This window comes from Podarcis erhardii (genome assembly GCF_964252035.2).
Source record: "Podarcis erhardii genome assembly, chromosome: 17".
NCBI classification, from domain to species: domain Eukaryota; kingdom Metazoa; phylum Chordata; class Lepidosauria; order Squamata; family Lacertidae; genus Podarcis; species Podarcis erhardii.
In genome coordinates this window covers 5940452-6082487 of record NC_138515.1, presented here as the reverse complement: position 1 = coordinate 6082487, position 142036 = coordinate 5940452, and the positions used below count along the sequence as shown (strand labels likewise).

The window sequence follows — 142036 nt, the reverse complement described above, 5'->3', positions numbered from 1 at the left end:
GCAACCTCTGCTGCAGGAGGCCTCAGCAGATGCTCTGGACATTTCTGTCGGAGACATGCAGCCCAAGACGGGGATCTTAAAACTCCAGGCAGCCACAAACCAGGAGGCCCCAACCTACACCACCACCTCTGCCAACACTGCCTCCTCATGCCAGCTCCAGCCCATGGCACCCCGGCAAGGGGAAGACCCAGAGCAGGGTCAGAGCAGGCGCAAGCAGAAGTCATGCCAGTGCTGCTCAGTCATGTGAGCTTGGCTAGGATGCCCTCCTCAGGAACAGGAGTTGTTGATCTGGTCCCAGTGGCAGGCTCTGAAGTTGGTAACATGCCCTGCCAGTAGTCTACTGTAGGTCTCTCTCTCTCTCTCTCTCTCTCTCTCTCTCTCTCTCTCTCATACACACACAAACACACACACTCCCTGGGAGGAGACGGATGCTGGTTGTGTTCAAATAGTGGATTTGCCTCTCCATGTTTATGTCTCCATGTTCCCCTGGAGTGGGTGAACAGGAGGGAGAGAAATCTGATGCTCTAGCTGTTTGGGAGGCTCCAAGTGTGTCTCTACATGACATAATCACACGTAGGCGCTAACACATGGACACGCACCCACACAATTGCAGCAGGCACACTCTGCACACTAGCAACATGGGTCCACATTGCTGACCGTGCATTGTCATGCACTAACGTATTGACTACACCATGTTCCCTCCACCTGTGTATCCTGTGTATGCATTCTCCCCCAGACACACACCCATTTTGGTGTGCATTTGTGTAAATTTGCGTAGTTGGGATGCACATATCCATGCACAGCTGTTGTTAACATGCATACACAGGCACATACAGTCACATATCCGCTTGCATGTTGGCCTGCAGCGCATCAGTTCACGCCCCACAGTTTCATGTGCCAGTACGAAAAGACATCTGCTTCCACATGCTTGTATATAACTCGCATTGGGCCGGATACGAGAGCTACACCTATGCATGCAGAACTCTTGACACCTCCACTCTCCGCATGTGCCTGAATCCCTCTTGCCAGCTTGGCATTACTCTCCAAAATCAGTCTGGGCACATTCCAGAGACACTGAGCAATACCTTCTTCCCTTCGTACTGCCTTCTGCACGTAGGCTGAGGTGCCCCAGCTGTGCCACGACGGATTCTGCAGCAAATACTCAGCACTGTGACACTTTGGGCACAAGAGGACTCTGGGACAGCAGGAGCTGGCAATACAGAGAGATTCTGGACAAGAGGTTGCTGGAACCCTCTCAGTTTGGATGTGGCCTCCCAGTTAAGATCTCACATGGTGCAGACTTAATGCTCTCCCTCACAAGGACAGACTGAGAGACCTTTCCTAACTGTGGACCTTCCCCCATTCCTATCACAGTCACTGGGTCCGTGCTCTAGCCAGGGTACAGGGACCCCCAGCCCTCCTCCTCACAACCACCCACACCCTTCCCATGACTGTTTATTCTATGCACTTTGTTTTTAATTCTAATTATCTAACTTCTGTTAGGGCCACCACCAAAGTCAGTAAGAGCCTTTTACATGGTCAGTTCCTGGGCAGTACTGGAAGAGTCTCAATTAAAGTCAGATGCAATGACGAGTGGGACCTCTGGCTGTGCTTGGGGTGAGGAAATGGGTCTGGTGCTCTGGAGCTGGCAAAGGGGTGGTCCTCAGGGATGTTCCAGCTATCAGCATCTTTTTACTAACAACCACAGCTAGAGGAACAGCACGACCCAGATGTCAGGGCAGGAAACACAGGCAGGCAATTGGGGGTTCTGGGGTTATCCTAAATAGGCAAAGGTAAAGGACCCATGGGCAGTTCAGTCCAGTCAAAGGCGACTATGAGGTTGCGGCGCTCATCTCGCTTTCAGGCCAAGGGAGCTGGCATTTGCCCATAGACAGCTTTCTGGGTCATGTGGCCAGCATGATTAAACCGCTTCTGGTGTGTCAAGGAACTGCTATCAGTACTGGAGGGGGAGAGCAAAAGCCAGAGGGATTCCAGAGAGGGTCCAGGGATCGGGAGGAGCAGCCCATCTTCTGGGGAAGAGAATCAGCGTAGCACCAGTGGAGAAGGGGGGCAGCTGGGGGAAGTGGCGAGGCGGTCTCATGACTCCTTGCCTGGGACCAGCGGGGAGAGTAGGGGTCCTCCGTTCCCCACGCCCTCCCTGCGCAGAAGGCTTCCGCGCAGAGAGGGTAGGCGGAGACTAGGCGTCAAATAACTTCTTTGCTGGAAGAAGTTTAAGAAATGCCCACTCACGGATTCTGCCAGCGGTTGAGTCAGCCACGGGTGAGAACAGAAAAAGGTTCACTTTGGCAACCCAGCCAGGTGTTTGCACCCAGCCGGGGAGATAGGTACCTGCTTACGCACGAGCAACCCCTAAAACCATTACATGGTGCAACAGAACACTGACAGAAGTCAGAGTGCACTGAAACGCCGTTTACTTTCCTGCTGCAGTAGTACCTATTTATCTACTTGCACTGGTGTGCTTTCAAAGTGTTAGGTTAGCAGAAGCTGGGACACAGGAACGGGAGCTCACGCAGATTTGAACCACTGACCTTCCGAGTGGCAAGCCCAAGAGGCTCAGTGGTTTAGACCACAGCGCCACCCACGTCTGGCTTCCGTCACGATGTTCCTGCTCTTTCTAGCAAGTGAGGCCCTTGACTTCTGCCCTAAAGGCCTTCCCAGCTAGCCCCACTTCCAGCTCCCCACATACTTGCATACTGAGAGGTGAGAGGAGGCATTTCAGCAGATGCTGGCAGGGGGACATGGGGGTAGCCAGGATTTATTTCGGGTTGGGGGGCAGGCATTGTTAGGGGCGACACAGAACCGAGTTATCTGCAATGCAATTGGTCTGTTAGTTAAGTGTTTTTATTTATTTACTTGTTCAGCTATGCCCACGTGGAGAGGCTGTATTTGCAAGAACCTTGTTTTGTGCTGAGGATTGGACTTGGTGACCCCCTAGCTCCCTTCCATATCTAGGACTCAAGGAAAAGCTGCCAAGGTGATGTTGGGCCACGGACTCATGGCAAAGGCTTGGTGTTTCCGTGTTAAGCAGCACCTGTAGGAAGAGCAGCTGTGGTGGGGCAAAGCTTTGGGGCAGGTGTGCCAACAGGAGATGGTGCCATGCAGTGCACATGCAAGCTCCCCAACCCCAAAGGAAGTGCTTCTGATCTACTGATCTACTAAGAGATGCATGCAGGTGAGTGAACCTGCCCCTGATACCTGCAGCCAGGCCAGTGAGCTGCTAGCTGGGTCCACTCCTGGGCCACTCACCTTGGTCTCAAGAGCACCCAAACTTCTGTGGTAGAATAGGGGTGGATCAGTGCAAGAATCAGAGCACCCAGAGTTCTTCTAGTGGGTTTTCCTGTTGTCTTATCTGGGCATAGGTTTCTACTCCTGGAGTTATTTGCCCTGCAGATTTCATATAATGCTCCTGTCTTTGTGCTGGCACCAAAGGCAGCCCTAGTATGAGGCCAGATTTCAGGTGATCGGGTGAAGCCTTTGTTCGGTGCCTAGTGAAGCAGAGCGCTCAATGGCCTTGCCAGCCCCGGAAAACAAACAACATGATTTTATTTCAACCAAAGGATTGAGCCGGGCTGTTTTCTCATGGGCAGTTCAGAAAGGAGAAGTGTCATTTGTTTAGGTCAGGCACGTCCAACAGGCAGATTGTGATCTACTGGTAGATCACTGGACGTTTGTGGCAGATCACTGGCTCCCCCCAAAGAAGCTCAAAAAGTTTGGTTCCCCTAAAAAAAGCTCAGCGTGCACCCCCCAAAAAACGCCCAACAACTTTGACCTGAACCCCCAAAAAGGGGATAGATCACTGCCAGTCTTTAACTCTGTGAGTAGATCCAGTGGCGTAGCGTGGGGGGTGCAGGGGGGGCTGGCCGCACCGGGTGCAACATCTGGGGGTTATGGTTAGGGGGCTCAAATCCACGGGTTAGGAGGTGCAAATTACTTACCTTGCCCCGGGTGCTGACAACCCACGCTACGCCACTGAGTAGATCGCAGTCTCTTGGGAGTTGGCCATCCCTCGTCTAGAGTAAACACTGTTGGGGAAATGAGAACCCTGGTTCCCAATCCCATACCACCCCTTTCTTACTGCCCGATTGTGAAACACTACGAAAGCCGTTGCTTGGAAAACCACGTTCGAAAGGAACACAACTGTTGATATTTTATTGTTAATAATTTTGCTTTCTGCCACCCTCTCCATAAACCATTACAAGTGCGCCGGCAAGGAGCGACTTTTTGCCTGAGCTCTTACAGATGGCAGCACTGAAGGGAGTCCTTTCACAGGGTGGGGGTTATGTCTACAAAGCAGATCATCTTCACAAGTATAGAGGCTGCTGGAATACCTCTGATCGATAGCTGGTCAAATGGTCACACCAGGACATACGGGGCAAGCCAGGCATTATGTCCATTGCAAAGGCATTCTGGAAATTGTAGATTGAAAATGATGTTGTGTTGGTGTTGGGATTTCAGGCACAAATGGCACCCCCACCCATTACAGTGTCAGCATCGCCCTTGAGCCAGTGCACCAACTGGACTCATGCACTTCAACCCCGACTGGGCTAGGCGAGCTGGGTAGCACTGCCAGAGACCTCCTTTCTCACAGGAACAGGTCACAGTGCTGTGGACTCACAGCTTAGAGCTGAGAGCACCGGATTCACTGTCTCAATAATACAGTCATTGCGCAGCAGAGTTTTGCAGAGTCTTGCAGAGTATAAACCACTCGGAGAGCAGCTCTGTAGAATATCTTCCTTTTATTCTATAACTACAACTATGATACAAAACTATATACAGAGCTGAATATTCTAAGCATAAATCAATGCTACACTGAGAGTCTGCAGCTGCTCTTAGCAGCAACCTTATCTCTAGACACGATCTCCAACACTCTCTCTCTCTCCGATACACTGGCTGACTAATTGACTCACTCACTGACAGACGTGCTGACGGAGCTGAATAAGTAGAAAGCAGAACATTGCTCCTCCTCTCTGTAGAATCAGCAGCCTCCTCAGGAGATTCTTGGATATGGGAGGGGTGAAATCTCCTCATACAGTACCAGAGGTTCTTTGTGTGGCATCCATGATTATGAAATAGCCATAAAACTGATGGCGGTGCGGGTAGAGACCTTTCAAGCACAGCCGCACCATTGCCCCACCCTCTGTCCTGTAAGCCAGGGAAGGAACCCGGAAAGGATTAGGGTGAATTCCACTATAACTAAATTCTGAAGTTTTCCTTCAGCTTTGATGCAGCTGGTGTATAAAAGCGTGAAAAAGAGATTTGACTGTAAACACACAACAACCAGGGGAGAGCTGGGCGTCTCTCTCTGCTTGAAGCATCGTCATATTTACCACTGCAAACTGTGGTACAAACACACAGCAAAAGCCCATGGCCTGAATCAGTCCCAAGGCAACTGAAGGGTAGCGGCTCTTTTGGCAGGGGGATGAAGATGTTTATTGAATTCTAGATGCCTCGTAGGGAAACAGACCTCAAAATGGAGAAATGTGTGTCAGATACAAAAATCTGTACACTAAGAGTTGTAGGTAGGAAACACAACCAAATACAACTGCGTTCAGTGGGCTCTAAGCTGCCTTGACCGTGCACGTAGCAGCAAGTGGGTGTACAGAAGCATCTGTCACACACATATCTAAGGGATGCTCAGATAAGACCCACCTCCTGAACAGAAAGAAGCTGCCTCTTTTATATCCACAGAATTTTCTACAAGGGAGACAGGAGGGCAGTGGCGTAGCGTGGGTTGTCAGCACCCGGGGCAAGGCAAGTAATTTGCACCCCCTAACCCATGGATTTGCGCCCCCTAACCCGTGGATTTGTGCCCCCTAACCCGTGGATTTGCACCCCCTAACCCGTGGATTTGCGCCCCCTAACCCGTGGATTTGCACCCCCTAACCCGTGGATTTGCGCCCCCTAACCCTAACCACCAGATGTTGCGGCCGGCCCCCACTGCATCCCCCACGCTACGCCACTGCAGGAGGGCAGGGAAGGGGAGCTGCTCTCAAGGGAAGAGGGGACTTCACACAGCTGCCTAAAGGTGGGCTCTAGAAGAGCCAGAGGCTGCAGCCCCAACTCTGCCTGCACTGGGGAACCTGGGCCAATTCCGTTCTGATCAATCCTTCAATGGGTGGCAAAGGAAATTGCTGCCATTTGTAATCGGAGGCATGCAAGGCTGCGAGAAATCACAAATAAATTGGGAAAGGGGGGTCATTGCAGAATACACAAGACAGGCAATGAAACAGGAATCCAGTGGCTTGGGGGGCAGAGAGGAAGACATTTTTATTTTAAAAACAAAACCAAACATATCCCACCCCCACCCCCCCAAAAAAACTTGATAAAGCAGCTGTAACTTGTCAGTATCCAGAGCACCCTGAGCTTTTCTGCCCCCTGGTGGGGGCAAGGGAGTTGTTGCACCTTTTAAACTTGAACCGGATCTGCCAAAAGTTACTACAAGAAAGTACCGGTATGTGACTGTTTTACAGAAGCCCTATGTAACAGGTGGGGTGTAGCTGCAGGCTTCGCCTTCTCCATACCTTTCTTGGTAACGACACCAGCCTGCATAGACATCTTCCAGGTGATCTTGGCTGCAAGTTGTGTTAGCTGTGTTTCCATCAAGGGTGAAATACACCTGTCCATCGCATGGACAGGGAGGCCACCCCAATTCAATCTCCACCTCTGCTTTATCCATCCAGGGAGCACCTCTCTCTCTCTCTCTCTTTTTTAATCATCTTTATTGATCAGGGAGCAACCTCTCAGGTGTGTTTCCTAACCCCACTGCTTTAAGCACAAGGCACCTTTTTAATGTACATCCATGCTGCTTTGCAAGAGGAAAAACTTCCAAAGCAGCTTACAAGACACAAAACCAAACCAATGATATAAAAAACAAATCTTAAAAAAAAAACCACCAAAACATTTTTTAAAAAACAACAACGAAGGGTCAAAGTAACACTTACACTTGGGCACGGGCACCAGACCCCACCCAAAGGTGAGATGTTTATAGCCCTTCCCAGAAGCAAGCAGCATTTCTTCCTCTTTGGCACTTTGACATTCTGCTGCGTTGGGGCTACAGCTGTGTGGGGTTTGCTGAATACACTGATAGGACAACACAGGAAGCTGTTTTATGCTGAATCAGACCACTGGCCCATCTTGCTCTGTCTAATCTGCAGTGCCTCTCTGGGGTTTCAGACAGGATATTCCTAGTCCTGCCCGGAGATGCTGGCGACTGAATCAGGAACCTTCTGCAAGAAAAGTGTGTGCTTTGAGCCAGAGGCATAGCAAGGTCAGGTGGTACCCGGTGCAGAAATATTTTTGTCACCCCCCCCACACACATTGACAGCTCGGGGTAGGCTTGGGAGAGACACCTCTCAGGATTCTTGGGGTGAGTGTGCTTTAAATGGGTCCACAGCCAAAGCAAGGCAGAGGGGCAGCATCACCCTAAATGCGCCCCGCTTGTTGGGTTGCACATGGTTTGGAGACCCTGCCCAGCGCTGGAAAGAGACCCTGTCTTTGGCACAATGGAGTCGCTGGGAATACAAAGGCTGAGGCCCCCGCCCTCCCATTTCCCTGCCCACCTACCCAAATCCCTTCTCGCTGCCTTACTCCATGCTGGCACCCTCTGTTCCCACGGCAAAACAAAACAAACTCCTCTTACTTCGTCTTTCTTTCTCACCCACATCTAAAGTACGGATCCAGCCCAGATCCACTCACTGCATCCTGGAGAGTGTGCACCTCTGGATGCAAAATAAGTTCAGGAATCGAGGGGGGGGGTTTGCTCCCTCCCGGGGATCTGTTGTCTCTCTTTGCTATGGCTCTGTCCCTATAGGAAGCTCAACCCTGCCAGGCTGAGCAGAAAGGATTCCGGAGGGCCAACTCCTCCCCTCTCCTCGGTCCCAAGGCAGGAGTTGGGGACCATCTGGTCACCCAACAGCCAAGAAGTGTGATTTGTGGTGGCCCCAAAGACTTCTCCCTGAACAACCTACCGGCTTCTCAACTGACCATTGCAACCCTTGTCCAGTTAGCTGCATGGGCACCTGGAGTGGCGGTCATGCCGTGCACCCGGGGGCGGTGGGGTGAGCTGTGAGAGGGCCATCTACCACGCTTGGGGGAAGCGGGGCGAGCCCCCCACAGTGTGCCTTCTTGTTACCCTCCTCACGGATTACACCTGGGGCGGACCGCCTCCCCCTGCCCCCTTCCTACACCCCTGCTTTGTGCTTCTGAGCTACTGGCCCCCAATAAGATGAACAATGCCTCTGCTTAAGGAAGGAAGAACCAAGCCCCCCTCCCCACTGACACCATGGCTCTGTTGGGAATCTGAATACGTTCAGCTTCACACACAGAGCCAATTAGGGTTTGGCCGACAGCCAAGGCAATGTGAAGGAGTAAGTCTGCCTGGTGATACAGAGGCATGGAGACAGCTCCATGATTGGTCAAGCTCTCTCACGGGAATGATGATTTATGGCCTATTAACTGGAATGTGTTAGTTCAGAGTTCTGAGTTCTGAGTTCAGTGTCAGTGAGTAAGGTTGAGAGTTGTGAGTCGTGTAAGAGAGAGCAAGTCAAAGATCCGTGTTCTGTTCTGTTCCTGTAAATAGTCCACTGTATATAATAAACACCAATAACTATAAGTTACTGGTTCCTGCTTCATCCATCCTGTCTGCAGCCAGTTGCCAATTGCTTTTGTGAACTCTACGTTTACTCTACTAGGTCTGGCTAAGATCCTGCAACTAGTCAGAAACTTGCGAAACACCAATAGGCTCCAGCATCCAGGTGGAGATCCAACAGCTGAGACGACAGAAAGACCGAGCCAAATAGTAACAGCTTAACACCAGGGAGCCTTGAGGAAGATCCAGGCTCAGTCCACAACTTCATTGTGCTTCCTCCTTCCCAGGAATCTCTCTGTGGCTGTTTTGAGGCCACAAGCACCTGTTAGAGCACCTGGGGCTGTAACCGACAGTTCTGCCCTTTGATCCATGGCATAAGAGATGCTCTGATAGCCAAAGAAATTGGCAGGGCACTTTTCCTACAGTATGTCCAAGGCTGAAGAACAAATGTGGGAGCATAAGGTTGATGACCCTGGTCCAGCCAGAGATCAGAGGCTGTAGGAGTAAGCTTCAGGTCCCCACTCTCCCATTGGTCTCCAAAGGTCATAGGCATCCTCTCTTCTCTTCTCAAGCCAGCCTCTGCAGCTCCTCCAAAGTGGGCATGAATCGCTTCTCATAGCCAGAGAACTCCACTGGGGCAAGGGGCGTGGTCTGCTCTGGGGCTGGTTCCTTAATCTCAACAATGTCTAGCTCTTCTGGGAACTTGACTGGGCATTGGCTTAGGGCATCCTGCAAAACAAATGGAATAACCATAATTGATTTGCCTCCTATCTGGCTTGGTTGCCCCAGCCATTCTGCAAATTATAAAACCACAGTAAAACGTCACACATTCAAAACTTCCCTATACAGGGCAGCCTTCAGATGTCTTCTAACAAGTTTTCAACCTGGCGCATAAAATATACATAATGGCGCCAGGTGAACTTCCCCGGGGAGAGCATTCCAGATAAGCACATTTATTCAAATATATCATCAATTACTGTCTGTTAGAAGATGGGTTGATCAGTCCTTAAAATCTGGCACAAGTTCTTTTTGGGTCCGCTCAGCAAGTGAAGACGAAGAGGCAACTGGGATGCGTAGTTTTCTCCAGAAACCAGATCCTTCCCATCTGCTCCCACCACAAAAAGTGACACTACATATCTGGGTTATTATTTTTTAAAACCAATGACTTCCTACCACGCCAGGGGCAGCGATGTGCTCATCTATCCTCCCGGTAACATTACTGTGCCCTGGGTCTGGAATCTTCTCCCAGCACCACGGAGGCAGGATCTTATGGCAGAAGCCAAGGGCCCTGCGGAGGAGAGACATTGACAAGAGTTTTCACATGGGGCTGCAAACTGAAATTGAAATACTTTACCACTCAGCTCTCTTAGTCAAAATTAATTCCCCTCGTTTACTGACGCACACCCACCAAACCCGAAAGTCAGTTGCCCTGTTGTTATCTTTTCATTCAGCAGCCCACGGATAGAAGCTGTTCTTTACCGTGTTGGTGCGACTAATCATGCTTCTATATCTTCTGCCTGAGAGCAGGAGATCAAGAAAGTGCCGGCCAGGGTGTGAATCATCCCTGAGAATTTTCCTCACTCTCCTGAGGCAACGTTCTTCCACTATTTCATGCAGCAGATTCACGGGACAGCCCATAATATCTTGTGCTGTATTCACCACCCTCTGTAGGCACTTCCTATCAGTTGATGTCAAACCAGCGTACCACACCGTGGTAGAAAGGACACTTTCTATTGTGGACCAGTAGAAGGAGATCATCAAATGTTGATTGACATCGTTCTTCTGCAATACTCTGAGGAGATGGAGTCTCTGTTGGGCTTTCGGAACCACCTGGGTTGTATTTATTTTCCAAGTAAGGTCTTCACTGAGATAAACTCCTAGGAATTTAAAGGAAGAGACTCTCTCCACACAGCCTTCCCCGATGTACAGGGGGGCTAGTTCTCCTCTCTTCCTCCAAAAGTCCAACACCATATCCTTTGTCTTGCTGATATCAAGTTGCAAGTTGTTCCCTAGGCACCATGTAGATATTTTTTAGACCACCCCTCTATACACTGATTCGTCTCCACCTGTTATTAAACCCATTATGGTGGCGTCATCTGCAAACTTAATAGTTGCGATAGATGGGTCAGATGATACACAATTGTATGTATACAATGAATGAGAGGGAGATGAGGAGGGGAGGTAAGTAGCCACAGATGTTGGGCATGATGCCGCACGGACCAGCCTGCCTCTCCACCACACCTCTGCCTTTTATTACTCACCTTCTGTAATTAACCAGCACCACAAGGAAGGCCACGGAAATGAGGAATCCCAGAACCAGGAGGACTGCCAGGAGGGTCTGCCAATGGGAATCTGCAGGAGATCATAGGGATAAAACTCAGATGAACCTCACTGGGCACAGACTGTTCAGAGTCAAATCAGAGCGTACAGTGTGAACTGCTTTACTTTTTTTGCATGTTGACTAGACGGCTGCCATTCAGACCAATGGAACAAAGTAGAAAGAAAGCTTCCCTTGGAGAGAGCACTGAGCCATGGGGGAAACCTGCCCCAGGCCCATGGCATTAGCTGGCCCTGACTCCACCAGAAGAATATCCCGTGGCTGTGGCTGTGCATGTGCATCTTTGCAGATGCCAGAAAGGTATTTGCACAAAAATCGGGGCTTCCCCAAGACCAGTGTGAGAGCCAGTGTGGTGTAGTGGTTAAGAGCGGTGGACTCGTAATCTGGGGAACCGGGTTCGCGTCTCCGCTCCTCCACATGCAGCTGCTGGGTGACCTTGGGCTAGTCACACTTCTCTGAAGTCTCTCAGCCCCACTCACCTCACAGAGTGTTTGTTGTGGGGGAGGAAGGGAAAGGAGAATGTTAGCCGCTTTGAGACTCCTTCGGGTAGTGATAAAGTGGGATATCAAATCCAAACTCTACTTCTTCTTCTTCTCTGGCTGACAAGGCCTGATCTTGTCCCAAAGTCTGATATTTCCCTATCAAGGCATTTCAAGATGGCTCCGGCTGCTGGGTTTACTGAGCTGTTGCATAGCCTTTGCACATGCCAAGTAGGTTTCGCTTGGTCCAAGCAACAGAAGTCCTAGAAGCCTCTCCTACCTGGAGTGTGGAAGCGATGCAGTGGACTGGACACACCTTCCCCAGCTGAGGTAGATCCCGTCATGCAGAGCTGGTAGGAAGTCCCAGGCGTCAGGTTCAAGAGACTGTAGCTCCTCTCTGCAGCACCAACTACAACTAGGAAAAGGGTGGATAATCTGAGCATAGGCGGGGGGGGGGCAGTTTGTACCCACCATCCAAGAGTTTACTGTACCAGTATCTCAATGTGTTGGCTGAGGTGGGTGGGAGAAGAGATGGGGACCATAATGAGAGCACATTGACATCAGACTGCTAGGAAGAAACTGAAGTCCAACACGACATGAAATTCTGGTACGGAACTGTTACTGAACTGAAGTTAAAAGGTAAAGGTAAAGGACCCCTGGACGGCTGAGTCCAGTCAAAGGCGACTATGAGGTGCGGTGCTCATCTTGCTTCAGGCCAAGGGAGCCGGCCTTTGTCCACAGACAGCTTTCCGGGTCATGTGGCCAGCAGGACTAAACCGCTTCTGGTGCAACGGGGCACCGTGACATAACTCAGAGCGTACAGAAACGCCATTTACCTTCCCACCACAGTGGTACCTATTTATCTACTTGCACTGCTGCGCTTTTGAACTGCTAGGTTGGCAGGAGCTAGGATAGGGTAACAGGAGCTCACCCCGTCATGGGGCTTTGAACCACCAACCTTCCAATTGGCAAGCCCAAGGCTCAGTGGTTTAGACCACAGTGCCTTACTGAACTGAAACTGAAAGCAGATAATGCCCCTTATGCTCCACTGAGTTAATAATGATTTTATTATTTATACCCCACCCACCTGTAACTCCATCCTTGTATTTCTATAGTAAAAGCCCTATGGCTACACACAAGGTCAATCCCATGGAATCAATCATGCCCAGCCCCAATCCATGTGCACCAGATGTCACATTGGCATAGAAGTCTGTGACTGGTGCAACCTGCATGCCGCAGAGTAGTGGGACCTGGTTTGGTTTCCTTGGTCCACTCAATGCATCTTTCAACCCTGAGATCCAGGGGTTGCAGATTCCAGATGAAAACTATGTAGGCATCTGCAAGGAAGACCTCCAAGACCCTCCAACTCAGAGGGTCTTGGGCCCAGCCGCTCCCTCCCCGCAAACTTGAGAATTGCCTCTCGGTCTCGGGCGTCACTCACTGGTCCTGTTTGCCTTGGCGTTCCGTAAAGTGGGATGTCCCAGGTAAAGCGTGTAGTGGGTGATGTGCCCATTGCGATCTTCCAGCGGGATTTCCCCCCAGGAGATGAGAGAGGCTGTAGGTGAAATGCTTCTGTCCTGCAGTGCCTGGGGAGCAGCTGTTGGTGCTAGAAAGGAGAAGGGAGGAGAAGGAATGGGAATGTGTTGAAAAATATATTGTACAAAACCATCGTAACAGAAATCTCTGGATAAGTATTGACTGAACCCATTAAGTTAAGAACTGATACTTCTAATAGGTGGATGATTATTGGGATGAATAAAAATGAACGCAATATTAGAATTTCGAGAAATGAGTGTGATATCATGCACGTGGGTGAAGGAAGTGACTTGGGTATTTGGGTAGAGGGTTAGGTGTGGGGAATTTGTAATTAAATACACTGTATGTTATGTACAGTGGTACCTCAGGTTAAGTCCTTAATTCGTTCCGGAGGTCCGTTCTTAACCTGAAACTGTTCTTAACCTGAAGCATTACTTTAGCTAATGGGGCCTCCTGCTGCCGACGCGCCGCCGGACCACGATTTCTGTTCTCATCCTGAAGCAAAGTTCTTAACCCGAGGTAATATTTCTGGATTAGCAGAGTCTGTAACCTGAAGTGTATGTAACCTGAAGCATATGTAACCCGAGGTACCACTGTATAATGTTGAAACCTTATGTTAATTAACATGTAATATGTATTTGATGATAATAAAAAAATAAAAATAATAGTAGTAGTAGTAATAATAATAATAATAATAGTAATAATAATAATTGGAGAAGGAAGAAGGACTGCCTGTCAGTTAAAGAGAATGGCAGGAGACCGTGGTGCAAGGGGCGGTTTCATTTTCAGGTGATGTAAGGAAGGCAAAAGGAAGACACTCCATTCTGCAATGATCCTCAGTGAAAGTGCTTTATTATGGGTGAACCTCTGCACAAACCACAGGAAATCTGGGGAACATCCACTTCCCTACAAATCTTAACAATGATTAATAAAATAAATATATATCAGGCTAAAACAAGTAAAGAGAAAAGCTAGGTCTTATCTGTTGAAGAAAGGCTTTCATGTTTTGGCCAACGTTGCTTTAAAGGGGGGGGGGGGAGAATTAAAATCTCGCACTAATTATTTTACATGCCATCCAGATTAAGTAAGCTTTATCCTTTCTCTAATTAGTGTTGGAAGTAAAATGAAAAATAATGCCGGACTCCTCAGTTTTTTAAACAAATCTGGTGGTCCTGTTAAAATTCAGCTTTACGTGGCAAAGAATATATAGCTGGTGACAGAGCTTCCTTTGCAAACAGATGAGCTTTTGAGAATTATATTTTGAGTATACTTGAAGAAGCGTCTCCAGCCCCATGGTTCAGCCCAGACACTGAGGTCCAGCTCCGAGGGCTTCTGGCAGTTCCCTCACTGCAAGAAGCGAGGTTACAGGGAACCAGGCAGAGGGCCTTCTTGGTAGTGGCGCCCGTCCTGTGGAACGCCCTCCCATAAGATGTCAAGGAAATAAACAACTATCTGACTTTTAGAAGTCTTCTGAAGGCAGCCCTGTTTAGGGAATTTTTAAATGTTTGATGTTTTATCATGTTTTTAATATTCTGTTGGGAGCTGCTAAGAGTGGCTGGGGGAACCCAGCAAGATAGGCGGGGTAATAATAATAATAATAATAATAATAATAATAATTACATTAATAAGCAGCTCCATACACTTTTGAAGGGAATCTTCTTACAACAGCTGGGATTGTGGCTAAGGGAGACCCAAGTCAACAGCAAGCTCCCCTTTCTACAAGCTGGAACAACAGTAAGGTCTACATATGAGAATGAGCAGAAACAAGATGACTGCCCTATTTCAAGATTACAGGCAGAGGATCTCACACCAGAAAGCTAAAAGCCACTCCTCTTCCTTGCCAAAATGAAACCAATACACCAGGAGGGATAGTTTCTACCTTGTTCCTCATCCCGCTGCCAACCTCCACATTCCCTTTGCCCATCAAGATTACCTCCTTCCTTGAAGTAGGCTCGCACAGGGACCGAAGCGCTGCTCCCATGAGCATACACAGCATAGACGCAGACAAGGTAGGGCACCTTTGCTCTGAAGTTACCTGAGAAGTGGGGAGCAAAAGCAACATCAGGCCACCTGAGGAGGTACAAGCTAGGCTGCAAGCACAGAGACCAGACATTATCTGGGGTTTGTTGCCTGTCTCTTTTCACTCCACGCATCCCACGTGATTATCCAGAGGAGGGGCGCTAGTTGTCTCCACACCCAAAGAGGACTCGCATGTTTTTGGTTAGGTGAACACCCAAGTGTGGGAAAGCCCTGGGAGACCTTGTGGGACTGGGTGGGAGTACATGGAAGAGTAACCATCTCCCAGCCATGGTTGTGACAAAAAAAAAGTACCTCCAAAAGATGCTGTTTGCAATTTAAGGAAAGTCTCCGCCAGGGTCCATGTGTGAAGACCAAAGAGCATCCTCTGAGGAGGGGATTTCTGTTGGGACTGTGGCAGGGGGAAGAGAGGACCAATCTGCCTCTCCCCCCCCCTCCACAGTGCCAAAACTGATGGGTTTCCCCCAACCCTGCTATCTATATCCTTGTTTTTCCTTTGCCAACAACCTCTTGCTGTCGTGGGAGCTGCCTCCATTAAGGCAGACCTGAACCGGAAGCTTGCTTCCCTCAACACTGCTATCTATATCACAAAAAGTCTGTTAACTGCATTTCACACCACTAACAACACATTTGCTTTGGCTTGGGAGTCGTCCCGTCCCCCCGCCCGCTTAGAGCTCTCCCACACTCCTCACCTCTCAACAGGGCGCTGCTGCTGCCCCTAGGGCTCCGTGTCCAGTTCAGCAACTGTCCAGCGGGGTTGCTGGAGATCTCTTCTCTCCATTCCACCACATACTCCTCAGGCTGGAGCCACCGAGCGCTTGCACTGGGCTTCCACATCACCCTGAGACCCAGGCCTGGTACAGCCATCACCTGGACTTCCTCAGGGCCAGGAAGATCTGGAGAAAGGCCAAGTCGTTTGTCATTAAGAGCATCCCTGGAGGCGCTGGCTACCTTCCCCAGCACAATGCCAAGGGATCTTGGGGATGCCTTTCCCATACGCACAGAAAGTGGAAACACATTCTTTCCCAGTGCTGCCGTCACTGGTTTGGCACATCTGTAACCCCGCTAGGGATTTTTGAGGGGTTAAAAAAGGCATCTGATACAGAGACACCCAAGAACAAATCAGGAAAAAGAACCCTCGAGGCTCAGGCATGGTGCATGCTCTAGTTATCTCCTGCTTGGACTACTGCAATGTGCTCTACATGGGGCTACCTTTGAAGGTGACCCAGAAACTGCAATTAATCCAGAATGCAGCAGCTAGACTGGTGACTGGGAGTGGCCGTCGAGACCATACATTGGCTCCCAGTATGTTTCTGAACACAATTCAAAGTGTTAGTGCTGACCTTTAAAGCCCTAAGCAGCCTCGGGCCTGTATACCTGAAGGAGCATCTCCAGCCCCATTGTTCAGGCTGGACACTGGGGTCCAGCTCCGAGGGCCTTCTAGCTGTTAGAGAAGTGAGGTTACAGGGAACCAGACAGAGGGCCTTCTCGGTAGTGGCACCCGTCCTGTGGAATGCCCTCTCATCAGATGTCAAGGAAATAAGCAGCTATCTTATTTTTAAAAGACAGCCCTGAAGGCAGCCCTGTTTAGGGAAGTTTTTAATATTTAATGCTGTATTGTTTTTAACACTCGATTGGGAGCCGCCCAGAGTGGCTGGGGAAACTCAGCCAGATGGGCAGGGTATAAATATTATTATTATTATTATTATTATTATTATTATTATTATTATTATTATTATTATTATATTATGGTCCAAGAAGACTGCTTGTGACATTCGCCAGGCAAGAGACCTCTTTGCAAGGATGGTGCCAGGGGAACAAGTGCCCCCACAACAAAGAGCTCCCCCCCCCACTCCATTGCTGAGTGCATATACAAAGTGCATTCAATAATATTAACCCTGTAGCTCTTCAACATTTAAGATGCACCTCTTGAGCCAACAAAGGATCCATGAAATGCAGCTACTGACATGCTCTTCAGCATGCCAACAGACCATTGGCAATCCAGTGAAGGGAAGTGGGAGGAATCTAGTGCGCAGAAGAGAGCAGCCAGTTTCCATCCTGGTCCCCACATCAGCATGGAAGTGGAGCTCCTTAGCCACTGAGAAGATGTCTTCTCACCCTTTGTGCTGATGGGAGCCAAACAGAGTGAAAAGAGGAGAATCGGCTACTGAGAATTGGCTCCTAGGGTCAATCTGCAGAGAAGGCACTCAGACACAGAGGAGAAATGCGGGGGACTTGGAGAGATGAGGGAGAACAAACAAGCCTGTGTAGAAAGGGGAAGCCTGGGCTGAAGAGGAGCTTGTGGTTGCTGCTGTCTCTCCATTCTGGCACAGGAGGACCACGCTGAAGAGATCTGTGCTAACTTTGCACTTTTATTGGTCTGGATTTGGAGGGGGGGGTGTCAGAGAGGTGGGTGGGTGGACAGCATGTTAGCTAAACTCTGTAAGCTTGCACATCCTCCAATTTGTTTCGTTTGCTAACAATGATCTCATTCTCAACCCAACAGCAACCCAAAAGGGCCGGAGAGATGAGGGGCTTTGTTCGAGTCCAAAGCCATGTTTAGGAGAGGAAGGGAAAGAGAGAGGAGTAAAAAGGAATTTCCACGTTTCCTCTTAAAAGGCAGAATAATACGCTCTGCCCAAATGCAGTTACTCCGAGTCTTAGAATAGCAGCCAGAGGGGGAAATCAGCAATGTAATTCCTTATCTGACAGCATCTTCGTCTTGCGGGCACTGCTGGTAATGATACTACTAATAATGATAGTGAGGCGTGGTGATATGCAAAAGTGCCTGAATGGGCTGAAACCTATCTTTTCTAACATTCCAGTCACAGAGGTATGTACAGGGAAATAGGAGAAGGGTGTGGGAAGGTGGCAAAGTTCAAAAGGTTACAAATTGAAATTTGAAATGAAATGAAACGGCTTTAGCAACAAGGCTAAAAAGAGTATGTAAAAAATGGATTGATAATCAGATGAAAATATGAAGCTATAATATGTTAAGATATAGAATTAAGATAAAAACAACGAGGGAAAGGATTTGCTGAATTAACCATGTGAACTGGAATACAAAAAAGGGAGGTGTGAGGAGGTCAGGAAACAAGTAAACAAAATATAAGATATGAAAAGATTGATTTTTTTTCTTTTTTTCTTTTTTTCTAATTGTTTTTTATTTTCCAGGTATTGTGTATTTTTTTTCGTATTTTTGTATTTGTAATTTTTTCCTTTTTATTTTGTAATTACTTTCTTTTTTCTGTTTGTAAAACCCCAATAAATATCTTTGAAAAAAAAAATAACATTCCAGTCACGGAGGTATGTACAGGGAAATAGGAGAAAGATGTGGGAAGGTGGCAAAGTTCAAAAGGTTACAAATTCCTGTGCGAAATGAGTGCCTGGCCTGCTTGCAGTCCCATAAACCTCTGTTTATCAGGAACATGGAGATAAATTCCTGAAAGACATCGAGGAAATTCCAGAGTATTCTGGTACAGTGGGACCTCAGGTTACATACGCTTCAGGTTACAGACTCCGCTAACCCAGAAATAGTGCTTCAGGTGAAGAACTTTGCTTCAGGATGAGAATAGAAATCTGGCTCCGGCGGCATGGCAGCAGCAGGAGGCCCCATTAGCTAAAGAGGTGCTTCAGGTTAAGAACAGTTTCAGGTTAAGTACGGACCTCCGGAACGAATTAAGTACCGTATTTTTCGCCCCATAGGACACACTTTTTCCCCTCCAAAAATGAAGGGGAAATGTGTGTGCGTACTATGGGGCGAATGCAGGCTTTCAGGAAGCTATCCGCAAGCCTTGCGAGCCCGGCGGGAGGTCCCGCCGGGAGCGCAAGGCTTGGGGCGGCAGCCTGCAGCCCGAAGCACGGGGAGCCCTCCGGAGGGCGCCCCGTGCTTCGGGCAGGTGTGCGCAAGGCTTGTGGCGGCAGGTGTGCGCAAGGCTTGTGGCTGGGGGGGAATAATTTTTTTTTACTCATTCCCCCCCCAAAAAAACGAGGTTCGTCCTATGGGCCGGTGCGCCCTATAGGACGAAAAATACGGTACTTAACCCGAGGTACCACTGTACTGCATCTGTGTGTCTGGAGGAGAAAACCCATTCTGAGGCGAACAGGTAACTATTGATTTCAAAGTTATTCCTTAGAATCATTGAATTACAGTGGTACCTCGGGTTATGAACTTAATTCGTTCTGGAGGTTCGTTCTTAACCCGAAACCATTCTTAACCTGAGGCGCGCTTTCACTAATGGGGCCTCCTGCTGCCGCCGCCACGCGATTTCCATTCTTATCCTGGGGCAAAGTTTGTAACCTGAAGTACTACTTCCAGGTTAGTGGAGTTTGTAACCCAAAGTGTTTGTAACCTGAGGTGTTTGTAACCCGAGGTACCACTGTATAGAGGTGGAAGAGACCAAGTGGTGCATCAACAGCTAACTATTTTTATAGGTATCTTTGAAAAATAAAATAGAAAACATATGTTTACGTCTATCCCCCAATCTTCCCCTACCCCATTTGCATTGAAGAGATATCCTGACCAAACATGACATGGTAGCGCATGCTCTTTCTGGAAAACAAAAGCTGAGGCACCCTTGCCTTTCTTCAATTTTTATCAAAAGCCGCTTAGAGAAGCACAGCCCCTCCCCAAGTATCTCCTGCCCCTGCCCCTCCCCTTCCTGTCCCACAAAGGGACGACCGCAAGTCGTGGGGGAGGAGAGCCTATCACAAGTGAATGAGGCAGTTTTGTGGGTCTTTTTTTCTGTTTCTCTGGGGTTCTGGGGTTCCCTCTCTGTGTGTATGTCAAACACATGCATTACATTACCAATATTGAAAATGCTGCTTTCTCCCAGCCCAATACGTTCTGTAGTACTTCCCCATTGGGTTCAATTCTTTTCTTTAATAGTTGTCCGAGTGACATTTCCCTTGTCTTATGTAACAGCATTTGAAGGAAGAGTATGTATTTTGCCTCTTTTCTTGCACAGTGGAACCTTGGTTCCCGAACTTAATCTGTTCCGGGAGTCCATTCGACTCCTGAAACAGTTTGAGAACCAAGACTCGGCTTCTGATTGGCTGCAGGAACTTCTTGCAGCCAATCGGAAGTCAAGGTGCAGCTTCCGATTGGCTGCAGGAGCTTCCTGCAAACAATCGGAAGCCGTGCCAGACGTTCAGCTTCCAAAGAATGTTCAAAAACCACAAAAATCACTTCCAGTTTTCAATCGTTCGGGAGCCGGAACATTCAGCTCCCAAGGCATTCAGGAGCTGAGGTTCCACTGTATCCTAACTCCACCTTCAAGGTACTTTAAACTATTAAGGCGAGGGGGTCGGAATTGGACAACCAGATATGTTGTTGCACTATACCAGGTATGGGGAACCTTTGGCCCTCCAGATGTTGCTGAACTACAACCCCCATCATTCCTGGACATTGGCCATGCTGCCTGGTCTGACGGGAGTTGTAGCTCAGTAACCTATGGAGAACCAAAGGTTTCCCTGTACTACAGTTTCTGCAACCCCCAATTATTCACCATGCTTGCTGGGGCTGATGGGAGTTGTAGCGCAATGATGGCCACTACCCAATTTTGGCCCTACAGTCATACCTCAGGTTACAGACACTTCAGGTTGCGTTTTTTTTCAGATTGCAGACTGCTGAAACCCAGAAGTACCAGAATGGGTTACTTCTGGGTTTCGGCGGTCGTGCATGCGTAGAAGCACTAAATCATGCTTTGCGCATGCACAGATGTGCTGAATTGCAACCCGCGCATGTGCAGACACGCCGCTGCAGGTTGTGGACACTGCGGGTTGCGAACGTGCATCCCGCACAGATCACGTTCGCAACCTGAGCGTCCACTGTATTTCACTTCCAAACCAAGCGAACCCGAGTAGTTGAATTGCTTTGCTAGGATTAGAATACAGTGGTGCCCCGCAAGACGAATGCCTCGCAAGACGGAAAACTCACTAGACGAAAGAGTTTTCCGTTTTGGAGGTGCTTCGCAAAACAAATTTCCTATGGGCTTGCTTCGCAAGACGAAAATGTCTTGCGAGTTCCTGTGGGTTTCCCCCCTTTCCCCCCCCTTTTTCTAAGCAGCTAAGCCGCTTATCAGCTGATCCGCTAAGCTGATAAGCCGCTAAAAGCCGCTAATCCGCTAAGCTGTCAGTGGGATTGCTTCGCAAGACGAAAAAACCGCTAGGCGAAGAAACTCGCGGAACGGATTCTTTTCGTCTTGCGAGGCACCACTGTATAGGATTGCATTTTCTTATTATAGGTCTGCAAGAGTTTGGGTGACAGGCAATGCGCTCTCTCACAAACAGGATGTTAGGGGAAGTGCACAGAGGGCAGCAACACCACCTTCCCCCATCAGCGGTGAGGATGACTCAGCTCCAGTCTCTGCTGAAAAGGCAGGAAACAGGGCAGGCGTGAGAGGAAAGACCCCTTACAAGCAGCCCTTTGATAAGGCATTATCAACAACTCTTGCCTGCTTGTTCCAAGCTGAGGTTGGCAGGCAGCGTATTCTTAACGGAATTTCGGGCCGATACCCAGGCGTAGTCGGCGGAAAGAGGGAGGGCAGCATGGCAGCAAAGGCACACCATCGTGGTGATGTTTTTGTCGCGGTCCCGGAAAACAACTTCATAGTCCAGGATGACTCCCTGAGCTGCTTCGGGGTCTGGTGCCTGCGAAAGGGAGGTGAGCAGAGGTTCCTCTGGTCAAAAATAGAGGTTGTAAAAGAAAACAAAGGAAAAGAAAACCCTGAAGAAGCCCACCAAGTCAAACAGATCTTGCTCACTAAGGACACAGCTGCACGGCAGCCCCTGCTCACACTCACAGCAGCCAGAGAGTCATAGATGGTGTAACTACTTTTATTTAAGTAGATGGAAAGTCCTAAGCCTTTAACACACTGCAAAGACAGGGCAAAAGGTCCACAGGGTGCATCTCCTCTCAGCGAGGGAATGGGGTGATAAGAAAAAGTTGGGCTGTTGCTATAGGGCAGGAAGCTGGCAAGGGAAAGATGGGCAAAATAAGGTTTTTTATCAACAGCAACTGCATGAAAAAGCACTCAGATGTCATTCTAGTGTTGGTGAGGCAAAAGACCCTAGGCCCAAGCACACATGAATATTGTATAAAGGTGCAAAGCCCTTCTTTCGCACCCTGTAAAACATACCGTATTTTTCGCTCTATAGGACACACCTGACCATAGGATGCATCTTTTTTTAGAGGGGGAGAACAAGGGGAAAAAAATTATCCCCCTCTCTGCGCAGCACCCCTTCAGCGAAGCGGCAGGAGAAACGGAGCCCCTTTCATTTCTCCTCCCGCTTAGCTAAAGGAGCGCTGCACCTTAGCTGAAGGGGCACCTACCCTTCAGTGAAAGGAACCCGAAGCCTCCGGAGCTTCGGAGCCCACTGCGCTCTGGAGGCTTCAGGCGGCTATTTTTGAAGCCTGGAGAGCGAGAGGGGTTGGTGCGCACCGACCCCTCTCGCTCTCCAGATAGCCTCGGGTTCCTTTCGCTTGTGGGGCTGGCGGTGGGGAAAGCCAAGCTGGTCGGGGCTAGTGAGGGAAGCCCGGGTTCCCCCCCCCCCAGCCCCAGGGACCACACATTCGCTCCATAAGACGCACAGACATTTCCCCTTAGATTTTAAGAGGGGGAAAGTGTGTCTTATGGAGCAAAAAGTACGGTAAATGAACAGTTTTTTAAAAACTGGGCAATGGCCGCCCACCCGCAATTCCCGAGCCTCCCCTGATTAGTCAAAACAAAGGGGGAAGGGGGCAGGAGATTACACAAGACACATCCTATGCGCACAAGACACATCGTATGGGGACTTCTGGCGAGGAAAAATGGGCGCCACGGCAGTGAGCAACTCCTGAAGCCAGCCACAGCCAACTGCGCTACCAGGCTGGCTCTGGGCTGCTGAGGCTGCCGCTGCCACATTTCCCAGGGACAGATTTGCAAATCTGGGGACATTCCGGGGACGGAATTTTTCCGGGGAAAGATTTGCAAATCCGGGGACTGTCCCCAGGAACCGGGGGCGTCTGGTAACCCTATCCTGCATGGTATTTTTCCTGTTGTTTTGTTTGATAGGCCGTGAGTGCACCACAGACATTAATGGAACATCAATTTACAGGTGGCAATTGGCAAACTTGGCAAAAGTATGCATTCTTCTTATAGAATTATAGAACTGTAGAGTTAGAAGGGACCCCCAAAGGATATCTAGTCCAACCCCCTGCAATGCCGGAAACTAAACACAGAATCATAGAATTGTAGAGTTTAGCCTGATGCAGGCCAAACTCGTGCGTGGTTATGGCGAGGTCAGATCTAAAGCAAACCTGATTAGAATTTGCTTTCTGGGCCTGCAAACACAAAGCTCCCTTAAAAAAAAGAAGAAAACCAATATTTATAATGCCACTTTCTGACCCCATAGGGAACCCCAATAATAATAATAATAATAATAATAATAATAATAATAATAATAATAATAATTTATTTGTACCCCGCCCATCTGGCTGGGCCTCCCCAGCCACTCTGGGCAGCTTCCAACAAAGATTAAAAAGACATTAAAATGTCACACATTAAAAACTTCCCAGAACAGGGCTGCCTTCAGATGTCTTCTAAATGTCAGGTAGTTGTTTATCTCTTTGACATCTGATTGGAGGGCATTTCACAGGGCAGGCGCCACTACCGAAAAGGCCCTCTGTTTCCCTGTAACTTTGCTTCTCGCAGTGAGGGAACCGCCAGAAGATTCCCCTAAAGCAGCTCACAGCCGTAATTAAAAAACAGTGCACCAGTCCTAAGAGGAAGTGATCATGATTTGCTAATATCCCTGTTGTCTGACAGCATAGTAACTTCGTTTTGCTACAAAGCTCAGCATATTTGCTAGCAGTCTGTGGTCTGTGTAGCGCCATCAGTTCCCAGAAGCTATTATGACCAATAGCTGAGCACAGAGAGCCATTACAGCTCAGGAGAGATGTTAATTCAGTTAAACTAAATAAACTTCATGTTAAGCCAATAGCAGGGAGTGTATGTCTGCTCATTTGCCAAAAGGCTCTGTGTATTGTACACTCCAAGGCTCCTCAAATCCTGTGAAAATTCTTTAAAATTCAATTTTCTTTTTTTCTTTTTTTAATTTTTTACAATAAGTTTTTATTGTTAAAATAATTCATCATTAATACACATATATTACAAATATACAAGCATACAAACATACATTTCATACAATCCTTAAAAGTGTTCAAACATACCTACACTCAATCCCACAGATAATTCCTTTTCCCATCACCATCCACCACCCCTCACCCCACCTTTGTGTTAGACTTCCAATCTACTCAACTGCAATTTCTTTCCACTTCTATTACTTTCTTTCACACACCTTTAGCCTAATTTCATACTTCTTTTTCTATTACACATTGTTATCCATCTTATTTAGTATTTCAGTATTTGAAATGGAACTTGTTTATTCTAATAGGAGTTCTGATTTTTCAATATGGTTTTGCAAGTATCTTTTAAACACCTTCCAGTCCCTATCTATCTTCTCTTTTGAGATCCTTCCAATTTCTCCCATTGTTTTTGATATATTGTAGTACTCCAATAATTTTCATCCATCCCTTGTGTATGTACAGTAAAAAGGAGACCAGCAAGGTTCACTTTACCTTCCACAGCAGGAAGCGACTTGGAACACCTTTCTCAGAAACACCAACTTTTTGCCACACGTCTACCTGACCCAGTGGAGCTAAAGGCAACAGAGATGCAACAGGTGGTTAGTGGGAGCTAAGAGAGCAGCTGGACAATCGCAGGCGCTTTCCTCAAAGAATAAGTCCAAGAAACAAATGAATAAGGCACCATGCACAATTGACTTTTTCCATGCAGACAGAAACAAAATGCACAATGGTAATTTAGTAATGATCAGGTTTATACTCCAATTTTGTTGCTTGGAACCAGTTCCCCCAAGAGAAGAACAGAATCTTGAATCCCAAAAATACCTGCCTAAGGAGCTGGTGGGCTCTGGATATATTTAAGCAAATGCTGGGCAGCCCCCTAGTCACAGGTTCTGCGGCTGCATCCTGTGCTGTGAAACTTGCATTGAAATTGGGGTCATCAGGGAGGGTGGATCAGAAGACCTCGAAAATGCCTTCCAACTTTGGAATTCTACGATTCAGTACCCCAACCCCAACCATCCCACATAAGGTCTGAGAGTACAAGGTTAATTCCTTATACAATGGCCTCTCCCCACATTTACATATATATTTTTCAGTTGTACACCTACATTTTCAAGTGTACATCTCAAAAATGTGAGACGTGCGTGTGACTGACAGGTGTTTGATCCTGCTGTGATGTTAGCGCATCCGTCTCTAAAGACAGAATGTTTCCTCCAGGAAAAGAGATGGGGACCATAATGAGAGCACATTGACATCAGACTGCTAGGAAGAAACTAAAGTCCAACATGACATGAAATTCTGGTACGGAACTGTTACTGAACTGAAGGTAAAAGGTAATGGTAAAGGACCCCTAGACGGTTAAGTCCAGTCAAAGGCGACTATGAGGTGCGGTGCTCATCTTGCTTCAGGCCAAGGGAGCAGGCCTTTGTCTACAGACAGCTTTCCGGGTCATGTGGCCAGCAGGACTAAACCGCTTCTGGTGCAATGGGACACCGCGACGGAACTCAGAGCGTACAGAAACGCCATTTACCTTCCCACCACAATGGTACCTATTTATCTACTTGCACTGCTGTGCTTTTGAACTGCTAGGTTGGCAGGAGCTAGGATAGGGTAACAGGAGCTCACCCCGTCACGGGGCTTTGAACCACCAACCTTCCAACCTTCTACTTGCACTGGGATGCTTTTGAACTGCTAGGTTGGCAGGAGCTGGAACAGAGCAACGGGAGCTCACCCCGTCGTCGGGATTCGAACTGCTGACCTTACAATCAGCAAGCCCAAAAGGCTCAGTGGTTTAGACCACAGTGCCACTTGGGTCCCTTCCAGGGCTGTACGTACCTGCCTCTGGGGTTACGAAGGTCTGGGAAGAACTCCATTCACTCCAGAAACCTTTTTTCATTTCTGGAATGCATTGTACCTGCACCTCGTAGGAAGTGAATGGCTTCAGGTCCTCCAGGTCATACCCTTCCTGGTCTACATGCTCCTCACTCAGCTGGGAAAGAACATTATCGTCATTTACAGATAGGTAGCCGTGTTGGTCTGCCATAGTCAAAACAAAACAAATTCCTTCCAGTAGCACCTTAAAGACCAATTATCGTCATTATTATTATTATTATTACTCTTATTATTCATCGTAGCAATAGAAGTAGCAGTTATATTCCTCTTTTAAAGTAAGAATCTATAGAAAACATCTCACAAATCAGGTAAAACAACCCCCAACCCCATTTTCTCCTGCTATTGTTGTTGTGCTGATATACTTGCCTTCAAATAAAAATAATAAAAACAAAACAAAACAAAAATCATCAACATAAACATTCATCAGAATAGCAGGAAGTTTAGCAGGGAGTAGATGCAGGAGAGCACGGGGAGTGAGGTGTTAGGAGACCATATTCCCTCCTATGAACCTGTCCTGGTTCTGAGATCTTCAGGGAACACCCTTGTCTCTGTCCCACCACCATCTCAGATACACTTGGTGGGGACACAGGACAGGGCCTTCTCGGCGCTGGCTGCTCCAGACAATTGTGGAACTCCCTCCCTAGAGAAGCCAGACTGCCTTCTTCCTTGTTGTCTTTCTGCTGCCTAGTGAAGATTTTATTGTTCCAACAGGTTTTTGAAAACTGACTGCTTTTAATGAAAGGGCTGGTGCCATGCTATTTCTACAGAAATTAATTGTATGGTTTTAATTTAATTCTATCGATGTTTAATCGGTTTTTAACGTGTCTTTTCTGTTCTTATTATTATTTGTAAGCCATCTTGAGCCCCTCTTAGGGAATAAGGTGGGGTATAAATAATAATAATAAGTTGTTATTTTTTATCACTGAGAGGGAAAGCAACGCCAAACAATTGGAGCTGAGACTCCTAGGTTCTGTTCCAGTTTGGGAAGCTGTTTAACATCCACTGAGGTCTCTGTGCTTTCTTCTCAAATCATTTCAATGTGCACCCACAGAGAATATGCTTGGTCTCCCAGGTTTGTTGCTGTGATGTGCCAAACACCATAATTGTCTCAGATTCCTCAGGTTGCAGTTCTCCCAGAATACAAGCTGGGTAACAGCTGATGGGATGGGGAAACAGACCCATGCATCCAAACAAAACAGACTCACGTAGGTCCAGCTGTGGTCCTTGGACATCTTGTATCGAAGGGCACAGGTGAGCGGCTGGTGATGAAGGGATTCAGACCAGTGAGGGTTCTTCCAACTCACTGTAGCGACAGAGGACTCAAACACCACAGGCTCCAGATCAGGAGGAGGAGGCTTCACTGAAAGAAGCAATGCAGAGAAAGGCCTCAGGCACAAGAACCCTTGTTGCTTACCCTTCACTCCTACTTCCCACGCTCCACTCTAAGCATCAGGAATGGAGCCATAACTATGCTATACAGTCATACCTTGGGATAAATACGCTTCAGGATAAGTATTTTTGGGTTGCACTCCACAGCGACCCGGAAGTAATGGAGTGTGTTACTTTTGGGTTTCACAGCTCGCACATGCACAGACGGTCAAAATGACGTCACGCACATGCGCGGAAGCGGCAAAACGCGACCTGCGCACACAAAACGCGACCAGACACACTGCCACATCTTACATTCTGTTCAAGATGCAAACGGGGCTCCGGAATGGATCCCGTTCGCATCCTGAGGTACCACTGTAACAACAAACTCTAAACAAAACCCAGGAAACAAATGCTGAGGAGTAAGATCAAGGGTCAGCATGTCCACAGAGCAGGTGGCCTGCAATTCCACATCACAACTTCCACTGTTTTTATTACTAAAGTTACTGGTTTCTTATGAACAAGAGGAAGCAGTCTAGTGTTTTTCTCAGAAGTCAGGGAGAGATTAGGTGGACTTCTGCAGTCAGCGCAGTGACTTTTCAAGGTGTTCTAAATTCTTTCAGGATCCAAATATTGGGAGGCCAAAACCAACCAAACAAAAATGCAACATGAGATAGCGCATTTGATTCACTTTCACAATTTAGTCTACTCACAGGATTTGTGCGCACATTTTTGAGAAAGCACACACAGGACTGAATGCAGTGAAGTGGTGAGTGTTGCAGAACTAGAGATAACTTGGATGGGCTGGAAACTGCTTTAAGTAAATTTAACAGGACCCACTGAAAGCCCCAGCCACATAATTTCAAGTGTCAAAGTCTTTAGGGGTATAAGTTGCCATTTTTCCTTGAACAATAGAAAAGCTGAGGTGTCTGGAATTTCACAGCTCGTGACATCACTGTGGAATCTGCAGGCGTGATCCTCTATTGCAGCGTAACACCATTATTCAAGCTGCCCTGTACCACACAGATGCAAGATCAGCTCCAGATGTGAGATGGCCCTTGGCAGAGGGCCCTCTGGCAGCCCAGCCTCCCACATCACTGGTCCCCCATCCACAAGCTTTCATGGTGGTGGAAGTGGTGGCATCCTGAATTTCCCACAATACCCCACAGTGATACTACATCATGTTAAGTCTTTAGGCATTGTGGGAATTCCAAAGTGGTACTCACAGGCCCAGCTGTTTAGTTCTGGGGATGAAGGCCAGCACTGCCACTAGGTCCCCTGTTGGGGTCTCAGCAACTGCCAAGAGTTACCTGATGCTGACACTGAGCCTGCACTGATACACACAAGTGGGCAAGCACACTGGTACTATTTTTAGCACTGAGCCTCTTGGGCTGGTCAATCAGAAGGTTGGCGGTTTGAATCCCCGTGATGGGGTGAGCTCCCATTGATTTGTCCCAGCTCCTGACAATCTAGCAGTTCGAAAGCACGCCAGTGCAAGTAGATAAATAGGTAACGCTGCAGCGGGAAGGTAAATGGCGTTTCTGTGCACTCTGGTTTCCATCACAGTGTTCTGTTGCACCAGAAGCAGTTTAGTCCTGCTGGCCACATGACCCGGAAAGCTGTCTGTGGACAAACGCTAGCTCCCTCGGCCTGAAAGCAAGATGTGCACCGCAACGCCATAGTCGAATTAAACTGGACTTAACTGTCCAGGGATCCTTTACCTTGTTTACCTTACTATTGTTAGTAATATTTTTTTATCCTCATCTGCAAGTTTATCTAGACCCTTCCCCAAAGCACTCTGTGTCTATTTTCTCTCACCTATTTCATGCAGGCTGAAGTTTAACTTAGCGGAAGTTACAATCCCAGCCATGCCGTGATTGGTTTCTACCCAAACACTGTAGCTGTCCCCCTGTGTCAGGTTGCGCCTTTCAATAAGCAACCAGTTCTGCTTGCTGGGAGCTCCACGCCTGGGGGGTTCGCCAGGATGACTAGAGAAAAAGGCAGAAAGAGGAAAGGCAATTGCGGCATGAATCAAAAGTGAGTATTTGCCACTCCTTACTTATAAAAATTCCTGCCAACCTACCAGTTCGAAAGCACGTCAAAGTGCAAGTAGATAAATAGGTACTGCTCCGGCAGGAAGGTAAACAGCGTTTCCGTGCACTGCTCTGGTTCGCCAGAAGCGGCTTAATCATGCTGGCCACATGACCCGGAAGCTGTACTCCAGCTCCCTCGGCCAATAAAGCGAGATGAACGCTGCAACCCCGGAGTCGGTCAGGGGTCTCTTTACCTTTACCTTTGGTTATACAAATATATTGCCCAGGACTTACCATTCCTTGCAAAACCTTGCCACAAAAATCCTGCAAATCCCCCATTTCCAATTCAGAATAAAGAGTTATGTAAAGTGGGTAATTTGTTTTGTTCTGAGTGTGGAATTTGTAAATTTGGTCTCCCAAGACTATGCATTTTCATACACATGCCTCTGTGTTGGCTACAGTAATAATAATAATAATAATAATAATAATAATAATAATACATATGTGATATAGAAATAAATAAATATACAGTACTACCACAAATTTTAGAGAACAATTGCTTTCTGGAATGACTAGGAATGCCTGCTAAAAAACCCCAATGCCAATTCATCTACAAACCAAGAGCAGTACATATTTGACTTATTTTTTAAAAAAGTAAGCAACAGGCAAATATGGAGGGTTTGTGAAAAATAATCAAGAATTTGGAGATGTAAGTAGGAAGTAGCGATTGCCCCATGCAAAGACACAGAGAAAGGTCATAATGAATACTGGGCAACAGGAGCTTAATTCCTGACCGGCCTGGAAGTGGTCTATATGCAGAGATTGTTAAAGTCAACCTGAACACTTTCCCTCCGAGTAATAGGGTATCTGAGGAATTATGAGGTATAATTATGAGGTATTACTATTGTCTCCATACTGCAGATGTGGGGCTCATTGCAGTGGCGTAGCGTGGGGGGTACAGCGGGGCCGGCCGCACCGGGCGCAACATCTGGGGGTTAGGGGGTATAAATTACTTGCCTTGCCCCGGGTGCTGACAACCCACGCTACGCCACTGGCTCATTGGAGTCTGGCTTGCCTAAGGGTACCTGGTAAGTTCAAGCAGACGTGAGATTTTCGGCAGGGGACTTTCCAACTCACAGTGACGCCGGCCAATAGAGTGATGTGTGAGGAGGCAGGTTAGTTTAAAAACAAGGTCTGTGGGCTCATGATGAGTCTGGACTTATTTGCAAAGCTGTCTGAAGCATAATGGCAGACAACTCCTGTCCAGGCAGGTAACTTCCAGAGTCAGAAACTCCCTGGAAGGTTCTGTCAATCAAATGCAGTGACTTCTTTTGCTGATAAGACCTTGGTAGAAACCCTTTTGCCTCCCTGAAGAATGCTGAAATGGCATTTGAGACCAACGCGGCTAACAATAGAGTGAGGAAGTTGCAGCACATTGTGAGGACTGCCACCCAAGCGCACACACGCACTGATGCACACACACACACACACACACACACACTTCCTAAGGCCGACAAAGCAAATTCTGCCTGACATTTTGGAAGTTTTGCCTCTTTCATGCCAAAATCCACAGGCTCTCTGGGGCTGGATCAGCACAGGGAAACACAGGTAATGTCTTGCTTACAATTTCAGGCTCTTATAGTAGAGGACATGGGTAGCATTAGCATCTGGAGGCTCTCTGGTAGACCAACTGCAGTTCACAATATTGCTGGGCACTGACTGATAACATTTCAGGTCCGTGGGGGCATCAGGGTCACCTGCAAATAGAGACATATTCCAAAATCAGCACTTAAGCCACAGAAAACACAGCCATTATCTTGCACTATTAAAATTCAAGGGAAGTGATCCTAGTTGTCCAGACAGAATTAGCACCCTTCTCTCTCTATTTGTTTGTTTGTTACATTTCTATCCTGCACTTTACCCCCCAAAGGAGCAGAGCGCAGCAAACAACAAGTGACAGAGCAATACAAACATCATTAAAACATCTCCAATATACAGTGGAACCTCAGTTTTCGAGCATCTCAGAAGCTGAGCACTTCAGAAGCTGAACGCCGAAAACACGGAAGTCATTGCTTCCATCTTCGAACGCACCTCGGAAGTCAAACAGCTTCCACTGTGTGTTTTTCCATTTTCTCAATGCATTTTGCCGATTGCCCATTGCTCCTCGGTTTTTGAACGTTTCGGAAGTTGAAAACCGAGGTTACACTGTATAAGCTAATCACCAAATGGCACCTTAAACCTAGATGGTAGTCACCACAATGGAATTTCTAAGTCCCATTTCCCCCCATTGGTGGTATTATTATTATTATTATTATTATTATTATTATTATTATTATTATTATTATAGAAAACAAATCTCTAAGGGGTTTACAACATCTCCCCAAAGAATCCAGAATAAAACAGGGGGGCTTTTCTGCAGTGGCTCCCCATTTGTGGGATGCGCTCCCCAGGGAGGTTTGCCTGGCACCTTCATTGCATATATTTAGGTGCCAGGTAAAAACATCCCTCTTCTCCCAGACCTGTGGCTAATTAAACAATCTATGGCATTTTGAACGGGGGGAGGGGGGGTAGGGCAGGTATTGTTTTTGTATGTTACTATGTTATGGGAACCAGATAGAGGGCCTTCACAGTGGTAGCACCCTCCCTGTAGAACGCCTTCTCATCAGATGTTAAGGAAATCAACCATTACAGTGGACACTCGGGTTGCGAACGTGATCCGTGCGGGATGCACGTTCGCAACCCACAGCACAGTGCTGCATCTGTGCATGCGCAGGTTGCGATTCGGTGCTTCTGCATATGCGCAAAGCACAATTTAGCGCTTCTGCACATGTGAAACCGCCGAAACCCACAAGTAACCCGTTCTGGTACTTCCAGGTTTCGGCGCACCTGTAACCCGAAAAAACGCAACCTGAGGCGTCTGTAACCCGAGGTATGACTGTATATGACTTTTAGAAAACATCTGAAGGCAGCCCTGTATTGGGAGGTTTTTATATGTTCTGTAAACTGTCCGGATGGGTGGGGGAATGAATGATGATGATGATGATGATGATGATGATGATGATGATGATGTGAACTACCCTGTGCTCCTTGGATGAAGGGCAAGATAAAAATTTAATAAATCATCCTCATCATTCCTCTACAGATGCAGCTTAAAAGGCTCAACAATAATTGCATTTCTGACCCACAGCTCCCCACCACACACACCTTCTCAGCATCTTCACTTCCTTCCTGTCAATACCACACAGGCCCCTGCTGTCTCTAGGCCTTAGCCCTGCTTTCTCCTTCGCCTGCACCTTCATGCCTCCACCATTTACTGTTTTCTCAAGTCTCTGCTTCTCAAACACTCCCTGCTCTGTCCGCCTTGCCTCCTGCCCTCTCTCCCCAAGAGCTCACAGCCTTTCCTGTCCTTGCTCCCCTGCCCTCTCACACCCTTCTCATTCTGAAACATTATCTCCCTTGCACTTACAGTGGTGCCTCGCAAGACGAAAAGAATCCGTTCTGCGAGTCTCTTCGTCTAGCAGTTTTTTCGTCTTGCAAAGCAAGCCCATTGACGGCTTAGCGGATTAGCGCTATTAGCGCTATTAGTGGCTTTTAGCGGCTTAGCGGATAAGCAGATAAGCGGCTTAGCGGCTTAGAAAAAGGGTGGGAAAAGGAAAAAAACCCCGCAGGAACTCACAAGACATTTTCATCTTGCGAAGCAAGCCCATAGGAAATTCGTTTTGCGAAGCACCTCCAAAACGGAAAACCCTTTCGTCTAGCAGGTTTTCCGTCTTGCGAGGCATTCGTCTTGCAGGGCACCACTGTATTCCCTCGCGCATTTATCTGTCTCCTACACCACCACTTCCTTCAGATAGCTGTAACCCACTGCTTCACCTGTCTCCTTCCATTCCGAGAGAGCTTAGTTCCCGGGCAAGCTTGATGTTGGTGATATCACACCAGCCTAGCTAATTAGCATCACAAACTCTGGTGCCCAGGCTGGTTTGCATCCCCCAAATTTTGGACTCGTGGCATTAAAGACCTATGCCACCAGCCACTCGCACGTAATAATAATAATAAATTTTATTTATACCCCACCCTCCCCAGCCAAGGCCGGGCTCAGGGCGGCTAACAAGCAATAATAAAAACAAGTTGAATGAATACAACTTAAAAACAAGATTAAAATACAACATTAAAACATTAAAATGCAGCCTCATCACAGGAGAAGAAAGGAAAAACGAAAAAGCGGGAGGGAATCAAAATTGATTCCAAGCCAAAGGCCAGGCGGAACAACTCTGTCTTACAGGCCCTGCGGAAAGAAATCAGATCCTGCAGGGCCCTGGTCTCATGAGACAGAGCGTTCCACCAAGGCGGGGCCAGTGTTGAAAAGGCCCTGGCTCTGGTTGAGGCTAATCTGACTTACTTAGGGTCCGGGACCTCTAGGGTGTTGCTATTTATGGACCTTAAGGTCCTCCGTGGGGCATACCGGGAGCTGGGATAGTCGCACAAATGCTACAGCTAAGTGGCACAGTGCCACAAATAATCAGTTGCCACACAGCTGTGTGTGAGAGACAATAGCAGGAGTCGTAATTGGCTCAGCTATGAAATTTTTGAGACAGTCTTGTATGAAGGAAATGATGAATGCTGATACCTTACCTTTTTTCAGCCCAAAGACCTTTAACGACAGAAGCAACAGCCACGCTGCATTCCCCCTGTTTCCCATAGTGCCAGCAATGTCCTGTATTAAGAGACAGCAATGGTGGATCATGAGATAAGGACAAAGTCAAGCAGCACTGAATTAAATGCCTCCCCCCATTTACTATATTTATTTATGTGGACTTTATTTGTGTGCCCATGTCAGAATGGCACATTGGAACCTTCAAGGAACTAAAGCACAAAACTTTTTTACGAGCTCAAAGATTGGCAGGGGATTGATTCGGCAGAAACACCAGCGTGTGAGGAGATGCTGCGAACTTATAGAGGGGAATCATAGACATAAAATCCACACAGAAACACATCATTGCTTGTTTTAACTCGCTTGTGGGAACAACTCGGAGGCTGTGAAAGAAGGAAGGTTAACAACAGAAAGAATTAGAGGAACCATTGGAAGTGTCTATGAAAAGCAGGAGACGTGTGAGATGATCAGAACCCTCCGAACTTGAAGCATGGGATGTCCTACTAAAAATTTAAAATTTGGCAGAATATTTGGATTATTTGATATGTATATGTATAATTTGGAATGTTTAATTTGATTTGATCGGATTGTTAAAGTGGAAAATTTAATAAAAATTAATTAAAAGAAAAAACAAAGACTGGCAGGGGAAGCAGCTGTGTGGGACTCACCACTGGCAACGCCACAGGTACTATGGCTCCAGTGGGAGCCATTGCTGACTGCATAACTCCATGTTCTGCTTCCAATGTCAGAGGCAATGTATGCACCTGAATGCCGGGTGCAGGTGAGCACAAGTTGTTGGGCGAGTGCTCAGGTCATTCTTTTGAGCTTCCCACTGTTAAGTTGTGGGCGAACATATCAGACAACACGGCGATTCTTCCAAAGCAGCTCTTTATTTGTAAGCTGGAACAGAACTGAACTGAGGAGCTCAGTCAGCCTGCTTATATAGAGCTCCACTAGAATGCAACAGTAACCATTTTCTGTAACTAACCAATCACTGAACGTCACTTTCGATCCGTCATTTGCATACAAACTATCCAATCACTGAACGTCACTTTCGATCCTTCATTTGCATAACTATCTACAGTATCCCCCTGCTGGCCCAGGGTGAGAACTTCAGTACATAACACCCACAGTCATCTCATTGGCCACAATGAGAACAGGACACTGGACTAGATGGGCCTTTGGTCTCAGCCAGCAGAGTTCTTCTTATGTCATGGGTAGGCAAACTAAGGCCCGGGGCCTAGATCCAGTCCAATTGCATTCTCAATCCAGCCCGCAGACGATCCAGGAATCAGCGTGTTTTTACATGAGTAGAATGTGTGCTTTTCTTTAAAATGCATCTCTGGGTTATTTGTGGGACACAGGAATTTGTTCATTTATTTTTTTCAAAATATAGTCCAGCCCCCCGCACAAGGTCTGAGGGACAGTGGACCAGCCCCCTGCTGAAAAAGTTTGCTGACCCCTGCCTTATGTTCTTAACTACATTCCACATACAATTTGACACAGCAGTGGACAGGTGGAGAAATCTTGTTCTTGCAGTAAATGTAAAAAGGTAAAGGACCCTGGACAGTTAAGTCCAGTCAAAGGCAACAATGGGGTTGTGACGCTCCTCTCACTTTCAAGCCAAGGGAGACGCCGTTTGTCCGCAGATGGCTTTCCAGGTCATGTGGCCAGCATGACTAAACCCCTTCTGGTGCAACGAAACACAGTGACAGAAACCAGAGCGCACGGAAACGCCGTTTACCTTCCCGCCGCAGCGGTACCTATTTATCTACTTGCGCTGGCGTGCTTTCAAACTGCTAGGTTGGCAGGAGCTGGGACAGAACAATGGGAGCTCACCCCGCTGTGCGGATATGAACCGCCTACCTTCTGATTGGCAAGCCCAAGAGGCTCAGTGGTTTAGACCACAGCGCCACCTGCATCCCTTTCTCACAGTAGCAATGATTGAAACATTACACATAAGAATGGTAAGAGCTAACTATGTTTTGTTGCCTTAACCAGGAGTCCACAAATTTTGGCTGACCCTGGTAGTCACTCATCGTATCTAGAAGCCACCAAGGCTCACCTTTCTTACTTCTTGATCCACAAAGGGGAGGTGGGTCCCTTATGTACCTCTGGCCACTGCTGGACAAAGTGATCATATAAGGCTTAACAAATGCACGGTCAGAGTTTCATTTTGTTTGCAGCTTCTACAGCCCATGCCACTAATTGTGTGTCCCTAACAGAAGATGCAGCTATTTTGAAAGATGCTGTCATTGGACATGTCTTCATGCAACAATAAGGTCTACCTTGATAAACCACTCTATGTTTCTACTCTGCTCCTCCCCCAGCCTAGTGCAATGTCTCCACCTGGGATCTGGGTTTATTTCTTCCTAGCAAGTCCAGAATTCAAAAGCAACAAATAACCTTAGTTTTTAAAACCTGGCTACCAATCCTGACTTATTAAGCAGAAACAAACTATGATTCCAGGTTTCCCCACTTGCAAGGCAGAAGCAATCGGGCTCCATGCACCTATGTGGGCACAGCATTTATTCTTGTTCCCTGACAATAGGGATCCTAACTAAGGCAACCCCCGCCCCTAAAACACAACTAGTTGGCTCACCCAGGAGCCACTGCAGAAGTAAATTTATGGGGGAAGTGAAGGTGATCGTAGCAATGGGAACTTATTGCCAGCCCCCTTTAGGTCATAGAGATTAACCTAACCCACCCAGTGCAGTCCCCTCCACTTTCTTAAAGTGACAGACTCATAAAACTGGTTGCCAGCCTACAGTGTGCAGTAGTTCTGCATTCTTGAAAAGAAGCAGGAGGAGGTCTCTTTCCTTACTGTCACTTTTCCCAGCTGAGCTGGATCCCATGGTTTGAAAGCAGGCTTCTAGGGCTGTCTGAGCGCTATACTGATTGTCCTCAAATAAGTTTGGGCACCGTAGTTTGCTCCTCGCAAGGTTGCGATTCCCAGCAACCCTTAAACTATAGTGCCCAGAATTCTTCGAGAGGGCCGTGACCAAAAGGAGGAGGAATACCAGGAGGAATGGAAGAAATTTATTTAGCTATTTAGCTAAATGTGTTAAGATAACTTAAACAGAATTACTTGCAAGTATCAGATTGGCCTAGGATTTAAATACAGTGGTACCTCGGGTTAAGTACTTAATTCGTTCTGGAGGTCTGTTCTTAATCTGAAACTGTTCTTAACCTGAAGCACCACTTTAGCTAATGGGGCCTCCCGCTGCTGCCGTGCCGCTGGAGCACGATTTCTGTTCTCATCCTGAAGCAAAGTTCTTAACCTGAAGCATTATTTCTGGGTTAGCGGAGTCTGTAACCTGAAGCGTATGTAACCTGAGGAATATGTAACCTGAGGTACCACTGTATGTGATGTTATAGAACAATATGTTTAAAGTTAAAATGAAAAGAAAGAAAGAGGTTAATTGACTAAGTGATTTTTAGGTGAAATTAGTTTTGGAAAACTGCTGCAATGATATATATGGAAATTCAGCCAGGGGGATTTGAGGAAGTCACCCAACAATGTTAACAAAAATGGAACGGTTACAGTTAGGATTTATGTTTGCGTGTATGTTTGTGTTTCTTTTTGATGTTTTCTTTTATATGTTTGTCATAAATTTGGAAAATCAATAAAAAAATTGGGGGGGGGGGAGAATTCTTCGGGAGGGGACGAGATGCGCTTTAAAGGCATAGCGCGTACCAGTGGCGTAGCGTGGATTGTCAGCACCCGGGGCAAGGCAAGTAATTTGTGACCCCTAACCCATGGATTTGCGCCCCCTAACCCGTGGATTTGCGCCCCCTAACCCTAACCCCCAGATGTTGCGCCCGGTGCGGCCGGCCCCCCCTGCACCCCCCACGCTACGCCACTGGCGCGTACACAACGTCAAACTGGAGAAAGGAAGAGAAGCGGATGAAAGGAGAGCCAGGAACCACGTTGTGGTGGAGCCCTTCCCGGCTTTGGCCCCAGATCACGAGCGAGCAGCCTGCCCAGCTCAAGCCTCGTCGATGATGCAGCGGCTCTTTTGTCCTGCCTCCGGGACTAATCCGGATCCTCTTTCCCCTCCGCCCGTCCCACCTGCCAAGAGAGAAGACCGAGGAGGACCCACCGTGCCAGCAGGATGCCCCCAGGATCCCCCCAGAGGGGAGAAAGTCATCGGCTCGCCTCGTTACTTACACGGCATCCTTTGCGCGCCGGGAGGAAACTCCAGCGCCCGCTCGGCCAGACGACGGCTCCCCAAGCCGCGCGCTCCCCAAGGCGCCCCTCGGGGACCCCGGCGGGACTCCGGAGCGACGAGCCCCCGAGCCGGGTTCTTCTCTTCGCGGAGGAAGGAAATGAGCTCGGGGCTTTTTTTCTTTTCGAGGGCACTAAGTGTAGCTCGCTCCTCCCGCTGCCCGATCGCGCTCCGCCCCGCGACGCACCAAGCCTGTTCCGCGACGGGCTGCTCCTTCTTGGAGCGCAGTCGGGGGGCGATGGGGGGCTCGTCTTCCCTGGGTGGAAGGGGCGACAAGCCTCCCTTCCTTGGCCTTCCCGGCTTTTTGAGCGCGGAGGGGGAAGCGGGTGGAAGAAAAGCAAGAGTCACGCCGGGATCCCGTAAAGAGGAAATCGTGTCTCATCCAAATCGTGACTCACACGACAAACTCACTCGTTTCCCCTGCTTGGGGAGTGGGTGGGGTGGGCCGGCAGGGCGCCCATTCCTCCCAGCACGTGTGCGGGGCTATGGGGGGGAATCACAGAATTGTAGAGTTGGAAGGGACACCGAGGGTCATCTAGTCCAACCCCCCGCAATGTGGGGAAACGTTAGGGAGCCTTAGCCAAGCGCAAAGGCGCAGAGGCGCAGCGTGGGCGGAGGGCGGCGACTGTCGCTCCGAGCGCAGCCGGACTGAGAAGGACGCAGCAGCTCAAGCGCCCTGCGAGCTCAGCGCTATTTCTGCGAGTCTTGCAAAGTGTCGCAGTTCGCCATGAGTGCGCCCCTCAAAGCCTGGCGGGCAGTGGGTGGGGGTTGCTCTGGCGGCGTCCCCCACCCCCACACTCTTCTCATTGGAGAATGATCTGGGTCTCCGGATGGAGTGACAAAGTATGGGGAGCAATGGGGTCTAAACCGCCACTAAATACAATTTCTGTAAGAATACAGAAAGCCACACTGAAAGCAGTGTGAAAATGGCACTGGACTCCAATCCGCCCAGGGGTGATACTAGGCTTTACAGTGGTACCTCGGGTTAAGAACTTAATTCGTTCTGGAGGTCCGTTCTTAACCTCAAACTGTTCTTAACCTGAAGCACCACTTTAGCTAATGGGGCCTCCCACTGCCACTGCGTGATTTCTGTTCTCATCCTGAAGCAAAGTTCTTAACCCGAGGTACTATTTCTGGGTTAGCAGAGTCTGTAACCTGAAGCATCTGTAACCTGAAGCGTCTGTAACACGAGGTACCACTGTATTTCACCCGGGTCAAAAGACCCAGTTTGGCACACACCCCATGCGCATTTGCGTACACACACAGAGAGGCTGGGAGCCTCTGTGATGCCCCTCTGGAGGCTTCACCTGGGGCAAAACCCTCAGCCAGCCCCCACCCCAGGGCTGGATTTAGGTTTGATGAGGCCCTAAGCTACTCGAGGTAATGGGGCCCTTGATATGTCCAGCAGTCCTTTGTCAACAACAAATTGTCACTGTTTTTGTGTGTTGAATATATGCTATTTTTTGTGTGTGCTGAATATATTTTGTGTGTTGAATATATGCTATTAGATACCTAATAGGTATCTAAAGCCATTTACACATAACAAAATATGTATTTTTTCAAAGTACGGTAATTGTTGAACTGAAATACAATTAAGAAGAAGTATATTATTTTAGGGCAAGACTTGCCAAGGAAAACAAAGAATTTATTCATGTCTGCTACAACAGCGGCAAGAGTCTTGTTAGCACAAGGATGGAAAGATGAGGAAGTCCCAAGGAAAGAACAATGGCAAGAAAGACTGATGAGTTATGCGGAATTGGCAAAGTTAACAGATAAACTACGAGAGAAGGACAACCGTGACTTTAAGGAAGAATGGGAACTTTTTACAAACTATTTAAAATGACAACAAAAGGACTTGGATTCCTTGGCAGGTTTTGAATAAACATCCACAAATTTATTAGTAGAACATAGTATAGATAAGGTAATGATATGTATAACTTTTTAACGTGCAGAGAATAATATGTGCAAACAAATCAGAGAAGGGAGCTGAGGGAAGTCTCTGGAGGGTGGGAGAGGGAGGGAGGATAGGGAGGGGATAAAAAGGGGAAAATGTAATTGGTTATATTGATTGATAATTTGTTTGTTAAAATTGTTCACTAAAAATATTTTTTTTAAAAAAGTATATTAATAGTGAAATAATTATTAAGCTCTAACTTAAAATGATTTTTTTTATTCATAACAAACTTAATAATGAAAACACATTGGCATTTGGCAACAACAACCCCCTAGCTACAGCTCTGACTCCGCCTATCCAGAATTGGCAAAGATTACTCTAATTCATGGGTAGGCAAACTAAGGCCCGAGGGCCGAATCCGGCCCAATCGTCTTCTAAATCCAGCCCACGGACAGTCCGGGAATCAGCATGTTTTTACATGAGTAGAATGTGTCCTTTTATTTAAAATGCATCTCTGGGTTATTTGTGAGGCATAGGAATTCATTCATTTCCCCCCCCCCCCAAAAAAATATAGTCCGGCCCCCCACAAGGTCTGAGGAACAATGGACAGGCCCCCTGCTGAAAATGTTTGCTGACCGCTGCTCTAATTTATGCTGGCATGGTTGTGGTCACATTGGAACATTGCTCCATGTGTGGTGGGATTGCTGCATGGTGCAGAGATTCTGGAGCCAAATTTTGCAAACTATCTCCACCATCGCCTCTTGGATACTGCCGTGGGCAACCCTGACCTCTGTCCCTCTTTCTTTTCTTCCCTTCCTCCTCTGATGCCCTCTTGTTTCTCTGCCTCTCAAAGGCTTGTACAACTGTTTGTTGCAGCAGCCCTGGCTGCAAGCTCCACAGGCGAATGGTGCTTCTGGGGCTGGCCAGGAGGTGCTGGGTGCTAGGAACTGAGGTGGCCTTGGAGTAAGCAAGAAGCGGGCAAGGGAGCCCAGCCAGTCTGTCTGTCAGCCTTTGCTGCCTGTCCAACAAAATGGACAGACAAGTGGGAGGCCGGGCGGGCAAGCTTGCTGTGTGCAAGGCCTGCCTGGGAGGTGAGTGCTTGGATACCTTTGGCCACTAAGGCTGGGTGCCTCCTCTGCCCAGGCTCCTGTAGAGTGACGTGAGGAGGCATCTCTATTTGGGATGTGGGGGGCAGCTCCCAAGGAGAGGGGAGAGGAGAGGAGGCTGAGGGAACCCTCCACAAGGGAGGGTGTTCGAAAAAGGACAAGAGATTGCCAGCTCTGCAAGCAAGGGTTGACAGAACTGGGCTCCTGAGCCCCACAGGGCAGTGGCGTAGCGTGGGTTGTCAGCACCCGGGGCAAGGCAAGTAATTTGCGCCCCCTAACCCCTGGATTTTAGCACTCGAGTGTGAGCGCGCCCCCCCAGATGTTGCGGCCGCCCCCTGCACCCCCCACGCTACGCCACTGGGGCTGGGGGCAAGCGAAGGAGACAAGGACCCCCCCTTAAGGCTCAGCAGGAATTTATTAAATTTATTATTTGCGGAGCCCTCGCGGGCCGAGGCAGCCGAAGCCCCCTCCCCTCGGGCGCCTCCCCGCCCCCTCCTCTCCTTGGGCTGTAGGTGGAGCCCGCACTCCGAAGTGCTCCAGATCCGGGCTTGGCGAGCACCTCTCCTCCCCCCGGCCTGGTCCGGGGGCTTCCAGCCGTGCTCCGTCCTCGCCCGACCCCCCCCCCCCCCGCGGCTGAGACTTGTGCTGAGAGCCGGAGCCAGCGGCGCCCCCTTCCGCCGGGAGACCCTTGCCCGCCCGCCGGCTTCCTCTCGGAGGGTTTTGGGGAGAGCAGGGCGCGGCGAGGCCCCTCGGAGCTCTCCTCCCTCCCAGTCGGCAGAAGCAGCCGCCGCCTGTGGCTGGGCCGAGGGGATGGCATCGGCGTCGGGGTGCGGAGGCTGCCCGTGCCCGGCCAGGTGTTGGTGGCGGCGTCGGCGCTGCTGCAGCGGCTGCTCCTCCTGTGAGCAGTGAGTGGAGCGCAGCCGCAGCGGCTGCGGCGGCGCGCGCTAGGGCGCAAGGCTGGCGGTGGCGGCGGGGAGCCCGGCGGAGGAAGGAACTTGTCCCTTCCCTGTGGACTCGCGCCCCCCCCCAGATGTTGTGCCCGGTGCGACCGGCACCCCTGGCACCCCCCACGCTACGCCACTGCCACAGGGGTGCCGCAGAAAGAAGGTGGTTGGTCAAGGGAGCCGTGGACTCAAAAAGGTTGAAAACTTCCGGCATACAGCATTCAGTTGGTTAGACCCACAAGAGTCATTCCTCTTTACCTAGCCCAGTTGAACGAGGAATGCCAATTTCAATACCCAGGGCTTTAATGAAACTTTGGACAGACTGGAAGTATGTGCAGATGCAAGAACCACCTTGAGAGATTTCGTTGGTCTTATCGAAACTCTTCAGAATCTGCTCAGAATTCTTCAGGCACTTCTCATAGGGTGGACAGTGGAGCAGCTTGGTCATTTTAGATTCTGGATTTAATGGCGGGGGGGACTCTTTGGGTTGTGATATATGTCACAATGGTGGTAAGCTAGCCTTCCTGTGTTTGAGGGCCCTCTTGCCCATTCTGCTTAGTGGAGGCCATTGGCTTCTCTGAAATTTCGCTTTGATGGCACCATCATGGAGTAACCCCCACCAATTGGTTTAAAACATACTTTAAGCAAACTTGCTGCGGCATTTCTAATTTTAGGCCTGCTTATGTCATCAACATTGATATTATGATTATGATTATGATTATTAAATCCACCTTGAAGGGCCTTCTTGTTACCCTCCATGTCAACAAAGTTCATCTCTCTGTTTTGTTTCATTTCAGCTTTTTATTTCAGCTTTCATGTAATGTGCAATCTTAAAAGAAAACAGACACTGTCTTTCTCCAGGAAGAAGGAACTGATGAACAGAGAAGCAGCAGCAGGGCAAAGACTGTTGCTTGCAATGCAATGCCATCCTACTCAAATCAAAACTCAGCTGCACATTCGTAAGATCAAACGTGCGACGGACACTGACACACACACACACACAAACACACACCCGTCAAGAGACCAGGGCCTGACACATTCCTCGTGAGCGTTTTGCTGCACCACTTGGGAGGGTTCCTTGTTCTACTGTGACTGCAGGTCCATTTGGTTTCCTATTGCAGTAATGGCTGTAGGAACACAAACTTCAGGTTTATCAACAGCAGCTGTAGGAGAGGAGCAGCGTAAGGGAAGTAATGGTAGAGTGGGAATTTGTCAATTAATTGGGACTTGCCAGAATCATTAAATCCCACTCAAATTGTGTAGGCAGCCACTTAGGAGAGCTGTCTGGCAGTATGCCAGTGTGGGGTAGGTAAAGGTAAAGGACCCCTGGACGGTTAAGTCCAGTCAAAGGCAACTATGGGGTTGCGGTGCTCATCTCACTTTCAGGCCAAGGGAGCTGGTGTTAGTCCACAGACAGCTTTCCGGGTCCTGTGACCAGGATGACTAAACAGCTTCTGGTGCAATGGAACATGGTGATGGAAACCAGAGTGCACAGAAACGCCGTTTACCTTCCCACCACAGCGTTACCTATTTATCTACTTGCACTGGAGTGCTTTCGAACTGCTTGGTTGGCAGAAGCTGGGACAGAGGAACGGGTGCTCACCCCGTCATGGGGATTTGAACCGCCGACCTTCTGATCGGCAAGCCCAAGAAGCTCAGTGATTTAGACTTTGTCTCATAGGATGCTGGGAATTACAATTCTTGGGCACATTTTCCTAGCTTGGTGAAAGGGGTGGAGCTTTAATAGAGATATTTATGGTCAGCTGTGTGCACATTTTTGTGTCTGATGGCCTGAGCTTCAAGTTTACAAATATTTGAATATTTGAATTCCCTTTTTGTCAAACACCCACACCCACACTCAACCTCGCACGCCGCCCTTTAGCACAGGGAGCTGATTTCACTCTTGCTACAGCCCCACTTGCAGCAAGCGTTGCTCAGTCCTGCCAAAACATCTCGGGCTCCACGGTCAAAGCCCCAGGTTTCTTCCGAGGGACTGTGGCTCTGCTGGCCATGCCAGCTCCCATAATAGTCAGACGGATCTTTCGGCGGGGCGTGGATCGGGACCCATTCATTGGATGAGGAAGTTGCAGCAAAGGCTTCTGCAGAATCTCCTCCGGGGAGGGCACCGACATTTCCTGCAAGGAGAAGCCAATATGGAAAATTGGGAGGAGCAGGCACAATCCATGTGGCTCAGCAAACAGAAAGAGAGATCAGGGTTAAAAATCATGCCATCCCTACCAGGGGTATTTTCTGAAAGTCAGCCTAAATTTGCATCTGTAAGCAAATACTATGCAAATTTGTGTCATGGCATGGACCTGCACCTTGAGTCATAAGAACATAAGAGGTAAAAAAGGTAAAGGACCCCTGGATGGTTAAGTCCAGTCAAATTTGACGGTGGGGTACAGCACTCATCTCACTTCAGGCTGAGGGAGCTGGCATTTGTCCACAGACAGCTTTCTGGATCATGTGGCCAGCATGACTAAACTGCTTCTGGTGCAACAGGACACCGGGACAGAAGCCAGAGTGCACAGAAACGCCATTTATCTTCCCGCCACAGCAGTACCCAATGCTTTCTTTCTGGGGGTACGCATACCCCTAAACATTTTGTGAATCTTTGTACTTTTGTCCATTTACTGTATTTATTTCCCCCGATTTGAACTAGAAAAATGGTGATTTTTCTTGAGTCAAAATGAGAGTATCCCAAACATTATTTTAGGTAAACAAAGCACTGGCAGTACCTATTTATCTACTTGCACTGGCGTGCTTTTGAACTGCTAGGCTGGCAGGAGCTGGGCCAGAGCAACAGGAGCTCACCCCATTGTGGGGATTCGAACCACCAACCTTCCAAACAGCAAGTCCAAGAGACTCAGTGGTTTAGACCACAGCGCCACCCATGTCCCACCAACCTCCAGAATTTGTCTAAGCTTCTTTTAAAGTCATCCCGGTTGGGAGACATCGCTGCCTCCTGCGGGTTCAAATTCCACAGTCGTTTAAGGACCCAGCAATGCCCCTGTTAAGAATCCAATATGCTATATGAAAGAAAGGGATGGATTGGGGACAGCAGAGCTGAAGCAAAACATTCAGCGAATTCCAGTTCTAGCAAATTTTCAAACTTTGCAATGTAACTGTCAATTTTCAGCTAGAGTTCAAATTTCAGAATAAGAAACCAGCAACAAAGGAGCCTGGGGGACAGTCATCTAAACAAAGATGCCTATAAATATGGTAAGCAAATAAATGATTTGGCAGTAATGATTTAAATTTGACTGTCCTTTTTTTCCACCTGTTCAAGAGGATGCTTTCTGAGTGGCTGAATGAACGAATGACATTAGTAATAACTTTATGCTAATACAAGTCAGCCATCATATAAAACAGAATCAGAATCAGAAGAATATTTATTTGCATCAGCCACTAGCCATAGCCATAGCAATAAAATAGAATAAAATGTACTGAAGATAGAGGTAAAAACTTAACTATAGAAAATACATTTGGGGGGTTTACATCAATCAAATAATAGATCTTATTCTAAGTGCCCCCACTAAACACCTTGCAGTTTTTGCTATCACCTGATTATCTTGATCTGCTAAAGGAAAGGACACGGCGAGCAACCCGGCATGGACAATAATAGAGGGGTAATAACCTCACTCCTCAAATCTTCATAAAGAGTTCAAGCCAGAGGCACATGAGCCACTGACTCAATACTGCCATCTCCACAGGGACATACTGTATTTTTCCATGTATAAGACGCCTCTGTGTATAAGACGCCCCCTATTTTGGGGGACTAAAAATTAAGAAAATGGGGGGAGATTGCCCGTGTATAAGATTACCCTCCCTTTTAAAAATATTATTTTTTAGTAAAAAAAAAACACCTAGTCTTATACACAGAAAAGTACGGTAACCGTTTTTCCAGTGCATTTTTTTGAAATCGACCCTCAAATACAGCTGAAGGCAGTATATTCAATCTTGTGAAAGTGAAAGCGCATCTGTATTTTGGAATTGTTAAATTTTGCAAATAGGGTGCCGAAGTGTCAAAATGACTAGGTGGAAAATAATCATGCCATGGACAAAATTTCCTTATTGTGGCCAAATTATTCTGTCGCTCGATATCTTATAGGGCATATAAAACATGTACTACTGCTACTGAAAAACCGTTGGATATCAAATACTGGTGCCAAATGTCAAATACATACTGGACATTCATGCACGCATGTATTCAATGTCATAATTCACAGAAGATCATTTCTGAGCATAATTAGGAGGGCAAATTCCATGCAAAGCTTCTGTTTATCAGAATCTCATCAGTAGCATCTGTGCTGGGGCTGTGCACAGCTCACCACCACCCACAACCTTGAGCCAGGCGTCCCCAACCAGGACCTGCCTTTAGCTAGTGTGGTTAAGTGGTTAGAGCATTGGACTAGGACCTGGGAGACGAGGGATCTGCACTTGGCCATGACGCTAATTGAGGTTACTTTGGGCCAGTCATTGCCTCTCAGCCTAACCTACCTCACAGTGTTGTGGGGATTAAATGAGAACTGTGTATGCCACACTGAGCTCCTTGGAGGAAAAAGCAGGATATAAATGCAATAAAATAAACAATTGGTGCATCCAGGCAAACTGCATAGTAGCCAAGTTATTTTGTCACCTGAGTCCCTTTCCTCACTCTCTGGCAGTAAAAGGCAAAAAAAGGTAAAGGCCCCTGGACGGTTAAGTCCAGTCAAAGGTGACTATCGGGTTGCGGCGCTCATCTCGCTTTCAGGCCGAGGGAGCCAGTGTTTGTCCACAGACAGACACTGTGGCAGCATGACTAAACTGCTTCTGGCGCAACGGGACACCGTGACGGAAACCAGAGCGCACAGAAACGCCGTTTACCTTCCCGTCGCAGCGGTACCTATTTATCTACTTGCACTGGCATGCTTTCGAATTGCTAGTTTGGCCAGAGCTTGGATAGAGCAACAGGAGCTCACCCCATCCCAGGGATTCGAACCACCAACCTTCTGATCAGCAAGCCCAAGAGGCTCAGTGGTTTAGACCACAGTGCAACTATAACAATACAGTGGTACCTTGGGTTAAGAACTTAATTCGTTCTGGAGGTCTGTTCTTAACCTGAAACTGTTCTTAACCTGAGGTACCACTTTAGCCAATGGGGCCTCCTGCTGCTGCCACGAGATTTCTGTTCTCATCCTGAAGCAAAGTTCTTAACCTGAGGTACTATTTCTGGGTTAACGGAGCCTGTAACCTGAAGCGTCTGTAACCTGAGGTACCACTGTAGTAAAATCAAATGACTAACAATTTGCTGGACCTCTGAAAACCAGCTGTGTCACTCTTGCCCAATGTTAGGACTGGTCCTGGCTAGACGAGGCCTCGTTCCTCCTCTCTCCCACCCACCCCTCCGGTCAACAGTTCCCAGCTCTCCAAGCACTCACCTGCCCGTCTCCAGCGAGATCCTCCACAAGTGAAGATGACTGCGCGGATGAACTCTCTGCCACACAGTTTGACACCATAGGGTGGTGTCCTGGCCTCACTTGGCAGCCTCAACTCAGACAGCAGCACCCCGAGTACAAGAGCCAGGAGGATCTTGGGCATGGCTGGACTCGGGCAGGATGGTCGAGAGATGCTGGGCGTTGCGCAATTCCTATCTGCCTTCTTGCCTGTTCTCAATGTGCCTTGCTCCTCTTTATACCATCATGAGTGATTGAGGATGTCCTTCAAGGTTATCTACTCAATTATCATCAGGGAGGGATGTAGACCTTTCTTGGACACTGGGCAGGGTTTTGGGGGGGCAGGGGTGGGGGCGGGATGACTGCTGCTGATAACGCTAGCTAGTCAGAGATAACCTTTTCTTTGTTATCAGCAGGGCAAGTGAGGAATTGTGTTCAGTGTTTACCTGGCCTTTTGGAGCTGCGCACTGACGGAGGTACCGCTTGGTGCGGAGGAAGTGGAGGTGTCCCCCCCCCTTTCATAACACTTGAACTCAAGGCCATCCCGTTGAAATTGAAGGTTAAAAGATTCAGGACAGAGAGTACTTATTCACACTGCACGAGTCTTTCACCCCCATTTACTGTTTTAACTTTTGTTGATTTTTTAAACAGGGATACATATCAAATGGGACGTGGGTGGCGCTGTGAGTTAAACCACAGAGCCTAGGACTTGCCGACCAGAAGGTCGGCGGTTCGAATCCCCACGACAGGGTGAGCTCCCGTTGCTCGGTCCCTGCTCCTGCCAACCCAGCAGTTCGAAAGCACGTCAAGGTGCAAGTAGATAAATAGGTACCGCTCCGGCGGGAAGGTAAACGGCGTTTCCGTGCGCTGCTCTGGTTCGCCAGAAGCGGCTTAGTCATGCTGGCCACATGACCCGTAAGCTGTACGCCGGCTCCCTCGGCCAATAAAGCGAGATGAGCGCCGCAACCCCAGAGTCGGCCATGACTGGACCTAATGGTCAGGGGTCCCTTTACCTTTACAGATAAAATATAAAACAAGGAGAATTTGCAGGGAACAAATAGCTGGGGAGGCCAAAGAAGAGAAGTTGGGGGAAAGAAGTAATCACGCTCTTCCTACGGGTACAATAGGTCAGATAAATTGTTTAAAAACGCAAATAAATCGTAACAACACAAAGAAACTTTGTCGAAACCATACAGAAATAGTAGAACGTCCGGTTCAGGGGACGAGAGGCAATGATAATGAAACAAAAATAAGTTACATGTATTTGTAAATAAATCAGAATTTGGCCACAGCATGGGCTTTGAGATGTTGTTTGTCCACATAGTCCACCACGGCTCCTAGCCATGTTGGCTGTATTCTGCTTTCCCTGTGGGAAAGTATCCTCTGAAGGCTGCAAAAGGGGCTGTTCTGCTTCCTTCGTGTTCGCAGGATTCCCATCAGCACCTTGATGGCCACTATGAGAAGGGGTTGATGGGCCAGATGAGCCTTTGGGGCCCAATCCAGCAGAATTGTTCTTATGCTCTTACATTGCTAACTTTTGGCAAGGCATTAGCCAAGTCTTGACAAGGGTCATGAAGACTGACTAAATTTTATTACGGTACAAAATTGTAAATCACCCTTAAGTGAGCCTAATAAGCATGTTGGGGATATAGTTCACTGGGTTTTGGTCCAATGTAGTCTGTGAAACAAGGGACGCGGGTGGCACTGTGGGTTAAACCACAAGGCCTAGGACTTGCCAATCAGAAGGTCGGCGGTTCGAATCCCCACGACGGGGTGAGCTCCCGTTGCTCGGTCCCTGCTCCTGCCAACCTAGCAGATCGAAAGTACGACAAAGTGCAAGTAGATAAATAGGTACCGCTCTGGCGGGAAGGTAAACGGGGTTTCCGTGCACTGCTCTGTTTTGTTTTGTTTTTAATAATTTTTTATTGAAGTTTTCACAGATTTTTATCACAACAAACAAAACATAAAACATAACAATAAAAACATACAAAACATATAATTTCAACTCTTAATTTCTTATAACTTACTTTCTCGACTTCCTCTTACCTCCCCTTTCTGTATTCTCATGTCTAATTAATTGATCAACAAATCCTTCCCTTACTTTCAACTTAATTTTATTAACACTCATTTTCTTTTATCTTAACCATTACTGCTATTAACCCCTAATTTTCTCATCCAGCATCAATCTAACATTCACTAATTTTTGAATATTTCTTTTAGATAGTCTTTAAATTTTTTCCAGTCCTCTTCCGCCGTTTCTCTTCCCTGGTCTCGGATTCTGCTCGTCATCTCTGCCAAACCCATATAGTCCATCACCTTCATCTGCCATTCTTCCACGGTGGGTAGATATTGTGTCTTCCAGTACTTTGCGATGAGTGTTCTTGCTGCTGTTGTGGCATACATAAAAAATGTTCTATCCTTCTTTAACTTCCGTGCGCTGCTCTGGTTCGCGAGAAGCGGCTTAGTCATGCTGGCCACATGACCCAGAAGCTGTACGCCAGCTCCCTCGGCCAATAAAGCGAGATGAGCGCCGCAACCCCAGAGTCAGTCATGACTGGACCGAATGGTCAGGGGTCCGTTTACCTTTACCTTTTAGTCTGTGAAACAAGTGGTTGAATGTCTATACAGTGGTACCTCGGGTTAAGAACTTAATTCGTTCTGGAGGTCCATTCTTAACCTGAGGCACCACTTTAGCTTATGGGGCTTCCTGCTGCCGCCGCGCCAATGGAGCACAATTTCTCATCCTGAAGCAAAGTTCTTAACCCGAGGTAGTATTTCTGGGTTAGCGAAGTCTGTAACCTGAAGTGTCTGTAACCTGAAGCGTCTGTAACCTGAAGCATCTGTAACCCAAAGTACCACTGTACTGAATAGAGTTTTTCAGGGCATTGTCATCGGCATGCTGACAGCACCCAGTGCTATTTTTCCTTTCCATCTTCTCTAGGTGGTGCAGTGGATGGTGCCCCACAAGACGAATGCCTCGCAAGACGAAAAACCCGCTAGACGAAAGGGTTTTCCATTTTTCGAGGCGCTTCACAAGACGAATTTCTCTATGGGCTTGCTTCGCAAGAAGAAAATGTCTTGCGATTTTTTTCGCTTTCCCCCCCTTTTTCTAAGCCGCTTTGCCGCTAATAGCTGCTTCGCCGCTTTGCCGCTAATAGCCGCTAATAGCGCTAATCTGCTAGTAGGGTTGCTTCGCAAGACGAAAAAACCGCAAGACGAAGAGACTCGCGGAACGGATTCTTTTCGTCTTGTGAGGCACCACTGTAATGGGCTGGATGAGGGATAATAAACTAAAAATAAGTCCAGACAAAGCTGAGATGCTGTGAATGGGGGGTTCTTCCATCCAGCTGAGCGATAGTACTGCTTGCTCTAGCTGGGGGGGGGGTCACACTCTTGTTGAAGGAGCAAGTAGTTTGGGGGATCTCCTGGCAGCGGTGGGTGCGGTCCACCCCGGGTGTCCCCACTGGGGGGGGTGACAAAATGCCAGGTGGCACTCACCGTGGGGCCTGCAGCGGTGGCCTGGGCGCCCACAGGCTTTGTGCTGCCCCAAACGGTCCGCCCACCACCTCACCCTCAGCCGTAGGGTGGCTGAGTGGGAGGAGCAAGCAGACTCCTCGGAGCCGCGGAGCATCCTGCCCCAGCTGGCCCCACCCAGTGGATGGCTGGCCCCGCCCCCTTGGGTGGCTGGCCCCCCCCCTGGGTGCAGGGCACGCGCGGTGCCCCAGGCGCCCAATCGGCTTGCTCCGCTGCTGGTTCAGTGTAGCAAACTTCAAATAGTTAAAATGAGGCTGTTATAAATAGAACCACTCTGAAAACATTTAAAAGCAGTTAAAATTTAAAGACTGTGGGATGATTTATTTTAATAATAATAATAATAATAATAATAATAATACCTTTATTGTCATTGTATGACCTGTGTGCAATGAAATTAAACAAGCCTCCCCCCCCCCCCCGAACACTCAATCTCATATCGAACAACACACCACCTCGCAAGTCAATTTCTTTTCCAGTCAACAGCCTAACAGCCCACGGAGAGAAGCTATTTTTTAGCCTGTTGGTACAGTTGATTATACTTCTATATCTCCTGCCCGAAAAAAAGATTTCTCATCTGCTTATTATTTTAAAATCTCTAAGCAGCATATAAAAAGTACAGCATAAAAAGCAATGGGTGGAATCCAACATAGAGCTAAATGAGCTCTGTCTGCCTGTTGGGACTTTTTTTATATATATATAAATATTTATTAAGGTTTTTTTTTTATAAAAGAAATGCACAGATAATAGACAACATTAGTTATGTCATAACAAAATTTCATAACTTCTTTGGACTTCCTCACATCTCCTGCTCCCACTTACATCGTTGAATAATTTTTTCAAGCAAATTATCATCTTATTTACCATCTTATTTCCACTCATTTAAAAATAGTCTAACAATTCTCCAGAAGGTTTATATTTTCCTTAATCTCAATTATTGTCAAATTCCGGTCTAATTTAGTGGTGGCCAATTATTTTATGATCAAGCATCCTTCTTAACATTCAACCAAATTACAATATTTTTGTAGATAAATCTTAAATTTCTTCCAATCCTCTTCAATCCTTCCTTCTCCCAGGTCTCGGATTCTGCCAGTCATCTCCGCCAGTTGCATATAGTCCATCAGCTGCATCTGCCACTCTTCCAGTGTGGGTAGATCTTGAGTTTTCCAGTTCTTAGCGATGAGTATCCTTGCTGCCGTTGTTGCATACATAAAAAATGTTCGGTCCTTCTTTAACACCTTCTGGTCGACAATACCCAGGAGGAAGGCTTCTGGTTTCTTAGTGAAGGTATACTTAAATACCTTTTTCAGCTCATTATATATCATTTCCCAGAAGGCCTTCACTTTAGGGCAGGTCCACCAGAGGTGAAAGAATGTTCCTTCATTTTCTTTACATTTCCAACATTTATTATCAGGCAAATGGTATATTTTGGCAAGTTTAACTGGGGTCATGTACCATCTGTATATCATTTTCATTACATTTTCCTTCAAAGCATTACATGTGGTGAAGTTCAGCCCATTGGTCCACAACCTTTCCCAGTCCTCAAACATAATGTTATGCCCAATGTCATGTGCCCACTTTATCATAGCCGATTTAACCATTTCGTCTTGTGTGTTCCATTTTAACAGCAAGTTATACATTCTAGATAATACCTTAGTCTTTGGTTCTAACAATTCTGTTTCCGACTTCGATTTCTCCACCTGGAACCCTAACTTTTTATCATTTTTAAAAACTTCTTTAATCTGAGCGTAATGTAACCAGTCTCGCACTTTATCCTTCATTTTCTCCAAACTCTGCAATTTCCAATTGTCTCCATCTTTATCTAATATTTCCCAATATTTTGGCCATTTGGCCTCCATATTGGGTCTTTTTCAGGCCTTAGCTTCCAGAGGGGAAAGCCACCTCGGAGTTTTGTTTTCCAATAAGTCTTTGTATTTTGTCCAGACATTAAATACTGCTTTCCTGACAATATGGTTTTTAAAGGCCTTGTTGATCTTGACTTTGTCATACCATAGGTATGCGTGCCAACCGAAAGCATTGTTAAAACCTTCCAGATCCAATACATCAGTGTCTTCGAGAAGTAGCCAGTCTTTTAGCCAGCAGAAAGCTGCGGCTTCATAGGTCAACTTTAAGTCTGGCAGGGCAAAGCCCCCTCTTTCTTTTGCGTCAGTTAATATCTTAAACTTAATTCTGGGTGCCTGTTGGGACTTTCCCCTCTCTTCTTCCTTCACCCACAAACCACAAGCCCCCTAAACCTCCTTTGGGGTTTCCCTAACCCTCCAGAGCAGATTTAGGGGGTGCAGAGTAGAGGGGGGAAGTCTCATTGTGCAATTGCACCTTGCTTTATGCATAGTAGCAACTTTGTTGTACCCTGCCCAGTAAGACAGTAGAAAAAACAACAAGTGTTACAAGACAGAAACCAGTAAAATAGTATAATAGAAATAATTCAGTAATAAGGATCCAGCATACCTAGGATATGGAAGAGCAGAACATCCAGAATTTTGAAACAGAGGGTTGTATCCAACATTAATATTGCTCAGAGTAGCCCCAAAGTTGGATACAAGCAGGGATGGATGTATCTGTCAATATCAGTTTCTCTCAGCTTCTCATTTTTTCAGTAAAATTTGTTGTTGTTTCGTCATGACCGACTCTTCATGACTCCATGGACCAGAGTACTCCAGGCACATTTTCACCACAATCTTTGATTTTTTTTATTTTAAAAAATTCTCATTAAAATTCATAAGCTTTTTAATGCTTCCCCTAATTCTTGTCTGTAAATTTCACAAATATAAGTATTCTATGCATATTTTCCCCTAATATATGCATTTTTGTATACATTGGTTGGAGAATTGCATCACAACATTTGGAAAAATGCAAATTTCAAAGAATAGCTCTGTTTCATTTTACACAGAGATTCAAGAAGTGTGAATCAAAATGAAGATAAAATTGAATTCCGCCCTATTTTTAGATATAATTTCTCTCTCTCTCTCTCTCTCTCTCTCTCACACACACACACGCAAAGCAATTTTAAAATGAAATGATATATTTATTTGGGTTGGCTTCATCATTTTGTAATGAGCAACATTAAGCTACTGCTACAACAAGTAGTGTCTGTTGCAAAGATATTATGAACCATTAAAAGCTGTACAAATTACGATGATTGCTTTTTGAAGGGCTTTTACTATATCTCTTTCACGTTGGTGCTTCTAATTAATTTTTTTCTCAACGGTGCGCAATTTGAAGCAAGTCAGTGATAGAAGATAACAGTTTAAGTCTGTTCTTATTACTTTGTGAAAACAACAGCTTAAAGATTAATCTCTTTCTGCTTAGTAGTGTAAATTTCTGCACATGTAAAGGAAATTTTTGACAGCAAAGGAAAAATGGAACAAAACAAAACAAAAAAAGTAGTGTCTTAACTACCAGGGATGTTGACAGAATAATAGCTCTCTGAAATTCCAGCAGCTTCATTTGACTCTCCCATTGCCACTACAGCACCTCCTTAGAGAAGCAGGCGAGTAGAAAGTTCAGTTCAATATGGGTTTTGATCAGGGGTAGTCAACCTTTTTATACCTACTGCCCACTAATGTATCTTTCTTGATGGTAAAATTTCCTTACCGCCCACCAGAGCTCGATGGAAGGAGGATTCAGCTTGTGCCCTACCGCCCACCTAAACACCCACTAATGGACAGTAGGGACCAGGTTGACAACCCCTGTTCTAGATAGAATTTCCACCTAGAATATCTGGTTCTTCAGTACAGGGACAGCTAACCATTGACCTGGAATAAAAACTCTACCAGCCATACCATGCTGGCTGGGGCTGGTGGACCTTGCAGTCCTGCAACTTCTCTGGAGAGTCACAAGTTAGCCAACCTTGCTTCACAAAAGTGAAAGCCTCCTAGCAGTGTGGTTCAGAATGGTCTCTGAATGCCAGTTGTTGAGGAGGAATAGTGGGGGGGGGGGCTTTTGTTTTCACTTCCTCATGTGCTTCCCAGAAACATCAGGCTGGTCACGGTTGATAATGGGGTTAATGATCTAGAGTGACTCTTCTCTTGCCCTTATGTTCTCCTCTAGCCATTCATTCTGTGTGTGGAGACAAGAGTGGGGCTGGATGAGGCCTTGTTCAGCAGTGATGCTCAGTGGGATAGCCAGCTGTTATCCCTGGGCCCAACTTTTGATAAAGTTGGAGTAACTCAGGAGGTAGTCAATGTGGTAACCCTCCAAATGTTGATGGACTCTAACTCCCATTATCCCCAACCAGCATGGCCTATTAGCAGGAGTGATGGGAGCTGGAGACCAACAACACCTGTAGGACAACACATTGGCAAGCCCTGGGGGTAACTAATGCTCATAATCCTGCTCTCCTTGGAATAGAGTTGAAAAAATGATGATCAAAGTGCAGCCAGCCTGCTCTTTGTGTCATCCAGAGTACTTTGAGATCGAACATGGGGATGTAGTAGACTGCCATATACTGAGTCAGACCATTGGTCCATTATTGTCTACACCAGCCTTCCACACTACAACTTCCATTGCCCCGATTCATTGGCCATGCTGGCTGGAGCTAAAGTCCAACAACATCTAGAAGGCCACCAGCTCCCCAACGTTGGTCTACGCTGATAGTTGCTCTCCAGGATGTCAAGCAAGAGACTTTCTCAACCACCTGAAGATGTCAGAGATTGAAGTGCCCTCCATAACCACCTCTCTCACCAGCCCTGTTTAACACCCTGATTGAGTATTTGTCTGGCTGGAATAGGTCCTTGAAATCTGATATTGCCTCTAGTTTACCCGGATGGAGGTTAGAGAGGGGTGTGCTTCATAGAAACATAGAACTGTAGCATTGGAAGGGACCTTGAGGGTCATCTAGTCCAACCCCCTGCAATGCAGGAATATGCAGCTGTCCCATATGGGGATCGAACCTGCAACCTTTGTACACCGGCTGTACAAAGGTAAAAATTATATGTTCCACACTCTTTTCCTGCTGGCTCTGCCCACAACTGGTAAGTGGCCCTCCAAAGACTGCTCAGAAAGGAAGGTGGCCCTCAGATAGAAATAAACTCTATTGAAACAGAAAAGCTCTTGTGATACTCTAAAAACACCAGAGATGGTACAATGAGGGAGAAAGAATGCAAATTACACTCAATGGGATTCTTATCGGCAGTGGCGTAGCGTGGGGGGTGCAGGCCGCACCGGGCACAACATCTGGGGGTTAGGGTTAGGGGGCGCAAATCCATGGGTTAGGGGGCGCAAATTACTTGCCTTGCCCCGAGTGCTGACAACCCACGCTACGCCACTGCTTATCGGTATCTGTTTCTCAACCCTTGTTCCTGATTCAACCCATCACTCATATAATGGCTTACTGTGGTCCAGCCTGTGCCGTCCCATCCATTGCCTCCAGCCCAGTTGATGGTTTTGGATCTGCAGGAGGCATTGGCTGTGGCTCCGGTCTCAGTTACAGAGGTTTGGGGGCTTTGGCTATGGTTTAGGTGGTGGATTGGACTATGGCTACAGTTCTGGTGCACTTGTTGTAGAAAGCACAAACGCAACAGTGCTTGGCTCTCTATCTGGGGTTATTCCTCAGCCCATCAACCAGATTCCATCAGCAGAGATCATGATCCAACCACCCTCCCCCATTGTCACCATCTCAGGACCCATCCTCTCTGCCAGCTGTGAGCCTGTTCCTGTTGGAGGAACTACTCCATGTGCTGTTGGTGGCTCTGGGCTGGTAAGAGGCTCTGACTATGGGGGCTTGGGCTGGAGGAGAGCTTCACTTATTGGAAGGAGCATTGTGGTAGCATCTGTCATTAGGCTGATTGAACCCCAGAATAATATGAGATAGAAAACAACCGATAACCAGATAAATTGATACAGATATGTTGGCCTGGTTCAGAAGAGCTGAATCTCAGAAACTGCCTGCAGAAGTTCAGTCTTTTTCACATGCCCTCTTTGCTTTGAAGTCCACAAAACAAAATCCTTCTTGTTGGGTCCTCCTTTGCTTCTTGTAATGCCATTTCTTTGACCTTTTCAGTAAAGCATATGCTGCATTCTGATAACCCACGAGTCTTGGTTTTGGAGCCATTGGCCTGGATTCCTCATTGCAAGTGCAAGATTATTTGACCCAGGCAGAGGAAGGACAAGAAAGAGGCTGAATAAGTCAGAGATACAAGAGGCTCACTCTCCTGAGAGTTCTGCTACATCCCTGCATTTGGGGGTGTGATTGAAAGACCACAAAGACCAACTAATTCAGGGGTATGGAAATCGGCAAATGTCAGAGTAGAAAATCCATGCAGGCCTGAAGCAAGAAGACTCCTTCAAGGGTGGGTCTTCCTGATGAATCTCTTCAGCAACCCCATATGAAGGTTGAATGGAAGAAGGTAAACCCAGGACAGTGAATCATGCAAAGATACAGCAGGTAGGCTTTCAGGTGTAATGTTTCTGTGGGTACCCAGGACTCTTTGCTTATTTAACATACAGTGGGACCTCTGGTTACGTACTTAATTTGTTCCGGAGGTCTGTTCTTTACCCGAAACCATTCTTAACCTGAGGTACCAACTTTAGCTAATGGGGGTCTCCCGCTGCCGCCGCGCCACCAGTACACGATTTCTGTTCTCACCCTGAAGCAAAGTTCTTTTTTTTTTTTAAAATATTTTTATTAATTTTACAGAATAGAAAAGAACAAAAAATAAAATACAAAAGTTTCATAAATCATATTTCTTTTACAGAATCTTTTGGACTTCCCCACATCTTCCCGAATCTGCATTATTTATAATACCAATTTCAGCATTTTGTTATCTTGTTTCATCACTTATTGTATCTTTCATTTTGTCATATTACCCTTTTCAATATATTTATAACCCAATGTTCATAATACAAAATCTTCAGCTATTTATTGTCTTATTTCATTACTTATTGTATCTTTCAATTCATTATTGTATCTTTCAATTTCATGTTACCAAAATCAAAGTTATTGTAACCATAATCTTATATATTGTGATTAGAACGTAATGCAATAAAGATTTTTCTTAATTTCACCTCTCTTTTCTTGTGCCTTAATTTTAATTTCACCTAATTACCATTGCTGGGGCTAATATTTCCTAAAAAGTGCATTTTCTTAACATTCATACAGCTTATAATATTTTTGTAAATAGTCCTTAAATTTTTTCCAGTCCTCTTCCATTTTTTCTTCTCCCAAGTCTCGGATTCTGCCAGTCATTTCCGCCAGTTCCATATAATCCATCAACTGCGTCTGCCATTCCTCCAGTGTGGGTAAATCTTGTGTCTTCCAACACTTTGCGATGAGAATTCTTGCTGCTGTTGTAGCATACATAAAAAAAGTTCTATCCTTCTTTAACACATTCTGGTCTACAATGCCCAGAAGGAAGGCCTCCGGTTTCTTAGGCAAGGTATATCTAAATACCTTTTTTAACTCATTATAGATCATTTCCCAAAAGGCCTTCACTTTCGGACATGTCCACCAGAGATGAAAGAATGTCCCTTCCGCCTCTTTACACTTCCAGCATTTATTATCAGACAGGTGATATATCTTAGCAAGCTTGACTGGGGTCATGTACCACCGGTATATCATTTTCATAATATTTTCTTTCAGGGCACTACATGCCGTGAATTTCAATCCGGTGGTCCATAACCTTTCCCAGTCCTCAAACATAATGTTATGTCCAATATCCTGTGCCCACTTTATCATGGCGGATTTGACTGTCTCATCCTGTGTATTCCATTTGAGCAGCAAGTTATACATTCTTGAAAGTAATTTGTCTTTAGGTTCTAACAATTCTGTCTCTAATTTCGATTTTTCCACCTGGAACCCAACCTTTTTGTCTGTTTTGAAAATTTCTCGAATTTGGGCATAATGCAACCAGTCTCGCACCTTACTTTTTACATTTTCAAAACTCTGCAGCTTCCAATTGTCACCATCTTTTTCTATTAATTCCCAATATTTTGGCCAGTAGGCCTCCATGTTAAGTCTCTTGCGTGCCTTGGCCTCTGCCGGTGAAAGCCACCTTGGAGTTTTACTCTCCAATAAGTCTTTATATTTTGTCCAGACCATAAAGATTGCTCTTCTAACAATATGGTTTTTGAACATTTTATGAACTTTAACCTTGTCATACCACAAATACGCATGCCACCCAAAAGCGTTATCAAACCCTTCCAGATCTAGGACATCGGTGTTCTCTAACAAAAACCAATCTTTCAACCAGCAGAAGGCTGCAGATTCATAATATAACCTCAAGTCTGAAGCAAAGTTCTTAACCCAAGGTACTACTTCCGGGTTAGCGGAGTCTGTAACCCAAAGTGTTTGTAACCCGAGGTACCACTGTATTTCATGTTTCAAAGGTCTATCTGGTAGCCCAGACAAATAAACAGTTTAACTCTATGTTTGGCAGAAATAAGTAGGTAAATAAGTAGGTAAACTCAGTGTTATTTTTCTAGAAGATACTTCCATGAACACCTCCTTTGTTCTCTTAGAATGGGAATGGTGTGCACCTGAGATGTGCCAGAACTGTCGAGTTCTGGCTGGAAAAAAGCCGTGGTTAAACCTCTTCCTTGGTCTGAACCAAGGATGTGGGGGTAGGGATTCACATGTTTGAACTTTCCCCTGTGTTATGAATACGTCCTTGAGAGACCTCAGAGGCATTGGTATTGCAGTCAATACAGACCCTTGTGTAACTGTTTCCTTACATTTAAAGGCAATAATCCTTAATATAATCCCACATTAAAGGGGAGGGCCGAATTCCATAGTAGAACACTTGCTTTGCATGAAGATGCCCAAGAAGAACTGGGATTCACTTCCTGAAACCTTGGAGAGCTACTGCCAGTTGCTGTGTAGATGATACTGTCCTAGATAGAGGACCGTCCTCCGACAGCACTTTATAATAGAGGACCACCCTCTGCAAATGAGGGCCCTCTAGTTCATGGGTAGGCAAACTAAGGCCTGGGGGCCGGATCCGGCACAATTGCCTTCTAAATCTGGCCTGCAGACAGTCCGGGAATCAGTGTGTTTTTACATGAGTAGAATACGTCCATTTATTTAAAATGCATCTCTGGGTTATTTGAGGGACCTGCCTGGTGTTTTTACATGAGTAGAATGTGTCCTTTTATTTAAAATGCATCTCTGGGTTATTTGTGGGGCATAGGAATTCGTTCATTCCCCCCCCCCAAATAGTCTGGCCCCCCCACAAGGGGGACAGTGGTCCGGCCCCCTGCTGAAAAAGTTTGCTGACCCCTGCTCTAAGTGGATTTTACATCCGGGTGAGATCTGCTCGCCTCCCCCCATGCTGCCTTCACATAGCTGAGGCAGCCTTACGGAGAGCCACCACAACTCCTTGCTGCGTAAGACTGTCTTTCATGCTGCGCTGGCAGCCAGAGCATCACTGAACTTTCCTTATCTCCCAGAATACTGTCCTTTCGGCCTGCTGAAGATAAGAGACCTTGCTTCTCTGCCCTGCGATAAGAAATCCACCGCTTCCCTGGCCGCTGGCAAATGCCACCATCCAAGCCTTCTGCGACGGAGATAAACTCTGCCCCAAGTTCTGAATGGCTAGTTTGCCTTCAGCTGCATGATAAATGCATCATTTCAAAAAAAAAAAAGGGGGGGGAGCAATTCCACACACACACACACACACACACACACACCCCTCAACAAGCAAGAGACAATGTTGTTCTTTAGTGAAATTTTATTAAGACTTTTCATAATACAATAAAAAAGAAACAATCTAGACAAAGAAAGAAAGAAAGAAAGAAAGAAAGAAAGAAAGAAAGATGCAAAGTCCTTTCTCACAGGTATATCTTAACCTTTATCTCAAGACAGAAAAGGTGAGCTCCCACAGCCCTCACCTGGGAGCTTTCCTTTCTTCCCCTGACCTCCCACCCTAGGAGATCTCCCCTTCCCATCCGCTCACACAGAGTCCTTCTCCAACAATCCATCACCTTCATCTGCATGCAATTCCCTCCTTACCCCAAAGTAGAGGACAACAACAGCAACACCAGAAAATAAATCAAAACAGAAGCAAGAACAGGGCAGAAAAGGAAACGAACTAATAACAAAGATATAAGAATAATAAAGGAATGGAAAGATAATAAAAGAAAAATAGAAAAGGAAAAGGAAAGTATACAAATAAAAAGGACTTCCAACTATCGGGTTTGTCAGTTATATATACAATATTTCTTCAAAATATTTGAAATGTTCGCTCCAGGATGGTGTCCAACTGTTCCTCCTTCTGCTAGGCGATCTTTTTCCAATACTCAATTCTGGGCATCTCAAGTTTGTTGTCCTTCTACACAAAAAGTCTAAAAGAGCTTCTCCAAATACTATTATCGATAAAAGTTCATCATAGTCTTCCTCCAGTCCAACATAACAGCTTTGACTCCAGTACTGAGGAACCATGCATCCTTGATCTTTATTCTCTCTTTCCCAAGTACTTTTTAAACTTCTCCAAAAGACATTTTTGGAGTTCCTACTTGGTTGCGAGAGGGAGGGCAGGAATAGGGTGTTTGCAAGCTTTTTCAATTATGCGCAATTTCACCCATGCACGCAATGACCTGGAGCGCAATCCCTGAACAAATGGGGAGTTGCCCGTGTACACATGCTCCCTCCAGGTTAGGGACATTATTTTTCAGCTCTTTTCGTTCATCTGTCTTGCACAAGCCCCTCCTATTTTGTTAACCTAAACGGAAGTCTCAAGTTTCCATCCTATCACTTTGTGGTACATGACCTTTTAACACACCCACATCTGAGCCCACCCCATAGAACAACCCACCCACCATATGTGAGAGGAGGGAGTCTATGCATGTACAGGAAATACGGAAGCATGGGTCGGGGTGGGGGGAAACAAAATGTGGTAGGAAACAAAGCTAAAACCCTGCTACGGTGTCCCATAACACGCTTCTGATATTTAGACTTGCAGCTGCAAAATGCTTGTGCAGTTTTGCTCTCTGTCACATGTATAGATGATCTCTGCACTTGAAACTCCAAATTCATTTTTTAAAATTTATTTCATAAATTTGCTTGACTATAAAACAAATTCTTCAAAGCAGTTTACAAAAAAATAAAACATTAGAATGAAGAAAAAATGATGACCCAACTTTAAAACATACAAAAGTAAAACTACTAAAACAGACTAAAATACCTCCTTTCCAAGAATCTTTTTGTTGTTGTTGTTGTTGTTTAGTCATTTAGTAGTGTCCGACTCTTCGTGACCCCCTGGACCAGAGCACGCCAGGCACTCCTGTCTTCCACTGCCTCCCGCAGTTTGGTCAAACTCATGCTGGTAGCTTCGAGAACACTGTCCAACCATCTCGTCCTCTGTCGTCCCCTTCCCCTTGTGCCCTCAATCTTTCCCAACATCAGGGTCTTTTCCAGGCAGTCTTCTCTTCTCATGAGGTGGCCAAAGTATTGGAGTCTTAGTTTCAGAATTTGTCCTTCCAGTGAGCACTCAGGGCTGATTTCCTTCAGAATGGATAGATTTGATCTTCTTGCAGTCTATGGGACTCTCAAGAGTCTCCTCCAGCACCAGAATTCAAAAGCATCAATTACATTGAAGGCACCTGATTGATCTCAATGGGCAGGGAGTTCCAAAGTGCAGGTGCCGCCACACTAAATGAGTTCTGACAAATATGGAACGGGTGTTGTGTGGCATTTGTAGTAGTGCTAATTATACCTATCAAACCAGTCGAGTGGGAACATGTGGGGTAAGGCAATCTCGTAGGTAAACTGGTCCCAAGTTGTTAAGGGCTTTATATGCTAACATAACCCCTTGATGTTGACCTGGGAGCAAATCGGCAACCAGTGCAGATCTGAGCACGGGTGTTATATGCTGACAAGGCCTCACTTCTGTCGGCAATCATGCTGCTGCAATCTGTAGTAACTGCCGCTTCCAGATCAAGCCTGGAAGAGTTTGATGCAAAATGATGGCCAAGGTATTTAACAGCATAGTTGCTAAACAACTGGGATCTACTGCAAATCAGCCAGAGATCTACCAGTAGATATCGCTCTAGCTTTTGTTCACCCGTGGCCTAGGTCAGGTGTAACTGTCCTATCAAGTGCATAGGCTGAAATTTGGATTGCGTAGGTCCCAGGAACTGAACTGTCAGCCATGCAACTTTATCTCCCAATCCAATTGGGAGACATAGCATTTTGCCTTATCTTTATAATTCCTCTCCAAACACCAGGCAGAATGATCTTGTATCTTAGCCCCAAGCACCACAGCACTGAGATCAATCCCCCTGCCTACTCTTTAACCTGAAGCTGTTCTTAACCTGAGACACCACTTTAGCTAATGGGGCCTCCCGCTGTTGCGAGATTTCTGTTCTCATCCTGAAGCAAAGTTCTTAACCTGAGGTACTATTTCTGGGTTAGGGGAGTCTGTAACCTGAAACATCTGTAACCCGAGGTGCCACTGTAAATGGCTACATCACCACCCCCACCTCACTCCAATGCTGCATTTTCCAATGTTGCATTTTACTTTTAGTGCTAAGTTTGTAGATAAAAAAACGTCGTGACTGCTCCTTAGAGATTCTATAAAGTACAACTGTATGTGCACACATGTGCATAAACATTGGCCAATAATTTGTTACAATTTATGTCATTATGTACAGACATTGTGCTCACATATTGTGCTCACAATTTCATCTCTATGCATTCTCACTTTCCATTAGGGGTATGAGAGAGGGAAAACACTTCCCCCAACTTTTGTGTCCAGATTTTCACTTTTTGAAATACGCCAACTCTATCGCACTGCCTCTAACTTGCCTTTTCTCTAAAAAGTACCAAACTCTGCAACCTTTCTTCATAGTACCAAACTCTGCAACCTTTCTTCATAGGGGAGTTGTTCCATTCCTTGATCATTGTGGTGGCACTTTTCTGAATCTTTTCCAATTACACAATATCCTTTTTGAGGTGAGGAGACCAGGACTGTACATAGTACTCCAAATGGAATTATGATACTGACAGTTTTATTTTTCAGTTCCTTTCCTAACAATCGCTAGCACGGAGTTTGCCTTTCTCACAGCCACAGCACCCTGGGTCCATTATCATTATCTGCCACCTCCACCTCACCCCATAGCTGTCAACCTTCCCTTTTTTTTGTGGGAAATTCCCTTATTCCAGCGCCGTTTCCCGCTACTTCCCACTGCTATCCCGGATTGTTAGATAACTCGTAGACGGTCCCTAGGACATGTGAGGCTGCTGATCCCTTATTTTTGAGGTTGCTGATCCCTTATTTTCAAATCTTAAAGTTGACAGCTATGCCTCACCCCCATGGGCGTGTACGTGAAATTAATATTTTTTGCTCCAACAATATTTTAATCCATGTATCCACTGAGCTGGAGCAAACAGTCCTTTCAGTATTATGGTAAGGTACCACACACTTATAGGGATGCGGGTGGCGCTGTGGGTAACCACAGAGCCTTGGGCTTGCCAATCAGAAGGTCGGCGATTCGAATCCACATGACGGGGTGAGCCCCCGTTGTTCAGTCCCTGCTCCTGCCCACCTAGCAGTTCGAAAGCATGTCAAAATGCAAGTAGATAAATAGGTACCACTCCGGCAGGAAGGTAAACGGCATTTCCGTGCGCTGGTTCGCCAGAAGCGGCCTAGTCATGCTGGCCACATGACCCGGAAGCTGTATGCCGGCTCCCTCGGCCAATAAAGCGAGATGAACACCTCAACCCCAGAGTTGGGCACGACTGGACCTAATGGTCAGGGGTCCCTTTACCTATGCCAGGATGCTAAGGGACGCGGGTGGCGCTGTGGGTTAAACCACAGAGCCTAGGGCTTGGCGTTCAGAAGGTCGGCGGTTCGAATCCCCGCGATGGGGTGAGGTTCCGTTGCTCGGTCCCTGCTCCTGCCCACCTAGCAGTTCGAAAGCATGCCAGTGCAAGTAGATAAATAGGTACCGCTCCGGCAGGAAGGTAAATGGCGTTTCCGTGCACTGCTCTGGTTCGCCAGAAGCGGCTTAGTCATGCTGGCCACATGACCCGGAAGCTGTACGCCGTCTCCCTCCCAATAAAGCCAAATGAGCGTCGCAACCCCAGAGTCGTCCACGACTGGACCTAATGGTCAGGGGTCCCTTTTACTTTACCACATAGTTACAACTATCACAGGCATATCCATATTGCAGAGCTGCTCCTGACACAGGGCGTGGGCAACACAGTGAAGCGACGAGCACGCGCGCCACCTACTTGCATTTAAACCGGGCTCTCCTGCCAATTATGAACTACAATTCCCAGCATGCCACAAGCTGCGCAGGCGTCCCAACCTCCTGTCTAAGGAGTCAGTTTCGACGGACGCGTCAGTTTACTGACAAGGCTTCCGGCCAATAGGAAGTTGCCAACTCCCAATTCGTTACAGCCGCCCATTGGGCTCGCCCTTTCTACTAGACAGACAGGCCTCTAGTCAAATCCCTGTTGCGGAATGCCTGACTGGCCAATAAAAGGGTGAAGTATCCGGTGAGGGGCGCGGCTTTCGAACCAACGGAGAGGAGGAAGCGCCGACAAGTGACTGACAGCAGCACAGCCCAATGGGCCATCGACACCGTCCAATCGGCGCCGGGAGCCGCCTATTTCCCCCTCCCTTCCCCTCCCCTCGCCGAGGTGGGTAGCAACAGTTGCCCCGGTGAGGGAACACGGAGGGCGCCATAGCCACCGTAGTCGTGGCGACCAGGAAACCCGGCAACAACAACAACAACCGCCCACCCTCTCTTCCTCAGCGCGATTCCCGCCAAAATCGAGAAAGGGCACGACAGCCGCGACTCCGTCCCCGCCCTCCCCCTGAGGGGACGCGGCCTCGCGGGGCCGGGACGGTCCAGGTGGGTCCGAGTCCGTTTCCCCTCCTCCCCCCTCCCCCCGCTGCAAAATGGCGGGGCCTGCGGCTCCCGCTTGACTCCCCGAGGCAGCCGAGGAGGGTGAAGCGAGCGAGCGGCGGCTTTTCTCCGAGCTTTGGCCCCCGCGGCGGCGGCCACTCCAAGCAGGGCTTGTCGGGAAAGGGCCCAGGCCCTGACAGGCGGGGCTTCGGCGCTCCGCAGTGATTGGTGGGCGGGCGAACCAATAGGCGCCGGCTGAGGCCCTGAGATTAGCCAATCGAGTTTACGGGGAGGCGGGCGTCGACTGCTCCCTCATAGACACGGAGAGAAAAACAGTGACTCACGGACGCGTCATGGCGTCGCAGTGACGTCAAGTGGAGTAGTGTTTTTTTCCTGTTTGGTTAAAAATGATTGTGACGTCGCACAGCAGTAATAAATGAATAATAATTAAAAAATCACTGCCTCCCTTCGTGGTTAAACATCAATGGGTAGTAGTAACAGCACAGAATTCTGAGTCTTTTATTTTTTTATTTTTTATGATGTCATAGTGACTCCATAAGTGAGATTTTTATGGGAAGAGCCCATAGGTTAGTAGATAAAGCGATTCTGAAGGTTCAGGATTCAAATTCTAATTTAAAAAGAACCTCAAGCTTCTGAAATATTGACTGCCTGAGGCCTTAGAGAGCTACAGTTAGGCGATGGTTAGTACTGACCTAAAGATATACCAGTGGCCTCCCCAGTTATGAGTCAGTTACTTATATTTGACCCATATTAAAGGGCTGGAAGGCTGTATCTCAGTACAGAGAAAGGATCTGCTTTCTATGCAGAAGTTCTTAGGTTCAGTCGATGGCATCTCCCATTAAGGGATCATAGTCTGAGTGTGGGTAGGCATTAATGGTCTTATTTGTGCTGGTTCACAATAAACAGACTTGTTGCTACTTCAAACAAGCACTTTTAATAAATTTCTACCTGGCTTGGTCAGTCCTGGTTGGGAGGGCAAGAGCAAGAGCACACCATAACTTCCTGATTCAGATGCAATTGGGAACTACCGTATTTTTTGCTCTATAAGACTCACCTTTTCCCTCCTAAAAAGTAAGGGGAAATGTGTGTGCGTCTTATGGAGCGAATGCAGGCTGCACAGCTATCCCAGAAGCCAGAACAGCAAGAGGGATTGCTGCTTTTGATCCCTCTTGCTGTTCTGGCTTCTGAGATTCAGAATATTTTTTTTCTTGTTTTCCTCCAAAAACTAGGTGCATCTTGTGGTCTGGTGCGTCTTATAGAGCGAAAAATACGGTAATTGCAGTGTGTGTCAGAGGGGACAAGGAAGTGCATCAGCATAGGGCTTGTTCCCATCCAGGTTTATGGAATGTTTGGAACTGATATATTCTCATCATCCAGAGGCTACTTAAAATAGTGAACCTTTTCGCTGCCTTGTGTTGTTTATATGAAAAAGCAGAGCAGAAATTTAAAAATAATAAACATGTATTTGTCCTCTTTGGGCATTTGTCCTGTATCCCCCGAAGAGCAACTAATGGGTTGTTGAGGGTGGGAGAAGCTGAAGCTGCAGTATCTACTTTTCCTGATCCTTTCTTTTGGACAGGATTATAATATTGAACTTGACTTATGGTTCTTCCTGTTACAGGCCATTTAGGCCTGTAGCCCAATTGTTTACATGCTAAAGGATACATTATATTTACTAGATGATGTGACTTGGGTATATATGAGAATTGTTCCATCCCCCCTGTGTCCCAAATTGTATTAATTATATGCCATCAAAACGCTCTTTTATCTGGAGTTCAACTAACAGCCGAAAACCAGCAGCTGAAAAGCACATTGTTACTTGCTCATAGCAGCTGCTGCAGGGACAGAAATTACAGCGAGTCAGTTATATGACAGCCCAGGTTGTAGCTCCATCCAAACATGTGGTTGCATCACAGAAAAGATGGAATTTATGCCGTGTGGGCAGGGCTGTCACGTGGAAGCTGCAGCCAGGACAGCCATAGCACACAGCTTTAACTTTAGCTCCTAATTGATTGATTCCTTCCTTCCATTAAGTGGTGAAGGCAAAATTTTGGAGGCCTAAGACAGTGTGCTGATATATTAAAGAATCTGATAATTGTATTCTTCTGACTATAGGGCATGATGCACTGTTGCCCAGATACTAGTGTGATTTAAATACTATTCCGTTATTGTATTGGGAAGGAGATAAGTTTTAGTATACAGCAACTGTATTCCTTAGGCCAAGAGTAGACTCTGGAATACTTTCAGACAGCATCCTGCCAACAAAAGTGAGACAATTCAGGAAAATATGGATAAATACTCATTGTGCCTGGAAAAATGTGCTTATTTTGGCACTAGTTCAGGTAAGCTGGGAATGGATTTTAACTTTCTGTCTCCATTTTCCAGTGATGTATGTTTGCCTTGGCTCCTGGCCTATAATATCTGTATACGTTTCAGTACAGGAATTTAAAATTCTCTACATGAGAAGGCATATGATAATGGTGATAATGCAACGTTGTGCAGTATCTCAAAAACAAGACAAACTACTAAGAATGCAAGGAGAACACAGTGACAGCCTTTTTCATCCCTAACCTTTCTCTTGTCCCTAGGGAATGTTACCAGCTTTTCAACTGTATCTTTAACAACAGCCGGAGATGTAGGCATTAGGTGGTGATAATGCTTATCTCTATGTCATGGGAAACTTAACCTGCAGATATGTGTACAAGCCACTGTTGGCACAAGAGCAGTTCATACTTTTTGATCAGTTGGCAACCCTATCAGTAGGGGTGCCCATTCTGCCTTGGAAGGTCACTAATTCCACAGCTGAGGAGTTCTAGTTTGTGCTCTAAGAGAGCCTTCCCTAAAAACCAAAAATTTTCTGTTTCAAATTCAGCCCAATTTTAAGCACTTCTACTTGACAGTAAACCTACTTGCTTTTAGTGATATTTGCTTCCAAATAAGTCAGTGATGTGATGCAGAAATTTTCCTAGTGCTTTATTTTCTCTTTGATGAGTTCATTAATAACAATAAATGGATGTCAGTTGCAAATAAATATTTGGCAAGCTTTTCCGTTTCAAAGTTTTAAGCTATTTTGCTTGGATTTAGTCAACAAAAACACTCTCTGAGGCAACAGAAAATTCCTAGTGTGGTGTGTTTTGCAAATTTGGTGAGCATCCCCTCTATGCCTTCATCCAAGTTATTTATAAAGATACTGAACAACAACAGGCCCAGGACAGCATCCTGCAGCACCGCACTTGTCACTTTTCCCCTGGAATGACGAGAAACCATTGGTGAGCACTCTTTGGGTTCAGTCAGTCAACCAGCTAAAAATCCACATAGAACCTAGGGCAGGCATAGGCAAACTCGGCCCTCCAGATGTTTTGGGACTACAGTTCCCATCATCCCAGAGCACTGGTCCTGTTAGCTAGGGATCATGGGAGTTGTAGGCAGAAAAAACAGCTGGAGGGCTGAGTTTGCCTATGCCTGACCTAGGCCCTGGAAATAATCCTCCGTCAGCAGCAGTGCCAAATGTATTGGTTACCTGTGGTCTTGCACAGCTCCTGTTCATTCAGTTGGAGTTTGTGTGATTTCTCCCCCCCCCCAGTGGATTATGCCAAAAACATTTCCGAAAAGCTCTCTGTCTAGAATAATGTCATTCCTTGCTTTGGACGGAGACCCTTTTGAGCCCTTTTGAACATTTGTGTCATATACAGCAAGACTAAACCTTTCAGTTTAATTATCTACCCTGCTGCTGCTGCTTGAGAAGCAGTATTTTCAGTGAGATCTCATGAGATCTTCTGGAGCATACAAGCTCTCATGAAAATTCTGTGAAATTCTGTGAAATTGGCACCAATGCAAGTGGTGGAGGTGGTGGGGTGGGTGATGGGGGACAGCAGCAGGGCAGGGGGGCATTTCCCGTTTCACCTCCAGCAGCGAAATGGGATGCAATGCCCCTGGTTTCTTCTTAAGCCCTAAAGAAATAAGAATGTTGTCTGCATTCAGACATCTGTGTTCCTTCTCAGAGATGGCTGCAATTCAAGACGTGAATCCAACAAGTGACATAGATATGGTTACTCTGTTGCCAAGTCATGTTTGACAGTCAGTGCAGGATTGCTTCCCCTCTCTTTTTGTATAATGATACCATCAGCTGCAGGCCAGAGATTACTTCCTGTTCCCCCTCCTGTTTGTGGAGTTCTGTGGATAGGAATAGTTGCTTGTTTTATGAAAAGGAGAACATGGTTAATGTGAGAAGCAAGAGTCAGCAGAGCCTCTGAAGCTAGCGACTTGCCGAGAGTTTGCGCTTAAAATATAATGGACCGTGTCTGCCAGTGAGAGACTTGAGTACATAATTCTGATTGGGATCAGGCCCAGTTGTTCTTCGCTGTGACTCTCTGAATCTAAAAACAGCCGGGTCGTTTCCAAGTTTGGCTTGTTCCAAAAGGAGTGACCGAGTGTACTGGAACCTTTGGAATGTAGCTTAAGCAGAGAATTGCGCTGTGGATGACATGATCCTGTCTCTCTTGACTCCATTGGCAAGAAGGTAACGTCTAGCTACCAGCACATTTCCAAAGGGGAGAAAAGTCGAATACTTGTTTGGAACTAGGACTGAAAAAACTTGGTCAGATTCCCAGCAGCCTCCATCATGGTTTTAGGCATCAGCCCTCTACAGGGCTGAACAAAATATACTTAGAATTGAATGAGTATTGACATTTTACTTGCACTACTTTCATAGCATGCCAGAAGAAAGAGTTTGGATTTAAGTATAGAACTATGAAAAACGTAGTGGTATTAGAGAGCTGCTGTCGCTCAGAGTAGATAGTCCTGGGCTACAGGGGACTAGTGGTCTGACTCAAAATAAGTCAGCTTCAGATGTACATAGCCAACAGGTTGCCAAACTCTGTAACTCAAAATAATATTAAGATTGTTTTGCACATTTAATTGAGGATAGAAAAATTGAGGAAGGCAGCTTTATCCCAGACCTTACAGTTTTCACCAGTAGATTCTTGGAAACTTGACAGCTCAGAGGCAAGACTTGAAGCCATAAATAACTAGTAGCAGACAGAGAGGCGAAGTGATTTCTCACTTCACCTGACTTCTGGTTGCCTGTGTGGCTGCTGTGATGAGGTAAGTGTGGTGAAATCCTATGCTCCTGCTGGTGGGTTTGCACTACACTGACCTCACTGCCATCTTGCCTTTCCCTTGTCTGCCCCAGTATCCAGCATCAATGTGAGTGACGAGGTCTGATGAGTACTGCTGCCTCACCCTGCTTTCTGCTGCTGGAAATACCAGTGCTAATAAGACAGCCACTTTGCCCATACAGTTAAGTGCACAGCAGTTTCTTTTCCCCATATTATAACTAGCTGGATGGGAGTGAGGAAAATTGAGTTTCATTATTTTACAAAAGCTTCCTTACCTGGTTATCTAGGAATAATCATTGCAGGGGCCCACACAGGTGGCTGCTTACAAGTCTGAGTCATATTTTTCATACCATGTTCCAACTAGAGTCCATTGAAGAACACATTTTAAACTGGGCTCCCAATCCTTGTGTAAAAATAAACAGGCAAAATTCTCATTTTGTTACATACATGCTACACTTTCAATTCCAGAGGAGGCCAGATCACCCACTAAAAAGAAATGATCCCTTGCAGTGGCAGCTGCCCTGACCTGGATCTCATTGCAGCACCAAGTCCACTGCATCTCCAGGAGCAATGCTGAATCAGTCAAGCTTTTTTTTTTTTTAAAAAAAAAAAATATTTATTACTTTTAAACCTTACAAACAAGAAGAAAAAGAAAAGGAGAAAAAAGAAGGAAAAAACAAAAGAAAGAAAAAACAATACAATACAATATATAAACAATACACCACACAACATTAACGCATTAAACTAAACAAAACAACAAAAACAATTTAAAAACATGTTGTTGTTGTTTAGTCGTGTCCGACTCTTTGTGACCCCATGGACCAGAGCACGCCAGGCACTCCTGTCTTCCACTGCCTCCCGCAGTTTGGTCAGACTCATGTTTGTAGCTTCGAGAACACTGTCCAACCATCTCGTCCTCTGTCGTCCCCTTCTCCTTGTGTCCTCCATCTTTCCCAACATCAGGGTCTTTTCCAGGGAGTCTTCTCTTCTCTTCTCATGAGGTGGCCAAAGTATTGGAGCCTCAGCTTCACAATCTGTCCTTCCAGTGAGCACTCAGGGCTGATTTCCTTCAGAATGGAGAGGTTTGATCTTCTTGCAGTCCAAAACATACATCATACCATTTCAATGCCTTATCTTTCATTCCCTTGTTTCATCGACTTCCTCTCACCTCCCTTTTTGTATTCCACTTCTATTAATTGTTTCAGCAAATCCTTTCCATCTTTCACTATTTTCTGTCATATAAATATCTTATTTTAACCTTATTTCCATTAATACTATAATATTTATGCTTAACTCCTTATAACACTTCTACTAAGGCCATATAATTTCATTCCAACATTTTTCTAACACTCATTAATTTTACCCTATTTCTATAAATAAACTTTAAACTTTTTCCAATCTTCTTCCACCATCTCTTCTCCCTGGTCTGCTGAATCAGTCAAGCTGGACATTTCAAGAGAACAATATTTTCAGTCTTGGTGTTTGAACTGCTAAGTGTCTTCTCCCTTCTGCCAAGTGCAGATGGAGCAGCTCTGTGTCACTATGGTTGCAAGGAAAAGTCTGTACCATGGAAGAAAATAAATAGGCCACAGGAAGAATGGTCTCCTGCTGGCAGTGATTACTATAAGATAGGGTTGCCATATTTCAAGCAGTGAAAAGTTTTTTGTTTTGGAAATTTGAAGTTTTTGGCTATTTTTAAGGAAATTCAGCAAAATCTAGACTTCCGACATGGGTTGCCATATGTCTGGATTTTCCAGGACATTTCAGCATTTTCCACCCAGATATTCCTTCCGACTGTTGTATTCCGGCTATGTCCAGGAAATTCTGGATGTATGGCAATAAGAAGGAAAATGTACCGTATACTGTTGAAGAGATTCACTACAGGCGTAACTGCAGGAGCACTTGTTTTTCCTTGGCTCTCTATGTAAAGGTATGTCACAAATAGTGAGAGTTGGCCTGCAGTCATCCAGGACTAGCAATTTCTTGAGGCATCAGCCTCAATTTCTATAGTACAGGATGCCAATTTCTGGGTTTTTTAAGTCAACTGGCCTCTGGCATTGACCTTGAGGAGTAGTTCACCATTCAGATGGAACTGTCTTCTTTCTTACATTCCACAAAGGCTGCAGTTTTTTGTTTGGACCCCCCCCCCCCAGGCACAGATAGATACTGGAAAGCTAGTACAGTCATACCTTGGAAGCCGAATGGAATCTGTTCTGGAAGTCTGTTCGACTTCCAAGGCGCAGCTTCCGATTGGCTGCAGAAGCTTCCTGCAGCCAATCAGAAGATGTGGAAGCCCCGCAGGATGTTCAGGTTCCAAAGAACGTTCGCAAACTGGAACACTCACTTCTGGGTTTGCGGCATTTGGGAGCCAAAACGTTCTACTGCTAAGGCATTTGTCAACCAAGGTACGACTGTATACTTTTGCACCAACTACACTAATGGATCCATTGAAAAACAATACACTTTTTCTTGTGCTCGTCAAGATACCCTTAAGATGCAAAGTAATAACAATAATTCACACACTTCAGAGAACATTTTCTGCATAGACCGGCTCTCTAATACATTATTCTGCACATGCATGTTGTTTTTATTCACACACTACCTTGTTAGCTGTGTACCTTAAAAAGTGTGACGTGTTCCTGACACTGGCCAGGACTGGTTAGTCATCCTGTTGTCAACTGAACCTGGATGTTGAACCAGTTCTTGAATGCACTCATCTTGAGTGGATGAGAATTATTAGAATTGAAGCTGAATCTTGCTAGGACAGAGACACTGTGGGTAAGTGGTTTTCAGGTCCAAGAACTGGGAAGCCTGCCTGTTCCAGAAAGGGTTGTGCTCCCTCTGAAAGAACAGGTAATCAGTTTAGGCCTGCTTTTGAAACCATCTTTGTCCATAGAGACTCAGGTGGCCTCTGTGTTGAAGAGCACCTATCACCTGCTTCAGTTGATGTGTCAACTGCATCCTTTCCAGGACAGGGATAACTTGGCCACTGTGACACATATGTTTGCAACCTCATGTCTGGAGTATTGTAATACACTCTGTGTGGGGCTTCGCTTGCAGCTGATCCAGAATAGTGCAGCCTGGGGGTTGCTCTTTATTCAGCATGCTGGTGCTGAGGAATCTGCCCTGGCCGCCTATTAGCCACAGAGCCAGTTTATTACTTACATAGAAAGCCCTAAATAACTCTGGACCAGGTTACAAAAAAAAACCTGCCTTCCTGTTCATCACCCAGTAAGGGCACTATGATCAGCCAGTGGAATACAGTTTTGCCATGGCCTGATGATTTTGACTTATGTTAACATAGGGGTAGACTTTTTCCGCTAGTGGCACAAGTGTTTTGGAATGCTTCCTTGCTGAAATACCAGAGTACCCCTCAGTGTGGGCATTCTGCCAGCTCCTGAGGGGAAAAAAACTGTTTAGGCAAGCATTTCCCTAAGCAGAAATTGTGATTTTATTGCTTTAACTGTTCTGTTTTTCAATTGTTCATTTAATTGTATATTTTAATTAAATATAATTTTATTGCTATTTTAATTATGGGTTGATTTTATAGTTGTAAACCACTTAGATGATATTTTGGCATATAAGCAATACAGTGGTACCGCAGGTTAAGTACTTAATTCATTCCGGAGGTCCGTTCTTAACCTGAAACTGTTCTTAACCTGAAGCACCACTTTAGCTAATGGGGCCTCCTGCTGCCGCCGGAGCACAGTTTCTGTTCTCATCCTGAAGCAAAGTTCTTAACCCAAGGTAATATTTCTGGGTTAGCAGAGCCTGTAACCTGAAGCGCATGTAACCTGAAGCGTATGTAACCTGAGGTACTACTGTATATAAATTAATAAACGAGAATAACAAATAATAATGTAAACCAAAGGTGTGTCTTAAAATACCCACTTGCATTCCCCTAAAGCTTCAGACTGAAAGTGAAGATTGGCAGTGGTGGGCAGCTATTTGCCCGAGAAACTAGTTTTTATTGATTTATCGTACCATAGAATTCCTGAGTTTCCTGGAGGAGTTTGAAAACCACTGTGGTGTGATATAAAACATAAAGGGCATCTGATTTCAGCCCTAAGCATAGCAATAAGAATGGTCTGAGTGTTCTTTTTACTATAATAAGAACAGATATGACTAAAAATAAAAATTGTTGTTGTTTAGTCGTTTAGTCGTGTCCGACTCTTCGTGACCCCATGGACCAGAGCACGCCAGGCACTCCTGTCTTTCACTGCCTCCCGCAGTTTGGTCAGACTCATGTTTGTAGTGTTCTCGAAGCTACAAACATGAGTCTGACCAAACTGCGGGAGGCAGTGAAAGACAGGAGTAGCACAGCTTATTTGGTGTAGTTTGTTGTCAGTAAGGGGACTTAGCCCAGATGTACCTCCCTTTTTGGGTTGTTCAGTACTAATTCAGAGGAATGCTTTTCCATAAATTAAGCCTATTTCTTTTCTATGTTTAATTTTCTTTGCATGTTTAATTTTCATCATACCCAGTTAGAAGATCATTGTAGTGCCTGGTGCACTTGAATTGCCCATTGTTCTTCTTGATAAGATGCTTCTCTGCTCATTACCAAGTGTTGGGCTATTGCCATTTGTTTCTTGGGTCCTGTTATTAGGGTTACACTGCCTCTGAAGGAGCAGGTACACAATTTGTGGGTACTTCTCAATCCATTGCTGTGACTTGAGGCTCAGGTGGCCTCAATGGCTCAGAGTGCCTTCCATCAGCTTTGGCTGGTGCCCCAGCTATGCCCCTGTTTAGACAGGGATAGGCAAACTTCTGTTGTCTGTGCTTTGGTAACCTCTAGGTTAGATTACTGCAATGTGTTATACGTTGGGCTGACTCTGAAGACGCTTTGAAAACTTCAGCTGGTGCAGAATTCAGCAGCCAGGGGCGAGACGATTTGACTATATAACACCAATCCTGACCCGACTGCACTGGCCACCAATTAGTTTCTGGTCCTAATTAAAAGTGCTAGTTTTGACCTATAAAGCCTTAAGTAGCTCAGGGCTGCAATACTTAAAGGACCACCTTTCCCCACATGAACCAACCCAGACCCTGTAACTATCAGCCTTTTCTGCAGTGGTTCCCCATATGTGGAATATTCTCCCAGGGAGGTTTGGCTGGTGCATTCACCTTTAGACTCCGGGCGAAAACATTCTTCTTCAACCAGGCCTTTGACTAATTAAACAATCTATGAACTTTTAAACTGGAGGTGAATGGGTGGGTATTGTTTCTGTTTGTTACTATGCTATGTAACTTTGTGTTTTTATATTTTAATAATCCTGGAGATTGTACAGTTTGTGACTCAGTCCTCAGTTTCTCGTATCTGGCATGGGCTAATCTGTTTGCTACTGGTAGAATACTGAAATTCGGAAAGTTGTGAATGTGAAATACTACTTGCACAGCCATTTGGAATATACTTGAGTAAATGCAAAGTGGTGTTCTCTGGTCTCCCAGATTTCTAGGCAGATCTTCTGCAGCATACCTGTTGCCACTGTTTTCTGTAATTGGCTGCATTTAGAAATTAAGCATGGTGTGTTATTAAGTTAGTGTTCAGTGAACAGAACTGTAGGGAGCATTTTCTGTCATTGGAATGCTTTATAATTGATTAATTTTTCCTTCTTTTTTGTTTTTATTTGTTTTTCCTCTTTTTTTTTCTTCACCGAAAGGAAGCAAAAAAAAGCCTTATTTATTATCATTTTCCCCACTGTTGGCATGGCAACACAGGCGTACGTTACAGAATTACAGGCAGCGCAACAACAGTCACAGCAACAGCAACAGTCACAGCAACAGCCAGCAGCAACAGTGGCCACAGCAGCACCTGTGGTGGTGGCAGCAGCTCAGCAACAATATGTGGCAGAATTGCAAAGTGTGCAGCAGCAACAGCCTGCTTCAAAACAGTATGTCTCGGAAATCCCACCTCCCCAGACACAGGCTCCACCTACTGGGCAACAAACACCAACGCCAGCCCCACAGCAGTACATAGTAGTAACTGTTTCGGGTAAGTATGTGTGCGGCAAGGGGGAAAGGGTGTGTCCTGGTACCTGAACGGGTGAAGCATTTTACAGCCTGCAAAGGAGGCAAGTAGTCTGTAGAAAAATCCAGGGTCCTCCACTGACTCTGTTATCACAAAACAGTCACCTGTGGCAGAGGAGAGAGTCCCATCAGCAGCTATCTCTTGAACCAAACAAGGCATAAGCTCGTCAGTCTTCTCTTGAAAACTGTCAAGAATGGAGATCCCACCATGATGACTGATGAGCTACTTTTATTTTTTAATATATATAATTCCAACTCTACACTTCCATGAAAATGTCCTCAAATAGCTACCTTAAATTTGCCTTTGAATGATTTGCACCCCATTGCTTCTTATCCTATCCTAAGTGGGCACTTTGGGGGGTGGGGAAACACAGATGGTTGTCTTTTGGTAGTTTTTTGGCAAATCCAGGTCTAGTCCTGAGAGATATGTGCAAATGGCATTAACTTACTTATTTGTTTTGGAACTTATTCATTATAGGCTCGGTATAGGCCCTTCTTTCTGTGTGAGCCCCCCATTTAGAGTGCACAATTTTAACTGTATTTAAATATATCTCCCAGACCATCTTGAAAGCTTAGAGCAAGTAAGTGTGTGTGCATGCATCCATGTGTTTGTAAAATAGTTCCAACTAATTACTAGCTTAAACCTAACTCAAAAGTCAGGTTTAGTGTTTTTTTTAAAAAAGTTATTTCTTTGTGCTCATAAAAAGGATTGTCAGGCGCAATGTTTGATGGGTCTTAAAAGGAAGGTTATTTTCTAGGGGTTTTTTTGGCAGCCATTATGAGCAGCTCTTTCCACCTGTCAACTTTGCTTTTCAAACATTGAATGAATTTTTGTCCATAATAGTTCATAGGTTCAGGACATCTTTTCTCAAGCGGTCCTTCTCAGGCTACAGATAGGTAGCCGTGTTGGTCTGCCATAGTCAAAACAAAATAAAAAAATTCCTTCCAGTAGCACCTTAAAGACCAACTAAGTTAGTTCTTGGTATGAGCTTTCGTGTGCATGCACACTTCTTCAGATACACTGAAACAGAAGTCACCAGACCCTTCTATATAGTGAGAAGGTGGGGAGGGGTATTACTCAGAAGGGTGGTGGGATTGGGTGATTGGCAGATAGCTGTGATGAGCCTGTTGACGACTCTTAACGACTGCAATAGGTCTTGCAGGAAAAAGCAAGGGGTGAGAAGGTGAAAAATGGCTTTGTCATGTATAATGAGATAAGAATCCAATGTCTTTATTCAGACCAGGTCTCTCCATGGTTTTAAGTTTGGTAATAAGTTGCAATTCAGCAGCTTCTCTTTCCAGTCTATTTCTGAAATTCCTTTGTAATAGAACAGCTACTTTGAGATCTTGTATAGAATGTCCTGGGAGATTGAAGTGTTCTCCTACTGGTTTCTCAGGCTGTGGCTATGCAGTATTATTTGCACCCTTCGTAACGCCTAATTTGAACTGGCTTGCCATCTGAACACTGTGCATGCCAGCTTTCCTAGGCTTATTATCTGCACCAAGCCAGGGGTTCTCAAACTGACTATTAGAGCCAGTATGGCGTAATGGTTAGAGTGTTGGACTATGACCTGGGAGACCAGGGTTTGAATTCCCCCTCAGCCATGAAGTTCATTAAGCGTCCTTGGGCCAGTCACCATCTTTTAACCTAACCTACCTCACAGGGTTGTTGTGAGGATGAACTGGGAGGGGGGGAAACCATGCACACTACCTCAAGCTCCTTGGAAGAAATGGTGGCATGTAATAGTGGTATGTGGGGGTCCTGTCACTCAGCACAATAGTTCTGCATCCTTATCTTCAACTATCTGCAACATAGCATGCATCAACAAATTGACAAAACACCTTAACTGGCACTTTTAAATGTATTTGTTGGTGTGAATGAGAATTTGAGGCAGAAATGACTGGCAGAATCCGAGACCTGGGAGAAGAGTAGGTAGAAGAAGATTGGAAGAAATTTAAAGACTATTTACAGAAATATTGTAAAATTAAGGAATGTTAGAAGGATGCTGGAATGAAGTTATGTGGCTTTAGCAGTAATGTTATAAAGGAGTATTTAAAGATGGATTGTTAACAGGTGAGAATGTAAAGTTATAATATATTAAGATAAACTATTAGGATAAAAGCAAAAATGGAAAGGATTTGCTGAAATAATTAATTGAACTAGAATACAAAAAAGGGAGGTGCGAGGAGGTCAGGGAAACAAGTAAATGAAAGTTAAGATATGGAAAGGTTGATTTGTTTTTAATTGCTTTTTATCTTTTTGTGTTTTGTATTTTTCTCTTCTTTTTCTTTTCTTTTTTATTATTGTAACTTTTTTGAAATCTTAATAAATATTATTTTTTTAAAAAGAGAGAATTTGAATAGCAAGGAGCTTCTAGGGCACCTTGGTTGCAGCTCATCTTGCTTTAGCAAGATTTTGGAAAGACCTAAAGGGCAATGATTTCAAACTGGCATGGCAGAGTCCGGCATACTTCTCTTTCAGAAAAACTTACCTCTAAGCTTCGATTTCCACGTGGGCACACAAAATTGGACAATTTTGTAGTAACATGGTATAACTTTAAAACCTATGTCAACAACAAGATAATTGGATATCGGACCCCCATCGCAATATGCTAACATTTGGAATGCTTAAAGTTGCATCAGGATTTCAGCCCCTGCTTACCTGACTTTCTGATTATATGGTTTTTCCTGTCTTTTTAGTTGTCATTTATAAGCTGCCAGCACTCTTTTCTTTTCTCAGTTGTCATAGAAAAGCACAGCTGTCAGTCCACAAAAGGTCATGATGTTGGCAATGTTTTAAAATTTAGGTCCTTTTAAAATTCTGTAAATTCCATAAATAAAGCATAAAAGATGCCCTACTCCACCCACAAAAGTTCTGCAGGTCAGCCTACTGCTTTTCAAGACAGACTAATAGGTATTTTAAAAAATATATCCAGTAAAGGAACCAGAACAGAGATATGCTGGCTGCACAGGTCTAATAACAGAAAAAGCAGCCATTTCCTAATCTTGGCTCTGGTGCAGATCCATAAAGGAGGGTCAGTAGCCTCACTTCAGGGGGAAAAAAACCCCTGTAGGTTAATAAATTAGAATGTATATACAGAGTTGCAGTTGATAAAAGAGTTTTGCAGAATTCTTTCTGGCTCCAGCATCAACAATGAAGATTTGCATTTAGAACTTAAGTGTGGCAATGAGAATAGAACCCAGCTTAGTCTTCCGCAGCAGGTCTTTGCTGTCACTAATCAGTTTTTTATGATTGTCAGTGAAATTATCTACATATTTTTTTAGTTATTCTGGTCTATAGTCTGCATCCAGTCTACTGGGAGACATGACATGAACTCTGCATCAGAGCTCTGCGCAGGCCTACTGATCAGTGGTGAGATTCTAGCCAATTTAAATGGGAGAGGTTCAAGCACATACTGAACTCTTCCACTTTTACGTTAGTGATACTTGAAAATGTTTTAACTTTCACTGGATTATGCCACAAATAGGCATTTAGAGCTGAGCTCATTGATTGCCACAGCATATTGCATTGGACTCTCCACACTCCGTTTCTTGCCATGGGCACCCAGGAAGATTAGACTAAGAGGGAAAATCTCTGCAGCCATTTTCACTGAATGTCTTGACCTGCTTGGTGGAAGAAACACATGAATAATACTGCCTTCCATGCCACTTAACTTGTACAACTCTAGACAAAGGTGATCAGTACAAGCTCCACTTCAAGGGTGTTCAGGTCCTTGTACAAAAGAGAGAGAGAGAGAGTGTGTGTGTGTGTGTGTGTGTGTGTGTGTGTTTGACAGAGCTGGCCCAAGATATTCTGGTTGCTGAGGCATAAAATGCATTGCCATCTGCTAATTGACATGGGATGCAATCCTCTAGGAAGTTCTTCTGTGCATGCTTCATTAAAATGCATAGTGGTTGCACAGACATTGTGCTTGATGGGTCATGTCTGTCATGTCTTCAATTGTGCTATCTTACTGGCTCGTAGGATCAGTTGTGTTGCCTTGCTTCTTGGTGGAGCCATCTCCGTATCTTAAGAAGGCAAGGCAAACAGCCAGATAGAATTCCTGCTGTCTTTCGTAGTGTACTGCAGCACTTCTGCTGGCCTGAAATATGATCCAAAGAAACCTGGACTGCTTCTGATTCTAATCAGGTAGCTCCTAAGCTGCAGAGTGAAGTTGTTTGATTTGCCTTGTGGTTGAGTTTTTTCCAGAGAGTGTAGATTTCCATATGTATGGAAAGCAACTGAAAAAACTGGCAGAATTCAACTTCACACTATTGAGTCCTGTTGAAATATTGAATGTCTGTTGGATTTGGTGTTTTCTCCCAGTTCTAGTCTTTCCTTCAGCTTAGTTCTTACTCTTTTCAGTCAGTAGAGCTGGAAACTGCTGGCTTTTTCAAGCGAAGGTTCATGTGATCCTTTAAAAAATAGTACATTCTCACCAGGATCCAGACTCGGAACCTGTTTTCAGTATCAGGGTCTAATCTTAGAAGAAGTGAAGGAGTATTGAAGGAAAGTGCCTGTAAGCATGAACAGAGTATAGATGAGGGAAGGGGGTATTTTTGTGAGTTCAGAAAATGTTTGATATTGGTTGCATTTTGCCTGTTTCACATTTCTACATTTTCTTCCCTGCTTCAGCTGCTATCCCTTCTGTTTCTACTTAAGTGTATAGCTCTTTTCATACACTGTGTCAAAACTGGACAAGAAGGCCAGGAGGCAAATGGACAGGAGAGGCTCTGCATATAGACAGTCACAGAGAGAGTCATTCCTAGTCAGTTCAGCCGAAACTGGGCTAAGCGGAACAATGGCCTATTGCAGTTTAAAGCAGCTTCATATGTTTCAGCAGTGGAGTGGAATAATATTTGACCTTGCCTCATGGGGAAGGGCCAGAGCTTATTGGTAGAATACATGCTTTTTACAGGGAAGCCCACAGGTTCAATCCCTGGCAGCTCCAGTTAATCAAGTAGCAGGTGCTGGGGGAAGTCCACTACTTGAAATCCTGGAGATTCATGAAGTAGTGACAGTACTGGATTTCACCTGGTACAAGACAGCTTCTTCCTTTCCTCTTATTTGAGAAACTGAGTCTAGTCTGGATTTTTTAAATCTTTATTTTCGGGCACCACTATTAATCGCCTTCTTTCTTGCTTTGTATCCCATAAGTGACCACTGGGCAAATTATATGCTTGTGCTTGTTTAGAAAACAGAAAACACAACCTCTCTCAGTTTATATTTACTTGTTGGCCAGTTACAGTGTCTGAATTTATCAGCTTTTAAAAATCAATCCATTAATATTAAAGTCGCATTTTTTATAAGTTGTCAGAATTATTATTCTTATTATTCTTTTACTCTGCTGCTGTTATAACACGTGCTTTGGACAAAATCAGAGATAACAAAAGAGTAAGGTGATATCTTCTGCTGATGTAGGGATATGCAGGGTTTCGAGTTACACTGACCTGTTCATTCAGCAAATGGAAGAAAGCCACTAATTTTCAGCTACACTGAAAAACAAGTGCACTGAAAAACAGAAATAAAGATGGCTAGGAAGGCAGTATTCTAATTCACTCTAGATGAAGTCCAACTCTCCTGCTTCATGTATTCTGCTAAATTGTTTTTGAAACTTTTTTCTCAGGCTGCAATCATAACTGCTTATTTAGGAATAAGTCCCAATGAATTCAGTTTGCTTTTGAGTAGACATTGCACTGCCAATGAGAGTTTTATTTGGATGTTCAGAAAGCTCACATTACCTTGTGCCCCCTTCTTTGTCAAACAACGCAGAGCACATTTGAGCAAGCTGGCAGAGTGGCATCTGTGGTCATAGCAGGTTTCTCTTTGGGTTGATGCCTGTCCATTTTCCCTTGATTAGCGTGTCTGAGTTGGCAAATCTAGAAATTGTGTCACTGGGGCATTGAACAGAATGCTTGTTCATTCCAGGCAAAGGGCCTATTCAAAAATCTCCCATCTGGCAGTGGTTCAGGTCTTGTACAGTGTAAAGCCCAATCACTGCAAGCTAAATTCTGCTTATCACAGGTCGAACCCTTTTAACTTTTATTTTTGTCAGGCTCTTTTTTCAGTCCCCCTTTTTCTGGTCCTGCTTCTTCCTGTTTGCTTTGATCTTATATGCTCCCATTCCCCAGAAAAGAGCAACTACTTTCAGATAACTTGTCTGCATTTTCTTTAGTTGTCTTTTCAAGGAAGGCTCATTATGGCAGTCTGTTGACCGTCTAGCCTAGAATACCAGGCCCTCTGTTGTCAGCCACAGCAGAATATCCTGATTAAAGTAGGATTTTCAGAGTTCCAGAACCGAAGGTAGCTCTGTGAATGTTGGGAGGTACAAGCGGATACCCTCCAACATTTCTCTTATGAAAATAGGGACGTCCCATTCCATATTGATAATTTTACTATTTAGACCCCCCCCCCCCACATCTTACTGGGTTGTCCCAGCTGCTCTGGGCAGCTTCTAACATGTATAAAAGCATAATAAAACATTAAACATTAAAAAAACTTACTTAAATAGGGTTACCTTCAGACGGTTCTGGGGTCAGATAATTCTGTTCCCTCCAACATTTCTCCAATCAAAATAGGGATATCTTACTATACTTTCCAACATTTCTCAAATGAAAATAGGGACATCCTAAGGAAAAGTGGGACATTCCAGGATCAAATCAGAAACCAGGACGGCTTCTCTAAGTCAGGGACGTCCCTGGAAAATAGGGACACTTGGAGCGTCTGCAAGCGCCTTGTCATTAACTGAATAGATCTCTTCCAGCTATTTTGTAGATGGAACACTCTCTCATCGTTGAGATGTCTGCCATATGATTTTGCACTCCAGACATGTGCATAGTCATATTGGTTATGTAGTTGCTGATCATTCTTCATGTTAGAAGAGCTGAAGCTTTTAAACAGAACCCTTTTTGAAACCCTACTTATGATGCTAGTTTTTCTAAGGACATAAATGCACAAGCCTATTGCAGGTGGCCCAGAGTGACTTCACCTGCCCTTTTTCTCCCTCCTGCTGTGCATGTTAAATGAGACACTCGTGAAACGTGAACTCCTGCTTCGTGATTACAATCGGGTGAACAGCCGGCATCCGCCACCCCATCCTGAGAAGAACAGAGGGTGTACCTACTACAATGCGAATGTTTATTTGAAACCAACCTGTCTGGAGCTTTGGTAGGAACTAGCAGGGATTATCTGGCCAAGGTTACAGTTTATAAAAGCCTTGTCTGTTTTATTCTCAAGGAAAGGAACAACTAGAACTGAAACCCTTTTTACAGCCTCACCATGTATTATGATTGCCTTTATGCAATGCCTTTTGACCGTAAGTACTTGGGAAGGGATTTCTGCTTAGGATCAGCCCAATTGTGACAGAGGTCAGAGCTTTTCTAAATCACATTCTCTGCTTTTTTTTGCAAATCCGTTATGGTCACTGGAATTACAGCAAAAAAGAAGCAAACTGTATTCAAGCAGGGCATTGTTAAAACCAACTCCTGAGTACCAAGAGTTCATAATTCTGCAGTTTGCACTGGAAGCTTCCTAGTTATCACAACTACTGCTTGCCTCAAGTGGTCAGTCCTTGCTTTTGGGAAAGGACCTGCTTCCTTTGCCAATTTGTGAAAAATAGGGGAGGGGTGAGATCTAGAAAATGAGAAACACTGGAATTATTCATTATAGCACGATAACTTCATCAGGTTTGGATTAAGTGCCAGGGACACAATATCCTATATTGACATAATTGAGAGTGGGTTTATATAATGGAGATAGCCTTTCTGCAGGAGAGAGACGTACTGCTGTTTGCCACATCTAAAAAATCAGAATATCCATGTACTAGTCATGGGAATAGGAACACATGGTTGTCGGAGTTTCGTTGTTTTTATTTTAGGAGTTTATAAAATAGTGAAATGTTGCTGTGGCAGGATTGGATAGCCTTTTTGGTGTATTTTTTGTTGTTGTTGTTGTTGCTATTCTGACAGGGTGAGAGAGTTCATTCAGCCTCTAAAGTTGGCAAAGCATTTTAAAATTCATAAAATGGCAGGAGCAGTGGAGAGGGGTTGTGCTGCTTATTACTAGTTATGTTGCAGGCAGTATCCATTAGGTGGCTGTAACACACAATCCTGTTCCACACAGCACTAATTCACAATGAATGTGATAAGAGAGTGTTGTGTTTGTGACTGTGTGCAAATAGAATTTTCTCAGGCAGTAGTCCTATGCACAGTTTACTTGGGAAGAACCCCCATTGGTCTCAAGGGTACTTACTCCTTACTACACATGTTAGGATTGTAGTGACCAGAAATTGCAGACTGAGTGCTGAGAAAATGAGATATCCCCTTGGCAATCACTGCCTTGAGGAAATACCTATGGAACCCTCTCCACAAACAAGTAACAGCTGCATATTTATTGCACCAAATAACAGTAATTTGGAAATATTCTAGGGAGAATTTATTTTCTTGTCTATTCCTGCTTCAGGAAGGTCAACCTTTTATATGTTTAACTACCAAATACAATTCCTTTTACTATCTGAGGTTAGGGTCTGGATGGTGAAAGTTCTGGATAGGTCGAAATTCATTGGAATGTAGTTCTGGTCAGAATTTGTTCCCCTCCAAAACACGGGCCATCATCTCAAGCAGTTGCTTGGGGCATCAAAGTTTATGGGGGTGATAATTTAGGTGCAGTCTGTAAGATGTGGCCCATTCCATCCCTGCAATGTTGCAAGCGATACTGGGGCAAAGTCCTTTCATTGTGTGCTATACTATGTCGGGTGGCAGAATGTATTGTGTGAACACTCCACAGAGCTAGCAGTTAAACACAGGAATCATTAATCTTGGCCTTCCAGTTTTCACTGAATCATATTATAAACTAGGGCAATGGACACCTGAACTCCCAATGCCTGAGCTAGGGGGTTCTGAGCCTAGTCTTAGGCATCACATACTTTGCTGTTGAGATTTTAAATAGGTGGCTGGAGAGTTGGGGCTGGTGCTATTAACTCTTCTCATCTGCCTCTCTACAGAAAGCTCCATGAGGCCCAGTGACACAGTTTCAGAGTCCAGTCCAGGCTCCACAGCCACACAGTCAGGGGTGCCAACTCAGGTGGTCCAGCAAGTCCAGGCTACTCAGCAGGTATGTAGCTCAACTATAGTTTCTGTGGTTAGTTCAACAGTGGCCACCTTGTAACATGGCAGATGGGGCCGCTCTCTTAATGAGGACTACAGTGGTGCCTCGCAAGACGAAATTAATTCATTCTGCGAGTTTTTTCGTCTAGCGATTTTTTTCGTCTTGCGAAGCACGGCTATTAGCGGCTTAGCGGCAAGACGTTTTCATCTTGCGAAGTACCTCAAAAACTGAAAACTCTTTTGTCTAGCGAGTTTTCTGTCTTGCGAGGCATTCGTCTTGCGGGGCACCACTGTACTTTGACATTTTAAAAGTGCAGATACCTCTGAATTAGTGGTGTTAGAATAAAAGGTGAGGAGAGCTGTGAATAAAGTTCTTGGATTCCATAAATATAGAATGGGATATAGTTGGTAAGAGCAGGGGAAGGGTCCTGGAAACCAGAACAAGTGGGTTTGTTTTGTGGATCAGAGAAGTAGGTAATTCTGTGTTTTGTTCTCAGTTGTATGGGTTGGAAGAGGGGTGCAAAGTCTTTAGCAAAAGGCGGATACGGTCATGTAGGTAGGGTGGGAGGTTTGGAAGTAAGAGCACTTAGATTCTTTTCCTGAAATTGTGTATAAGAAACCAATAGCAAAGGTTCTTCACCCAGCCGGGATCATTATCCCCCTGTGCTAAATGCAAATATCAGTGCTTTGTGGACTTTACAGTGAGCCTTGCTATCTTTGAGGGGGAATGCAGGTGAAACTGGCAGCAGATAAAATGTTTCCTGTGAATTGCCTTTGTTTGCCTTGATCCTTGGCTAGTTTGTTTTTGTTTTGACAGAGGTTATTGGTCCAAGCTAGTGTGCAGACGAAGCCTGGAACGGTATCACCTCTACAGCTCACAAGTGTACAAGTACCCCAGCAGGTGAGTCTGAACTTTCTCTGTGGTGCTGCCACAAGTAATTGGTGCAGTTTTAAAGCACATACCTCTGCCCAGTGGCCTGCCTGCCTTCTGTGTCTGCATCTGAGTGATGCAGATGTTGTCCTGAGAATATATTCTAGCTGTTGCAGCGTATTGTCATGAGAAATGGGCACCTGTATGCTACTAATTCAGATAGCTGTAAAGTAGCATAATCTTTGCCAAGGGTGAATTGTTTTATTAGGTTGCTAGGATTTCTATATTAGACACCCATAGACCTCTTGCAGAACTACAGTTTCCAGTATTTCTGTTGAGGGAATCCTTATTTAATGGTTTTCTCCTTCACTGGAGAAATCTCTCCTTCCTTGGAGGTTTTTAAGCAGAGGTTGAGTGGCCATCTGCCGTGGATTCTTTAGTTGAGATTCCTGCATTGCAAGGGAGTGGGCTCCACAACCCTTGTTGTCGCTTCCATCTCTTGATCTCTTGAAGCGATCTTGTTGTCGCTTCTATAGTCACCTGTGTATAGAATCTATTAGAATCATAGAATTGTAGAGTTTGAAGGAACATCTAGTCCAACCCCCTGCAATGCAGGAATCGCATCTATAGCGTCCATGAGAGATGGTCATCCAGCCTCTGCTTAAAAACCTCCAAGGGAGGAGAGCCTACCGCCTCCCAAGGGAGTTTGTTCCACTGTCAAACATTAGGGCGAGTGGTTGTTCTTGATAATCCATTTAGCCCTTCCCAGCTCTTAAAAATTATGTACTTTTAGTTGAAACTTCAACCTTGTGGTCATCCCACTAATGATTCTGCATGGGACTCACTCAGGGTGGGAGTCACCAAACAAGTCCTGTCAGTGCAAGCCCTTTCTGAGAGCTTCCATTTGTGCAATAGGACTTTTCCTTCCACTTCCCTGCGACCTGGAACCCCCTGAAACTGGCTCTAGGGTGGTCAGGAGAAGCCCCAGAACAGTGTGGCAGGTGGGGGTAGCAGTACATCTTGTTTGTGCTGATGGTGAGATTTACTAAAACATGATGTAAGATTTGTACTGTATGTGTCTTTCAGGGCTATCGGTTCTGTCTTCCTGCACTGAAGTAGGCCGCTTTATGGCAAAAACAATAATTGATAAATGAGCTGTTGGATAGTGTGTACTTCTGCTAAGGTGCTCAGGGAATCTCTTATCAAAGAGGTGTGGTGGAATGGCTGCATTCATGCTTTGGGACCTGACCTGTTGCAACAGTTGGAGTGGAAAAAAAATTGACCCAGGCAATAGGCTGTATCGGCTTGGACCCTGGAAGAGGTTGGGTTGAGCTTTTAAGTGCAGCAGGGCTCATGTACCCTATTCACCTGTGTTTTGGATGTGTTGGGTGATAATCTGGGTATTTTTGAGCTTGTCCAAAGACTTCACTTGCTCTTCTGCATTTGGAAGGATGAGTGATAGGATTGTGTGTGTGTAGATATAGATGGGTGAGAGCATACATAAATTTTATTTGTTGCTTTCTCTGTGTGTTCACCTGAAGCATCTTAAAAATGTGTGGTGCCATTGCATGAGATGATATCTAGGTACAGTCTTTAGTAGAAATACTTTCCACTGCCAAAGAATGAATGCTTCTTTAAAGACAACATCTTGATGTTCACCTTCAGTTTACACACTTCTCCTAATCTTAAGAAGCTGCTGCCAACTGGCTTTCAGTTTCATATGTACTGGCTAGCTTTGTACATATTTGAATTTGAGTCTAGGTGCCTTCCCTGACAAGGACATTATTTTTCAACACTTCTTTGTCACTTTTGCATTCTAAACCTTCTGGTATCTTTGCCATAGTTCACTTGGTTGGTTGGTTGAATCTTTCCAGTGTCATACCAGGCACCAGGCATCATCATCATCATCATTTTCATCATTTTTAATTTGTATACCGCCTTTATATCTTGCAATACTCAAGGCGGTTTACAAGCTAAAGAAACAAAAAATGTACATCTTATAACAATCTAATGCAATACAAAAATGTGCTAATAAAACATAACTTTAAAATAGGCAACCTCCATCAAAAAAGTAACATTCAACAATCATTAGAATAGTATAAAATGATAATATCAACATATAAAAGTTAAACAGGCAGTAGTAGCAACCTTAATAGTCTTGCACTTTTAGTAAGCCTGTTTATTAACCAGTGAAATCCTGCTAGTGAATTGTATGTTGTGCTTAAAATGTCCTTAGAATAATAGAAATGACATATGTGTGCTGTGCTGATCTCATTGGAAGAAGGGCAGGAAACAATTGTAACAAATCAGTATTATATAATGGTAAGATTTACACTTTAAAAAGGTTTTGTTGTGAAGTTTATAATATAAACCTTCAGTGATTTTTCATAAAATATTCCTGTCCCAATCCAGGCATAATGACTAACATTATTATCAATTATCTATATTTATGGACGTGATATATTTTGGACAAGATATATGTAGAATACACATAATTGTGATGCCATACACTTTCTGCATTCCTCTGTGGCATCACATCTGCACCAGGCCTAGAAGTTCCTGGAGGGTCTAAAGCTGTTTAAGGGAGTCAAAAGGAGATGAGAATCCACTACATTAATTTAAGGAAATAAGAGTTTACATAATATTCAAGAAGTACAAAAAGTAGAAATAGAATGTTTTTTAAAAAGCAGTACACTTAACCTATATTTGTCTGGCCAAGGGTATCCTCAGTTCTTGGTTTCAGAGCTTTTAAACCATCTCTAAAGATGCTTACAAGCACATAATATCATCAGACCCATTGGGAGCTCGCTTTTGGTCTCAGTGGGAGCCTTTGACGTCCTGGTCATCCCCAGGACCTTCTTTGGGGCGCTCGCTGCCTATGAACCACCCAAAAACAGCAGCTAGTTCGCTGCGATAGTGATCCCAGCTTCCTTTCCCCTTGGTGGCAAACCGGAAGTGGTTGATTGCAGAGCATCCCATTTGAGGAGGCAGTTCCATGTTTTGTTTGATCCTCTCAACAGGCTTTCCTGAATCTCTTTCTTTTTTAAAAAAAACCTTCTCTTAGCTGGTATGGCTGCCTTGACAACTGAGTGAGAAAATGACAGTGAGTACTGCAGGGTGGAGTAGGAAGGTAATTGCCAACGTGAAAGGTAGCTAGTAAAAAATTGCTCATATTATAATTCACCAAGTGTGTGTGTTTGGTTGGTGAGCAGTTCTTTGGTAGCTCACTGGTCAGTAGCTTCTGAACAGTCTCCTGGAGATACGGTAATTAACCAGGGCTTGCTTCTTTTATGTCATCCTGTTTCAGCGGCTGGTGGTACAGAGTACTTCACAGGCTAGTAAAGGAGGAGCTGTTGCGCTGGCCGTCCATGGTGTGCAGCAGGTCCACTCTTCACCTGAGGTGGGTGGCCAGATGTTTGGAAATCCTGTTCAGATGTTCCATCCACCATGAGTCAAAGAAAGCCTAGTTTTGCCTTCACTGTGTTGAATGATGTTGCTCATTTATTTATCTGCCTGATCAGTCCAATACTTCTTTGCTTCGTCGACTACCTCCTGATTCCTCCACAGTTGATGCCCATTTCCAGTTTCCTCCTAAGCTCCCTTGTGACTATCATATTCTTTGAGACCTGGGAACATGTTCTCATTACCTGGCAATGGGTTCTTATCCAACCTCAGTTGCTCCTAAGCATCCTCTCACACATCACAGAGCTCAGTCTGCTCCCTGGCTTACCAGTGAGGTAGGAGCAATGAGGCAAGATGAAAGATTACTAGGACGTGCACAGCATAAATCTCAGTGCAAATCTGATCAAAAAGAGAGTGAGCCCACTTTGTGGTGGCACTGAAAACACAAAATTTCTCTGTCACAGTTGCATCCAGTGGGGCTTTTCCAAGTGATTTGGGAGCCCACTTGAAGTTGGTCCACAGGGTGACATCAGAACCCTTGGAAACCTGCTGTATCATATTTGTTAGCTACTTTGAGGATTAAGTTGATAGTATCTGCTTTAATGCGGACTCCTCTAGCTTACAGATGAGCTTGTCTAGATGTGCCTTCCTCAGCCTGGTGCCCTGCAGTGTTGCAGACTACAAGCCCCTTCATCTGTGTTAACTGGGACCGATGGTGGTTGTAGCCCAAGATATTGGGGGTGGGGAGGTTGGGGTAGGCTATTCTAGGGCTGTAGGATGAATTTCAGTTACTGTGGCCTAAAGAAATTGACAGATTACTTGAAGGGTTACAGCCCTACCACATGCCTGCTAGGTAACAGTAAAGGATACCTGGACGGTTAAGTCCAGTCAAACTTGACTGTGTGGTACAGTGCTCATCTCGATTCAGGCCGAGGGAGCCGGCGTTTGTCTGCAGACAGCTTTCTGGGTCATGTGGCCAGCATGAGTAAACCTCTTCTGGCGCAACAGGACACCATGACGAGTGCCAGAGCACACAGAAACACTGTTTATTTTCCCGCTGCAGCGGTGCCTATTTATCTCCTCATGCTGGTATGCTTTTGAACTGCTAGGTGGGTAGAAGCTGGGACAAAGCGGGGGCTCACGCCGTCGCACAGACTCAAGCTGCTGACCTTCCGATCGGCAAGCCCAAGAGGCTCAAAGGTTTAGACCACAGCGCCACCCACTCCCTAGAATTGGTCTCCACAGTCACTTACAGACACACTGTTAAGACCATATTCATGGAAGACAATCTTACTCCACTAGGAGTGATCGCCAAAGAAGAAGACATGCCTGTTTTGCGTCGTGTGTGTGTGTTACTGTGCCCAGGCTGTGATCATTTAGCAGCCTTATATTCTGTTGTTTCCTTAAAGCATCCTTTTCTTCAATATACAGGTTAGACAATTAATGTCCCAGGAGACTGAGACTGGACTGGTTTCTGTGTGTTGCCATTTTTCAATATCCAGTTTATGTTCATTCTGTCATTTTTGTAGAGACCTACATTCAGTAAACCATAGAAGGCCATTGTTAGAAGATAGCACCATATGTAACCTGGGAAGAAATGCAAGTTACCAGTACTTAGAATATTTGATTTCTGACCTCCATAAGCACCAACTCTATAAAGCTGAAGCGTCTTCAGCCCCACCCCTATATATGTTGGGATGGGGCTGAACACCCCCCTCCATCTTGAGGGGGCAGAGGAGGCTGAACCCTTTCTCGCCTGTCTGCTTCCTCCCTCCTCCCTTTGTCCATGGTCCTCCACCATCCTGGAGGTCACCCCAGCTGCACAGTTTTAAGAGACACTGCACGGAGTGGTGTGGCCTGGCAGAAAGTTGCCTTGCTTGTGCAGTGTTGGGAGATGCTGCACAGACACTTGGGAGGTCTGCGACAGCTGCACGAAGTCGTGATGCGTGTGACAGGCCCCCCAATGTTGGGCACAACTCAGTGTCCCTCTGCTAACCAACAGACTTAAGCAAAGAATATAGCAATGCGTGTGGTGTCCCCTCCTGCTTTTTTGTTATAAAAATTGGTAGTGCTGGACAAACTTTATCTTCCACAAAATGTTCATCAGCAGTATAATGACCATGTAGAAGTTTTTCTTAGAAGTAGAGTGCACCATGAGGGAGGGACACCACCTGATTCCAGGAGGAGAGAAAGTAAGCATGAATTCTGAGACAGTAGTACATCATGCAGTTATGCCTTGCTCCTTTGTCCGTACCCAAAAGTAAAGTCTCCTTCCTTGCCTTTCAGCGCTCCCCTGTCCAGAACAGCAGCTCTGCTGCTAAACCAGGACAAGTGCAGCAGCTCCAGGTTCACGGAGTCCAGCAAGTGCCTGTAGCACAAGAGGTGCTGTATCTTTGCTTGCCAATAACTTGTGGTCTCTTCTCAGTCGTGGTAATGTAATCGGATTTTTGGGTAGCAAAAGTTGCAGCTTGTCACACTAGATTTTCAAAGTTCTATCTGTTAACTGTTTCTAAGCACTTTCAATATCTTTATTGCACTCCATGTAGCCACTGCTTTCAATTATAAGGTAGTGTGAACTTTCCTATAGTTTACCTTCGTTTTGTTGTGGAGGTGTCACACCAACTCCCAGATCTGTGAAACTCTAAGCAACTGTCCCTTTCACATTGCTACAAACTGACGTGTTTATGTGGTATTTATTTATTTCTCCCACAGATAATAAACAGGTTTTTTGTGGAACATTTTTGTCATTTTGAATGTTGAGCAAGGTTTTTGAAATCCTTAGTTTTCAGAAATCAAACTTTCCACGTGAAGTTTTGGGATGCAATTCAGATTTATAAGACTAATATAAAATTAATGGGCTAGAATCAACTAACCAGTCTCAGTTGTGGAAGCCCACACAAGGACCTCTCCTAGTGCAGTGATGGCCAAACTTGGCCCTCCAGCTGTTTTGGGACTACAACTCCCATCATCCCTAGCTAACAGGACCAGTGGTCAGGGATGAAGGGAATTGTAGTCCCAAAACAGCTGGAGGGCCAAATTTGGCCATCACTCTCCTAGTGCAATAGGGATCTCTTCCCCACCCCGCCCAAATTGGCCTGGAGAGGGTCAGAAGAAGCCTTGGAACAGAAATGCTTGTGCTGACAAGAGTGCTTTGTTGAGTTTCTCCTAATTGTGTTCAGATTCTTTGGAATACCCAAATGAAGTAATATGTTTGTAGGGCCTTTTGTGAAAATAGTATTTGCAAGTTTCATGTCCTAGAGTTAGGGTTAGGTTCCTGTTGGCATGCCCTTGTCAGTATGTATTGCAAGCTCAACTACAGCTATCCTTGGGGCAAGGAGGCCTTGTATCACCTCTGCCTTCCAAAGCATTCTGCTAAGTTCTGGTTTGTTTCTGCAGAGATCTGTTGTGCAGACAACTCCCAAAGCAGGCACAGTGCAGCAGCTGGCAGTGCAAGGACTCCAGCAGGTTCATGTTACTCAAGAGGTAAGAAAGAGATTTTGACTGTTGCTTTCTGGCTGCCCTACTTTGGTAGCAGCTGTGATCTACCATGGAGGATATTCCTAGATTAGCTGCTCCCCATGACAGCTAGCCAGTGCCAGGGCATTAAAGCTTTTCTGTCCTGAATTCCTCAGCGGTGGGAGGTTTAAATCTTTCCCACCCAGAACTAGCTTTCTGGATATATCCAAACTCCCCCACACCCTTCTTCTCTTGAAGAAGTGATTAGTAGTCACCCATAACTCTCCCATAATGAGTTGTCCCCAGCCCCACGATGATCACCATAAATTCTAGACAGTGAAGATGGGGAAGGTTCTCATCCCTGCCAGTTCTTGTTTTGTAAGGAACCTCCTTAGTCACCATTATAGAATGCCTTTGGCTCATTGGGTAAAATGCAGATGAGGCAGGATGCGTGGATCTTCTGGGTTGTAATCAAAGTAGCATTAAGGGGAATATTCCATCAGCACAACAATTTTTCCTTGTGCAACAGAACTTCCACCATCCTCAATCTGTTCTGGAGGTTCCCTGGATACGAATGGCATTGGGAAAAGGAGAGGGAAAGTTCACTTGCGCAAGTGGAACTCATTCTGCTTCTGCAATTATTTAATTGAATACCACCCTCTGCCTTAATCCTTCATTCCGGCAGGACATTTCTGGCTTTCTCCACTATCTCTGATTGCTTCAGTCTCTCTGTTTATTGTTTAGAGTGCAGACAGTGGCCCTTCTAAGAGCAATCAGCAGTCGCAGCAGCAAGAGCAACAAGGAGTGCAGCAAGGTCTCTCCCTAGAGTGCAGCAGCAGCAGCAGCAGCAGCAGCAGCAACAGTGCACCCCAGCTGGCCAGCTGCTGTTTATCTGGCCCAGAGCACAGGCTCCACTACATGCATTCTCTAGATTCTGCCTCGGAGCAGTGGGTGGAGCTGGTCCGCATGCTTCCTCAACCGCTCCTCCTGCCACAACAGAAGGTGGTGATAGAGCAGCTGCCATTCCTCTCCTCTCATCACTCCAGCCCTGACCAGAGAGTCAAGATTCAGAGAGTCCCTCAGGTGCTAGTGTTTGGAACAGCAGCTACAGCACTTAAAGTAGGTCCTGCAGAGGGCACCGATTGAGATCCAAGAATAGCAAGCTCTGTGCATTTCCCTTCCCACAGAGTCAGGTAGCAGAGCTTGCCAGCATTATCCCCTTCTCTATGATTGTGACTCTCCTCTTAATTAGTGGTGGTAGAGCGACCCTCTTTCCTCCCCCACATACTGCCAGAGAAATTGAAATTCTTGGACCTCTTCAGCACTGGATGTGATTTTGATTTTATTTGCTTGAATCAGGTGCAGATACGGAAGTCTTGAGGGATTGGGGTTTGTGGGAGACATATGCCACCAGATAAGCATGCTACGTTTTGTGCAGGACTTTCAGTATTTGGGAGCCAGAACAGAGGCTTGCCATAGCTAGCCAGGATCCCAGATAACTGCATCTATGTTTATGAACAAGGTCTGATCTAGGTAAGCTAAATCATGCAGTACCGATTCTATGAGGACTACTTAGCCTGTTTGCCCTAAAACTGTATCAGCTACTGAAACAAAGGCAGCTCCCTGAGCCAAAGTTAGCTGCTGTCTAATGAGTGGAAACTGAGTTTTCTTCAAATCACCTCATCAGATTGTAAGACATTAGAACCATCATGGCAAGTAAAAGGCCTCTTGTTTATAAAGGTGTGCTATAATCCATGTATTTCCATAAAACCAATATTGTACCATTGTTGCAAAGGGCCATTTCACACATGACACAGGAGCGAACCCAGGTTTGCCATTGAGCATGCACTCGAGGGCAACTGCAGCCAATCATGGCTGTCCTACAAGTGCATCTGCATAATGCAAATGTATATTTCTCACACCTGCACTTTATCTTGTAGATGTACACTTGCAACATTTTAGCTGCACTCTTAACAAAGATGTGCAAAGTGACCTTTAGAAGTGACGGAATTGCATGCAGCTCTGCATCTTAGCATTCCAGAAGGGAACACAAGAGAATCTGTTGGGGGCTCTTGCCTGCCCAGCAAGAGCCCCCAGCACTTCCTTCTCCATGTTATACTACTGTGCTTCTTTTGCCAGGATCAGAGTATGTGGACCCTGGGTTCCTGATTTCCTCACCATGGCTCTGACTTGTGGGGAAATCCTTGGTCCATGGGAATAAGCATTCTAGAGTCCTGTCCCCCCCGAACCCCCTCCCCCCCGCATTTAACGTCTGCTAGTGGCGCTGTGGGTAAAACCTCAGCGCCTAGGACTTGCCGATCGCATGGTCGGCGGTTCGAATCCCCGTGGCGGGGTGCGCTTCCGTCGTTCGGTCCCAGCGCCTGCCAACCTAGCAGTTTGAAAGCACCTCCAGGTGCAAGTAGATAAATAGGGACCGCTTACCAGCGGGAAGGTAAACGGCGTTCCGTGTGCTGCGCTGGCTCGCCAGTTGCAGCTCCGTCACACTGGCCACGTGACCCGGAAGTGTCTTCAGACGGCGACGGCTCCCGGCCTATAGAGTGAGATGAGCACACAACCCTAGAGTCTGGCAAGACTGGCCCGTACAGGCAGGGGTACCTTTACCTTTACCTTTAGATCAATGCCAGATGCAGGATAGAGGCAAATATAAATCATGAGACAGGTGATGACAGCTGCAAGCAGATTGACAGTAGGTGTGGCAATTAGGAAGGCACAGAGGTTGCCTTTTGTCTAGAGCATCCTCTTGGGAGGGATTAGAGAGAGTGAAGTGCAGCAACCTCGGCCCATCCTGTCTCACCTCTTTTCCTTTCCTCTCTTTGTGGGCCTGCTGCGTTCTCAGGTGCAGCAGCTCCAGCAGGTACCTGTGCAGCATGTCTATCCCAACCAGGTGCAGTATGTGGAAGGAGGTGATGCCAGCTACACAGCAAGTACCATGTGAGTAGATGCCTGGTGAGAAGGAAGGCTTTATCATACCGGTGCTGCCCCAGCATTCAAGCTCACAGTGAGCCGGGCATGGACTCCTGTCAGGTGCAGGTTGCAAGAGACACAGATCTTCACACAGATGCTAATTGATTCTATTCTGTATCTTAAGCCAGAGACAGTCAACTTCCCTGTGCATAGATGGCCAGACAATGATCTAGCGGCTGGAAATGCCTTTCTGGATGGCCAGGCTCCATCACAACATTGGTGCCACCTAGCAATGAGGGGTTAATTCTTATGGAGTATCTGCACCCAGTCGCAGCCAGAACATTATGTTCTGGGAGCAGGTGGTGCTGAGCCTTGCCGATCAGAAGGTCAGCAGTTCAAGTCTGCACAACGGGGTGAGCTCCCGTTGCTCTGTCCCAGCTCCTACCAAGCTAGCAGTTTGAAAGCATGCCAGCACAAGTAAATAAATAGGTACTACTGCGGCAGATAGGTAAATGGCATTTCTGTGCTCTCTGGCACTTGTCACAGTGTCCCGTTGTACTAGAAGCGGTTTAGTCCTGCTGGCCACATGACCCAGAAAGCTGTCTGTGGACAAACGCCAGCTCCCCTGGCCTGAAGTGAGATGAGTGCTGCACCCCATAGTCAAATTTGACGGGACTTAACCATCCAGGGGTCCTTTGCCTTTTACCTTAGAACATTGCATACAAATACCAAACACAGATGAAGCACCAGGATGTGGACAATATCTCTTAGACAGTTCCCCTTTTTATTATAAATGAATATGGACGCATGAACTTAGATTTTTATTTTTAAAAATGAACTGTTTATTATTGTTTTATAAAAAATAGAAAATGAAAGTTGATATAGTGAACGTTGTCGAAAATCAGGGAAGTTATTCTGAAGTGCTGCCTTGAAGAAGATTGGGGGATTGGCTGTTGATTGTCCCTGTTTTCTAATGGGGTGGGGAAACCCAAGTGAAATCACTTGGGGGCTGGGTTTGGCCAAGGAGCCATCAGTTGTGCACCCCTGAGCACCCCTGAGCTAAGTCATCTTGATCTAAGCAAAAAGCATGGTAAAGGAGTGGAGATGTACAGCCTTCTCCTTTTTGCTCACTGTAGGGTGGTGTATATGTTTAGCTGCCATTTCTCTATAACAAGTGGTTGTTTTTCTTCACTTGGAAATCGGAGATGGAAACAGCACCTCTTTCTCCTGTTTTCAGACGCTCCAACACTTACCCTTACACGGAAACCCCTCTCTACACTCAGAACACTGGCGCAAACTACTATGAATCGCAAGGCACCCCAACCCAGGTCTCCACCCCAGCAACCTCCCAGACTGGGGCCAGCAGTGGGTCAGTGCCCATGTATGTCTCTGGAGGGCAAATCATAGCCAACCCAAGCGGAGGCAGCAGTGCTGGAGGAGGAGGAGGTGGAAATGGAAATGGTGGTGGCGGTGGCAGCACTGGTGGTGGCGGTGGAGGAGGCAGTGGCAGCAGCAGCACGGGGACCTACGTGATTCAAGGAGGTTACATGCTGGGAAGTTCAAGCCAGTCGTACTCGCACACCACTCGTGCCTCCCCAGCAACTGTAAGTCTGAGTCTCGCTCTGGATACCTTGCTGTTCATTCAAGGGGACTGGAGCTTCCGGGGGCCTCTTGGCTTTTTTCAGCAGCTTGTTCAAGTGCTCTTAGAGCAGTAGTTTTCATGGCTGTGTTCCAGGGAACCTGGGGTTCCTTGGAGACTTCTCAGGGTTCTCAGGCAAGCCTTCCCTGAGATGGCTTGCCTGCCCACAGCTGATCATTCTGTTCAAGGTGCAGCAGCAAGAAAGTATTGGGCCCCTTTTGGGTGCACTCTCAGTCCACACAGCGCAACCTTGAGCCCTAACAGTCAATAGCAGCACCCTGTGCATTCAAGAAAATGTCCCAGCATTCTCTGCAATGCTAGGGGTTCTGTTGTGGACAAGTTGATATGGAAAATGTCCTTTGAAGGTACCAAGTCTGAAAACCACTGACTTAGAGAATTAAACACTTATGCATGTTCCTCTGTTCAGTGTTCCTTTGCCCTTCCGAGAGGACATTGCTGCGAGGGGGTAGAATTATTATTATTATTATTATTATTATTATTATTATTATTATTATTATTATTATTATTATTTGGTAGGCCTGGGGCTCTTTTTGATGGAATCATTTTATATCTTTTAAAGGTGCATTGAACATTTGTATTACAGTAGGCATGTGAAAGTATGAAGTAATTGATAGTGCTTTTGAGACTCAAAGGAAAACGATAGCTTTGATCATTCTAGTGAATGATGAACCAGAAGCTGGTTCAATAAAAGATGCCACCCAAGACAGCCCTATCATGAGGGAAAGTAGCATGTTTGGATGTCATAAAAGGCAGCAGAGTGGAACACAAGACAGATTTCACCCAGAGGGCACAATTTGGTATCCTCTTCCACAGCTTCAATGTAGATAGACAGAAGTGTTTCATTTCCTAAGTCAGAGGTGGGGAACCTGTGTCCTTCCAAATGTTACTGGACTACACCTCCCATCATCCTGATCATTGGCCATGGTGGCTAAGTGTGATGGGAATTTGAGTCTGTCAACATCTGGAGGGACAAAGATTCCCCATCTCTGCCATAAGTACAGCTTGCACAGAGAACTTATTTGTGGTTTTTGTCTCATTTTAAGAGGGGATGCTCTTGCTTAGATTTTCTGGCCCTTGATGCTACTTTCCCTACTTCATGGGTCTTGTTCTCTGAGACCAGCCTTCTGAAAGCACTCTTTACCTCATGGTGGATCTAACTGAAGATTGTGAAATGTGCCTGCTTTCTCTTCTGTGTGTCTTTAGACCCATTAGAATTCATTAGTTCTCACAGGAAACAATTCCTTAGTTCTTCATTAGAAACAATGGGAGGAAAAGAAATGGGATTGAGGTACTCCAGCTCTTGGACTGGCCTAATTCAGTCCCGGGTTTGGCATAATTCAGGCCTTTCCCTGGTCATCTCCCAGCATGTCCCCAAGCCAGCCCTGACCTGCAAACCCCTTTTGGCCCCCTACCCTGCCAGCTCTGGAGCACCAATGTTGGTAGGGCCAGGGCTGCGAAAGTTGGGGCATGAAGGGCGAATCTAACGGCAGGTCTCTATACTGCTTCCATAGGATTTCAGTCTAAGGCCTGTAAAAAGATGTGTGGTTCTTATTTAAAAGAAGGCGCTGTGGGTTAAACCACAGAGCCTAGGGCTTGCCGATCAGAAGGTTGGCAGTTTGAATTCCTGCGACGGGGTGAGCTCCCGTTGCTTGGTCCCTGCTCCTGCCAACCTATCAGTTCGAAAGCATGAAGTGCAAGTAGATAAATAGGTACTACTCCAGCGGGAAGGTAAACGGCGTTTCTGTGCACTGCTCTGGTTTGCCAGAAGTGGCTTAGTTATGCTGGCCACATTCCCTGGCAGCTGTACGCTGGCTTCCTCGGCCAATAAAGCGAGATGAGCTCCACAACCCCAGAGTCATCTGCAACTGGACCTAATGGTCAGGGGTCCCTTTACCTAATAATATAGGAGTGTTAGATGTTTGACTTTGGCATCAACACGGACTTCTCTTGTATAACTTTGGGACCCTGGGAGTGGGAAGAGAATGGACCCTCACATGGCTTATTAAGATGGTGCCCACCTCCCAAGCGTGGGTTGCACCATACGAATCATTCATTGAGAGAGATTGTGACGGTACCAGAACTATTCCCTTCAATAACTGCAAACAAAAGGGCTTGGAAGGCCCGTAACTTGGATTCCTGTTTCTTTGCAGGTCCAGTGGCTGTTGGATAACTATGAGACTGCGGAAGGTGTAAGCCTTCCACGGAGTACCTTGTATTGCCATTACCTCCTGCATTGCCAGGAGCAGAAACTGGAGCCAGTCAATGCAGCTTCCTTTGGCAAGCTCATCCGCTCAGTGTTTATGGGACTTCGCACACGCCGGCTAGGAACCAGGTAAATGAAAAATGACTTTCCCATGGGCCGCATGGCAGCATCGCAGAATAAAAATGCAAGGTGCCTAAGCTGCCAAGCATCTCTGCATCCCCCGGGAGCTTCAGGAATACAGTTATTGTCAGCACTAAAGCTCACTTTGTTTCCCATTCACAAACCTCAGATTGAGCAGAGCATGGGGGAAGTGTGGGTGTGCTGTACAGGGTGGGGAGAGGCACATACAAAACCCACCCTTTCTCAGAGCAGTTGGAAGGTACCAAATGTCTCCTAAAAGGGAGCTTGCTTCTTAATGCAGAGGCCTAATGCTTGGATTCACACTGATCTGATTTGCGCCATGCCAGTGAAGCTTTGTAATGGCCAAAATCGTTTTTTATTATTTACATCCTCCTGGTAACTACCAATAGGACATATGGGGAGGAGAAGTAAGAAAAGTCCCATTGCGCCAGCCGAAGTTCTTGCTTGGGCTTTCACTAGTGGCACTGGTTTGTTGAATTTGGCCTATTAGGTACCTAAGGGTACCTTGATAGCATCTCTCTGTGTCTGGTGGTGTACCTTTTGTTGTGGTCCAAGGGGTTTGTTTATATGGAGGCTTATGTTTTCTCACTTCACTCTTCTTTCAGAGGAAACTCCAAATACCACTACTACGGGCTACGCATCAAAGCTAACTCCCCGTTGCTGCGGCTCATGGAGGATCAGCAACACTTGGCCATGAGGCAACAGCCCTTTTCTCAGAAGCAAAGGTAGGAGTTAGTGCGGGGGAAGGGCTGTCGTTTAGTAGCAGAGCACATCATTAGCAAACAGAGGGTCTGAGCATCAATTTCTGGTATTTTCAGGTAGGGCTGGGAGGAGGTCAGGACTGAAACCCTGGCAGATACAAAATATTATTACAGTTGCAAAGTGTACATATCAACAAGGCAAACCAAGGACCATAGAGCTCAAGCATTATATGAAAGAGTAAAGTGCTGTATGCAGGTCCCCAAAACTGGAGACCCTTGTAGTGCTATTATCCTCTTGGAATTGAGTAACTTCTTTGGTGAGATAGAATCATAGAATCCTAGAGTTGGAAGAGACCCCAAGGGCCATCGAGTCCAACCCCCTGCCAAGCAGGAAACACCATCAGAGCACTCCTGACATATGGTTGTCAAGCCTCTGCTTAAAGACCTCCAAAGAAGGAGACTCCACCACACTCCTTGGCAGCAAATTCCACTGTCGAACAGCTCTTACTGTCAGGAAGTTCTTCCTAATGTTTAGGTGGAATCTTCTTTCTTGTAGTTTGGAACCATTGCTCCGTGTCCGCTTCTCTGGAGCAGCAGAAAACAACCTTTCTCCCTCCTCTATGTGACATCCTTTTATATATTTGAACATGGCTATCACATCACCCCTTAACCTCCTCTTCTCCAGGCTAAACATGCCCAGCTCCCTTAGCCGTTCCTCATAAGGCATCGTTTCCAGGCCTTTGACCATTTTGGTTGCCCTCCTCTGGACACGTTCCAGTTTCTCAGTGTCCTTCTTGAACTGTGGTGCCCAGAACTGGACACAGTACTCCAGGTGAGGTCTGACCAGAGCAGAATACAGTGGCATTCTTGAAGTTCTCCCCAGTGTGAAAAGTGGCAACAGGACCTTGAAATGTTTTTGAATCTGCTGAAGAAGATTTTTTCCATAACAGAATCTGAGGCAACCCCCTTCTCTCAGTATCCCACGTGTTACTGTGATGTGTTGTGGGCTGACTCTTAAGTTGTTCTGTTTTATAGGCTCAAACCCATTCAGAAGATGGAGGGCATGACCAATGGAGTGGCTGTCGGGCAGCAGCAAGCCTCAGGGCTGTCTGACATCAGTGCCCAAGTACAACAGTACCAGCAATTCCTGGGTAAGGAGGACCACTCTTTTGCACATGGCAGAGTGTGGTCTTTGAGATGGAAGCAGAGGACATGCGGCACAAGCTTCTACGTGCAGTTGTTAGGGTTCCATGTTTAACCACCTGGCTCACAGAAAATGACTTTTTTGGTGGAGATTCTGTCGTGCCGTGCCTGATGTGACTTGTTGGATACCTTAGACAGTGTCTGTGTGGTACGAACACCATCTCAGAGCCAAGTATTGCGGAGAACTTCCATGTCCCAGGAAATGCAGTACTGGAATGAGATTTTTTCACTGTATGTGTGAAGTTCTTTGCATGCATTACCATAACCCCTGCACGGAGTCCTCACTACAAGGAATTATTTTTGGGCAACAACCGTTTTGTGTCTATGTTACATTTGAAGCAGGTCTGTGTGGCTTCAGTGCTGACATTCTCGCCCTTGTGGCAAAGGATAGAGTGGGCCATGGAAGCACAACTCCCCAGTCCCCTGAGAAGCTATAGATCCTGATCCAGATAAACCTTTTCGTTCAAACTTCAGCAGACAGTGTCAAGGTGGGGCTGCCCCCTGGGACCCAGGGTTGGGCTTGGAGGGCTGATGTCTCTCTCCTCCTCACAGATGCCTCTCGCAGCCTGCCTGACTTTGCAGAGATAGACCTACAAGGGAAGTCCCTCCCTGAGGGCATTGGAGCCGAAGATGTGAAGTCTTTCCAGTCGCTCTATCGAGAGCATTGCGAGGTACATCAGGAGAGCACATTGGAAAGGGAAATCTAGGCAGGGGTGGAGAGCCTCCGGTTCCTTGCCTGGCCCTGCTCCATACCCGCCTTGAATGTCTTGCTTGGGTACCCCTGAACTATGGCAATGCCTCTTGCTTGCCTCCAGAGAGGGTGGAGTGATGGGTGTGTTTGCAGGGTAAGCGGGTGGATTGTACAAACAGCTTCTGTGTGACTGGAGTGTAGCCCACAGTATAACCTACTTTTGCCTGGGAACTCACTCCCCTTCCACATTTCCTCCCTCTCAACCTGCCCGCTAGTGGCAGGGAAGGTTGCCCATGAGGGACTGCAGCCCTAATGGGCTGAAAAAGGTTCCCCACTCCTGTGCTACAGTCCACTGGATGCAGTTGGAAAGTAGCAGGCTAATGTGCCTCCCAGGCAGGTGTGCATCAAATGGACCAGCCTCTGCAGCCCCACATGCTTGCTTGTAGGCCTGGCATTGCTCTGGCTACTTCTGGGCAAAGCCATGTCAGTGGAAGCAGACCCAGGCCAACTTAACACCTTTTGAATTTCTCTTCTGAGTTGTCTTCCTTTAATTGTTTCATTTTATTAAACATTTCTAGACTGCCTTGCAGGTCAGTTATACTGCTGCCACAGCTTTGCCTGTTCTAAACTCATTACGTGATGCCCCCGATCCAGTAATCTGTGGGTGACTTTTTTGCCATTCAGTTGCCTAAACTTTTGAAAATCTCAGGCATTGTTATTCTCATAACTTGTTTTGGAGGTGATACACCTGTTGCTCAGGCAGATTGTGTTAACTCACCCTTGGAGGGGTTTTCATCCCTGAGAGAGTTTCCACAAAATAGTTGTGTGCCTTGTTTTTAGGATCTTAGTTTTTTAAACAGTCAGCTTGAGCTAATTTTTAAAGGTTTTTTTTATTTCAACTATTTATATGGGTATATGCTTAATGCTGTATTCTCTAAGTGTTATACAGTAGGATTGTGAAAGAAACAATAAAGATAAAATCAATTAAAATGAACGACAACATCAGAAAACTTACTTAAGATTCCTAGTGAAGTAGAAAGGTCCGCCCCAAGCACCAGAAATTCAACAGAGGGGGGCCTGTCTGATCTCAGTTGGAAGTTCCACATCATTGTGCCCACAATGCTAAATGCTTGGATCCTGGTATACAAGCTGAATATCGGAGTCATGAGGGACCACTGACTGTGACTCACCTCAAGATCTCTGTGATTGGGCAGGGATACAAGGAGTCAGGTAGTCCTTAACGTATCCTGAGCCCAAGTTGTTAAGCCCTTGTAAATTAAAAGAAGAGTCTTGAACTTCGCCTGGTAGCAAATGGGCAGCCCCTGCAAGTTTTTTTATTTGTTTGTTTGTTTTTATTCAGAGGAAGCTTTTAAGCACCTAAGCTATGTCCTGGTGAATGGTCTGTTCTAGCTGCAGCCTTTGTGCAGCTGTTTAACTACAAGAAGCATCATGGGAATTCAGAAGCATCTTGCCATCTGCATATATTTCTTAAAGATTAATGAATTTATTGTAGCATTAGTTTTTTAGTGCTCAAGCCTGTATGTGTGAAGTTGAGAGTGGACATACACACATTTCAGATTGGGGGACATCTGTTGTGAGACTGAAGAAACACTTGCTCAAAGTAGGGTTACCATACATGAGTGAACAACTGAAATTAATGTGATTCAGTCACTGGGGGAAAGCAAATCGGGCAGCACACCTTGCAGGCAGGTACTCAATTTGCATGGCACAGATAGAATAATTAGAGTTTTGCTTCAATATGAAATAATTTGTATTGAGTCTGTCTGTGAATTCCATTTGAGCAGCCTTTATGCTCTATCTGCTCTCTGAAATATTCTGCTTGAGTATTAGCAGAGTATTGGCTTTGAATTCAGAAATGACAGAATGTGCTGGACAACTGGGTTGACTCTTTAAAGGCAGCCTATCATCTTGTTGATAGGAACAAATTAATTTAGCAGGGAGGATCCTGCTGTCTAGGCCTGGCAGGTCTAGAATTAATTCATACAACTACTTCTCCTCCTCCTCAGGCCATTGTTGATGTGATGGTAAACTTGCAATTCACACTGGTGGAGACACTCTGGAAGACTTTTTGGAGGTACAATTTGAACCAGCCCAGTGAAGCCACCCCCATTGATATGTGAGTCTTTGTTTTTTGGCATTTATATAAAAATGAACTACATGCTGTGGGGTGCTTTGCAAATTTATGACGCAGAGGCTCTCATATCTGGACATCTGCAAGTGACTTCTGCTGAAAAGTACATGGGGTTGGCTTTTTGCTAAGAAGTGCATCAGACTACTGAGCACTAAGGACAGGCTACTGTCTCCATGATCCAGGTCTGGGTGCATTTCTCAACTGTTTGAGCAACAAAATCACTTCCATGTTTCCCCTGCTGTATAGCACTTCAGTGCTGTATTGTCTCTGCTCATCCCTTTAAGAAGGATATCACACTTACCACGGGTAGCCAGCCTGCGGCACAGACGCCACTATGCAGCAAGGGCTTGCAGCCTATAGTCAGCCCAGCACTCAGTGGAGAGTTAGACATATATGCCTATGGGAGTAGAACAACAGTTAAAAAAAAACTCCACCAGTTTTGATTTAATCTAGGCATTCCCAGACTTTGCTGAATTGACATGCCATACCTGTATCAGCATCTCCCCAAGTTCCCTGCATCTTCCTCTGCCACCAGTACCCAGATTATTTTCCCCAGCATCTCTTGAGTATAGTCTGCAGACTCCTTTAATACAGAATCTGCTTCTGTATCAAAATGAATGGAGCAGTTCACTGCCCTGCAGGCCTGTTGATTCAGGCTAACAGAGGACTTGGGCTGGCATGGCCACATTAGGATATAAAGGCTCAATGTAGCGGTTTTAAATGGGACAGGAGGAAAATAAAACTGATAGGGGGAAGAATAACAACTTGTTAATGAACTTCTTATAACAAAGGAAATGTGAACCTTTGCAGGGGAACCAAAATAGGAAGTTGTTTTCCCATCTTAACTGCCTAGCATCTTATCTCCACCTTTGCCCCGCAGGCCCTTAAACATCTAGTATCCAAAATCTATTTGCTGTTCCTAGGGAAGGGCTACTGGCATAGCTGATGGGCCTTGATAATATGAGTTGTGGTTTGGTGATGGTGCTCTTTAACCAGGTGTCTCTGTTTCATATTTAGTCAAGACGAAGCAGAGAAGCGTCTCCCAAAGAGCTGCTTGGTGACACTGTCCAAATACGAGCCTGTCCTGAAATGGACGAAGGACTGTGACAACTTGCTGTACCAGGGGCTGGTAGAGGTCCTGATTCCAGAAGTGCTCCGGCCCATTCCGAGTAAGCTCATATCTGAGGCCCAGCTCATATCTGAGGCCTGCAAGAGGCTGTCCGAAGCCTAGGGCCACAGCCAATACCAATGCTGAAATCAGGATGCTTCAGCTGCTGGTGGGGCTCTGCCAGGTGCTTCTGCCTTGTTCCATAGTGGGCTGGGTGATCGGCCTCATGTGCTGGTTTGGGTAGGAAGCCTCTTTGGCCTGAGGTGGAGGCATTTAAGCCATCCCCTGAGTGCCGTGTGGCCCTTGGACTTATTCTCTACTATCCCCATGAACAGAGGACTGTCAACCATCTTGAAATAGGCCACGCTAATGTTACATCCTTCCCCAGGTGCCTTGACGCAAGCAATCCGAAATTTTGCAAAAAGTTTGGAGAGCTGGCTGACGAATGCCATGATGAATATTCCAGAAGAGATGGTCCGCGTTAAGGTGAGCTGGATGTGGGAAGTTGTGGGGTGCCGTTGGTCTTGGCTTCCCATTTTTCTGAGACTAGGAGGTCTTAAGGCTGTGTTTTCTGGAGCCTTTGGTCTGTGTTGCGGCAGATCAATATACAACTATCAAGTCACCTTGGGTGAGGTTTTCTGCCTCTGCACCAGTGGCCAGAACTTGATGCCACAGTTGGCTCTTTTCAGCAGTTGGATTCACTCCTCCCCCACCCCACTTTCTAGTGGGGGTGGCAGCAGAACAAACTCCTAGCTCCTCAGTTTGGGGCAGATGGGAAACATGTGTTACTGTGTTTTGTCTCTCAGGTTGCAGCAGCAAGTGCCTTTGCCCAGACGCTGCGGCGTTACACCTCCCTGAACCACCTTGCCCAGGCTGCCCGGGCTGTTTTACAGAACACTGCCCAAATCAATCAGATGCTGAGTGATCTCAACAGGGTGGATTTTACTAATGTCCAGGTAACAACCTCCACACTTCTGCCACTGTTTTCTTCCTCTTCCATTTTGAATCCAGGAGCTGCAAATTATCTACCTATTGACTGGTCTCATTTAACCCCAAAGCCTTATTTGGCATTTGGAGCGGTCAAAATAAGAGTTGTGTCAGACACAGGCCTTACAGCTTATTTGCTAGGCCCATCTGCTTCAACATAGGACTTACTCAAAGTGGCACATGTGCACTGAGAGCTCACAGGTAGGACACAAAAAGAAGGACCCTTCCTATGGATTGTTCCCAGAATTTGGTCCTTGGAGGATAGTTGATTTCCGTTTGATGGCTAATGGCTGTTGATGGACCTGTTCTTACTGAATATGTTTTAAAGCCTTCTAGATGTTGCACATACACATGAACGCAGTGCTGGCGCCCCTTTTTCTTGTGCTCCCAGAAAAAGCAGATTTGGAAGCAGTGTGTGATGAGAAGCAGTGGGGGGGTGCTGCTTCATCCTTAACCCACTTCATTGCTTCAGATTCCCTCCCCCATCTCTCCCCTGCCCCCCACTTAACAGCACATTTGTATTCATATAACTGGAGTAGGAATAGGGGTACTTGTGCTTTAGATGCTGCTGAACTACAATGCCCAGCATCCCTGACCATTTGTCGTGCTAGCTGGCACTGATGGGAATTGGAGTCCAACAATTCCCTGAACTAGGCATTACTGCGGGATGTGGGTGGCGCTGTGGGTAAAACCTCAGTGCCTAGGACTTGCCGATCGTATGGTCAGCGGTTCGAATCCCCGCGGCGGGGTGAGCTCCCGTCTTTCAGTCCCAGCTCCTGCCCACCTAGCAGTTTGAAAGCACGTCAAAGTGCAAGTAGACCAATAGGTACCGCTTTATAGTGGGAAGGTAAACGGCATTTCTGTGTGCAGCGCTGGTGCTGGCTCGCCAGTGCAGCTTCATCACGCTGGTCACGTGACCCGGAAGTGTCTTTGGACAGCGCTGGCTCACGGCCTATAGAGCGAGATGAGCACGCAACCCTAGAGTCAGACACGACTGGCCTGTATGGGCTGGGGTACCTTTACCTTTACCTTTTAGGCATTACTGCAACTTGGCCCTAAACTAGTGACCACCACATCTTGTGACTATGAGTTCCAGAAGATACTTATTACTTGTGAAAAAGTATGCTGATTAATTCTAGCAATGAACGTATCTTTTTAGTTGGGTGCCCAGTGATGACTTAGCGGGACAGTGAAATGATCTGGCTAAAACCGTGATGATTTTAGGTGGGCACAAGTAAGCCAGCTCCCTTGCTGCAAACTGCTCCTCCTCCCCCTCTTTGGGCAGTCTGGACTCTGTGGGCTGTCTGGAGCTCCTTTTCATCCCATCCATTACAAGGGATTTGCCTTCATAGCCATTAACGGTATTTTGTTGGCATTTGAGACTCCACAGTACCAGATTTCCCTGACTACTCTGATTCAACAGTTCATTTAAGTAGCTTCAGAGTGGGTCATTGGCTTACCCAGTAGGGAAAGAGAAACCCCACTGGAGACGCCTTTTTTCCTTCTCTTGCTGCTCCGCAGGAGCAGGCCTCATGGGTATGTCGGTGCGAGAATCGTGTGGTGGAGCGCCTTGAGCAGGACTTTAAGATGACTCTGCAGCAGCAGAACTCTCTGGAACAGTGGGCCGTGTGGCTGGATGGCGTGGTCAGCCAGGTCCTGAAGCCCTACCATGGCAGCCCCAGCTTCCCCAAAGCCGCCAAACTCTTCCTCCTCAAGTGGTCCTTCTACAGGTAAGTAGAAGGTGAGAAGCAGAGTGTTGGGCTTGGTTCTGGGCTCACACCCAGCTCAGCCATAGACTTTCCCCCTGCTGTTTAGCCATGCCTGTGAAACAGGGTGGTTTACGTGCCTTGTGATGCTGCCTGCAGATGCAGATTTAGGGCCGTGCAACTGGTTCTCCTGCGCTGGGTGCCGAGCTGAGGGGGGATGCTGCAGGGCGTTGCAACTATGGCGTAGTGCACACACAGAATGGAAGACGGGGGGGGGGGGGTTGGCCTCACACAGGGCACTGAAAAGTCCTTCCCAGCTACCTGCATGGTAACTGCAGCATTGGGTTCCTTCTTTCTCCAGCTCTATGGTGATTCGGGATCTGACCCTGCGGAGCGCGGCCAGTTTTGGCTCCTTCCATCTCATCCGCCTCCTCTATGACGAGTACATGTACTACCTGATAGAGCACCGTGTGGCCCAGGCCAAGGGAGAGACTCCCATTGCTGTCATGGGAGAGGTAGGTTTTATGGGCTTTGGACTTGAGGTTGGAAAATCTTGCTTAAAGAGCTAGAACCATTCTGATTGACATGCCCTTGGCTGGGATGTCAGAATCAAGAATCTTCCCCCCTGTTGACACCAGGGAGCTTTTGGACATATGAAGCTGCCTTATATTTATTTGTCAAATCATTGATTCATCTTAGTCGATAATGCCTCTCTGGTAGTCATTTTTATGAATCTCTAGTCTCCTCTTCCAACCCAATCTTAAGATTCTGCTAACTGGGCAGATCAGGGATTAAATCTTGGACCTTTTGTATGTGCTCTAGTGCTGAGCTGCAGAAATGTTGAAACTGTGCCTCTGTTTGTATGCAGAGCCCAACGTGTTTAGTTTAAGACTGTGGTCTTAAAAGTTCCACACACTAGCATGATACACGTTCGCTTGCCCAGTGCTTACCAGTGAGTGAGGAGCCATGCCTAATCCATGTTCCATTAGCTGGTAGATGCTTGTGTGGAGGTCAAGAAATCAGCGAAATGCAAACAAGAAGTAGTGCCCCACCACCACCTCCAGTTTTTAGGCCACTGAGAGTTCATTGCCATGTTCTAGAGAGGGGGGTGGGTCTTTGGACTGTTTCCCCCCCTATCCCAGATCTCTGCCTGAGAAAAAGAGCAGGGCCCACCAGCATAGAAGGGCTGTGTGAGGTAGCATTAGGCTACAGGCAGGGTAGTCTATAATGTGGGAAAGATCCTTATGTATGTTTTCTTTGTTTCTTTTTAAGTTTGCAAACCTGACGAGCTCCTTGAACCCCTTGGATCCGGATAAAGGTATCGCCCAGCCCCTCGGGAGGCCAAACGCTTAGGCTTTGTCAATGGTAGATGTTAGAGACTTTGGGGCCATTACTCTCCCTCCCACTTACAATGTGTGAGGCGGTAGTGCTCTTCCCATTTGTCAAGTATGAAAGGGAAACTGAAGGAGGGAGGTTACCTGAGGCTATTCACTGAATTCAAGAGCTAAGCCAGTATTGGAGCCCACATTTTTCAGCTCTGAAGCATGTCGGCTGCCTAGACCATAAAGGTGAAGGGACCCCTGACCATTAAGTCTAGTTGTGGATGACTCTGGGGTTGCGGCGCTCATCTCACTTTACTGGCCGAGGGAGCCAGTGTTTGTCCGCAGACAGCTTCCGGGTTACGTAGCCAGCATTTCTAAGCCGCTTCTGGCAAACAAGAGCAGCACACGGAAACACCGTTTACCTTCCTGCCTGTTTATCTACTTGCACTTTGACGTGCTATTAACCACCCTTCATGGGTGGGGGGGGGGGTCACACCCATTTAAAATACAAGATTAAAAAGAGTTTAAAACAAATTACATAGAGTGAGAAAGAGACAAGTTTGATTACTGCAGTGTCCTTTGGTTTGCTTGTGGCTGCCCTCTTTTTCTGGGATATCTTACAGTACTGGACAAGTCTTTCTGCTCTCCTGGATGCAAGACCAGAACACAGAATGAAATCAAGGGCTCATTAGCTGGCTATAAAGCTATGAATTTGAAATGACCTTGGTCCCATTTCATTCTCTTTACTTCAAATTTTTTCCCACCTGTAAGATGGGAATGATAGCAAACCCCTGTGAATGGTTATAAGTGAAGAATTAGTAGATATAAAGTAGGGACATGCAGCCCTTGACCTATTTTTTTTTAAAAAAAAACGCCCTCTGTAAGTCCTCAGTTCAGAGCATTCTTCTAGGTGAGGAAGAAGGAGGAGGCAAAAGGAGAAAAGAGGGTGGCAGAAGATGTGGCTTCATCCACTTTTGGTGCTGGCCTCAGCAGCATGTGCTCGACAGATTAGCCCTGAGGGAAGGTGATCCTCAAACAAAAAAAACATGTAAGAGAGAGAGGGAGAAAGGAAGAGGATGCTCATTTGGAAAGGGACTGGTTGTGTTACAGGTTGTCCCTGGAGCTGTGAAGGGTGCATTTACATCATCACCTGTTCATTTAATGCCAGTTGCTAGCAAAATACCAGCTGCTGGGTATCACCAGTAGAGAGAGTGTGGTGCTAAGGTCCCATTTGCAGTCTTCCCACGGGTAATACAATACTCTCCCCTGTCCCCAAGTTCTTTGGCCTGAGGAAGAAGACTTGGGCAAAGGAAGGAGTCAGTGGTAGCAACAGACATTTTAATATAAGTATTTAAGATGTATTACATTTGCTGGATAAGACCGAAGGTCTAATCCAGCATTATATCTTGAATGGAGCCTTCCAGGTGCCTCTCAGAAATTCTTATAAAAGGCAAGTAGGTGATGGGCCTTAACTGTTGGTAGGTGATATATATATTAATATTTTACCTCTGAGCATGGAAGCTCTATTTAGAAGTCATGGCTAATACCTGGATTTTACTTAGGCTTCCAAGTTGACTAGATAGCTGATGACTGTCTAGTTCCTTGTTGTTCTTTGTCAGCTGGACTTGAGGGGGTACCCAGGTTGTGGTTTGAAAAAGACATCTCCGAGGACTGAGGGGACAAAATAGGCTGGTTCTTGCATTGTATCAGTCCTCGGGTTCTTTCAGTCAGGCTGCAAGTCTCAGGATTGCTGTAACCATCTCTCTTTCTAAATCAGATGAGGAAGAGGAAGAGGAAGACGAGAGTGATGAAGAAATGCCCCAAGAATTATCTCTCAGCTCCAACGAGTCCAGCAGCTTAACAGCAGAGTCTATGGAGCCACCTTCGAAGCTGGCACGGACAGACTCCCGGGGCATCTTTGTACAAGCGCTGCCCTCCAGTTAAAAAGCAGCACAGGAGGGACTGACTGCCAAGTGGCCGGCAGGAGGCCAGGATGCACCTTGCGCTGCGTTGCGCTGCCCTGCGATAAAGATGAGCTGTTCCCTATCTCCAAGTGGTATGCAACGCGCTTTCATTTCACACCTCTCCGTCTCACCTGTAGCCCAGTGTAGCCCAAGCTAGCCCCCAGTTAGGAGCACTCACCCCAGCAGCCTTCCCAGCCCCTAGCAGCACCAAAGGGGCTGGTTTGGGCGACTTGGGCTGGTTTCTGCCTCATTCCAGCTGCTGCTCTGATAACCTGGGTTCCCTGGAAGTTGGCTTAGCCCTTCTGCCCCATGCCCCATGGCTGCTTTCCACTGTCAGTTGGAGAGGGTGCTTGCCCAGGCACAAGTCCCAGCCCCCACGGTCTCTGCTCCCAGAGCAGTGTGTGCTATTCAGTTATTAAACTGGGGTAGGTTCACCTGGGGTCTAGCTATTACTGTCTTTTGGCAAGGACTAGGCTATGCGCAGTATCTAGCAAGCCTAGGTTTCTTGATATGGGTAGCCAGATGAGTCACAAAGATGGCTGCCTGGGAAGTGGCACTCCAGCTGCTTCCTCAGATCAGGCTGAATGTCACTAGATGATGGGGAACTTTTCCTGTGTCTGCCTGGGAGTTTCTGTTGTTCCTGGGCATCTGCCTTAGTTTTGTACTTCTGGGGGCTGTTGGGCTCTTGGTTTGAGCATCAAGGAACTTGAGGAGTGGTCAGTGCTTGGGTTTAGAACTCCCAGCAACAAGAATTGTGCCTGTTTTGGGGTGAGGTGCTGTGCTGTATTCATCCCATAGCTTCAACATGGATCCTGGGTTACTCTTTCCTGTGTTCTATGACAGTGGCTAAATGCAACAATGGGTTTGCTCAAGTGTGGTGTGTGCTACTGGACTTTGGACTGCCTCAAGCTAATGGATGTGTGAGATGATACTTTGAAGAGGGCAGCATGTACCTGTACTGTCACAATGGTATCCAAGCTCCCATTTGCCACGGACATGTGCCGAACACATGCATGTGTGGGCATGCACCACATGCTGTACTCTCTTGGTAGCCCAGTCAGACCTTAACTGCTTGCAGACTTCTTGCAGCAGGCGGGGTCTCATTAGAAGAGGAGCTGCAATGCTGCAGTATTACGGACTACAGTGGGTGGCCCTGGCTCTATGCCTGACAGTTTCTGGTTTTTAATATAACTAATTCTCATTTTTCCAGCTGCTTAGAAGTTGTCCAGGGCTTATTGCTCTGAGCAACTCCTTCCATCCAACCCATTGCTTAGCTTGATTTCTGCCCTACCCCGCCCCCTTTTCATTCTCAATAAGCATGTCTGAATTTACAGATAATTCTTTCATAACGTGCAATTGAACTCTCGCTGCAAAACTCATAGGATTCTCCCACTTCTGTACTCCTGCTGCTACATTTGGGTGCATGAAGCAGCTGTGTTCTCAGATGCTATACTGTTCCTGATTAGCTTTATTGTATGCAGTTTTAAGCTGATTAGTGCTGCTGCTGGTGACTGGCCAGAAATTTGTCTCTCTGGGCAGATTTGATTATCCGTTGTGACAAGTCAGGAAGCCCTACCTGTTGTTAACCCAAAGTCAGGCTAAGTGGTCCCTTTAAATCAGGGATGGGGAATGTGGCCTTTGAGATGTTGGACTCTGAACCCCCATCATCTCTGACCTCTGGCTATGCTATCTGGGGCTGGCGGAAGTTCAGCAGCATCTGGAGAGCCAAAGGTTCCCCCATCCCTGCTTTAGTGTCTTGAGTAGGAATGGGAATGCAATACTAGTAGGATCTTTGAGTCAGTGTCCTTTGCACTGGACTCCTGGTACAGCTGTGACAAAATGGTGTCACATTTCAGCCACGCCAGATAATTAGCTGCACTAATTATAAAATTATCCAGTGCTGGGCTTCTCGGCATGCAAAATGGTGGCATACAGTACCGCCTTCTGCCAGACATGGCTAACTCACCTGTCTGTGTTAAGCGTCTGACCATTATGCAAGGCTAGATTTTCAGTGCGATCAACAGTGGCAGACAAATACTTAGCTTTTGCAGGTGTGGAGGGCGGGGTGGGGGTGGGGCAGACCTTCCATTAACCAAGTAACGGGGTCTGGATACATTGATTCCACTTACGGTTTTATTATGGCTGTCACAATGCATAGGATAGGGTTAGTCAGTCCTCTTGTGAGCGCTTGGAGGCCAAAGTCTGCTTGATACACTGCAGTCAGGTCGGATTCAGTGTAGGAGCTACTACAACCAGTGTAACTGGGGTACAAAGTACGCTTTTATCTCAGCCTATATCCACGCTAACAGCCCACCATCAGCCACATTGCAGCATAATTAGGCTACAAAATTTGGATGGTAATCATGTGGGTGTAACCTACTTGATTACACTGGTCCTGTGATAGGAAAGGTCAAAGGGAAAGCAAACTGAAGTACTTGGGAGGGTAGAGATCACTGCAGAACTATCTCCAATTGGCACTGTAAACGCTAGCTTCTTCCTCCCCTTACAAGCCGTAGTTGGAAGAGTTCGTAGGCTCAGAGCTTACAACAATGGGTTTGTCCTTACCCATTACAGCTGCTTGTAGCAAGGCATGAAGACTGTCCAGGAAAGGTGTAGCCGCTGTTCGTTATCTTTGTGTGTTGACCTACCCGGGTCTGGAAGGTGGGATTCAACAAACATTTTGCTTGTATGAAAACCCTTTGCTAATTGCTGACTTTCAGCAGACTTTTCAGGCACTAGCATCACCCACTCCAGGAATCCAAATCATAGTGGCTGATGCTGCACTCCTGATTCCTATAAAACACCTCTATCTAGGGTAGCAAAAGGAAAGATCTGGGGGCCTTTAAGTTAAGGGTGTGCACCAAAGCAAGTGGTCGAGGAGGAAACGCTCAGGACCATCCTTGTAGTCCCTCAGTTCCTTGAAACCTTTCTCCTTACCAATAGATACTTCATGTAAATCTTTTAACCCTCGTCGTCATATAAAGGTGCTCATAAAGGGTGGCATAGGAATTTAATTAATTAATAATAATAGTTGGTAGTCCAATAAGACTGAGATTTGAGGCTTTCAGGCAGTGGCGGAGCTTTATGCCCCATTAACTGGGGGTGGGCGGAGAGCAGGCAGGGGCGGTGCCCCCCCCCCCGCACGCCTCTTCCTCCACCAGTGCTTTCCGGTTCTTCTCTTTTCTGGTTTTTCCAAATTCTCCATGTAAAAGAAATTGGTTTACTGAAGCTACCTGCCTCACAGCAGAAACCAGAGAATCCCATTGTTCTAGCCACTACCATCGTATTCCCAACCTCAGCCAAATAGGCTGGTGGCTGCTCTTAGCTGCACCCAATTATATTAAGCTGCTGTAATTACCTAGAGCACAGCGCCTCAGTATCACCCCCACCATGTAAATGTGCCAGCTTGCTTAGTGGCACGTGGGTTTTACAAGTACCAGGATTGTAGGCAGGCTTTCTGGTCCTTCCTTCTAGCGAGATATCCCCTCTGCAGTTGTTGCAGCAGAGCAAGTGCATAGTGTGCTAAATAGGAACTTACCCCCCCCCCCGTAGTCCCAATTAAAGTGCAATCAGTCAGTCTAGTCTAGAGAAGGGCTACTGAAGAGAGTTGCCCAGCTTGTGGGCCAGCAAATTTCTCCTTGAAGTGACTGACTAGAGGAAAAACACAGGTGCCAAAACTTTTGCTTTGCTCCTGTAGCAGAATGCTACCTTGAAGGGAGATATTTGCACAAAGCACCTCTTCATTATTTTGAACTACAGCAAGTAGGATGTAGGTGATAGAGGCATATTTCTTTCCTTACCAGAGGCTTCATAGCCATTTCCCACTTTGCAGAAATAAGCACTTGCCCTGTCAGAGAAGCACCTTATTTATCATACCTGCCTCTTCTGCTGCTTTTACTAACAATTCACAGCAAAGCAGTGTGTTCAAATGTTTCTGGTTATGCATGCTAATTAACTTCACTGTCAGGCACGTGAACATACCCACACACCTGACAAAGCAAGATACACCCATCAGAGAATAAAGGTTCGTACTCCCATCAGTGATCTGAAAGGGACAGGCTGTAAATCAAGGTTCCAAGTAATGAGACTCATCTGTTCCAGCATTCCCCGAGTTCCTGCTCTCTGAAATGTATGCAGATTGGCTTTTAGCTTTAGAAAAGTCCTAACTTTGATATGGAAAATGGATCATGTTGTTTGCAAAAACCTTGCTTCTGTAAGCTAGCTATTCCCCTCTTTGAACTGTGCAGAATGCTGGATCTACCAATCACGCAGGACTCAACAACATGAATGAGCTTACCTTTTTATTCAGTTGCTGCCTTACACAATGCCAACACCCATTCCCTCTGAACCGAGATTCTCTCTGTCCACCAAGATGATTAGCTGCAGAGCAGCTAAGGAGAGTTATCAATCAGCAGGTCCAACTCAGTCTGGATGCTCCAGACTGCAGAAATACTTGCTAGATGAGAACACCGCATTCAGTTTTTAAAAGAAACCAGTCCTCTGTTCCCTCTGTGCTAGTAACTAAGCAAACAGGTTTGGTTACTTCCTACTCTAAAGAAAGTAATCACTCTTCTGGTTTGTAACTGAATATTAGATATTCTAGTTTTAAACAGAAAAAAAAATATCTGTGCTTTTATATGTAATTACTAATTCTTGTTCTAAAAACCACCTAAATATTGTGAGATTGGTGAAGATAAATTACTTGATATTTTTGGGTTTTTCAACCATCATGGCCTTATTTGTTCAATTTTCCAGTGTTTTAAACCTGTGATATAGATGTTTATTGCAAATCTACATATTGTATAAAATATATATTTTGTGTCAATCTTTTGTGCAGCAGCAGCTTTAGCTGCACTATAGACTTCAAGTGGAGTTTGAAGAGCTTTGTAGGTGTCCTGGGTCCATGAGATGGGCAGTGCCTGTGGTCAGATGATGTACGTGTGTGTAGTCTGGAGTGAAAAAGCTGTTTTCTACCTTTTGTAGTTCTTTCTTAAGAAATAAATTCAGCCGTGTTCTTTGCCTAGGATGCTGCTTGCTTACTCTTACCAAAATAAAATTTTACCTTCGCTTTTAGTCCAGCTATACTAAACTAAGAGGAGGACAACCTTGACTTGACATCCTCTGCACAAACCTTGACTTGGCTAATAGGTAGGACACCCACTGTATATAAGCAGTAAACATTAGTTTTTATAGTTTGCAGCCACCGCAAACCTGGCTATTTGAATTTCATCATCTGCACTCTCAAAGCTGTTAGCCTCAGGAAGCAAGTTCCCATCTAAAAAGCTTCCCTCTCAGCTTTTTAGAGTGGGAAGTGGAGAGATCGTTATCAGAACCACAGCAAGGAGGGGGACTGATTAGCTCCTCCATGGTTCAGATTCTACTCAACACTCCCTCCTCCCAGTGTCTATATTTTAAATATTGCACATTAATTGCCTGTTTCATCTAGCTTGGCCCTAGAACAGCCACTTTACAGGGAAGACAACATAAGACAAGCCTACTGGATCAGGCCAGTGGCCCATCTAGTCCAGTATCCTGTTCTCCCAGTGGCTGACCAGTTGCCTGTAGGGAACCCTCAAGAGGATTTGAGCACCAGAGCACTCTCCCCTCCTGTAGATTCCAGCAAGTGGTATTCTGCCTCCAGCTGGACAAACACAGAAGCAGATGGGGTGTTCTCATTTAAGAGTACTGTACCAGACACCTGTTTGGCTTACTTTTGCTATTTCTCAGTTGTTCACTATCATGCACGTGCTGCTGAAAGAGTCCTGTACCAGCTATATATGAAGGACAGCAATGGCAGAGCGGTCTACCAGCCAGCAGGAAAGAATTTCAAGCAATTTTTTCTGAAATAAGACTTCTTAAATAGCAGCAATTTTATTCAAAGGCATTTCCAACATGCTGCTATTTGACAGTTACAGTACTGTGAGGTATTCACACTTGTATAGGAGGAATTTCTATAAAATCCAGGACACAAAATCTTCAAATTGCAACCTTTTAGTGGTTTTGCTGGTAATGTGCTAATATCTGCTTTGCAATGTAGGAAAAAAATCTCAGCTTTGATTTCAAGTGAATACTGCTCAGGGGTGGGGGAGTAATGCCTCCCCACCCCCAATCCACCATGAATCTTGCCACTTTTCCCTTCTCCGATCTCTCCCCTCCCTCTTGAAAGCAGCAAAAAAAATTGTGCCATAGTATGAGAAAGTAGAAGTTAATGGCAGACAGAATATGGTCAGAAGGTGCATGATACAATACAAGCTTGCTGAACCTGAGCAAGTCTGGGCATTGATACTCCAGCTAGGAAGTCTGTGTACACTGCTTTGAGTTACCGGTATATGGAAGAATGGTGGGGTGTAAACAAAACATTTAAGCTGCTACAATGCAAAGCTGGACCGCTCTTTATTTTCACTATTGCCTTGCGTTGAAAGAGGCAAAAAGGCATCTTGAGCTTGCACAAGCATCTCCTAAGTTTGCAGACGGTGGCTTTGGGAATATACATACACCTTGCTGCTGCAGCAGTGAACCTTGGGCTCTCAAATTTCAGCGGCACCCTGTGCAACACTAAAATTTGCCGCCCCACCTCTCATACTCTGTTCTACATCATTGTTGTGGCACCCAATATAGCTGAACCAGCTGAAGTACCCTAAACCCGTCTCTGGCTGCAATGTAATATAGCCTTGGAAGTGACGGGAGTTTTTTCCTCTGAAAGATTAAATGAAATAATAACAGCCATTCTCAAATTTAAATGTTTATTGCAGGGAAGAGAAAGCCTGCTTGAGACAAATTAAAAGAATGAAAAACACATTTGTGGCCCCATCCACTGGGGGGTGGGGTCCTGAAACACTGAAACTCAAAACAGGGAAGTTGGTTTTGGTCTCCTTAACAATCATTGCCCCGGAATCATTTCATTTTCTGGGCCCAAGGACAAACCCTGTAGAAGACTCACCTCTTAAAGAGTCTCCTTGCAGTTTCACCAAGTACAAATGGACATAACTGCACAGAAGCAGCTGCTTTCTGTTGGAGCCTGTGTAGCCCAACTAGTACGACTACCTTACATGGAGAGGCAGGCTTTTCAGAGCGTCTGGACCAGCCTTGTATTTCCCCCCCAACATGTAGAGACAATGAAGCAGAGGGTGTGGTTCTACCCACAAATCAATTAAGATGCACTCAAGGTCATCGGGGCAACTGTCTAGTCAAAAGGGATAGGGAAATTAAAAACTTTAAACAAGGGAGGTAGTTGAATGTGACACACAGTTATGGCAGGAAATGAACTACTGATGTAAGCTTTGTTTCCGAACCCGGCCTCATAAGACAATCCACGTGTAACGCTCGTTGTCGGCAAGAAATTTCAAGGAGCAGCCTGCAGGGGGGAGGAGGAAGACGTGAAATTAGCTACACACTGATCTGGGCCAGGCAATTCACAAAAGGGCATGAGTGTTTTAAGAATCCACCAGATTACAATTTAGGCACAGAAAGAAGCTGAAACTTAAAGTTAGCCCTGAGCAACAGCAAGGGCGAGAATGAGTCCTGTGTCCTAGAAAAAAGACATGTGTTCCTCCAGAAAAATGTTAAGATAATGTGCTGTTGTCCTCCTGACGGGCACAGAAACCAGCAGCTGGCTCCCTGGTTTGAAGTAGGCTTCCTGCCTCAACAATAACCAGTCAACTATGACCACTGTGCCTTGAGGAAGACTCCCAGGGGCCTCCTGGAAAGTGCTGAGTTACCTTTATGAAGGGCCTCGTTAGTCATCCTGTTGACATAACGACCACTGCTCTCTGGCACCAGCCATTTCATTACCATGTCCACACAGCTTTTCCGGTAGGAGCTCCACACGCTGCCACTAAGGGAGGAAAGATGGGGCTCTATCAGCATCCACAGTCTGCAAACAGGTCTCCAACAAAGTACTAAGGAAGAAATCACAGTTTCTTTCCCCATCTTGGTATCATTAATCCACAACAGACTGAGGCTTCGTGAAATGTCTACTCATTTGCAACTATAAACACCCTTCAGCTGTGGGAATGGTTTTAGGTGAAGCAGTATGGGTACAGGTGACAGTTGGCTTTAGCAAGCTCCTTAATTATTTTATTTATAAAAATATAGACTGCTATTTCATAAAAAATAACTAAGCAGATTACAACAAAAATACAGGGGGTGGAACTGTACTCAATACAGGCCCAAATTTGCACAGCCAATTAAAAATAAATAGATGCAGTTTTACATGAAGAGTTAGAGAGTGTTCAAAAGATGTTTTGGTGCAATGTTCATAATACTTGAATATATACCCAGTCACTGGGCACCTCTGGTAACAAGTCAACTAGCTGTCCGAGATGGATTTCCCTTATGGCACATCACACAATGTCTTACCTGGTCTGCCCTTTGACTTCTGTGAGGTCTCCCACACTGACTGTGACAAAGATGCCAGTGTTCAGATCCCATGCAACTTTGAGACTAGTGTGATACGTCTTTGGCCTGTGAAAAGCAGAAAAGGGCAATTTAGACAAGCGGCTGTGTACACCAGAAAGCAACATCCTCTTCCCAGCCTCATGACGACATACCTTGTAAATTAAGGTAAAGGTAAAGGGACCCCTGACCATTAGGTCCAGTCGTGGCCGACTCTGGGGTTGCGGCGCTCATCTCACTTTATTGGCCGAGGGAGCCGGTGTACAGCTTCCGGGTCATGTGGCCAGCATAACTAAGTTGCTTCTGGCAAACCAGAGCAGCACACGGAAATGCCGTTTACCTTCCCGCTAGAGCGGTACCTATTTATCTACTTGCACTGGTGTGCTTTCGAACTGCTAGGTTGGCAGGAGCAGGGACTGAGCAACGGGATCTCACCCCGTTGCGGGGATTCGAACCACCGACCTTCGGATCGGCAAGCCCTAGGCTCCGTGGTTTAACCCACAGCGCCACCCGCGTCCTTACCTTGTAAATTACTCCAAGATTAATCTCAGCAACTGATGAACCTCCACCAGCCTATCTATGCCCAGGTGTTGGCTCCAGGAAGAGAACTTGATACTCAGAACCACAGCTGAAAGTAATTTGCTCTCAATATATATCCTCCGCAGATGCTATTTTCACATACTAGTTATTACCCAAGTATTTGCCCAAGTACTGAGATTGGTATTTTGCATCTGATTTCATTACCTGAGAGTAAATACTGGAAAACATTTGCTAGCTGTGTGGTTTTGACTATTTGACAAATGACATTAATGTTACTATTTGCAGTATTGGGCAATATTTTGACAAATCATGAGACCACATTTGTCACATCAGAAATAAAAACTTGCTGAGGAGGTAAAATTTCATTAAAATCTTATTCCCCTCCCCCCCAACACACAAAATGAGGTTCTGCAAAAAATTCATTTAGCTCCACCCAAATCAAGACCAAAATGCAAAAGTGAGCTAGCAGAAGAGGCCAAGTGTATGACTTTTAAGCCCTATATATTAATGCTTATTCTCCTTCCTTCTACTCTAGTAAATCACTCCAAAAGATTTCTGCCCCCTACCAAAAGTCCTTCTGTGTCAAAATCCTAATACAACAGAACTTCAAAGAGAGAAGATATTCAGAGGCCCAAGGTGGGCGTAACAGAGACTCACCTGAGCTGCCCCTCTTCATCAGGAGAAGGAAAGGCTAGGAGCAGGAGTCCGATATTGATAATAACTTGGTTGGTTTCTGGACACACCTAGGAACCCAAAGTTGACAGCTAGTAAAAGCAAACTACCTGAACTGCACTGTACTCACAGCAGGACCAGCAAGTCAGAAATGCTGGCCCAACATCTTTCAGAACAACTTTTTGGGACAGTCATTTGTTCCAGCGCCTTATGTTTTTATAGAGTTCTGCTATCTAACTATTGCTTTAAATCAGCAACCAGGTGAGCTTCAACATGACACTAAGACAATGGTTCCATCAATGCAAGCATTTTAGCTTGCCAGATGGAACAATTCCACTTCTCCTCCCCCTGTGTGCTGTTCCAGGAGTTCCTGACCCGCCCAGAGCCAATTGCAGGGGGCAAATGAGGGGGAGGGAAGCTCCACTGCGCAAGAAGCAACTTCTGCTGATGGGACTCAGCAGGTAAATCCTGCCCTTAATTTCTTGAGAGAATTAAGTGGGGACACTCTTCCTGGAAAAGCAATTAAGGTCTGAATTCACATTCTGTGGTCAATACAACACACACACTTTATTCCTTGGCTAGGCATAACCCAAGCCACACAGGCTCAAGAAACTGTGAGGTACCGTGGGAGAAGGATTTCTCCCACCCCTTTCAATTCTTCCCTGGGCCAGACTTAGGACTGTGTTGCAAAGTACCACTTCCAATCTGGTGGATATGTCTCCCAAGAAATGAGAGGTAAATAGCAGTAGCAAGATTTGCACCTTATAATCAGACACTAGGGCGACAATTGGCCATCCCTTTCTTTAAAAATGGAAGGATCCATATCAGCCACCTTTGGTGAGGTAGAAAAGAAGGTCTCCCGCTACCCCTTATTAGTCAAGGCTCCCGTACAAATTAGATATCATGCCTGAAAGCAGGATGGGACACTCAAAGGCCCCATTCAGTTGGAAAATCCAGAGGTGTCATAAACAGGTGATGACATGTGCTGGTACTGAATACAATTCACATGTACCAGCCTAAGTTACTTAGGCCACAGCATTTTAAGTATGGCTTGGCACTACTGGCCAACATAATGAGAGTTCTGGTTTTCAAACAATGATGCAACTGTGTTTCAGCCTCCCCTTCAGTCACAACTAACCAGAAACTTAAAGACAGGAGTGGGGTTTGCTAGAGGGTATTACAAACAGGTCAATTGCCAAGGGCTCTTGCAATGTAGCAATGCCACGTAGACATGCACTGGCTATTTTATTTATGTTGACATCTCTCTCATTTTAGCTTTAAAAGGATTTGGTGTAGCTATCAAAAATTAATAAGACAATAAATAGAGCCCTTCCTTGGAAATAAAGTCCGGAGATCAATGGCGGCAAGGATGCAAATTACCAAGGAGCAGCACAGTTCCTCAGTGGCCCAAACTGCACCCAAATGGGGCACCGTTAGTGCGGTAATACACTCAACATGGTCCTACCTCCAAAATGACGATGTCGTAGTCACTGAAGGAGCAAAACTGCTTTGACCATGAGGCATCATTCCGGATCACCTCGTTAATGACATACTCAAAATCTAAAGTCAGTTGCTCCACTGTTAAGTATTGGCCCTGGAAAGGCAAAGACAGATGTGGATTTAGGAAAGGGGAAGCATTTGCATTGCCAGCCCTGCACCAGAGCTACCTTGAGACAATTCTTAATTCTCAAACATTTACAGCATAAAAAATTACAATGTGCAAAACCCAACTGTGAATCTAAAATAACTTGAATCCTAACAAAGCTTGGCAGGGAAAGTCAAAATGGCCAAGAGCATCTTCCAGAGACTCATCTGAGGTGGAACCTGCTGCCTCCCTCTGGAATCAAAACAGCTCCCTTTTAGCACTGGAGGGTAGTTGAGAGATGCAATCTTCATAAGTGACCTCATGTTGCAGATGATGGATGAGCAGTTGGTTCAAGTGAGCCAGGATGAAGGCTGCCAACTTTCTGCTAGTGAATTCTGTAGGCCAAGTGCACCAACACTAACAGTCAGAACAACATCTCAGCAGCAGAAAGCTCAGTTACTGTCAAAGGACGAAGGCAGATTTGGACTAGAAACACCGCCAGTTGGAGAGAGGACATTTTGTAACCAAATAGATCACTCTTCTGTTGAGGGGGAAAGCTGATTCTGCTCCTCTAATAATCCTTTAAGCCATCATCATATATTATGAGCATGTGGCTGCTGCTAACCTCCCCACTCCCTGATGAGGCTCTAAGGCACAGCTGTAATATATTGCAAAAACCAGCCATATGTAGCAAATCCATGTGGAAGCACCCCGTAAGGTGGCGTATTGCTGGTGTGATGGACTTCCTACACTGTCTAGCCCATCAGTATGATATTCTACATTATTAGAAAAGAGAAAGTTCAGCCCTCTAGGGACTGTACCATTCCAGAATGTAGGTGGGGGAAGTCACGTTTGAAAGTTCCCCAATGTCAAAATTCCCAGCCTGGGGACAATTAACACATTAGGAAGTATTCAGATCTTTCTCCACAACTTTCTAGTTTTTCCATATGCAAAGAGCTGGTACATACATAATTGCCATTCAATTATTTGCTCATTCCTCCATGTGCTCAAGTTTTTGGGATGCAGTCCCCAGTGGACTACACCACATACCTTTCTGAATGAGTTTCAGCTCTCAGTTTAAACATTTTGGGAGGTGAGCAGATCTGTATTGAAGGCTCTGGGTTGTATCCAATGCTAGTCCTATTTGGAACAGACCCACTGAAATAAGTGGACATGACTAACTTAGATCAATGAACTTCAACAAATCTCTTCTTAATAGGACTAGCACTGAATACAACCCTCTCTTTAGTTACAAAACTACACTTTTTCTGGTTAAATGAAGTAATCAGTATACACTTCTGTTTAGGAAGTAAGTGGTAATGGGGAAACCTGCTTGAGTTTAAATTAATTCCTCTCAGTGACTTTAGGTCACCTTGTTAATAGAAATAAATCAAGATGGTTCAGTTTAAGTGAACCAATCACAAGTCTAGGCTAGCTGCAAATCCTGTTTCTCTAATGATGCTGGGACCAGAAACTACCCTCACCTGACAGACAGCCCTCTCCTTCAGCAGCTTCAAATTTCTTCCTTGTAGGTCTGTCACAACAAATGGCAAGGAGATCTTATCATCCTCATATTCTGAAAGTAAACACAATATGAGACGAAGGAGAGGGTAATCTCACACAGTCAAAAGAAATAGATGTCAAGATGAAGCACCTGTCCAAGAAGCTCAAATTTAGTGAGAATGAAAGAAAGAGAGAAAGAGAGAGGGAGGGAGGGAGGGAGAGCACACGCATCAGGGGTCAAAAGAATCTTTGCTCCTGGAACAGGCTGCTTCAAAAGGAATTTTTCATCTTTCCAACAATTATATTAGACTTCTTCACATTTTACAAGTATAAATAAATTTTATAAGTATAAATAAATTTCTACTCCTAATTTGGAGACTGCCCTATCACTATCACTATATAGGTGGAAGTATGCAAAAATCAAAAGATAAGAAATTATTTCATGTGCTGTGTGGTGGGCAAGACTGAGAGACAACAATGTGCAAAACCACCAAGCCAGATTTGTGACCTGAAAGGGAACTGAAACCCAGGTTTCCTCATACTGGTCCAAATACAGCAGCAAGAAACCAAGGCTCAACATTTGCTTCTAAGGGTGGATTCACAGTGTCTTCCCCAAACCCCAGACTTTTTGTAGTCTAAAACTGAATCTGCTTCAACAGTCAGTAGAGCATGATCTTCTTAATCTCCAGGGTCATGGGTTTAAGAAAAAGATTCCTGCATTGTAGGCAATTGGACTATATAACCCATGTGGTCCCTTCCAACTCTACAATTCTACAGATTGTACCGATTCGTGGAAAGTGAGGCACATTCAGAGAGGCACAACCACCCAAGAGGAAAAGATAAGGCATACTTAGTGTCTTAACACCCAAATGCTTTTAAATGTGGGCAGTGGCAAGGGCATGTACACAACTCCCACGTCCAATTTCCTTGTACATGTAGCACATCCTCCTTTAGTTTGCAACCCTCCTCATGCTGCATGGGGTGGTCTGCAGGGGGCTTCTATGTTAGTTCATCCGGGATGGGAGAAGAGCCCTCCGCATGACTGGTGACCCTGATAAAGCAGGTCCCCAACTGTGCAAGGCAATTCACTAGAGTTCAAGCAAAATGAGTACAGCCCCCCAGAAGACTCCTCCCACCTCAACATGGGGTAAGTTGAGGACTGAGCATGCAGAATGGCGCACATGGGGACACTGAAGCAGGGCCCACATGCACACCCCTGCCCACAGATGCATGTCAAATGTTTTGAACATTTGCCAAGTCTACAATTTCAGACAGGAGGTCTACATTTTCCATGGCTGGAGATCTGTCACCACAGCCAACTCAAGCACAAAGCCATGAGCCCCAACATAGATAATCATGTTTCATTTGCCAAACCCTGCCGCAAAACAGCCTACTTGCCGCACGTTTTTCTTGCATCATGTTCCCAACATCCCACTTCTGTTTGGTTCAGAGAAGGGTGGGGAACCTCAGGCCCAAGGACAAAATGCTGCTATCCAGGCCTCTCTATCTGGCCCTCAGAACTTTCTCCAGGGTATATCCCCGTCCACAGGCCATACCCCTCACTGCCCCTGCTTTGCACCAGACATGTTTCTGCATGGCTAGAATGTGACTCTGAAAATGCCTATCTGGATAGCAGAGAGAGAAACCAGCCTACTGTAAGGAGGTAAAATGAATCATTCTGCCTATATTTGCCTCTGGCGCCACCAACCTCTGGCATATGTGTCCTGGAAGATTCCCCAGAAAGGAACACAATCCTTGGGCTGAAATAGGTTTCCTAGTCTAGGGCCCCAACAATGCACACATGAAAACCAAGCAATCATGGTGAAATGCAGCATCCTAGTTTTGCCAGAAAGATGAGTTGTTGAGACCTGCAACCCTAAATCAGTCCAAGGGCATAAAATGAAGCAATAATGGAACCATCATTCAAAATGACTCAATGGATGGTAGGGCACCTAGTTTTCTGGCTAAGCACGTTTCAAAATACATGCATGCAGAAGACAGGTCTGTCCCCCATTCATACTTTATGCAGACCTTCAGACTCTCAGTGAATGAATTCAGATGAACACCCTCTATCCACCACTGGGGTGGGGAGAAGCTGAGTAGGATGTCAGTGGTCAGTGCTGTGCTCAGCTCATTGGTCCTCCCTATGACCAATAAATTTTGCAAGATGTATACACAGCACCTTTGCCTAACTTACACAGATCATATAATTCAGCTTTCCTTGGCACAGTTTGATTTTCCTTTTCTTGCAGAGTACACACATTCCTTCCTTTACGCAACTGTAAACATATTGCTTAACACTGAGGTAGGATTAGGAAAATATCCCAAGGAAAAAACCCTACATGCACACTCAGTATTCTCTTGTTGAAGTCACAAATTATCAAATTTGTCAAATCCATTGCCCTTAAAGTGAAAATAAAAATTAGCCTCTTATACATAGACTTACTTCTCAAGAGCTTCAACAGCCACTTGCTATGATTATGAACGAGTCACAATTAGGTCTATCAGCTACTATACTAGTAGAATTGGCATTACAAGACCCATTCAGCCTAGGACAACTAGGCTCCATGCCTCAGCATAGTTCTACCTCACTGCTTCACATTAATAGGAGACATGGAAATTTTTAAGTCCCTATGTTGTATACAATATTTCCAGAAGAGAAGAGCAAAAATCTCTCATGCAGTCCCACTGCCAGGCCTGCCCCCAAATGTTGGGTGAGGGTTCAGAGGGAGCCCATGAGATCAGGGGCCACACAAGAAGAAAACTGCTGCTTGTAGCTGTACAACGGGGACAGCATGGAAAACATTCCCAAGGCTGAAGAAAACAGCTTTTCCTTGTACATACAGAAAGTCAAACAAAAGCATGGGCCTGACACTCTGTGCCTTCTAGGGAAGAGGATGGCTATCAATAACCAGCACAGCTGCAGGCTTTCTTACTGAGCCTCTTTGCTCGTGCCTGCAGATCCAGATGCCAAAGATTCAAAACCCTGTCACCTGCTCCTTCCCCAAACACTGTGCTTTGTTTTAAAGGGAGACTTACCAACTTCTGTCTCAGAAGAATCACTGGGCTCCATAACATAACGCAGTTTCGTATAGTTCACGTAGCCTGGCTCTGTTGGCTGGTTTTCCAGTTCAGCACTGGCAGTGGGTGAATCTTTGGGAGATCCATCCACATCAGAGATGCTGTCTGTTCCAGGAGATGTGGAGCTACAAGTGCCACTGCCATGCAAGCAAGACCCCAATCTCTTCCCTAGATCCCAAGAGGCTGAACTGCCCTGGCCAAGGGCCCCATCAGAGTCAAGAAGGCACTGAAGCCCACTGCCTGCCTCCTCTTCCATCGGGGCAGTGCCTTTAGCTTCCTTGGCCCTCCGGAAGATGTCCGCAACAAACTCCTTTGCCATAGCTACAGCAGGGGAGACATGGTTTCCTGTGTCCTGCGGAGGCACGGCAAGGGGCTGCTGCAGTGCAGCTCCACCCTGACAGTAACAGTTATCTCTTTCTAGCCCTTCTTCCAAGCCCGCAGGGCACTGTGAGATGAGAGCTGTGTGGCTGACTTCAACAGGAGACCAGGGCTGACGACTCCTATCATAAAGGATTTGGCAAAAGTTGCTGTCATCTGAAAGAAGGTAGCGAAGGAAGGTTAGAAAATGCTAAATATATTGCAATTTCTGCACCCAATGCACCATTGTTTTCAATCACCAACAAAAGTAGTATGACTTCAAGATAGTCAGATATCAAGAACTGATTAAAATCTTAGATTTTGTTCCCTTTGGAAGGGGTAAGATGCAGTGATAAAATGTTTCAGGGGCATGGGAAATTGTTGCACTCAGGTTCTGCAATCAGGCTTCCAATGGGCATCTGGATGGCCACTCTGAGAACTGTGATGGATTAGATGGGCCATTGGCCTGACCCAGCAGACTCTTCTTATGTTTTTCTGCATGTTGTTTATATCAAAGCTCTCCTTGCTTCCCACAGGCCAGCTGGACGTCATGCTGTCCACAAGCCTACCTCTTTTTCAAGCAGAATTCACATCTATGACAATGACTGGTTTAGTTCAGAAATGGAGCATATACATATTGCATAAACATGTATACATAAACTATATATGTATATAGTTTTAATTATATCAATCATTTCTTAAAATATCACTTTTTGTTTTTAGTGATTCTTGTTTTTAATCTGTAAGCTGCCTTGAGTTCTGTCAGGGAAAAAGGAGGGGAGTATAAATAAATATACAAGAAGACTAATAGTAAGCAATGCAGTTTTAATCCCTGGCACCTCCATATAAGGATTTGCAAAACAGATTAGTACTGGGAAAGATGGACCAAAGATGCAAGTGTCAATTGGGCAGTTCCTTATTGCAGCAGCACAGTCTTTCTAAAGTTTAGTTTAGCGTGACAAATACTTCCCACCCCAAGATGGACAAATGTTGATAGAACATTTCATTTTTAATGACTGAGGTCACTGGGGTGCACTGTGGGCAAGTAGCTCCAATATCTAAGAATTTGGTCAGTTGCCTGCCCTGGATGGGGTTGCGCTCCCCCTGAAGGAGCAGTTTCACAGTTTGGGAGTGATTCTGTGGCTGGAGGCTCAGGTAGCATCTGAGGCTAGAAGTGCCTTTTCCCAATTGCAGCTAGTTCAACAGCTATGGTCGTTTCTGGACCAGGAAAGTGCTGCCACAGTAGTTCATGCATTTGTTAGTTCAAGACTGGATTAATGCAATGTGCTCTAAGTGAAGCTTTAGTTAGTGCAGAATGCTGCAACACAAGGTCATGTAAAACACCTGTGCTCAGAGGTCTGCACTGATTGCCTACTCACTACCAGGCCAAGTTCAAGGTGTTCCTATTAGTATAGAAAGCCTTTAATAACTTGGGACTAGTCTGCCTACAAGATCACCTTGCCCCATGTGCCCACTTCAATTGGTACTACTACAGGTGCCACATAATACCTCTTCTGCATCTGTAAGAAGTTGATCATTTAGTATGGCACCACCTACACTTTGGAACACCTTGCCTATTGATACGAAGCAGGTGCCTTTTACTGTAGTCTTTTCGGCGCCTGCTAAAAACATTCTTGTTCAGACAAGGCTACCCAGATGTTTAGAAAGTTCAGGTTATGTTAAAGTATGGTTGTGAATTTTTCTTGATTTTATTGTGTTACCTTTCTGTAAACTGCTTCGAGGGTTTCTTAAAGATATAATCAAGCAGTGTATAAACTTTATGAAATAAATAAAATAATATTCCAAGAGCCTATTCCTCTCACCTTCATTAACCTTTCCAGTCCACCCTTTCCTATACTTTCTCAGAAGCAGCAGAAGGCAAAACAGAGATCAGTGAAAGGGCTTTCTCTGCAATAGCAGGGTCTCTTTCACCATCCCAAGAAAGACTCGCCTAGCACTGACTTCATTATCTATCCAGTGCCAGGCTTTTCAGATGTTTGTCTGAAAACTGTATAAACTTAGAGCCAATAGGGTAAAAACAGTGTTCTGTCATTTTGCATTTTTAAACATCAATGCCTTTTTATTATTTTGTTTGCCATACTAAAAATCCTTGGGGTTGAAAGAAAATATAAAAATGCAATAAGTTAGTTCACCTCAGTTTGAAGTAGATTTTTAGGACTGAAGAATTCTTTTTGATACATAAAAGTGGAAGCACTTTAATTTATTGCAATGGGGTATGTTCTCAGTGTTCCAAATGAAAGGAAGCTTCAACATATGATTGTTTTAACTGGGCAGTCCCAGTGTTAAAATGCAACAGAGGCATTCAACACTTGAGGCTGTACATCTCAAAGCTCACCTTGCACAGATTCTCATCCAGAGGCTGAGAAGTGACACACAAACTTCCCCATACTCTCTTACCTGATGTGTGCACAGAAACAGCACAAGCTACCAGAGAATAGCTGGTATTAAGCAGCACCACTTGGTCCTTCTTAAGCTGGAATGCTGGCTGGAATGTGGGGAAAGGGTACACCACCTGGTACTTGGTGTGCAGCATGAACCCATGCTGCAAACATTTGGCGTTTGGATCACCTAAGGAGCATGTACAAAGGATCATCAGCACCAACTTAGGGGAAAAGTAAATCGTTGTTTTCTGAATTTCTAGAGAAGAACGATTGGCACCTCTTCAGAAAGAATATGAAACTATAACCTGAGCCTTGGAATTGGGGTGGCTCTAAAACTAAACAAGTTCTTTATGGCTATGAACAAAAGTTCAACGGCCATAAATTTTCAATGTTTCACATTGATTATTGGTTTCATAAAAAGGAACTTTTGGTGACTGCTACATTTTAATAACTGGAAATGCATGTAATATGAAAATGTTTTAGGAAAATTACACTGAGCATAAGTATTCTTTCTAATGATGTGAATCCTGTCATTTCCCCCACATTGGATTACAGGTGCAATTATTACTGCTTTAGCTATCAGTCCTTCCAAGTTTATTAATTTAGGGCACTTTGCCAGCAATAGGCCACTCACCTGGATGTGCAATGGCCATGTCCCTGCAGCTGGGACAGTGCACAAGAGGAGGCATAGCAACTGTACTAATGTAGATATCCCGATGGTTTTCATCACTCATCATCATGTTCATGAGCAGGCCATTGGCTGAACGGGTACTACCAGGAGAGAAGGGGCAATTTTCAGAGGAGGAAATTCATGTATCCATCCTTTGTTCAAGCTCTGAAGTGACCACACTGAATGACAGCAGTGCCCCAGCATCACAACCAGGAGACTTTCCCTGCTCTGTCTGAGGTTTCCAGGGATTGCACCAGCAACTTTTTACATGAAAAGTGTGTGCTCCACCACTAAGCTATGATCCTTCTCCATAGTCACACTAACTCATTCAACAGCAAAGGAACACCCTGTTAAACTGAATTCTTGCTAGCATCTGTTTTATCTGGAAGAGACCCTTGATTCAGAAAAGGTAATAATGTATTGACACAACTGACACAACCCTTTTGCTTGATTCAATTAATCAAAGTAAGGGGGCCATGTCAGTTAAATAATTTGTAAAGACACCAATACCTTTCCTGATTTTTAGCATTCCTTAAAAGGCAGAATACAATAAGCAGTAATCCAGAATGCCTCAAGCAAGTATAATGAGTTCCTGATTCTCATGGAAATGTGGGAAGTTCAACTGGCAGATATCACACTCAATCTCAAAAGCAAGTTTCATTGAAAGAAACATACTTGAAACCAAAAACGATGACCTTGGAGGAGTCACTGGGCCATTCACATACAGTCAAGTAGAGGTCACTGTAGATTTCTTCATCTTGGAACAATCGAACCTGACGTACCTGAAGGAGCAGCAGGACACTTGGTAAAACTTCAGAAAACCCAACTGGGCCTCAGAAAAGAGACTTAGCAATAGATGACCCCATGAAAAAAGGAGGATACACTTAAAACCTGTATCCAACAAATTAGTCCCATTAGTACCCAACCAATTAATGGTTTGGAGCTGTACAGTATTAATTCATGGAGGAAGGAGTAGGCACCTTCTGTGATTAAACTTTAGTTCAAAAGGGTTTTCTAGATTTGTGAAGATTGCTATTTTATATTCATATATAAACATAATTAATCCAGACGCAACATTGATTGACGTAGCACACCAGCCTTGCCAAATTTGGTGCATTTCATAAGAACATAAGAGTTCTGCAGAACAGGTGGCCAACCACATACTTTGGAGCAACTCCCATCATCCCTGACCACTGGCCACACAGGCTGGGGATGACAGCAATTATAGTCCAAAATACATGGAGGGCACCAGGTTTGGAAGCCTGTTGTAAGCCAGTGCATGACAGGCCCAAGCACAACCCAACGTGAAGCCAGTTAATAATACCCTCTAAAAGTTAAAGTACTGGTTTGCTTTTAGTAGGGGTTTGTCTAAATTTGTAACCCCTAACAATCAGAACCTATTTGTGTACAGCAGTTCACAAATATTAATTCCCTTCAATTCAAAAAGATTCACCTTGGCCTGGTTCACACATCATGTTAAGCCATGGTTGGTTTTAAGCAAACTAAAAACTATGAGTTGCCCCACAGATGATCAGACTCTGACTTGCTTTGTGAAAACTTGCTTTGTTTCCCACCTCTTTCTACTCTTCAGTGCCTGCTTGATCCCATTAGTACCTTTGTGGTACCCTAATACTAGCATCACCTCAGGAGGTCACCAGCCTCTTTACCATTGGACACCTAAGTGAACAAGGTGGCAGTGAGATCTACTCAAAAGTTAATCAGCTCATCTCTATGGCACACAAGCCATACTGGCTTCCCACCCTTACCTGTAAAGGGAGACCTGTCCTCTGAAGCTGATAAGCTCCCTTCATCCTTTCCTTCCATCACTCCGCTGAGAAAGGAATTTCCCCCCAGAAGACTTTAGCCTCCACTTCACCCCACCTCCCCACAAATCTTTGGGTGAAGAGAATTCTTTGGGAAATGTTTTATTCTTTGTTTAGTTTAGTTCTTTCAGAAAGCCAACCAGGTAACCTAACTTTCTTTCGCTTTGCACCTCAACTGCACTCTTTTCGCCAATGGAGTCGTTTTGATTCATAATCAAATTTATTGATTACAAAATCAGAATAGACAAAAGCAAGCAAACATCCATACAATTCAATACAAAAAGTGTGGAGAGGGGAGTAAACGTAGTGTCAGAATGGGGCATGAGTTCAAAGGTTACTGGTGTTGTGAGCAAAGATGTACAGCAAAAATCAGAATTAGCCTGAATCATGAGGAAAATAAGGGCAAGGGTCCCAAATAAACTTAAATTAACATTACTGCAACACCAGGGTCTTCTAGAAACATTCGTGTTTTCATGCAATTTCTAGGGCAAGATTCATTAGCAAGAGGCAGTACAAGGATTTCTGCTAGTGCACTGGGACTTTGAGCCCCTCTCCTCCCCACATGCCATCTCCAAATCTGCTCCAGAGGACTGAAGGAACCCCTGGAACAGATTTAGGGGTACGTGGAGAGGAGGAAAGCAGGGGGCAAAGTCCAAATACGTTTTATCCCTAAAATGGTCAAAGCAGGCTTCCAAGGGTGTCAAAGAGATGCTCTACCAGCCAGGTAACAAAAAAATCTCTCACCACTGGAAGCCCTGCTAGTCGTGCAGAAGCAATGGTGCCAAAGTAATCAGTTTTATCTGCCTTTGCTGCCACATGGAGAGCATTAATGCACTCTCACTTGTGTACTGTCAGATTCAGAGATTTACACCAGCTATGCTCTACTGTCATCCCTCCTGAAGAAACAGGAGCATCAGACAGAAAATTCCTCAGAGCATTCAGGAATCCATCAGATTCCATAAGTTTCCACAGACAGACTATCTCAATGCCCTCACCACTAATAGAGTGAAGTAGGTGCATTCAACCCAAAACTAACCAGGATACAACCCATCCATGACAACCAACTCACAATGGAGTATTACCAATCTGTTCTGTGGCAAAGACCAGGTCAAGGGTATATCTGGCCTCATGGGCTGGGCTAATGGTGTACTGGGCAAATGAAGCAAACCCATGATTGTCCTGGAAACCATAAAGTCCAAGTTAGCCCATCTGAGACAGCCTCAGCATGGGCAATGAAGTCAGCCCAACTCATTAATGCTTCTGGGCTTCTCATAGAACCTGGTTGGTCACTGAGAACAAACGCTGAACTGGATGGGCTTTTGGTCTAACCTAGCAGGGATATTATGCTCTTAAGTATATCTTCACAGGGGACGCGGATGGCGCTGTGGGTAAAACCTCAGTGCCTAGGACTTGCCGATCGTATGATCGGTGGTTCGAATCCCCACGGCGGGGTGAGGTCCCGTCGTTCGGTCCCAGCTCCTGCCCACCTAGCAGTTCGAAAGCACTCTTAAGTGCAAGTAGATAAATAGGTACCGCTTTATAGCGGGAAGGTAAATGGTGTTTCCGTGTGCTGCGCTGGTGCTGGCTCGCCAGAGCACGCTGGCCACGCTACCCAGAAGTGTCTGTGGACAGCGCTGGCCCCCGGCCTCTTAAGTGAGATGGGCGCACAACCCTAGAGTCGGACACAACTGGCCCGTATGGGCAGGGGTACCTTTACCTTTACCTTATATCCTCACAACTATCATTGGTCTAGATTGATAAGAGAATACATGTGCCCCAGGAGTGCACAGAGGTTTTGTGATCAGCACAAATAATTGCATCCACTACCCCATAAAATAGAAACTACGTCCCTTGCCAAAAACAGATTACTAACACTTGTTTTTGTACCTATAAATTATCTGTAAAGTCTGTTAGCCAGATTGATAAATTGCAGCTTTTAGGTGCTTGGGTATCAAGAAGCAATCTGTATACCTGTGATAAGCAAGTACTGCAAGTATGTAAGGGCAAATATATTATTCTACATTGGCTTCAACAGATGTGTTAATCCTTCCTAGCAAACTGTCAGACAGGACACAATCACACATGAGAACTAAAGTTTACATGCTTTGTAAATCCGTGAGCACCCAGCTCAGAGGCACCAAGTTGCCCCCAAGATTGGAGGTGTGTGTCATGCGACATCACACACATCTCACGACACTGTGCAGCCTTCTGCAAGGCTGCACCAGCCCTTGCAGCATGGAGGGACTGGGCCCCCTTCAAACAAATATTGAGGGAGCCGAAAACACCTCGCCCCCTAGAATTGGCGCACCTGACCCAGCTATTTGATGGGATCCAACTTCAAGTATGGCCCAAAGATCATACTTACTACTTCCTGCAGCCAAGGCAAAATACTCTCCCTGAATCCTGATTTCCCACTACCTGAAGTTTTCCAAGTGCCTTCCACAGTGTTCCACCAATAACAAGGCAAGTTGTGCTAATTCCCCAAGCTAATTCCCCTAACTCACAACAAGGGGGAGATCTCAATTCCATACCCATCATATGCAGCTTGAACCATACCATTTTTAGTTTGCTGTGGACATTGAACTCCCACCAATAGAGATGGTAGATATAGAAGGAGAAATCATCATCACCACTGCTGCTGGTGTAGGACAAGACGTATCTCCCACACTTAGAGAAGCCAAGGAAAATGTGCCTGCAAAGAAAAATGCCAAATTAAGACTATCAGGTCCATGTGTAGAATGACCACCCATGCAGCTAAGGAATAGCCAGCACAATGACAGTTCATCACAGAATGAGGGGCATAGTCTTACCCTGCACACAAGAAATGTTCATCAACAATGCTCTTCAGAGATACACAAACTCTTGGTGGTAGCTTACGGAAGAGGCGAGGTGAGAGCTGTCCACTGATCTGCAAGGGGTATCAAAGACAGTAAAGAAGGTTCTCTTAAAGATCTCAAGGCCATATCTAATGTACAAAGTACAACAAATGGTCAAAAGGGGGAGTGGGCCACATTAGAGTTACATGGGTGTTAATGGGACTTAATCAGTGGCAGAAGCATCTGGTGCCCTCTTTGTGGTCCTGACAAGTCAATGATTCTTGGCAGAAATCAACTGCAAACCTTACAGCACAGATGAGCCAGACCTCTAGTTGCACATGAACATCACTGCCCCACTCAAGAATCAAGATGGCACAAATGAATAGGAATGGGCTTAAAGTGGCCAACTTCTCACTTAGACTCTTTGCTCTGGTGTTAAAGGCACAAGGAGAGATAGCAGGTGCCAACGACCCAATAGCTGGCTTGCACTTAACATTAAACTATGGTTTAGTGTTAAATGCATAAGCTAGAATGAGACTCACACACTCTTCTCTTCCTTCTCTTTAGCAGACATAAGGAGGACGCAGCTAACACTGTGTTTCATTTCAAAGAACTCTGGGTTACATTATACAGTCGTACCTTGGGCCTTGGATGACGAACGCCTTGTGAGTCGAACGTTTTGGCTCCCAAACACTGCAAACCCGGAAATGAGTATTCCAGTTTGCGAACGTTCTTTGGAACCTGAACATCCAATGCAGCTTCTAAACGTTTTGGAAGTCGAATGGACTTCTGGAACGGATTCTGTTCAACTTCTGAGGTACGACTGTATATGATCCAAAACTTGTGGTTGAAGGAAGCCACCTTTTTAATCATAACCCATGCTTTGAAAATGGCTTGCTTACTTTAGAAATGGGGGTGGGGAACTAAATTGAAGAAAAAGTAATGCAGCTTCACACAGCACAATATGGCTTTACAGAAGACAGCAGAAGTAGCAATAGATTACTTTTATAAGTAATTTTACATGCTCACAGAGAATAGGTCTGACCAAATGCTTTTAGTGACAATAAAAAGGAACCTCTGTGAACAGATGTAATATACATCTGATTTACAGGCGCTGAGGAAAACCTCCTGTTGTTACCCATCCTCTATATGCCCTGCCTGCAAGTTTTCCAGGAGCATCTGACTGCTGGGTTAGAAGGATTTTGGTTCAATCTAGCAAAGAAATTATGTTCTTTATTAGAAGGCTCCCCAAAAGACTGGCAAAGCAAAGGACAATAAAGCTTTGAAGTACTTCATCCAACAAGCCACAACATACAAGATTAATAATGAATTATATCTGCAGAAGAGGGAAAATGGCTGGGAACAGATTATCTGTCCTCGGCCGACCACTAACTGTGAATCTGAATGCCACTGGTCTCTGCAACTCACAAAAAATATAAACCCCTCTATGATATTAATTTTACATCCTCCCCAATTTTATGTTCCTTCCATCACAATACTACTTCACATTCTCTCAATATGCTTGCTCTTTCCCTACACATGCGTCTGTAGATTACAACATCTTTGTCTTACCCAGAACTACCCAACCAGTGTTAGAAACTGAGATATGAAAGCTAGGAACTAAAGGGCACCTTAAACCAAGGTTATGGGAGTAACAACAGAATGCCTAGGTGCGCTTTTTTTATAACAAGAATACAAAGCTGAAAATCAATGAACTGCAGCTAAAATATTATGTTCATTTTCCACATGGTCTAGTCCTTCCTCTGCCCACCCCTCTAATATTCTTAAGAGGGTCTCTTCAGAGAGTAGCTGGAAGTGAGGAGGCAAAAACGGTCCTCCTTTCCTTTGCAGTTTTAATCTGAAATCTTAGGTGCAGTACTGCGCCCAGAGCTCAGAAGCTGCTCGCGCTAATGAAATTCCCTGTCGCAAAATGCGCCTAGAACAATGGGAGTTTCGAACATTGCACACAACCCAATGAGGTAAATCAGACAGACAGAAGAACGACTACCATGATTAGCATGATGGTAAAGCAGGCATTTGAACATATGCCTCTCTTGCACTAGCCTAATCCAACACAGCCAGAAATACCTCCATACACCATTCACCTCCACCAAACTATCCACTTTCATAGATAATCTTTTAGCAGAAGAATTCTTAATGCTTTCATCACACACACAAAACTATTTATTTATTTCTATTATTTATATTCCACCTTACATACAAATTTGTCAAGATGGCTTTAAAGTAACATTAAACTGCATTTTTATAAATGAATGAATAAACACCACAACATAACAAACAATGTATAAAAGTAATCAGGATCCTTCCCACGGGGCAGTTACTGGTAAAAAGGCCCTGAGGGGTAGGGATGGCCAGCTGTGAGGTGCTCCTTGCATGCATCCTCCTCTCTACTGGACTTGCTTCCACTGGAACAGTTGATAGCAGATGACCTGTGGAGTGAAGGGCAGTGGGAAGTCCAGCTACAGCAGACTCTGAGGTTTTGCTTTTTGTATTATTATTAGCTGCATGTGTTTCCCACCCTTCCTTAAAGCGACATTCCACCACCATCTTTTACAGACTCTTTGCACACCCCCAACCACAGGCAGCAGCTCATTCCCTCATCCTAGTCACTCCTCACCAGCCTCCCTAGTGTCCCACAATCTTCTCCAGCACTTCCATCACAGTCTGCCATTCACTCTCCCAGTACACCTGTTTCTCCTCATGATACACACACCTATACCTACAGTATTAGCAATTCCAGAGGGGTATGTGTATTGGTTTGTTGAAACAGAAAAGGCTAAAACTTGGTTAGCTTTCAAGCCTAAAACTTGGTTAGCTTTCAAGGATTTCAATACCCAATGCACAACTATGTGCAAGGTGTTTTCACATGGTTATAACCTACCTTATTCCCATCCCATCCCATCTCCATACATTTATCTTACACTTTTTTAAAAAAAAATCTAATTTGTATCCCCAAATCCAATTCATACCCTCAAACATGCACACCTCCCCCAATTTACATTGAACAAAGGCCTTCTTGGTGGTGGCTCCTCCCAGATAACTTTGGAACTCCCTCCCTGGAGAAGTGAAGACTGGCTCCCTCCTAGTATGTACTCTATGTGTTCTTTTTGTTTTTATGTTATGTTTATGATGTTAATCTTGAAAACCATAAAATACGTTTTTCATTTTTAAACTGGCTCTCTCCACATTGTTCTTCTGCCAGTAGGTGAAAAGGAAATTATTCCAAAAAGCTTTTTGAGAACTGTCCATTTTTAATGAGGGGGTTGCTGCTGTAATTGTTGTTTTCATCTGTATGTTTAGACTAAACGTGTGTGTGTGTGTGTGTGTGTCTATACACACATATATACTTATAGCTTTTATTCTACTGATGTTTAATTGCTTTTTAATTATTATTCCCCATGTTCTCAGCAGAGTCCCTGTCAGGGAAAAAGGTGGGTGGGATATATAAATAGATATATTATAATGGTAATGGTAACAGTAGTAGTAGCAGTAGCAGTAGTCATGCAACTAAAAACACTGCTATTTAGACAAGTCTACCAGATGAAAGCTGAGGTAATATTAATCTGCTTTAGCATTTTAACTTTTGCATGTTTCAAAGTAGGGTTGTGAGGTCGTCGTCCCCCCGACATTCATGTTTTATCTTCCTGTAAACCGCTCTGAGGAGTTTTGGTGTTTTTTTTTGTGGGTGGGGGGGAAGCAGTCAACCAAGCGGTGTGTACATTTTATTAAATAAATAAATGAACATACAGTATAGACATTTCCTGCCTTCGGCGCGGAAGGGCTCGGCCGTGGCACCAACACCGCCATACACACCCGCCCGCCCGCCTTTCTTTCTTTCCGCCCCTCCCCTCCCCGCTTAAGATTTCCTCTCCATCCCCGCGGGGTCTTTTTCCCATCTCGACCCCACACGCCGCCCGTCCTCCGCCTTCCACCTCCGGCGCTCAGGGCCAGGCCTCGGCCGCCCCGCCGCTTTCCTCACCTTGACGCGCTCGAGCTGCCTCACCACATGCTCCCGCCTCCCGCCGCGCCCGGACTCCGCCGAGCCCCGCTTGCCTCCTGACGCGCCGCCGCCCCGCTCCGATTTCGAGCTCGGCGCCATTTTCCTCCTCCGCCGCCGCCGCCGCCAGAGCAGCAGCAGCAGCAGCAACAGAAGCAGCCTCCCCCCCTCCCCCTCCCAACGAGCGTCCCGTTCGGAGCCCCGCCCATCGCCTTCTCCTCATTGGCCAGCCTCGCGCGCGAGGAGTCGCTTGCTCGCCGCGGCGCTCTGGGATTCTTATGCGCTCCTTTCTCGCTCTCCATTGGCAGCCGCGGCCGCCGATCACCCCCGCTGCCTGCCTCCAAATCCTGCAGCCTCGCGCGCTGAGCTCTCACCGGCTTGCGATTGGTGGGGCCGCTTTTCAGTCTGGGAAATAGCTTTCAGTTGCCGCCGATGAGAAACGATGCGTGCCTTAATGCCCCGCCTTAACGGAGTTCTCAGTCCCGCCCCCAACGTAGAGGAAGCCGATAGGGCAAAATAAAAACGTGCGTGTTGCCCTGGCAACGAGGCTTCGGCCTGCGGTCCTGTCAAGCGAGGACCACAGGGAGCGAGAGGGAGAAAGTTGAGGGAGTGCGAGGGTTGACTGAAGATGAGCACGCAGGCAATAAAAGTACTCACCCACTCAGCTCTCCAGCTAGCTTTCTGCCCATTCAATTTGGTCGCAGGAGAGGGAGAGATGGAATAATAATAATAATAATAATAATAATAAATAATTTTATTTATATCCCGCCCTCCCCAGCCAAAGCCGGGCTCAGGGCGGCTAACAACAATCAAATAATCAAACAATCAAATAATCACACATTCTAAAAATATTCCATTATAAAAATTAATTAAAAGAGAGAGAGAGCTCCATGGCCTCAGCTGACAGGACACCCACCCTTGATATTTGGCTCCCCCATCTCTGAACCATTTCCATTCAAGCTGGTCATTATAAGAACAACTATGCAGCTTTGAGAACTGATGCATAAGTTTGCCAGTTTCTCCTTTTCCCTCTGTTCTGAACCTCCTTTCGTCTGTACAGAAAAATGGGTGATATTATCATTGTGGTAATTATACAGAGTTGTGTGGAAGTTGCCCCAGGACATTTGGCCTTTTGAATAGTTATCTTTTTCCCTCCTAGAAGAAAACAATGCAACACACTTGGTTTTAAAATTTAAAATTAACATATGACTTTTACTTTCTGTACAGTGGTACCTCACGTTAAGTACTTAATTCATTCCGGAGGTCCGTTCTTAACCTGAAGCGCCACTTTAGCTAATGGGGCCTCCTGCTGCCGCCATACCGCCAGAGCACAATTTCTGTTCTCATCCTGAAGCAAAGTTCTAAACCTGAAGCACTTTTCCGGGTTAGCGGAGTCTGT

At 45.7% G+C, this 142036-nt stretch overlaps 5 protein-coding genes and 1 long non-coding RNA gene across 12 annotated transcripts in view; 2 read left to right on the top strand and 4 right to left on the bottom strand.

Moving 5' to 3' along the window:
- Window positions 1-1591, top strand: part of PALM3 (paralemmin 3) — a 45799-nt gene extending 44208 nt beyond the window's left edge. For both annotated transcript variants that reach the window (XM_081844940.1, XM_081844941.1), the window contains exon 8: window positions 1-1591. This exon is cut by the window's left edge and continues 2032 nt beyond it. In XM_081844940.1, coding sequence (XP_081701066.1) covers window positions 1-247 — 247 coding nt within the window. In that variant the 3' untranslated portion in view covers window positions 248-1591.
- A 4710-nt stretch (window positions 1592-6301) lies between these two features.
- Window positions 6302-38366, bottom strand: IL27RA (interleukin 27 receptor subunit alpha). The gene is made up of 16 exons (XM_081845124.1): window positions 38239-38366; window positions 34049-34130; window positions 31041-31173; window positions 29202-29371; window positions 27221-27375; window positions 25959-26112; window positions 24618-24697; window positions 21454-21649; window positions 15691-15894; window positions 14895-14996; window positions 12867-13031; window positions 11706-11840; window positions 10870-10960; window positions 9782-9896; window positions 6759-9337; window positions 6302-6708 (listed from the first exon to the last, which is right to left on the bottom strand). Exons 2-15 carry the CDS (start codon window positions 34113-34115, stop codon window positions 9176-9178), a joined length of 1929 nt encoding a protein of 642 aa, XP_081701250.1. The 5' UTR covers window positions 34116-34130; window positions 38239-38366; the 3' UTR covers window positions 6302-6708; window positions 6759-9175.
- A 4639-nt stretch (window positions 38367-43005) lies between these two features.
- RLN3 (relaxin 3) lies at window positions 43006-47889 on the bottom strand. Its single transcript, XM_081845816.1, has 2 exons — window positions 47661-47889; window positions 43006-44375 (listed from the first exon to the last, which is right to left on the bottom strand). Exons 1-2 carry the CDS (start codon window positions 47818-47820, stop codon window positions 44119-44121), a joined length of 417 nt encoding a protein of 138 aa, XP_081701942.1. The 5' UTR covers window positions 47821-47889; the 3' UTR covers window positions 43006-44118.
- Window positions 47890-65887: 17998 nt separating this feature from the next.
- Window positions 65888-117800, top strand: RFX1 (regulatory factor X1). Of its 4 annotated transcripts, none has more exons than XM_081844859.1 (21): window positions 65888-66020; window positions 76813-77144; window positions 86182-86291; window positions 87102-87185; window positions 92844-92939; window positions 93954-94040; window positions 94758-95132; window positions 96871-96965; window positions 98176-98542; window positions 100749-100930; window positions 101548-101667; window positions 102679-102794; window positions 103399-103517; window positions 105565-105674; window positions 106707-106858; window positions 107186-107283; window positions 107604-107753; window positions 109306-109514; window positions 109852-110005; window positions 110763-110808; window positions 112590-117800. In XM_081844859.1, exons 2-21 carry the CDS (start codon window positions 76859-76861, stop codon window positions 112754-112756), a joined length of 3123 nt encoding a protein of 1040 aa, XP_081700985.1. In that variant the 5' UTR covers window positions 65888-66020; window positions 76813-76858; the 3' UTR covers window positions 112757-117800. The 4 variants fall into 4 exon arrangements, with proteins under 4 accessions (XP_081700985.1, XP_081700984.1, XP_081700987.1 ...); XM_081844858.1 differs by lacking the exon at window positions 65888-66020 and adding an exon at window positions 90463-90555; XM_081844860.1 differs by lacking the exons at window positions 65888-66020; window positions 76813-77144 and adding exons at window positions 80413-80552; window positions 90463-90555.
- LOC309332543 lies at window positions 69610-80206 on the bottom strand. Of its 3 annotated transcripts, XR_014152144.1 has the most exons (5): window positions 79842-80206; window positions 78891-78984; window positions 77188-77284; window positions 71428-71555; window positions 69610-70208 (listed from the first exon to the last, which is right to left on the bottom strand). It is a non-coding gene; the product is annotated as an uncharacterized lncRNA (long non-coding RNA). The 3 variants fall into 3 exon arrangements; XR_014152145.1 differs by lacking the exon at window positions 78891-78984 and having other exon boundaries at window positions 69610-70565; XR_014152146.1 differs by lacking the exon at window positions 78891-78984 and having other exon boundaries at window positions 79842-79966.
- Window positions 117801-119502: 1702 nt separating the features above from the next.
- DCAF15 (DDB1 and CUL4 associated factor 15) lies at window positions 119503-140805 on the bottom strand. The gene is made up of 13 exons (XM_081845139.1): window positions 140620-140805; window positions 136614-136711; window positions 136360-136495; window positions 132656-132762; window positions 131945-132081; window positions 131327-131497; window positions 128510-129085; window positions 125452-125543; window positions 123848-123976; window positions 122368-122453; window positions 121135-121239; window positions 120495-120610; window positions 119503-120130 (listed from the first exon to the last, which is right to left on the bottom strand). Exons 1-13 carry the CDS (start codon window positions 140737-140739, stop codon window positions 120075-120077), a joined length of 1929 nt encoding a protein of 642 aa, XP_081701265.1. The 5' UTR covers window positions 140740-140805; the 3' UTR covers window positions 119503-120074.
- Window positions 140806-142036: the final 1231 nt, after the last annotated feature.

What these genes read in the sequence shown, in the direction of transcription:
- RLN3 (XM_081845816.1), bottom strand. Translation starts at nt 47,820, where the DNA reads ATGCCCAAGATCCTCCTGGCTCTTGTACTCGGGGTGCTGCTGTCTGAG. An exon ending in ATCTCGCTGGAGACGGGCAG is followed by an intron (nt 44,376 to 47,660) that starts GTGAGTGCTTGG and finishes TTCTCCTTGCAG; the next exon opens with GAAATGTCGGTGCCCTCCCC.
- DCAF15 (XM_081845139.1), bottom strand. Translation starts at nt 140,739, where the DNA reads ATGGCGCCGAGCTCGAAATCGGAGCGGGGCGGCGGCGCGTCAGGAGGC. An exon ending in ACGACATCGTCATTTTGGAG is followed by an intron (nt 122,454 to 123,847) that starts GTAGGACCATGT and finishes TTGGGTTCCTAG; the next exon opens with GTGTGTCCAGAAACCAACCA. An exon ending in GAAGTCAAAGGGCAGACCAG is followed by an intron (nt 120,611 to 121,134) that starts GTAAGACATTGT and finishes TTCCTCCCTTAG; the next exon opens with TGGCAGCGTGTGGAGCTCCT.
- RFX1 (XM_081844858.1), top strand. Translation starts at nt 76,859, where the DNA reads ATGGCAACACAGGCGTACGTTACAGAATTACAGGCAGCGCAACAACAG. An exon ending in AGGTCCACTCTTCACCTGAG is followed by an intron (nt 90,556 to 92,843) that starts GTGGGTGGCCAG and finishes CTTGCCTTTCAG; the next exon opens with CGCTCCCCTGTCCAGAACAG. An exon ending in CCCCTTGGATCCGGATAAAG is followed by an intron (nt 110,809 to 112,589) that starts GTATCGCCCAGC and finishes TTTCTAAATCAG; the next exon opens with ATGAGGAAGAGGAAGAGGAA.
- IL27RA (XM_081845124.1), bottom strand. Translation starts at nt 34,115, where the DNA reads ATGGGAAACAGGGGGAATGCAGCGTGGCTGTTGCTTCTGTCGTTAAAG. An exon ending in AGGACCACAGCTGGACCTAC is followed by an intron (nt 26,113 to 27,220) that starts GTGAGTCTGTTT and finishes GTTCTTTCCCAG; the next exon opens with CTGAGTGAGGAGCATGTAGA. An exon ending in AGCCTACTTCAAGGAAGGAG is followed by an intron (nt 13,032 to 14,894) that starts GTAATCTTGATG and finishes TCTCCTTTCTAG; the next exon opens with CACCAACAGCTGCTCCCCAG.